Raw genomic sequence first — 144179 nt, 5'->3', positions numbered from 1 at the left:
AAATGGCCTCAAATTCAACAAAAGCGCATTAAGCCTCCAGTTTCCTTTCCACCACTACTGATCATGACTTCTTAACGCTTGGTTTCTGTCCTTTCAAATACAACATGAATGAATTCAGGTATCATTCCCTTTTAAGGCATCTTATTAAGCAATCGATCTTCTTACTAGCAATGTTATCTTTAGTAGAAACAAATATGAGCCAAAACAAAATTGTATTTTAGTTTGTTGCTGTGCACGATAAATATCTGTGTTAAGAACAAGACACATAAATGATACGTTTGCACTAAAATTGTGTGATGACTATTTAGAGACAGTTAAAATGGGTTAGCAACTAAGGCCCAGTTATTTACTTAATCTGACTACCAAACAGCGGCAGGAAGCTTACCTGCTACCACGCCACCAGCCTACCTTCACCGGAGGCTGCACCGGGGACTTTGTTGCACGGCTCCCGCTCCCGCCATCATTTCCGCCAGGGGTAAGGACTCCAAGTCCCAGTACTCCGCTGGCGGCGCACACCATCCGCGTCACCAGGAAGCGCCCGGAGGCGCTTGAAAGGAGGAGCGCTGCTGTAGCTCCTGGGGGTCCAAACAGCGGCAGGAGGCTTACCTGCTACCACGCCACCAGCCTACCTTCACCGGAGGCTGCACCGGGGACTTTGCTGCACGGCTCCCGCTCCCGCCATCATTTCCGCCAGGGGTAAGGACTCCAAGTCCCAGTACTCTGCTGGCGGCGCACACCATCCGCGTCACCTGGAAGCGCCCGGAGGCGCTTGAAAGGAGGAGCGCTACTTCCGCCTCGCGGAACGCATGCGGGAGCGCGCCGGGAGAAGCCCGGGACAAGGGCGGGAGAGTCTGTGGCAGTCTGGGACAGGGCGAGGCTGGGCTGGGCCACAGACCCTGGTCATCGCCGTTGCGGAGGGTATTCATACCCATACAGTGAGTCTTCTGATTCACATGACTGTGACAGGCCGCCAATTGTTATTATTTCCTTAAAGCCATAGGATTATGAGATGATTTTATCTTCATTGTACCTAATAATTCATGGAAGTCTTTGTTTTTGTTTTTTTAAACATATTAGATTTTGTTGTAACTGTCAAAAATGTCTAAACAGAAAGCCCTAAATACCTCGCCAGTGTTAGCGACGCTGGATAATTACCTAGTGAAAGTGGTCAGCAAAATCAACAACGATCGGAGAAAATCCCTAGGTAGGGGGGGTTCACCCGTTATACCCCCTGAAACTTCAAGTGCATTGACCACTACTTTCTTAAATGATAGTTGTGAATTAGTTAACCCTGCTGATGCAAGTATTGAAGTGCCCGCCGAACTAGAGACAAATCAGGATACTCTGGGTGCATCTAACGAAGCTCTGTTACAGACACCTCCGGCCCCTAGAGCAGTGAGGGCATGTAGGAAACTACAAACTAAACGGGGGGAAATCGCAACAAAAAAAAGAGTAGACCCACCCCTTAATAACATTCCTGGTGATCTGGAGTTAATGGATAAGAACTGTGTTGTTAAAATAGATAATGAGCAACTTGATTTTTTAGTCAGTATCATAGACGCTAAGATTCAAAAGCTGATTGAGAGCAGCTTCCTCGTCCCGCTGACCACAAGCGCTGGACGCTACTTACTTATTTTAAAACCCCTCCTATCCCGCCCTGCTGACTCCTCCCACCTCCCTCGTCACTTGCCTATTTAGGCTCCGCCCCTTTTTCATTTCAGTGCAGACGAGCAGCCCTGTGGCAGAGGGCTCGCGCGCGCTGGTCGCTGCAATAATCTTTTAAATACCTTTCTTGCTCCTCTACTGCTGATTGAGAGCAGCTTCCTCGTCCCGCTGACCACAAGCGCTGGACGCTACTTACTTATTTTAAAACCCCTCCTATCCCGCCCTGCTGACTCCTCCCACCTCCCTCGTCACTTGCCTATTTAGGCTCCGCCCCTTTTTTCATTTCAGTGCAGACGAGCAGCCCTGTGGCAGAGGGCTCGCGCGCGCTGGGCGCTGCAATCATTTTTTAAATACCTTTCTTGCTCCTCTACTGCTGATTGAGAGCAGCTTCCTCGTCCCGCTGACCACAAGCGCTGGACGCTACTTACTTATTTTAAAACCCCTCCTATCCCGCCCTGCTGACTCCTCCCACCTCCCTCGTCACTTGCCTATTTAGGCTCCGCCCCTTTTTCATTTCAGTGCAGACGAGCAGCCCTGTGCCAGAGGGCTCGCGCGCGCTGGGCGCTGCAATCATTTTTTAAATACCTTTCTTGCTCCTCTACTGCTGATTGAGAGCAGCTTCCTCGTCCCGCTGACCACAAGCGCTGGACGCTACTTACTTATTTTAAAACCCCTCCTATCCCGCCCTGCTGACTCCTCCCACCTCCCTCGTCACTTGCCTATTTAAACGTCCCTCATGCGTCAGCGCAGCGGACGAGCGCAGCGGGCGCGCCGTAGACGCGCCGGAGTAGTGCCAGAGTTAAGCCCGTCTGCGCCCGTCCGCGACCGGACGGGCCCAGGGGCCAGGGACGCTGCCACTGCCATCTCTTATTCCCGCTCCACCCTAATGAGTCTACAAACCTTTGCCTGCCCTCTATCTCCTGAGACCTGGACCAGGATCTCCTCATTGGGGATTCCAGGTCACTCTCCCCCTCACCTGGGGCCGCCGTCACCTTCCATTGTCCCTGCTCCTGCCGAGTCGCAGCTCCGGGTACTATACCTTAACACTCGCTCTATGGTCAGGCATCAAGCCGATATTTTCCATCTTCTTATGACGGAGAGGCCAGATGTCCTCTTACTATCTGAGACCTGGCTCACTGACGACTCCCTCCCCGACATCCTCGCTGCACTACCCCCAGACTACTTTCTGTTGAACACCAACCGTCCTGGAGGCCGCTCCGGTGGAGGGGTGGCAGCGTTAATACGTAACAATCTTAAGATTATCGCCTCTGCCAATATGACCCTCCCCGACGTGGACAACCTGGTCCTCCGTCTCGGGACCGAGGTAGGCGCAGTTACCCTTATGGTACTTTACCGCCCCCCCCCACCCCATGCCTTCCTTCCCCTCTTCCTTCACTTAACAGTTAACCAACCTTGCTACCTCCTCCCCCCGTACTATCATCGTTGGGGACTTCAATTACTGGTTCCAGAACGAGGATGCCGGCCCCCATTCCACCGAACTGTTCGAGGCCCTCTCGAGCCTGAACTTTATGCAACTAGTCAGGTCTGCCACTCATAGTGGTGGCCACATCCTCGACCACATCTGGGTCCACGGGGTCAAGTCCTCCTGCCCACTTATAACACCATGTGTGTGGTCCGATCATTTCTTAATTGACACTACTTTCTCGGCCGTTGGCCAGATCAGGACCCCACTGCAGGAGGGTGGCAACGCACGCAAGTGGAGAGCCGCCGACTACTCTAAACTTCTATCTCATCTTTCTTTCACCCGCCCCCTGTTCCCCATCGACTCAAGCACCGACGAGCTTCAGGGACATGTTTCTGACTGGCTCACTACAGCCAGCGATATTTTTGCCCCTTTAACTAAGTTCCCCCGATCCCGACACTGTCACTCCCACAAATGGTTTACCCCTCACCTTAAGACCTTGCAGCTAGAACTCCGCCGATTCGAGCGTAGGTGGAGGAGAGACTACTGCTTATCTAGCAGAAGCGCATATGTGGCCGCGCGGAATCAGTATAAAACAGCCATTTCCGCTGCCAAAAAAGCTTATGCCTCAGATAAGATCTTATCTGCCCCCTGCAAGTCTAAGGAGATTTTTAAAGTCCTCAACGAATTCACTTCCGACCCCAGGACACTTCCGACTCAGGCTCCTACACAGGAATCTTGTAACGCGCTGAGCACTTTCTTTGTTCAAAAAATTGCTTTGATCAAAGATACCATCCCGACTATCTCCCCTGGCGTTGGCTCCGTCTCCCCCCCCACAATGCTCTTTCTTTTATGCTGTTCCCCCACTTAGACCCTACCGCTTTGGCCACGCTGGCCACCCGTGTTAAATCTGGATCCCCAGACGATTGTTGTCCTCCCACCATACTACGAAACATCTGCCACTCTCTACCTGACTGTATCCTTCCCCTGCTGAATTCTTCTCTCTCGTCCGGTACGGTACCCCGCTCCTTCAAGGAGGCCGTGCTGGTGCCTCTATTGAAGAAGCCTGGGGCTGACCCCGCCGTCCCGGCGAACTACCGCCCCATCTCTCTTTTGCCTTTCTTCTCTAAAATCTTGGAAGCCCACGTCACCACCTGTCTCTCACAGTTCATCGAGAGCTCCAACTTTCTTGAGGCCAATCAGGCCGGCTTCAGACCCGGCCACTCTACGGAGTCTGTCATCTTGGCTGTGTTGGATGCCCTGAGAGACGGTGCTGACAAGGGTACCCCCCAGGCCTTGGTTTTATTAGATCTGTCGGCTGCTTTCGACACGGTGGATCACAACATCCTTCTCCACCGTGTCGAGCAAGCTGGCATCCAGGGCCTGGCGCTGGCATGGGTCAAATCCTTCCTGACCGGGAGGTCTAAGACCCTCAGCCTGGGCACTCTTAGAGCTCCTAGGGAGCATTTGCCCTGTGGGGTCCCTCAGGGCTCCTCCCTATCCCCCCTTCTTTTCAATCTTTATCTTTGACCCCTTCTTTTTTCCTTGAGGCAGTGGGACGTCATCGTCTTCAATTACGCGGACGACCTGCAACTCATCTTCCCTCTTGATTCCCCCTCTGCTATTCCCAATTTTCAGGCAGTTATGTCCCACATCCTATTGTGGATGTGCCAAAACCAGCTCAAACTGAATCCCGGAAAGACGGAGCTTCTTCTCCCTGGTAAGAGCTCTACCTACTGGGGTCCGCATTTCTGGCCGGTAGAACTTGCCCCCCCCCCCCACCCCTGTGGCCTCGGTAAAAAGCCTAGGGGTCACCATTGACTCCGGTCTCTCCCTCGGGCCCCAGGTGGGGACAGTTGTCTCCTCCTGCATGTTCCAGCTGCGCAGGATCAGGAAGGTGGCTTATCTCCTCACTCCTGAAGCTCTCCTGCAAGTAATCATGGCCCACGTCCTCTCCCGCTTATATTTTTCAAATGCTATCTATCACGGTCTGCCTAAAACATCTCTTTCCAGACTACAATCTGTTCAAAATCAAGCGGCGAGATTGGCCTTTGGGATTCCGAAATGGCAATCCGCCAAACCCCTTCTTTCAAAACTGCACTGGCTCCCCGTCATCTCGAGGGCAGTCTTTAAGATCGGCTGCCTCACCTTTAAATCTTTATCCGGTTCTTGTCCCGTCTTTCTGAAATCCCTCATTAGGACCTACAGTCCCTCACGGAACCCGAGATCCTCTCATCTTCACCTCTTACTTATTCCCCCTGTCAAACTTTGCAGATCCGGAGGCCGGAGATTCGCATTCCTGGCCCCCAAACTCTGGAATTCCTTCCCCCTTTCTCTCAAAACCTCTAACTCCCTCACCCTTTTCCGTAAATCCCTAAAAACTTGGCTCTTCCCCCAATCCGGCTAAACCCTTCTAGTCCCTCAGTATTCTGCCAGCGCCAGGAAACCCACGGTGTCAGCGCGCTTTACAAGTTCCCCTTACAATACAATACAATACAATACAATACAAACCCCTAGCGCTTAAACTTGATATCATCTCTGCTGAAGTATTAAGACTAGGTGGTCTCTTGGACTCCCACATTGACCGGGCCGGAAGTTCTAGGGCTGCCAAGATGGATTCGGTTGAGAAGGGTCTTAGAGTCAGGGAAGATGTATCTAACTTATCTAAGGGAGAATCTAATAAAACTGAAATAGCCATGCTTAACCCTACACCATTACCATGCTAGAATAATCAGGTTGCATCACCACCAGAGAGTAGTATGGGAATAGCTGAAGCGAAGAAAAGTCGTTGTATTAACCTCCCCCCTGACTGTGCACCGTATGTAGTTGTTTTAACTAATGTGCCACTAATCGATAACCATTCTACACAGCACCAGCAGGAACCACACAGTTCTCTTAAAAATAAAACAGTCTCATGGCTGCATAGGCAATGTGGGTTCCCTATTGCTTATTCGAACCAGATTTTATCCACCAGAAGGGTTAACTGGATTGGAAATCTAGGAAGACTTGTAGGGGTGACTGTGTTATTGTTAATTTCAAACACCCCCAACATGCTGCTACTGTTCTATTAAGAGCAGCTTCGCTATCATGCAATGGGACCAGTGTATGTGCGCGTTCACTTGGCTACTTCTATAGTCATTTAATTAAAGCGCCCGAGAGATTAGCAGAAATAGACCATTCACACCTATTAATCGCCCAGTCATGGAAATTTCAACACAAAATAGGTATCAAGCTCTAAGCTCCCTGGATTCAAATGATTGACTTACCAAGGACCATGGGTCCCATGTGTGTGAGCCTACAAATAGTAAGGTGTCTACCTGTAGACGGGCAACCGAATTAAGAGAGGAGCTTACATGTATTGAGCCAGTTTGGCCGGTCGATCAAAATGTGCCCCCAGATAGACAGGTGTTAACGTCCGGCCAGGTGATCGAATCAAGTGAGGAGCATACATACCTAGAGCCAAACCTGACGGGCGATCAAAATGTGATTGGTAACTGAGGGGATGGAAACCTGAAGGCGGGAGATGGCACAATAGTTATTGATGTACAGGATACCGTAACAAGAGTGGGTCCCATAGGTTTTACAATTGTCAGCTGGAACATTGCCGGACTGAAGTCCAAGGGGAATGTTTTGGGCTGGAAGAGCTTCATCAATAGCCATGATATTCTTTGCTTTCAGGAAACATGGTGCAGGGAAGATGTCAATTATGAGGGGTTTGTCTCTTACAATTTATTGGCGCAAGCCTCCCCTTCAGGGAGAGCTAAAGGCGGCCTCTTGATATTGGTTTCTAATAGTCGGCAAATCATAGTAAAAAGACACCTGACTGTGGGTACGCATGCGCAGATTCTCTGGCTTGTTGAGGACCAACGGCGTAATATACTGTTAGTGAATTACTACAATAATGTTTTTGACCAGGACGACAGTAGTCAATGATTTGGCCAGCAAAATAGATAATTTTAGTGTAGAAAGTTGTGATTTTAACATTCCGTTATGTGATTTGTCAACCCAAAAAGTGTGTGGGGTTACCAAGAACGATGGTTCGAATTACCTGCATTTTAGACAACATTTTGGACCCTATCAAAGATGAAGGGGGCCAGTTTATCCCCACCTATAAGAACAAACAGAGCAGTTCAGTTATAGATCACGTGATTGTTTCTTCTAACATTACCCCTTTTTTTTTTGCTCCCCCTAGGATTGAAGTCACTTCTCTTAGTGATCATAATTATATAATCCTAGTTTGTTCTTTATGGGGTAGAAGCCCTGTAGGTATAGGAACTATAATTACCAACGTGGAACTCCATAGACCTAACGGTGTTAGATTACGATGGACAGGAACGAAAGCTAATGATTTATTAAGCTCTATCGTTAAAGAAAATTTGATTGACATTACACTTATTCTTGATAATAATACGAATTTTGAAATGGTTTTATATGTTTTTAACTGTGTTAATAAATCTATTGATGCTAGGTTTACCAGACCCAAAAGGACTCCGATTAGTAATAGACCAGGCTGGTTTGACCATTCGTACACCAGCTTATTAACTGAGTTAAACCTTGCACTTGCCAAAAAGCCCAGGGACCCAGGCCCTATAATTAAATTAAGACTAGAGTACAAGCAAGCCTTGAAACGGAGGAAGTGTGAACTACAGCAGGAGGCGTGGGATTCCCTTTAACCAAGCCGCGGAATTATCCAATAATACACTATTCTGGGCCATGGTAAATACCCCTTTTCTTAAGGAGGAAAATATACCTGAGTTAACCTCCAATATACCTAGCGATGGATGGGTCTCGCATTTTTCAAACATTTTTGGCTCTGATAGTTGTATAGATACCAATGTTGGTAGGTGGCCCATTATACCTCTGGGAATATCTGTTAATGAGGTGGAGCTTGGGATACGTGCAAGCAAGGGGGGGAAAGCTAAGGGACCCGATGGGGTCCCAATAGATGTTTATAAAGCAGCCCCAGAGATGTGGAGTCCCCTTTTGGCTATCGTTTTTAATGCAGCAGTTTGCATTGAGGCACCAAAAACCTGGAAGGAATCCATTATAATCCCATTATATAAAAAGGGTAGTAGGGCAGATGTTAAGAACTATCGCCCCATTTCTCTTCTAGACTCCTCAGTTAAGATCATGAGTAGAGTTAGGCTGGTTAGACTAGAAGAATTGGTTGAGCAGGATGCCATTTTAGCCGATAGCCAGTATGGATTCAGGAAGGGCCGGGGCACAGTGGACCAGTGTATAAACCTTGATTTGTCGATCGGCAAATACACGGAAGCCAAATATGGCGCACTATACCTCTGCTTCGCAGACTTAAGTAGCGCATTCGATATGGTTGACCATTCTATATTATGGCCAACCTTGTTACAGCTTTGAGCCCCTGAGGGCATGATCTTCCTTCTTGCCAGGCTGTATGAAAAGTTACAGACTTCTGTGCACTACGGTATTAATGGGGAATGTACTCCCAAATTTAGTGTTAATCGTGGGATCAGACACGGCTGCGTACTAGCCCCACTCTTTTTTATATTGTTTATTAACTAAATCGACACTATTTTAAAAAATATAAATGCGGATGCCCCTAAGATCCAAGGTGTTTCTGTGCCAGTGTTATTGTACGCTGACGACGCTGTACTGCTCTCAAGAACCCCGCATGGACTGCAGCGTCTGATTGATAGATTTTCCACCTTTATTAAGGATAGAAAACTCACTATCAATAAAGGGAAAACATGCACTATGACCTGTGGGGCAAGAAGCAAACTTACTAATGCCTTTTTTATTGACTGTGAATAGGTGCAACAAGTAGATAAATTTAGTTATCTTGGTATAACGTTCTCAAAAGACAGAAAATGGACTAATGAATTTCATAACATCAGCAATAAAATGGCCAAAAACTCCTATGGCATTTTAAAATTTGCGGCAAAAATTGGGGATAGAAGGACCAGGGATATGCTGCAAATATACCAGGCCAGATGTGTCACCATAGCATTGTATGGGGCGGGTGTATGGGGCCACAGATGTGACCACAACCTACAGAAGGAGGAGAACACCTTTTTAAAAAAGCTTCTGTATTTACCTCCCTCCGCCCCTTCTGAGCTTATCCATCGGGAACTGGATATGAATTTTTTTAACGTTCTATTATCTCTAAGGCCACTTATGGCTTTGCGCTCTATCTGGCTCCAGGATGACAAGTCATTTAATAGATCTATAATAAAAGATCGTTTGTCCTTGCTAAACATCGAAATATCCCCTGGCTTAAATATGTTGCTGATTGTTTTTTTGACATTTTTAATATAAATGTATTGGTTGATCCAATTGCAGCTTCACAAATTCCCAAAGTAGAGCTAAAAGCCAAATTTGTGGCTAATAGAGCGAGGAAGCGGGCTACAGCCTATGGATGTTTGTCCACTGTCATGTTTTACAGTAAATATATTATTAAGGAAGGTTTCCCAGTTTATCTAATCTTGGTGACTAGGCCATCCCATAAGTTTGTGTTGACCAGACTAAGGTTTGGGGTAGCACACCACTTAGTGGCACAACCGAACCTTAAGAAACATCCGATGGGGCCGTGTTTGTGTGATGGCGTTTCTAAACTAAGCACCTTGCACTTTTTATTATTTTGTAAACTGTACACGAACTACCGAATAGCCTATTTGAAACCTATGTTCGTCAAATATGGTGTACGTACAGTTAACCAGGCAATGAGTTTAATATTCAATTTGGAATTTGTCGATGTCTGTTTTTATATTGCCACATTTTTAAATCAGTCCATCAATGCACGTAAAAGCATGTTATTTTAGGAAATCTGTATGTATTTTATTGAATCTTTTACCGATTTGAACTCTGGATTTTGTAATATTTATATCATGTATTTTTCTTTGCGCTTTTATGGTCATTTTATATGTACCGAATAAAGCTTCATGAATTGAATTGAATTGAATTGACTATCAAGATATAGACTGATTCTTGCATGGAAAATGAGGATGATGGGTAATTCTGTTATCAGAATGTGTGAGATTAGTATGATTTATAGAAACAACCACTGAGACGAAGCATTAACTCAGTCGAAAATGGAAGATGGGTGAAGGCTTAAATTCACACTTTACAACATTCTACTTTACCCTGTTGAGAATAAGGAGTCGTTTACTTTGTGACTTGACCCGTAATTACATTGGCAGTGACTACGTGTGCAAAAAATGCATTCTACAGGCATCATTGCTAGCATAATAAAACGTTCTGGAAATAATAAGATCCTATTGGCAAAATGCCCCGTAAATAATATTTAGGGTAAAATATTACCGGTTCTTGTGATCCCTCTTAAAAATATGTTTTAGACCTAACTAAAAATCATATGTGCCATTTCCAGATCTCTGAATCATAACAGATGGAAGAAGCAAAACTGCTAATACTCAATAATCAAGGATGTAATAAAGCTGGCAACAGTTTAATTCAAAACACCTATCTTAAAGACAGCGTGTGGCATGGCGATCCCTTCTGGGAATTGCACAAGAACCCAAGGTAAGAATACCTAAAAGTCAGAGCTTGCATGTAGCATGTTTTCATCAATAGTACTTTGGTGTTTAATGGGAAACAAAAGGTAAATCACAATGGCAGTCTTTATATGTAGAGTTCGTTCACCCGGTGCTGTTGTAGGAATGGTAAACAAAACAGTGATCTTAATAAAATGATGTGCACATCACAAACAATTCTCTATCAACTTGACAGCACTCTACCTCTCTTTACTTCTGAGATGGACAGATAATATCAATCTCTCTCTCGTCACGTTTTTGGCATTAAAAGAAGGCACATGGGACCAGTTAAAGTTGTGAATCAGTAAAATAGGATATAGGATTTGGAAGGAACAGTGCCCAAAACCATGAAAAAATATTACACACAGGTGGCCCAAGAAGACATCTCGCAGGAACAGTGGCTTTGGCCTTTTCGTTTTCTTCTTACCTGTGTTATCAGAACACCAGAATCATTTGCTGAAAAGGCAAGAGCCATCTCCACATCACTCTCCATTTGTTCCTCCTTCACAAGCGGAATCTTAGTACCACCGGTCTGATGGAAAATTGAAAGGAGGTAAAATTGTACTTGCACAGCAAAGGGTGATATTAATTGCTTCTTTCTGGTCCTGCTTAGGAGTCAACCGATGACATGGTTGTTTCAAGTAAAATGTGCTTTTTGCAACTTTGGTAAATCTCTAATACCAAGACTCCTTCCCACAGCAGGCAATGTCAAAATCAATGACAAGCAGATCTACACAAAAGATCACACTACATTTTCTACAACTTTGCTAGAAGTTAGAGTTCTGAACAGCACAGCACCTAATATAGTACACCACTGCCTACTGAGAGGCTATCAACTTAAAAAACCCATAGGTCCTAGTTTCGCTTATGGCTAGTGATGTTTACTGAGACGGAGGTGACTGTGCCTAAGAAGATGATGTGGCTGTGACAGTGGCCTGTGCTCAGACACTTCTATTTCGGGGTATTTCAGAAAGGATACTAATCACCCACTACAAGACTGATACCTTCACATCTGGGCATCAAAAGCACTATCTATGTGGCATTCCACTCCTGGGGTCTTGGTTGAGAGCACAAACAAGTTGAGCATGCACATAAAAGCAACATACACACTCACATGCAAAAGCAAACATCAATAAACAGCTCCTTAATGTCCATGTTCTTCTGTCCGATGTACTTGATCAATGGGACAATGGAGCATTCAATCCAAAAGACAGACAATCAATATTGCTTAGAAATCTGTGCTTGGAACTGGTTGATGTTGAAAATCCAGCTTTGTTGGGCACTCACTAATTTCCACAGAACATGATAGTTTTATTTTGTGAAAGAAGAGAATTTACATCCATAAAATATTATATTGCTTACTAAAACCGTTTGCCACAATTAACCATATATAGGAAACTAACAGCCCATTGATCATTATGCCAAACCTGCTTTTCAAGTACTCACAATGTGTAAAATTGGAAAGCGTGTCATACATCTGCATGACTTGATCTAAGTCACGTTGATAAAGCCTTTTTGAGTGATGGGCAGGTGATGAGAGCAACAAGTCTGGGCTTCAACCTTACCTATATTCTTCAGAGACACAAGAGTCATTCCACAACCGACCCCTAAACAGTCAATGTTTTATTCTAAAGCATTTCACCACTACAGGGCCTAGTGGCGTCAATGTAAGCACCACAATCAAGCCAATGTCGATACACCAGACAATTATAACACAACAAGGCTCACAAATTTTGGCCATGAACCAGAAAAACCTGGTTCATGCCATCGACATTATCTTTTGCCTAATTAGAGGAAGAAAAGGATGTAATTATACTAAAGCCAGGTAATCATTTTGATGGAGCAGATTTCATCTGCAGTCATGCATTGTTTTATTTTTTGTGCTTCAGACAGGCTGCATTTAAATTGCCACGCACATTTTGGTGCAAGTTAAAACCATGGCACATGAAAAACATGAAAGTGAGGCCTATTTAGTCTGTAATGCTTGTGCTGAATTAACATGTGTTTTACAGTGTAGAGAAAAGTGGCCTTTTTAGCTTTGAAGATTAATAGAATGTGTTTTTCTCTTCCCAGCTCATCCCTTGCCAATCTAAATTTATTATTCCTGTCTTAATAGACTTCGACTTGTTGCATATTTTGATAAACATTTTCAGTTAATAACACCTCTTTTTATAATGTGTGTGAATTAATAATGCACCAAACACGACACAAGGGACTAAATGCTTGTTTGCATGAAAAGCTATCTAAAACATTAAAGCATGTTGTTGTGTGTGCTGTATTAACAGTGTGCGCTATATTAACTGTGTGTGCTTTTAAATGTTACACTAAAAGCATGAAAATGCTATTTTCACATTTATTTTGCATGTTGTCATAAATAATAGAAAAGCTGCTTTTCACTAATAGCTTGGCTAGGTAAACATTTATAAGGGGTATTAGTATGAGGGAGGGAAACATAATGGACTGATTTACATGAAATTAATATTATCTTTGTGTTTGTTTTATTTTTGGGGCCTACACAAAACATGGCTGCCTGTGAATCCATCAAGGCTATGACTTGCAATTTAATGAGAAGGGAGCATGCGCAGACTGTGGCAGCTTTCCTCATGACAAGAACAGCGTGAACTGCACATTCTTGTCATTCTGCCAATGTACCAGTTAGTTAAAAGTGTCCATCTACTGTGCTGAGAAGGAAGGAAGGATGAATTAGATTGAAACATTTTTCCTAGTAAATGTTGCAAATGTTTATAAATGTAGTTATTCATGTATGCTTCTTTTGTTAAGACTAGTGAAGTCAGGTTTTTAGAATGAGTCAGGGAAGTGTGACCTCATGCATCATGACTGACCAATCACGTAAAGGTTTTACTGAAAAATGTTACATCTTTGTGTACTCTGCCAATAATTATGGTATAAATACTGTCCTCTCTGGATGGGGGCTGGCACTTCTTCTTTTTCTCAGCTCAGCTGGCTTCTATGGGTTAGGTACGAGAAACGTCCCGGGAGATTGCTGAAGGGCGGGCTTGCGTCCGAGGAGTGTCAGGGGGAGGTTTCTTGCTTCCACGTCATATCTTGGCACTTCATGCCACATTCCTTTGAGGCCTGTGAAGGGCGGGCTGCTTTCCTCTTTAGACACAGACATACAGAGAGTGCAGTGGATCAGGATAGGATTAGATGCTAAACTTTAAGTTTATGTTTTGACTAATTAATTAGGTCTGAAAAGATTTATTTGATTTATGCATTTATTTCTCTTAATAGCATATTTTTGCAAACTATTTAAGTACTGATTAGCTTTGCAAGACTATTTTTCTTAGAAACTCTAAGACTTTTGCGCCACATTTTTCATAACTACATGTAATGCTTATATGCAGACTGTAACGTGTTCTGTATTATTGATATTTTTCCTGTTTTCCAAATTCTGTAACCTAATTGATATTTTACTAATGAATAAAGGGTCAGAGAAAAATTAACTTTTTGACTAGAAAATAAAACCCTTTAAAATACTCAACAACTCTCTTTTTTGGCTTACAATAATAATTGTATTTTGACTGTTCATCTTTATTTAAAGTCTCCTGAAGGTAATACATGGTGTGAAGGGCCCAACACCTTTTGAGCGGTAAATTAGAGGTAGCATGGAGGTTTTACATTGAGAAACTACCAGAAGAAATTACCGTCTCCATCAGTTTTTGGTAAGCAGAGGATGGTCATTATTGATTAGTTTGGTGATTAGTAATTATTGATTTCACCATCAACTACTCAACTAATGGATCATTGACCTTAAGAGGGAAATAAAATAATTGCCCAAGTTAGATAAATGTCCAAGTCCTGATTCCTGACTCCAATGCTCAGAACCTGAAGACTGGCAAAGCAGTACTGGCAGGTGATGCAAGAAGTGGTGTGAATATCAATAGGGTTGTGAAATGTTGTTAATATGCTAGCATGTTTTTTTGAAGTGTTGAAAATAGTAAGGATTTTTTACTGTTGGTGAAATTTTGCTCATTTTGAATTGATGGTGTTATTGATTATATTGGTAATTTCATAGGACATAATTTTTTGGGTATTGATTACATGTTTTAACTCTTCATGTTAAGTTAGTGTCTTGTTCTTTGTTGTCTGGAACACACAGGTATGCACACCTGTGGAATCCCGGGAAGGAATAGCGGGTGGTAAATGGAAGCCACACTGCACTGAGGTTACTCGTCTGTTGGAATAACACTGAGAAGCTAAGGAGGGCTGGCAGTGTTAAATTAGGGACTATTTTCTGTGTGAGTGATTAATAGCAAAGAGTTCGCTGGTGAAACTTTGGTCTGATATCACCTAGAAAGGGTCACACTAAAGGAGTAGCAGGTTCTTCTGAGCTTGATTGATAGCAAAAGGGTTCGCTGGTGAAACTTTGGCCTTAGATATATCCTGAAGGATAAGTCCAAAGGAGTAGCAGGTTCTTCTAAGCTTGATTGACAGCAAAAGTGTTCGCTGGTGAAACTTTGGACTAAGATATATCCTGAAGGATAAGTCCAAAGGAGTAGCAGGTTCTTCTGAGCTTGAGTGAAAGGTAAGCGGAAGGGATTTACCTGTAGTGTTTGAAGAGTAAACGGAAAGTCTTACTTTGTGAAGGGTAAGCGGAATGTGTTACTCGCAGTGAATAAATCTATCCTTTATTTAGCACAACAGACAGAGTAGCGAATGTATTTATGTTGTTACTAACAGAGTTATTGATTAAGAGAAATATTGAAGTGAGATTTTGTGGAGGGTCAGTGGTAGGAGTAAAACTGACTAAAATTGAGACTGACAGCTTTGGAGAAAAGAAATTGCATTGAACTATTGCAAAAATGAAACTGTTTGAAGGTTTGAAGAAGCTGTTAGGAGGTAAAGTGAAACATTTGTTTTTTATTGGTGATGCTCCTGAAGGAACACCTGTGCATTTTATGTCTACCAGTTTGGGACAAAACACATGTATGTGGGTTCAACAATGGTGCAAGATTACTGAAAAAGAGGGTGCTTTGAGGTTTCCAAAAGATGGTACTTTTGAATTGCAAATAATTGACAAATTAAGGGAAGTCTTATGTGAAATAAAGACACCATCTAAAGCTGCACAATTTGAGGCCTTAAGCCTGTGGGAAAAGACAGCAAGAGAGAAAGCAAGTGAGGATAAAAAGGTAAAGCACCATATACAGGAGAAGGGAATTAATGCTGACAAAGAGCTTCAAGTAAATAATGATTCAGGGGATGAAATAATGGATGAATTGTTAACTGAGTGTCTTCCACTTTATGTGGTTCCCATGAAAAAGACTGAAAATAGTGCACCAGTAAATACTACAGGGGCTACTGCTTCTGTTGAACAGAGAGAAATACAGACTGAGAGAAATGTGCCGACATTTCAGATTGACCCATTACCTGTTGATTCTGTACTGACAGTGATACCTCCAGGTGTTACTGCTTCAAATATGACTGATTCAGTTCAAGAATTGCAAACTGCAGATGCACAGATAATGCCTAGAAAAATTATGACTGTCCCAATTAATATGGTCCCTACTGAAAAGGTTGAAAGAGCTGCAGAAAAGGTGATTATGGAAAGGTTTATTTCAGAAACTAAGAATTCACAGATTAGTGAACAGAAATTACCCCAAGCACTAAAAGGTGAGGGAAAAATGGTATTTACAACTTCTGCAGCCCAGGATAAAATAAATATATTTGAAAATGGGATTTTTCAAACCTGCTTTGAGGAAGCAGCAGTGATTAAAAATATAGAGAACATGGGAGAACATAACAACACAGGCCCTGAAAAAGAGAAACAGCTTAGTGTTTTAAATTCAACATTTGAACATGAAGAAATTAACTGTCCCTGCTGTTTAAATAATGAAAATGTGAACCAGTGTCAGGAAAAAGAATTAATTTCCCTGAGTATGGAAACAGCTGCATGTGCATTAACTACACATAATGGACTGACAGATTTGGCTCATAAATATGAAACTGATGTTTCAGGAAGTTTTCCATTTCAGAAAAGTTTTAGGGTACACATGGATGAGGAAGCAAATGAGAAAATGTGTTCTTCAGGAATGCATTTGCACATTGCAGAAATAAAATATTGTTTTAAATGCAATGAGCTTGAAAAATTAGGAGACAAGTGGGCAAGAAAACATGAGAAGAAAAAGAAACCACCAGAAATAGCAAGGAAAATGGATAAGGAAAAGAAGCCACCAGATATAATTGAGAAAAATAATAAGCAGAATGAGGGAGAAGCTTTTGCTTACTCATTGAGAAAAAAGGTGGGAGAAATGTATGTTCATATGCCACAGAATAAAAGTGAACTTGCAGCATTTCTGAACATAATCCCACAATTGAGAGACAAGATTGTGCTGTGGTACCCACAATTTGATGGATTTGATGAAATATTGAAAGAGTTGTGCATTAATTTGGAAATGTTCTTTTATATTGCCATGCTGACTAAATTGTGGTTTGAATCTAAAGTTGTTGTTCAAGGGCCAGGTGAAGAGACAGTGAAAAGGGTTTGCATGAATGCACCATCATTTTCTGTTGTAATGGATAAAAACATAGCAGTTATTACTTTCCTGAAGGGCAGAGTGCCAGCAAAGGATGTTGATTGGGTACAGATTAAAAGAGCACAGGATGGAAGTAAAGGTATTTTGGTTAGTGCAAATTCAGGAATGGATGTTGTACTGCTGGAAGATGTGTCCTTTTGCCATCTTTATAACAGATTTGAGCATTGGATGAAGGAAAATAAATTTAAACATGATGCACAAAAACATGGAGAAATGCAGGTGCAAATTATGCCAGTTAAGCAAATGCAAATGTCAGTTCAGAAACAGGTACCTATGGCAGTAATTTGTCAAGAACAGATGGTCCCACAAAATATGGAAAATGCTAAAGATAATTTAAATAAGGTGTCCAGAGCAAATGTGAATTATTTCCAGAGACAAAAACAGAACATAGTCAAACAGGTTGCTTTGTTTGCAAATGAGAGTTTTAACACTCACAATTCTGAATTTACCAATTCCATTGTGAAGGCAGTGGAAAGTCCAGATTTAGTTGCAGGAGTTTTAAAGAAAGAAATTACAAACCCAGTATTAGAAAATTGTGCACCAAAATTAGGCCCATTTGAGGAAAACTGCAAAACTGTTGTCTGTGACTCAGGCCTAGCAGAAAAACAATTATTTTGCAAAGTAAGCAGCTCAGATTACTGTACATCAGATAATGTTATTTTTCAGATTCCTGATGAGGATGTACATTTTAAAATGGCCCATCAAGAGACAGTTGTAGCATTGTTTTCAGAAAAGACTGTTGAAAAATTACCTTCTGCTTTGAAAAAAATAATAAACACAGAAATAAGAGAGTTCACAGAGAAGGATGCCAGATTAATAAAACGTGCAGAACATGTCTTATTAAAATTTGAACAAGATGACATGTATTCAGGAACACAATCAGTTGCAGGAATTTTACCAATAAAAGGATTTTTGATGGAATTGATTAGAAGTTTGTGTAACTTTCTGATCATAGGTTCACAGAAAATAAATGAAAAGAACAGAATAGTGCAGGAGATTAAAAGCATATTTTTTCCATGTTGTCCTGTGGTACCGAATCCAGCCAATATATTTTTTCACATTCCATGTGCTGAAGAATGGCTTACTTTTATTGATTTTTGCCAAGTTCATGTCACAGTGCCATTGCATGAGTATAGTCAGGAGTACTGTCAAAAAGAAGCTGAATGTCTGGGACACAAAATTGGAAAGGGAGGTAGAAAGGTGTCACCAGAGAAGGTGGAAATAATTTCCAAAATAAATCCACCTCAATTTCAGAAAGAAGTCAAGAAATTTTTGGGAATGGTTAGCTGCTGTAGAGAGTGGTTACTAAACCTTTCCCTAGTGGCTAAGCCTTTACTGAGGCTGACACACTCAGGTGTGTCTGATCCGCTTCCATTGGACAACAACTGCACAAAAGCATTCCTAGAGTTGAAAGAGAAAAAATGGCGCGCCCCAGCACTAGGAATGAAAGTTTATTTGAAAGAAAATACACTAATTTGCAGTGAGAGGGAGGGCTGCGCTCTCTCATTGCTTATTCAAAAAGATGAATGTTTTCAAAGGTCTGTGATGTATTGCCCAATGGCCTTTGACCCTAACTTCACAGAAATGTCAGCAAATGAACTGGATTATGATGAAACTGAATATGAGTGTCTAAATATCATGAAAATATGCATAAAGCCAAATTCAGACTTTAAGGATGAACACCTGAGTCAGCCCAACAGTGTCCTTTTTGTAGATGGCCCAAGTTTGAAAGGTGACACATTAAAAGCAGCACATGCTGTGCTCCTTATACATGATGTTGTCAAAGCTTCGTCTTTTAGTAATTACCCCAGCCCAAAATTCGAAATTGATTGCCCTTACCATAACATGCAGTATATCTGCTCAATTGGGAGTCACTGTAGTCATGGGAGAGAGAAATGCTAATTCAGTTGCACAAATTTGTGTTCTGTTAGCATGTACATTCTATGGAATCTTCACAGTTAAATTTAAAGAGGCTCAAGAAAATGTTTTTGAAGCAGAACAACAGGGTTGTATCAGAACTGTTTTTGAGAAAAATGACAACTGCAAAGTGGCAAATGTGTTATTGCAAAGACTGATGCCCAGGTATAGATTGCCAGTTTCTTTGAAATCAGATCATAATGTGGTCTCAAAGATAATGAGTGCAGAACAACAGATTGGACAAGAAATGGATTGTAGCAATCTGCCTGAAGTGTCACGCATAATAAAGCAACACAATGGCAGCACAGAGTTACCTTTTGCAAAAGACTGTGTTTCAGCAACACTAAAGTGGCTTGAAAATGCATATGCAAATGCACTTGTGGAAAACACTGAGGAGAACACTAGCCATTGCTGTGTAGGTCTGGTTGATGTACAGTGTGCAGTTTCTCACCAGATTGCAGCTGCTACACAAGATCTGCATAATGGATGGTGCAACGGTTTTGATCTGAGAGATGCTGTGGTGAAACATCTGAATCTGATCAAAGTGAAAATAAGAGTGAAAGGCCTTGGTTGAAAAAGTGCAAAGGATTGATGGTGCTCTGCCAGAGTTTCTCAGCACCTAAGTAGTCTAATTTGCATGGAAAAAGTACAGAATGCCACACTTTATGAGCCATTCTGATGGCAAGCTGATGACAATGAGAAAAGAAATGCTGAAACTGTCCTGGTGAATTCTCCTTTTTTATTATTTTAGTTACTTATTTTAAAGAAGACTAACTGTTCCAAGAAGCTACTTACAGATCTCTGCACTAAAACATTTGAGCTTGGCTATATATGATCTGATTACAGACCAGACTTGTGTTTGCCTTAGAAATAGAAGTAACATTCTTATATGCTCAGCTTTTGCAATTTAAAAAAAAATAAAAAAAAATTGTCACTTGTGAAATGAAATATGTGTGATTAATTATAAATCATTTTATTATGATTTGAATTATCAGAAGGGTGGATTGATGGAGCAGATTTCATCTGCAGTCATGCATGTTTTATTTTTTGTGCTTCAGACAGGCTGCATTTAAATTGCCACGCACATTTTGGTGCAAGTTAAAACCATGGCACATGAAAAACATGAAAGTGAGGCCTATTTAGTCTGTAATGCTTGTGCTGAATTAACATGTGTTTTACAGTGTAGAGAAAAGTGGCCTTTTTAGCTTTGAAGATTAATAGAATGTGTTTTTCTCTTCCCAGCTCATCCCTTGCCAATCTAAATTTATTATTCCTGTCTTAATAGACTTCGACTTGTTGCATATTTTGATAAACATTTTCAGTTAATAACACCTCTTTTTATAATGTGTGTGAATTAATAATGCACCAAACACGACACAAGGGACTAAATGCTTGTTTGCATGAAAAGCTATCTAAAACATTAAAGCATGTTGTTGTGTGTGCTGTATTAACAGTGTGCGCTATATTAACTGTGTGTGCTTTTAAATGTTACACTAAAAGCATGAAAATGCTATTTTCACATTTATTTTGCATGTTGTCATAAATAATAGAAAAGCTGCTTTTCACTAATAGCTTGGCTAGGTAAACATTTATAAGGGGTATTAGTATGAGGGAGGGAAACATAATGGACTGATTTACATGAAATTAATATTATCTTTGTGTTTGTTTTATTTTTGGGGCCTACACAAAACATGGCTGCCTGTGAATCCATCAAGGCTATGACTTGCAATTTAATGAGAAGGGAGCATGCGCAGACTGTGGCAGCTTTCCTCATGACAAGAACAGCGTGAACTGCACATTCTTGTCATTCTGCCAATGTACCAGTTAGTTAAAAGTGTCCATCTACTGTGCTGAGAAGGAAGGAAGGATGAATTAGATTGAAACATTTTTCCTAGTAAATGTTGCAAATGTTTATAAATGTAGTTATTCATGTATGCTTCTTTTGTTAAGACTAGTGAAGTCAGGTTTTTAGAATGAGTCAGGGAAGTGTGACCTCATGCATCATGACTGACCAATCACGTAAAGGTTTTACTGAAAAATGTTACATCTTTGTGTACTCTGCCAATAATTATGGTATAAATACTGTCCTCTCTGGATGGGGGCTGGCACTTCTTCTTTTTCTCAGCTCAGCTGGCTTCTATGGGTTAGGTACGAGAAACGTCCCGGGAGATTGCTGAAGGGCGGGCTTGCGTCCGAGGAGTGTCAGGGGGAGGTTTCTTGCTTCCACGTCATATCTTGGCACTTCATGCCACATTCCTTTGAGGCCTGTGAAGGGCGGGCTGCTTTCCTCTTTAGACACAGACATACAGAGAGTGCAGTGGATCAGGATAGGATTAGATGCTAAACTTTAAGTTTATGTTTTGACTAATTAATTAGGTCTGAAAAGATTTATTTGATTTATGCATTTATTTCTCTTAATAGCATATTTTTGCAAACTATTTAAGTACTGATTAGCTTTGCAAGACTATTTTTCTTAGAAACTCTAAGACTTTTGCGCCACATTTTTCATAACTACATGTAATGCTTATATGCAGACTGTAACGTGTTCTGTATTATTGATATTTTTCCTGTTTTCCAAATTCTGTAACCTAATTGATATTTTACTAATGAATAAAGGGTCAGAGAAAAATTAACTTTTTGACTAGAAAATAAAACCCTTTAAAATACTCAACAACTCTCTTTTTTGGCTTACAATAATAATTGTATTTTGACTGTTCATCTTTATTTAAAGTCTCCTGAAGGTAATACATGGTGTGAAGGGCCCAACACCTTTTGAGCGGTAAATTAGAGGTAGCATGGAGGTTTTACATTGAGAAACTACCAGAAGAAATTACCGTCTCCATCAGTTTTTGGTAAGCAGAGGATGGTCATTATTGATTAGTTTGGTGATTAGTAATTATTGATTTCACCATCAACTACTCAACTAATGGATCATTGACCTTAAGAGGGAAATAAAATAATTGCCCAAGTTAGATAAATGTCCAAGTCCTGATTCCTGACTCCAATGCTCAGAACCTGAAGACTGGCAAAGCAGTACTGGCAGGTGATGCAAGAAGTGGTGTGAATATCAATAGGGTTGTGAAATGTTGTTAATATGCTAGCATGTTTTTTTGAAGTGTTGAAAATAGTAAGGATTTTTTACTGTTGGTGAAATTTTGCTCATTTTGAATTGATGGTGTTATTGATTATATTGGTAATTTCATAGGACATAATTTTTTGGGTATTGATTACATGTTTTAACTCTTCATGTTAAGTTAGTGTCTTGTTCTTTGTTGTCTGGAACACACAGGTATGCACACCTGTGGAATCCCGGGAAGGAATAGCGGGTGGTAAATGGAAGCCACACTGCACTGAGGTTACTCGTCTGTTGGAATAACACTGAGAAGCTAAGGAGGGCTGGCAGTGTTAAATTAGGGACTATTTTCTGTGTGAGTGATTAATAGCAAAGAGTTCGCTGGTGAAACTTTGGTCTGATATCACCTAGAAAGGGTCACACTAAAGGAGTAGCAGGTTCTTCTGAGCTTGATTGATAGCAAAAGGGTTCGCTGGTGAAACTTTGGCCTTAGATATATCCTGAAGGATAAGTCCAAAGGAGTAGCAGGTTCTTCTAAGCTTGATTGACAGCAAAAGTGTTCGCTGGTGAAACTTTGGACTAAGATATATCCTGAAGGATAAGTCCAAAGGAGTAGCAGGTTCTTCTGAGCTTGAGTGAAAGGTAAGCGGAAGGGATTTACCTGTAGTGTTTGAAGAGTAAACGGAAAGTCTTACTTTGTGAAGGGTAAGCGGAATGTGTTACTCGCAGTGAATAAATCTATCCTTTATTTAGCACAACAGACAGAGTAGCGAATGTATTTATGTTGTTACTAACAGAGTTATTGATTAAGAGAAATATTGAAGTGAGATTTTGTGGAGGGTCAGTGGTAGGAGTAAAACTGACTAAAATTGAGACTGACAGCTTTGGAGAAAAGAAATTGCATTGAACTATTGCAAAAATGAAACTGTTTGAAGGTTTGAAGAAGCTGTTAGGAGGTAAAGTGAAACATTTGTTTTTTATTGGTGATGCTCCTGAAGGAACACCTGTGCATTTTATGTCTACCAGTTTGGGACAAAACACATGTATGTGGGTTCAACAATGGTGCAAGATTACTGAAAAAGAGGGTGCTTTGAGGTTTCCAAAAGATGGTACTTTTGAATTGCAAATAATTGACAAATTAAGGGAAGTCTTATGTGAAATAAAGACACCATCTAAAGCTGCACAATTTGAGGCCTTAAGCCTGTGGGAAAAGACAGCAAGAGAGAAAGCAAGTGAGGATAAAAAGGTAAAGCACCATATACAGGAGAAGGGAATTAATGCTGACAAAGAGCTTCAAGTAAATAATGATTCAGGGGATGAAATAATGGATGAATTGTTAACTGAGTGTCTTCCACTTTATGTGGTTCCCATGAAAAAGACTGAAAATAGTGCACCAGTAAATACTACAGGGGCTACTGCTTCTGTTGAACAGAGAGAAATACAGACTGAGAGAAATGTGCCGACATTTCAGATTGACCCATTACCTGTTGATTCTGTACTGACAGTGATACCTCCAGGTGTTACTGCTTCAAATATGACTGATTCAGTTCAAGAATTGCAAACTGCAGATGCACAGATAATGCCTAGAAAAATTATGACTGTCCCAATTAATATGGTCCCTACTGAAAAGGTTGAAAGAGCTGCAGAAAAGGTGATTATGGAAAGGTTTATTTCAGAAACTAAGAATTCACAGATTAGTGAACAGAAATTACCCCAAGCACTAAAAGGTGAGGGAAAAATGGTATTTACAACTTCTGCAGCCCAGGATAAAATAAATATATTTGAAAATGGGATTTTTCAAACCTGCTTTGAGGAAGCAGCAGTGATTAAAAATATAGAGAACATGGGAGAACATAACAACACAGGCCCTGAAAAAGAGAAACAGCTTAGTGTTTTAAATTCAACATTTGAACATGAAGAAATTAACTGTCCCTGCTGTTTAAATAATGAAAATGTGAACCAGTGTCAGGAAAAAGAATTAATTTCCCTGAGTATGGAAACAGCTGCATGTGCATTAACTACACATAATGGACTGACAGATTTGGCTCATAAATATGAAACTGATGTTTCAGGAAGTTTTCCATTTCAGAAAAGTTTTAGGGTACACATGGATGAGGAAGCAAATGAGAAAATGTGTTCTTCAGGAATGCATTTGCACATTGCAGAAATAAAATATTGTTTTAAATGCAATGAGCTTGAAAAATTAGGAGACAAGTGGGCAAGAAAACATGAGAAGAAAAAGAAACCACCAGAAATAGCAAGGAAAATGGATAAGGAAAAGAAGCCACCAGATATAATTGAGAAAAATAATAAGCAGAATGAGGGAGAAGCTTTTGCTTACTCATTGAGAAAAAAGGTGGGAGAAATGTATGTTCATATGCCACAGAATAAAAGTGAACTTGCAGCATTTCTGAACATAATCCCACAATTGAGAGACAAGATTGTGCTGTGGTACCCACAATTTGATGGATTTGATGAAATATTGAAAGAGTTGTGCATTAATTTGGAAATGTTCTTTTATATTGCCATGCTGACTAAATTGTGGTTTGAATCTAAAGTTGTTGTTCAAGGGCCAGGTGAAGAGACAGTGAAAAGGGTTTGCATGAATGCACCATCATTTTCTGTTGTAATGGATAAAAACATAGCAGTTATTACTTTCCTGAAGGGCAGAGTGCCAGCAAAGGATGTTGATTGGGTACAGATTAAAAGAGCACAGGATGGAAGTAAAGGTATTTTGGTTAGTGCAAATTCAGGAATGGATGTTGTACTGCTGGAAGATGTGTCCTTTTGCCATCTTTATAACAGATTTGAGCATTGGATGAAGGAAAATAAATTTAAACATGATGCACAAAAACATGGAGAAATGCAGGTGCAAATTATGCCAGTTAAGCAAATGCAAATGTCAGTTCAGAAACAGGTACCTATGGCAGTAATTTGTCAAGAACAGATGGTCCCACAAAATATGGAAAATGCTAAAGATAATTTAAATAAGGTGTCCAGAGCAAATGTGAATTATTTCCAGAGACAAAAACAGAACATAGTCAAACAGGTTGCTTTGTTTGCAAATGAGAGTTTTAACACTCACAATTCTGAATTTACCAATTCCATTGTGAAGGCAGTGGAAAGTCCAGATTTAGTTGCAGGAGTTTTAAAGAAAGAAATTACAAACCCAGTATTAGAAAATTGTGCACCAAAATTAGGCCCATTTGAGGAAAACTGCAAAACTGTTGTCTGTGACTCAGGCCTAGCAGAAAAACAATTATTTTGCAAAGTAAGCAGCTCAGATTACTGTACATCAGATAATGTTATTTTTCAGATTCCTGATGAGGATGTACATTTTAAAATGGCCCATCAAGAGACAGTTGTAGCATTGTTTTCAGAAAAGACTGTTGAAAAATTACCTTCTGCTTTGAAAAAAATAATAAACACAGAAATAAGAGAGTTCACAGAGAAGGATGCCAGATTAATAAAACGTGCAGAACATGTCTTATTAAAATTTGAACAAGATGACATGTATTCAGGAACACAATCAGTTGCAGGAATTTTACCAATAAAAGGATTTTTGATGGAATTGATTAGAAGTTTGTGTAACTTTCTGATCATAGGTTCACAGAAAATAAATGAAAAGAACAGAATAGTGCAGGAGATTAAAAGCATATTTTTTCCATGTTGTCCTGTGGTACCGAATCCAGCCAATATATTTTTTCACATTCCATGTGCTGAAGAATGGCTTACTTTTATTGATTTTTGCCAAGTTCATGTCACAGTGCCATTGCATGAGTATAGTCAGGAGTACTGTCAAAAAGAAGCTGAATGTCTGGGACACAAAATTGGAAAGGGAGGTAGAAAGGTGTCACCAGAGAAGGTGGAAATAATTTCCAAAATAAATCCACCTCAATTTCAGAAAGAAGTCAAGAAATTTTTGGGAATGGTTAGCTGCTGTAGAGAGTGGTTACTAAACCTTTCCCTAGTGGCTAAGCCTTTACTGAGGCTGACACACTCAGGTGTGTCTGATCCGCTTCCATTGGACAACAACTGCACAAAAGCATTCCTAGAGTTGAAAGAGAAAAAATGGCGCGCCCCAGCACTAGGAATGAAAGTTTATTTGAAAGAAAATACACTAATTTGCAGTGAGAGGGAGGGCTGCGCTCTCTCATTGCTTATTCAAAAAGATGAATGTTTTCAAAGGTCTGTGATGTATTGCCCAATGGCCTTTGACCCTAACTTCACAGAAATGTCAGCAAATGAACTGGATTATGATGAAACTGAATATGAGTGTCTAAATATCATGAAAATATGCATAAAGCCAAATTCAGACTTTAAGGATGAACACCTGAGTCAGCCCAACAGTGTCCTTTTTGTAGATGGCCCAAGTTTGAAAGGTGACACATTAAAAGCAGCACATGCTGTGCTCCTTATACATGATGTTGTCAAAGCTTCGTCTTTTAGTAATTACCCCAGCCCAAAATTCGAAATTGATTGCCCTTACCATAACATGCAGTATATCTGCTCAATTGGGAGTCACTGTAGTCATGGGAGAGAGAAATGCTAATTCAGTTGCACAAATTTGTGTTCTGTTAGCATGTACATTCTATGGAATCTTCACAGTTAAATTTAAAGAGGCTCAAGAAAATGTTTTTGAAGCAGAACAACAGGGTTGTATCAGAACTGTTTTTGAGAAAAATGACAACTGCAAAGTGGCAAATGTGTTATTGCAAAGACTGATGCCCAGGTATAGATTGCCAGTTTCTTTGAAATCAGATCATAATGTGGTCTCAAAGATAATGAGTGCAGAACAACAGATTGGACAAGAAATGGATTGTAGCAATCTGCCTGAAGTGTCACGCATAATAAAGCAACACAATGGCAGCACAGAGTTACCTTTTGCAAAAGACTGTGTTTCAGCAACACTAAAGTGGCTTGAAAATGCATATGCAAATGCACTTGTGGAAAACACTGAGGAGAACACTAGCCATTGCTGTGTAGGTCTGGTTGATGTACAGTGTGCAGTTTCTCACCAGATTGCAGCTGCTACACAAGATCTGCATAATGGATGGTGCAACGGTTTTGATCTGAGAGATGCTGTGGTGAAACATCTGAATCTGATCAAAGTGAAAATAAGAGTGAAAGGCCTTGGTTGAAAAAGTGCAAAGGATTGATGGTGCTCTGCCAGAGTTTCTCAGCACCTAAGTAGTCTAATTTGCATGGAAAAAGTACAGAATGCCACACTTTATGAGCCATTCTGATGGCAAGCTGATGACAATGAGAAAAGAAATGCTGAAACTGTCCTGGTGAATTCTCCTTTTTTATTATTTTAGTTACTTATTTTAAAGAAGACTAACTGTTCCAAGAAGCTACTTACAGATCTCTGCACTAAAACATTTGAGCTTGGCTATATATGATCTGATTACAGACCAGACTTGTGTTTGCCTTAGAAATAGAAGTAACATTCTTATATGCTCAGCTTTTGCAATTTAAAAAAAAATAAAAAAAAATTGTCACTTGTGAAATGAAATATGTGTGATTAATTATAAATCATTTTATTATGATTTGAATTATCAGAAGGGTGGATTGATGGAGCAGATTTCATCTGCAGTCATGCATGTTTTATTTTTTGTGCTTCAGACAGGCTGCATTTAAATTGCCACGCACATTTTGGTGCAAGTTAAAACCATGGCACATGAAAAACATGAAAGTGAGGCCTATTTAGTCTGTAATGCTTGTGCTGAATTAACATGTGTTTTACAGTGTAGAGAAAAGTGGCCTTTTTAGCTTTGAAGATTAATAGAATGTGTTTTTCTCTTCCCAGCTCATCCCTTGCCAATCTAAATTTATTATTCCTGTCTTAATAGACTTTGACTTGTTGCATATTTTGATAAACATTTTCAGTTAATAACACCTCTTTTTATAATGTGTGTGAATTAATAATGCACCAAACACAACACAAGGGACTAAATGCTTGTTTGCATGAAAAGCTATCTAAAACATTAAAGCATGTTGTTGTGTGTGCTGTATTAACAGTGTGCGCTATATTAACTGTGTGTGCTTTTAAATGTTACACTAAAAGCATGAAAATGCTATTTTCACATTTATTTTGCATGTTGTCATAAATAATAGAAAAGCTGCTTTTCACTAATAGCTTGGCTAGGTAAACCTTTATAAGGGGTATTAGTATGAGGGAGGGAAACATAATGGACTGATTTACATGAAATTAATATTATCTTTGTGTTTGTTTTATTTTTGGGGCCTACACAAAACATGGCTGCCTGTGAATCCATCAAGGCTATGACTTGCAATTTAATGAGAAGGGAGCATGCGCAGACTGTGGCAGCTTTCCTCATGACAAGAACAGCGTGAACTGCACATTCTTGTCATTCTGCCAATGTACCAGTTAGTTAAAAGTGTCCATCTACTGCGCTGAGAAGGAAGGAAGGATGAATTAGATTGAAACATTTTTCCTAGTAAATGTTGCAAATGTTTATAAATGTAGTTATTCATGTATGCTTCTTTTGTTAAGACTAGTGAAGTCATGTTTTTAGAATGAGTCAGGGAAGTGTGACCTCATGCATCATGACTGACCAATCACGTAAAGGTTTTACTGAAAAATGTTACATCTTTGTGTACTCTGCCAATAATTATGGTATAAATACTGTCCTCTCTGGATGGGGGCTGGCACTTCTTCTTTTTCTCAGCTCAGCTGGCTTCTATGGGTTAGGTACGAGAAACGTCCCGGGAGATTGCTGAAGGGCGGGCTTGCGTCCGAGGAGTGTCAGGGGGAGGTTTCTTGCTTCCACGTCATATCTTGGCACTTCATGCCACATTCCTTTGAGGCCTGTGAAGGGCGGGCTGCTTTCCTCTTTAGACACAGACAGACAGAGAGTGCAGTGGATCAGGATAGGATTAGATGCTAAACTTTAAGTTTACGTTTTGACTAATTAATTAGGTCTGAAAAGATTTATTTGATTTATGCATTTATTTCTCTTAATAGCATATTTTTGCAAACTATTTAAGTACTGATTAGCTTTGCAAGACTATTTTTCTTAGAAACTCTAAGACTTTTGCGCCACATTTTTCATAACTACATGTAATGCTTATATGCAGACTGTAACGTGTTCTGTATTATTGATATTGTTCCTGTTTTCCAAATTCTGTAACCTAATTGATATTTTACTAATGAATAAAGGGTCAGAGAAAAATTAACTTTTTGACTAGAAAATAAAACCCTTTAAAATACTCAACAACTCTCTTTTTTGGCCTACAATAATAATTGTATTTTGACTGTTCATCTTTATTTAAAGTCTCCTGAAGGTAATACATGGTGTGAAGGGCCCAACGCCTTTTGAGCGGTAAATTAGAGGTAGCATGGAGTTTTTACATTGAGAAACTACCAGAAGAAATTACCGTCTCCATCAATTTGATTCAGGCTATGCTTTGACCCTTTTCACCAACTCTTCCTGTATTTCAGAGTTCTTGGAGTGAGTAACATTATACAGTTGATTTTTTTGTTTTTATTAGACATTTTATTTTCCCAGGTCATTTCATTGTGCAGCAATATGTGAACATGTGACTCAAAAAAAGGGCATAGAGGGCCGAAGGCTTCAGTTCCATTTACAGTACAGTCATGTTTGTGTTAATATAAATGCAATTGTCAACTGAGCTTTCAAATGTCGTAGGTAACAGGACTACTTATTTTGCAGTGCGGTTGATGAAGTGTTTATAATAGTCAATAGGCTCTAATGCTCATTATGCCTTGGAAACATAGGCGATTATTTGCTTCCAGGATTAATTTGCCACCTGTATTCTACAATAGTTGTAATGTTATGTCATTTTAAAGCCTACATTATAGCCTAGTCAGTCTTATGTTCTTTACTAGCCGACTCAGAAGAAACCAGAGAAACTGCCGGGATAACTAATCAGGTATATTTCCCAGGAAATCACACTTAGAAAAATTACAGTCCTATATTGAACACATCTCATATTGGTTTACCATTGATAGAGAATCTTGAATTATCTTTGATGGCGAGTCATGGAAGAGACACCTTGGGAAAGTACTGGAAAACAGAAATTATTAAGTTATTCTATTTTTTATGTTTGAGGGGGGTTAGATATATGTGGTGACAGTTATGCCTCCTTCTTTGATGATTTATCGCCTTTAATCAATTCGGATTGCAAAATTCTATAAATACATGTAAGGCTATAAGGCACAAATTCAGCCATCTTGCATTTTAATTGCAGCTACCACTTAGCTTCTTACGTGGCACACAAGAGCGCTCTCTTACAACAGACAACTGCAAGCAACGTGCTAAAAAGCGATTCCCGGAGTATCTTAATGCTCGTATTTTCGGTGAATTTATCAACATCCATGGGTTGTGGATCAATATTTAGGGAGTCGGATGGGTGTGGTCTTACCAGGATTGTAATGCTAGGTCACCCCTCACCTTCAAAAAGGTATGGCTCCACTGACCCTCTAAAGGTCTCGCCTGGGGATGGTGCTTTACAAAATTGGCCTGCCTGTTCATTAGCATACCGCTACTGACAATCAAGCTTCAGCCTCCCCCGTTTCAGCAATACTGTTGAAAATGTCACCATCTAGCTGGGTCAGTGCCTCAAGCACACCGCTTTCTTATATATTGCCCACATCTGTCCACTTGAGGACTTTCTAAGAGCCATGTATAAGGATTCTAAGGACAGCTAATCATGTTGGCTTTGTCAGCTGCCTTCTAAAAGAATGATTTTGGGTGCAGCTTTAGTCTCAGGGTCTAAGGCTTCTCACAGGGCTGTGGTAGACTGCTCGAGGGCTTCTCTCCCACCTTGTATGACCTGACCTGATGATAGGACGTAGACGTTGCCCTTGTCACATCTATAGACTATGATGATCGATATGGAAAGCCAAAGTCTGTTTTGCTGCTTTAGATGTTATATGTCTATGGTAGGCTTCCTGATAAAAACATCCCAAAGCATTTATTAAAGCTTCTTTAGTAAATGGAGAACACACAACGACAAACAAAATTCCTCGGGGTTTCTGTGGCTGTAGTCCCAGCCAGAGCGGTCAGCTGAGGTGGTCACTTGGAGAACAAAAGTGGTTGAAGCTGAAACTAAACCAGACCTACAAGAAGATCGTCAGATCTGAGAACTTATTGAAGGTAGGGAATGAACATCAGTAAAGGGGGTTTACCATCTTTCATGCTCTCTGATTACATCTACAGCATGACAACAGTCAAACAAGCATTATCAATGCAATCAGTGTCACATTTGCGAGAGTTTAAACTATTGGCATTGTAAATGACTATGCCTTTTATTTATGTTTTTTTAAACTCAACACACATATAAAATGCATTGTTATTTATAACGCCAATAGCTCAAACTCTCGCAAATGCGAGACCACTTTAACGGTGGCCGTGCCCCTTTGTTTAGATGCTGCTTGCCATATTCAGGTTACAGTGAGCAGCCGTATTCAAGTTACAGTGAGCAACGTCTAAAGAAAGGGACGTCACCAACATTAAAGTAAAAGCGCGGTATGGGGCGCTTTCACCCAAAATAAATTAATAAATAAAGTACCCAAAATAAATAAATAAATAAAGGTTCTGTAGCATGGCCGCTAAAGTTAAAGCGGAGCGGGCTGGAAAATTAAATAAATAAATAAAAAAAGAGTGTCCGCTATACTTAAAGCTGACCTTGCTGCAAATTAAATAAATAAATAAGCGCAGCTGTTTAAAGCAGCCTATGCTGCTAAATAAATAAATTAATAAATAAATAAGAGCGGCTGCTAAAGTTAACCCCTTCGCTGCTAGGTCTTTTTACCCCCTGTGCTATGCATTTTGTTTGCTATTTGGGGTAGTTCACGCTTAGGCCCCTGTAACTTTTCGACCACATAAGGTATCCACACCAAATTTGCGTACTTTTCTTCCAACATCATGAGATTTTAAAAGTACCCTGGGTTTGTTGATTCCCCTGGAGTGGACTCAGAAATTAGCCAAAATACAGCTACATTTTGGGTTTTTGGGAAAAATTAGGAAAAAAGTGCTGCAGATGAGAGCGTCTGGTCTTTCCCTGCAAATGGTATCAATAAAGGGTTTCTGGTGCTGAAATCATAATCTTCGCAGCTTTTAGGGACTGACAGACTTTAGTCAGAAAACCAAAAAGTTTTACACAGTTGTGGCATTTTGCTGGGACATAGCCTATTTGTGCTATTTTTTGTGTTTTCACCCTTCTTACAGTTAATGGTACAAATGGGTATAACAGCAATAAGGGATCCTGGGGAGCTATACAGTTCTCAAAAGTAGACAGTATTTTGAATTCAGCAAGGGGTCATTTGTGTAGATCCTTTAAGGTTTTCTTCAGTTGAAAATATGCAAAATTGAAAATGAGTTGAAAAAAACAGCCATTAGTGCCAACGTTTTCACCTGTAACTTCGTCTAAATATGACAGATTTTTTAAATCAATATACCGGTACATCCGCAGGATCCTTCTGGTTGTGGGGATATATAGGTCTTGTAGGTTCACCAAGAAACCAGGAACCCAGAGCCAAACACTGAGCAGCATCTTGCAATGGTTTTTTATTGTGTTCCGGGTATATAGCAATTCATTTGGGAAAATATAAATAGTGAAAAATTGGTATGAAAGACACCTATTTATTTCTGAAATCCGAACAAAATATAGAGTTTAGAAATAGTAGCTATTTGCACATCTCCAAAATTGTGGGTACCCATACTAGCATTTGAATTATAGGACATTTTTCAAAGTGACTTCTTTTTTACACATTGTCTCACATTTGGACAGCAGAAATACATCGAAGTCAATAGATAATAGTTGCTCTACAATTCTGTGTTCCACTAAGTCTACCAATAAAAATGGCACCTCACTTGTGTGGGTAGGTCTAGTGCCCGCAACAGGAAACGGCCCAAACGCAACGTGGACATACCACATTTTTACAATGAAAACTGATCCTTTTTTTTTTAAAGTGCCTAGCTGTAGATTTTGAACCCTAACTCTACTGTCATCTAGGGAAACCTAGCAAATGTATACATTTTTGAAAACTAGACATCCAGGGGAATCCAGGATTGGGTGACTTGTCTGGCTTTCACCAGGTTCTATTGCCCAGAATCCCTTCCAAAATACAAACTTGTAAAAAAAACAAATTTTCTTGCTATTTCTGTGATGGAAAGTTCTGGAATCTGTTTGGATCCACAAAATTGCACCCACCCCAAATTCTGCAAAGTCGTCCAAGAAAAATGGCACCTCACTTTTGTGGGTAGGTCTAGTGTCTGCAACAGGAAACGGCCCAAAACGCAACGTGGACACACCACAATTTTACAGTGAAAACTGGCCCTTTTTTTGGAAAGTGCCTTGTTGTAGATTTTCAACCCTATCTCTGCCGGCACCCAGGGAAACCTAGCAAACCTATCCATTTTTAAAAACCTGACACCCAGGGGAATCCAGGATGGGGTGACTTGTCCTACTCCCACCAGGTTATGTTATCCAGAATCCCATGCAAACCTCAAACTTTGTAAAATATAAAACAACACATTTTCCTCACATTTATGTGATGGAAAGTTCTGGAATTTTCATGTATCCACAAAATTCACCCACCCTGCATTCCCCAATGTATTCTGATATAAATAGTGCCTCACTTGTGTGGGTAGGCCTAGTGCCCGCAACAGGAAACAGCCCAACAGGCAATGTAGACATACTACATTTGTACAGTGAAAACGTACACTTTTTTGCAAAGTACCTAGTTGTAGATTTTGAACCTTAGCTCTTCCGGCACCTAGGGAAACCTAGCAAAACGATAAATTTTTTAAAACTAGACACCCAGGGCAATCCAGGATGGGGTGACTTGTCTGGCTCTCACAAAGTTCTGTTACCCAGAATCCCTTGCAAACCTCAAACTTTGTCAAAAATCGCACAATTTCCTTACACTTCTGTGATGGAAAGTTCTGGAACCAGCGTGGAGCCACAAAATTCCATCCACCCTGCATTCCCCAAAGTCTTCAGAGAAAAATGGTCCCTTACTCATGTGGGTGGGTCAAGTACTCGCAGTAGGCAAGGGCCCTAAACATATTGTGTAGACTTTAAAAGTACCTATCATAAAACGACCTGGTTTTTCAGGGAGGGACATGGGTTTTGGACCCGGGCTCAGCGGCCATCTAGGGAAACCTACCAAATTCACACATCTCTGAAAACTAGACACCCTGGGGAGTCCAGTAAGGTATGGCTTGCATGGCTCCCCCAACGTTTCCCTACGCTGAATCCCCTGCAAACCTCAGATTTTTGTGTAGGAAAGTTGTAGGATCACCGGGATGACACAAATTTCCTACCACCCAGTGTTCCCCCCGGGTCTCTGGTTCCTCACTCGTGTGGGTAGGCATAGTGGCCGCAACAGGAAATGGACCAAATCATACTGTGGAGACTTTAAAATTACCTATCATAAAATGACCTGGTTTTGCAGGGGGGGCAACAGTTTTTTTGGGCTCGGGCTCGCGCCATCTAGGGAAACCTAGCAAACCCACACATTTCTGAAAGCTAGACACACTGCGGAGTGTAGTGAGGTATGGCTTGTGTGGATTCCAAACGTTTGCCTACCCAGAAACCCCTGCAAACCTTAAATTTAGCTGAGAAAATCACTTTTCCCACACATTTTTCTGTGGGATAACTGTGCCGGCAGAAATGTCCTACCACCTAGCGTTCCCCTTGGTCTCCCGAGTAATATGATACTTCACTTGTGTGGCTGTCCAATGCAGAATCAGTTAAAAACGTATTTTTTGAAAAATGTAGCGCTTAGAATTTGCAGTGCTATACCCTTAATTCCTTTGTTTTTGGCCCTTCCCAGTCACAGGACTTTGGCCCATCCACACTTGTAGTGGTGAGGTAGGGACTGTGAGCTGCAGGTCCCTGTGGCGTGGGCCTCATTGTGCCATGGCTCAAGTGGTGCCCTGAGGAGCCAGGGGTGCGGCTGAGCCGTGGCGTGTCCCTGAGCGGCGGACCACGCCTGGTCCTGGTTTCCTTGCAGCATTGTCGTGTAGCGGAGACTCAAAGAGTGCGGTGTGCAGCACATATGACTGCGGACTATGGCACATAATTGAAGTGCAGCAGGGGGGGCATAACACACCGCAACAGCGCTGAGTGCCTGGACCTGTGGAAATAGCTGGAGCCGGAGGTGGGATCATTAGTGGGGCCTTGCAGTAGGCCCGGTGTACATGTTTGCCACATGGTTAGTGAGCTGTAATAAGGAAACTCCCCCACTCGTGGACCACTCCTTCAGCAATGTGTGCAGGTGTCAAGTGCGCAATCAATAGTAGTCCAGCAAGGGGGGCATAAAGCACAACCGCAATGTGAATTGAACCTATCTATTTCGCAAGAGCCTGAGAAGGGACTGTTGTGTAGGCCTCTAGGCTGAACCTGAACTTTGAAGCAGTTAAACTAAAAGGTCAGGGGTATAAATGGGTGCTTGAAAGGACACACATGGGTTTCTCTCTTGTATAACTGCCCCAGGTTACTGGCTACAGTGAAGTGGACGCAACTGGACGGTGTGGGGCGACCATATGTAGCGGGCCGATCACGCCAGTGGAAGGCTGCCTCATGGTGATTGGGTACTAGTGCCAGACAGTGCGCAACACACGCAGAGCACGCAGAAGGGCCTGGAGCTTTGACAAGAGGCGAGCTTGGTGGACGGCTACATCAATTGTTGCAGTATTGTGTGCGGGCGAATTGGTGGCCTGTGTGTGATGGGAAAGTCTGACAGGACTCAGTCGTGCCTTACTTTTGAAATGCGAAAGTCAGGCAAAGTTCAGCAAAAACAAGCCTCTGACTCAGAAGCAGAGACCCCGTCAGAAACTACCCCAACACTTGAACAGACTCTTGTGGCAATGCAACGTAGCTTGCAATCTACAGATGGGAGGTGTGGGTTAGTGGTTGGTGCCGGGGATGCAGGTGGAGTGCGGAAGCCTAGAGGCTTGGGGGTGTACCAGCGCCCATTCTGGGGACTAGGAGGGGAGCGACAAAGTTACCAGACACTTTTAGATTACTTCTTCTTTGGCTTGAGGACGACTGATCGCAGGAACGGCTCTGAGAGTGGGCCCAAGATAAATAGCTCTACCAAGAATGCCCTAGAGACCAGGGGCGATGTGGGATCTTCAGTTGCCACACCGCAAGGTACTATATCTCTCACTCCCTATCACCTTCAGGTGTATCGATAAACATTCGGAGCCAGATTTGGAGTTGTGGCCAGACCTCAAGCACTAAAGACAGAACAAATTTGGAATTGACACAGCAATCTGCCTATGACATTCCCCACAAGGTTTAAAAACCTATAGGTTTTGGAAGGGACATGTCCCTAGCACACTGAAAACAAGAAAAAAAAAGCACCTCGATAAAAGTTGAAAAGAAGTTGGCCAAAAAAGCGAATGAGGTAGCTCTCTGGCTCTGTGACTGACAGCCCCTTAAGAAAGGAACTACCTTCATTGCACTTGGGTGGCACCTATATAGAAACTGCGCACGTCACAGCCAGTGTGGACAACTTCAACGTGGTATAGTCGGCACGCAGAGGGGCTGCTCAAGATTTTACGGATTCAGTCTGACCACTGGAGAATATTCTAAGGTAAAGAAAATGTGGTTAGAAGCCTTTTCCAGAAATGCTAATTCTTCCAAACAATTGCACTTCTACATTGCTTCACCTATTTTAAAAGAGACTCATGATCTGTTCCTAACAAAAGTTTCCCTTAAGTCCGTTCAATGCATGGAAAGAAACCATTATCGGGACCATATCGTGAAATAATCGTGGGTCATTGTATCATTAACTTAAAATATCAATTTGTTTTTCTAAAAAACAAAACCATGAAGATCAAGGTACTAAGCCACCATTGTTTGGAGAAACATTGTACATTTGTGGTGACTTTATAAAGAACCAAGAAAAAGCAAGCTGTGTGTTAGCTAAAGTGTGATATAGGCTGAAGTTTAAATTAATACTGTTTGAAAAATGTACATTGTTAAAAAATATATAACATTAGTTAACTCCAAAATAAATTACGATTAATAATTTCATTCTAATCTGAAAATATAGCAAATGTATTTTTCGGTACCTCAGGAATCCTGAAAGACAAACTGTCTCGCTCAACCCTCCCGTTTCTGAGTGTTATCTCCCTAATGTCGACCTGAGCCTCTCTTTAAACTATAATTTCTGGAAAACCACTGCAGTTTTGCACCAAATAACAAAAAGCACACTTTCTGAATAAAGTTCAAATGTTTTGCTAAATCTGGGTAGTTTAGTTCTTTTTATTGGTCTGGAGAGCAAACTTTCCCATGGGAATTAACATGGGAAATCATACTTTTGATGCCCCCTTTTTCCTTGGCACTCGCTTGACTGATCAGCGTGTTGTGGATTCGCTTTATTTTGAAAGGAATCCTGCAAATTGTCAAAAAGCACCAATGTTATTCCTATGGAAACTCTGACATTTCTATAACTACACAGTGGCAACCACATGTACACTGAGTGTCACAAAAGAGACTTCACACGTGGTGTATGTAAATAAAGTTTGTATTCAACACACACAATAATTAACACAACATGAACATGTATTTCTGGGCACAAATCACATTTGGAAATATCACTAGCAGTACTAGGCCAACCGTGTTTAAATGACATCAGTAATATGCACTCTTGGGAAAGATCCTACTTTACCCCCTCAATTCACTAGGAGCAGATGAATCCCAGGATTGTCCGTAGAATGCAGCCAGAAGCAACGGAATATGCGATGCACAGTTATACGATGAGCCTTTCAGGGATACATCAGTACATTTATATCTGAAGCCTCAAACAGTTGCGATCCAAGGCATAAATCTAATGCACATTTGAAAGTGCACAACAAACAGCAGAACATGGGCTGTATGCAGTGAAGACACACAGGCTGAAATTGTAAGAACAATGCTCATTCAGTTCTCGAAGCAAGAGTGTGCCAAAGCAATGCACCATGCACTCATGGCTGCGCAGCACATGTGGTAGTGCAAACTCCATTTGTTCTCAAAATGGGACATCCATTGCAGAGCGGAACAATTTAAATCACAGTCTCGATAATCAAAAGAAGTTAAGGCAACATCTTTTTGAAACCGTAAGGCTTTTAGTTTGCTCAAGGCATCAAAATGTACATTGGTAAGATTAATCGAAGGTCAAAGAATATCCTCCCTAACTGTCGGGCAGGTGGAAACAGTACTTCTGTACAACAAGTAACAATGGAAGACGCTGTCACTAGATAGGCAACCCCTGGTGTCACTCCACAGAAACCTTGACTGTTCATCATCAGGTAACTCCCACTAGAGAGCAATCTGAAAGCCAGACGTATCACGGCCACTGGGGAACCTTTCAAGTAGCAAGAAAGATTTGTCACGGAAGCGTTACAGGAGCTGTGAAGCGAAACATCCTTGCACAATAAGGACCAACTTAAAGTATTCTTGCGGTCTAAACCACTGAGAAAAACTTCAGTTTTCCTTTTTCGACAATAATATTTGAAAGACAGTTGCCAAAACTTCTGTACAAACCATTCCTCCAATGCTTCATATCTGCCTCGCTGATAGTGCCGCAGACCATACTGAAAACAAATTGTCAAAACTGGCAGGGTGATGTACACGTGCATTATCCAATCCACGGATGGTAATTCCTTAATGGTGAAAGATAACTTCTCTAGTTTCTCAATGTATTGCACAGTGTATTTTTCATGTTTGAGCACCATGAGCATCTGCTGTTTCTTAAGTGGACATGTGGGAACAAGCTAGTGTTGTTAATATGTTGCCATAGCACGTGACCAGAACATAGTGTTTCCAATGTCCAGCTTAATAGCATAATAGACCTACGCTGTGACTGCCCATGTTGTAATGTGGACATGTCTTGTTGAACAATATCTATTGCTGATGAAGCTATGTTTGCCAAAGAGTATATCCTAGAGGACAAGGTGGTCATACCAATGTCAACTGCTGCAAGAGCTTTCTCTAAATTAGGACAAGGTGTTCATACCAATGTCAACTGCTGCAAGAGCTTTCTCTAAATTGGCCCTGTCAATTTTGTGCACTCTTTCAGCAGCTCCGTGCTGACAAACCTTAGATAATTTATTACATATTGCATATAGGAAGCATTTTCACATGGCTTACGGGGACCAAATAAAAAGACCCGAAGTTCCAGGTCATCAAATAAAAGGGACAAGTGTTGTTTCACCTGGGACAGTGTTAAGGTTTTTAGCCAATCAAGGTACAACTTCACAACACTGTAAGTTGTCATCACTCAAGAGCGGTCAGACTGCTTGTACCGCATGTCAGGTCTGTTGGTTTTGAATCCCTCGATGTCATCTAGAAATCGTACCTAACATCCGTTCGTGTCTGATGGCCAAATTAACCATGCCCTCCAATTGGGTCTGATGAATTGGATGGACAATTATACAGCATTGCTTCCAATGTATCCTCACTGTATTTTGTAAACTGTTGTCAGTTTTCAAAGAGTGCAAATGTGGAAATCATGGCTACTCCAAGCCATGCCGTTTGTTGCACAGTTTTGTTCAGGAAAATCTTTTGTTGAGGTATTGGGTTTGCTCTACACAAGGCCTCAGTTCCCTGAACCTGCCAGTCTTTTGTCCCCCAAACAGATTTAACATCTATCATGTCCCTTCAAAAGTCGAAATCTTGTACAGACAACTAGGAAAGAAAAGAAGCAGACTATATTACCTTGGTGTCAGCATATTTTTGCAGGTGATGGTGCAAGCCTCTAATAATATGAGTCAGGGTCAGATGTATCATATCCAGCAAAATAAGCAAACATCTGTGCAAATGTTTTTTAACTACCCCCTGATGGTGTCAGCCAATATTCCCATTGAGTGTAATTGTAAACAGCACGTGGATTACTGGCTTTATGTAGAAAATGATGACCATAATGTTTCACCATATTTAGATGTACCATCATACAATTCATCAGATGAAAACACAGTAGAATGCTCTGGATCTTCTAGCTTTTCATGCACTATATCAAGTCAAGTAAGCTTTATTTCGGCACAAAGCCATAAAAGCAGTAGAGAAGACAATTAATACATATAAAACATAATACATATCAAAACAGTAAAAACAGTTACCAGAAGGAATCTTGCTGATAGAAGTAGATTTAAAAGACAATAATCCTAAAGGAAGGGAATAAAAACTATCTCAAAGACATTACAAATGCATACAATTGAATTTCCTCCTCCCCTTTTGGACCTCACCATGTGATTGGCAACATCATTTTATTTTTATTTATTTTCAAAGTTTTATATAGCGCGAACAAGATCTTTGCAGATATCAGAGCGCTTTACAAGGACATGAGGTGGACAAGGACAAGGACAAGCATCATACATTTGCAATTTTTAATGGATCACATCATAAACAGATATATGCAGAGTTAGCATAGTTTCTTTAGAAACCAACCCAGCTGGCCCTCATTAGGGGTAAAGCATCACTATTTCTTAAGAAGCAATCATGTTGGGTACATAAATCAAAAGGGCATTTCCTTCATTCATTGTGATATAAGGCGTGGGCTTTACAAGGGGTCAAAGTCCCAATCATCAGAAACATTACTAGGGGTAATGACCCCTTTCAAAGCTATTTTGAACATCTATGGAATTTGAGAAAGTTTAATGGGGCCATATACATCACACTATACCCTATTCCAGACAATCTCATCAAGAACTGGAACAGCTGAAATGTTCACCCGGAAAAGGTCTCTTCGTTCAGGGTGTGATGACGCATGTGGTTTGAGAACCAAGTTCACCAGCTCTACTGCAGAGCGTTCTGGGAGATAGTGTAAATTTAGGAGCAAGAAAAAGACAGTCACTAAACCAATCTAGAGGATCAGGAAAAGTAACGCAATTGTATTCCAAAGATGTAACCAAGGAGAAACAAGTTTCCTTTTCAGCCGAATAATAGAGAAATGCACCTTCAGCCTGAATGGTAGAGGCGATGGTGAATCTGATGCGCTGAAAGAGAAGTTATCAAACTCGATGAAGTAGCCTGAAGCTGTTCGATCTATTTTTGGCACTTCAGTAGTTTTTTGGGAAGTGGGATAAGACTTGATCTGTGGTACATTGATGTAGACCGTGTTCTTTTCAGGTTTCCGGATTGAAATATGTGTTTCTGTCCTAGTTGATAGTACAGTTGTTGTAGTAGCTGCAATATACTTCATTGTTGTTGATTATTGTCTATGTAAATCCAGTATTTGTAAAGCGCACAGATACCCATGGTGTCCCGGCGCTGGGGGCCGTTGAGAAGATTAAGCAAGCTATTGCCCAGAGTCACATGGTGCAGGGCAGACTCCTGCCGCCGGTGCCGGGGATCGAACCGTGATCCCCAGCGTCCGGCGTCAGTCGCCCTGGCCGCTGCGCCTCAATTCATTAGTTATTAAAGCTTTTATCTGAACTTCCTGCACAGTAGTGAAAGGAGGCAGCAGCTACCCAGGAGCCCACGTGGTATACCGTGGAGAATCAACCACATAGTGAGGTTTGATCAGATCAATGGAGACAAATCTCGTTGTCTTTGCGGACAGCAAGCGGTGGAACAATCTCAGTCCTGGTATCTTTAATAGCCAGGGCAGGAACAAGATGGTCCAAATTCTTTTTTGTCCACAATATTTCCCTGAGCAGGTCCCCAAACTTTGGGACTCAGGCAGGGTTTGCCAGCACTTCCCCAGTGGTGGTGCATTTTACTTAGACATTCCTATGTTCATCCCAGAAATCATTCAGTCCCTGTACAACAGCCTAACATTCAGTGATGTCAAATGGTATTTCCGCAGCGACTGTGCTGTGATTGTCGAGGTCTGGGACCCGCATCTTTCCCCCAAACAGGACTTCATAGGGAGTTCAACCCCCCAGGGATGTTCTAGGCAGGTTATAAAGTGCCCTCATGACTTTGTACAGATGTCGGACCCAACTCCGCCTGAACCTAGTACCCAAGCTGATAAAGACTGCTTTAATTCACGTTTTTTTCTTCTCCCAACTGCTTTTCCCTCAGGATGGTATGGAGATAAGAAATGCAGGGTCACACCCAAACTTCCCATGGCCTCTTTGTAAGCACCAGAACTAAACACCGGACCCTGGTCAGAATGTAATGTACCAATGCCTAGGAAGACTTGCATGTCCTTTATAACAGTTCAGCATCACCCAACCAATGTGACCATACCCATAGGGATAGAGAGCAGGAGTTCAATGCTACCAAGATGCACTTGTAGGCACCAACCGATGAGCGATGGTCACAGTGGTCCAGGTAAACACAAGCCAGAGGCTTGTTTGAAATCAGTAGAAGTGTCTGGTGGACGCACCACAGTGAACACCTTCATCTGCTGGTAAATGTTGTATTTAAGGACAAAGTCCTTTTTCTGTTTGTAGTGGTCGGGCCACCAGTAACATTGCTGCAATAATTAAATTGTAGCAGCCACCCTTTCATGTGCAGATGCCAGACCTATGTGATCAGCTAGGATTCAACCCACCCTGCGATCTGTGTTTGGTATTACTCTCTCCCCCACTCCAGTAATGTGACCAAATGGAATGTTTTATGCATCTAATTTGTTGGAGTACTCGAGGGGAAAGCCTTTCGGCAAATAGGTGTCATTGCTAACAGCTCTGATAGCCACCAATATGTGCCTCTGTCTGTCCTCGAACGGGAACTAATTATTGCAGCAATCACAGCAGGGAGAAATGTTTCTTTTGCGGTTTCATGAGCCATAGAATTCCCTGCAACATGTACGCCAGCACATTGGTGACTCAATGTGCGTATTACATGAGTCTGTGGAAAGCAATCTTTCAGCTTTTCCACTGGTTCCCAAAACAGCCTGTGCTTGATTGTGCAACCCTTTGAGCCTCCAATTCTATTCTGGCTCCAATAATGTAGATATTCATTATAATACTGAACACAGTAAAACTAACCACACACAATAAGTGTGGGGAATCCTGGGTCTGTATTTTCTAGTGCCAGTATTAGAGCCCTAAGCATGGCCAGCTGTGGGTTGTAGTCACCAAGTGACTATGTGTAGGTTTTCTCAGGGTAGAATTTTCCATTGAGTATATGCTCTTTTACAATAGCGCACGCTGATTCTTTGTCCCTCTGACAGGCTGGGCAGAACCATCAGTATAAATGATGTATTCATAGCGTTCTAGAGGCATAATTTCATTAGACATAGGATATTTTTCTTCGTACTGCAGAAAGGTTTGTGGTTGTAGAGTAGAATCAAATCTGTAGTCTGCATCTGTTGTGGTGAGCGAGTTAGCCAATTGTATCTATCGTGGATGTGGTGCCTTAGAGTTTGGAACGCTTGCTCTTGTGTTAGCCTCTAAGGTCTGCATTGAGGTAACGCCAATGATGCATTTTCCCTGCGCTAGGACTCGCGCTCACCACAGCAGTCTGTACTGCTGTCAATATTTTTTCTGTTGGTGCAAAACACATTTCAGCATTGGTATATAAATGCAATTTATATGCAATAGGTACTGTGTCACCTTCATTGAATGTAACGTACATGTACCCTGATGTACCTGCTGTATGCGGATCACCAAGCCTGTTGTGTGTACACATGCGTTCAAATGTTTTGAAGCTATCATGTCAGCTTGTACGGAACGCAAGATATTTGTATGTTCCTGAGACCAATGTGTACTGGAAACATCTGGATGTATTAGGTCATCGAATGGTGTAACCCATTCTGCACAGTCTGGAATGTAAGTTCTGCCAAAATTTAGAAGTCTCAAAATTGACTGTAATCCTTTCAACACTGTCAGAGGTTGAAGTAATGCACACTTCTCTAAGAAGTGTGTCGCAAGGCTTTTGCCTTCACTTGACAATTCGTATTCAAGAAAAAGGACACTGAGATGGGGAATGTTCAGTTATTTTAAAGCCCATGTGAGCAAACCCCAAAAGTACGCGATCTACTCTTGTCAAGTGCTCTGAAAGGTCATCATCCGTTAGGTAAATGTCATCAACACACGACAATGCCTGGTCATCAAAATTTTGTAGTAGCTCTGTAACTCTGGCTGAGAACAACCTGGGGCTATTTTTATACCCCTGGGTAAATCAACACAATAGCCTCTGAGAGCCGAACATACTGAATGCAGTCAGGTATCTTCTTCCAGGTGCTATATATTTGGCAGAAAAATCTATTCTAGTTGTCAAATGTAGTTTGGTATTTATTTCCGCACTATGTTGTTTATTAGAGCAATACTGTGAGCATTTTGTGCTGGCAATGTGCGAGTAGCTGTATGGAAATGTCTGTAGTTTAATACTCAACTGAATGATCAGGTTTCATTAAAGTAAATAAGGGATTATTCACTGATGAGGTGCATCTTTCTAATACACCTTGGTATGCAAATTGGTTTTTAGCTTCATGCTTAATAGCATACTGTCTTTGAGATTGTCCTAAGTGGTATTTCTTGGTAAGGGGAACCGTCATCCCACCCCACATGGTTGCAGCATAATGCAGGAGCTAGCGCTAATGCCCACTCCTTGGAGTCTGAATGCTTTACTGATTTTGGAAGGAGGTCAGAGAAAGCAGGTACAATTACAGTTCCCCATTTGGGCATTCCACTACGAAATCTGGTGGCCAATCCTTTTCAGCCAAAAGAATATGTAACCTTGAGTGAAAGTCCTCCCAAAACAGAACATTGATATTTCAGAGTATGTCCCCCTCCAACTGAAGTTGTATTTCGTATAGACGATATGAGACACTTACCTTGGTATCAGGTGTTTCAAACGTGATATACTCACTCAGCGCTAATCCCAGCAGACAATCGATTAGGTTCTGGCGAACTATCATGACTTCTGCCACACTGCCCAGCATTCTCATTGCTCAAAATCAGAGTCCTCAATAACCGGGGCATGCCTGACCTTAAGTCCGGTTACCTTCTTCTTTTTAAATTGAAGCTTGGAAGGCTTCGTTTTTTTTCCTGTTTAATTATGTAGTCAGATGAACATTGTGAGTCCTTATTTGGTTGCACATGCTCGTCCGATATGCGTTCTGACCTTCCACCTCTCTACGAATGGATGAATCCTGAAAGGAATGAGACAAACATGTATCAGTATCCTGATACCTGTCAGGTGGTCTCATATAACAGTTTCGCAGGTTACAGCGTTTTTCAATAGCTTCCTGTTGAAGAGACCCAACCTGTGACTTAGCCTAGTCTTTGTTTTTCTTATTCTCCCACTTCTTTGTAGAACACTCAGGTACTTGCTTTGAGTTATCCTTCTAAGACCTATTCTTTAATTAAGGTTTCCCATGTCAAACTCCCAAATAATCTCTACCCTGCATAGCATACAGTTTTAAAATAATTTTAGGTAATTTGAGCTCCTGCTGTGCAGGAGCCAAATCCCATATGCACTGGTGTATAGCCAATGATGCTGCTTCCCCCTTCATGTGCCAAACATAATGGCGGGTACTGCAGCAAAATTGCTCATCAGTTTCATCCCCAAACAGGAGCTGCCCCATGCTCATTCTGTATCTGCTTTAGCACTTAAGGCAAAACAGACAATGAAGGGGTACCATGTGTTCTAGTATATACTGCAGCAAATACTCCAAGTTGTACAGTCTTCCACAGGGGGGAGCCATTCCCATTGGCGAGCAAATAGTCAATATTCTGTGTTTTTCCTGCAGGCCTATAATGGGAACACCACCTCATGCTGGCTTGTTTTTTGTGCAATCAAGAGCAGAATGTTCTCCTGTCTGACGGGAACATTTACATGACTGCATTTAGTTTCTGGGCTGATGCCCGGAGTAACCAATTGCTGTTGTACAGCTTGAGAGGTCAGTGCAGGGTTAAGTGTTGAATGACTGTACGGGTGAGTGAGCAGATATCTGAGTGCTTGTATGGATATGTGAATAGGTATGTAAGTGGTTGTGTGGGTGAGTAATTGTATGGGTGAGTGCGTGGCTGTGTTAAGAGGCTGTATCGGTGTGTGATTGGCTGTATAGGTGAATACGTGTGTGTGGTTAGCTGTATGGGGAGTGTATGTGTGTGCGAGTGGCTGTGTGGGTGAGTGACTGGTTCTATGAGTGGCTGTATGGTTGTGTGAGTGGCTGTATGAGTAAGTGAGCGGGTGGGTGTGTGAGTGGCTCTATGGAGGAGTGAGTGGGTGTGTGAGGGTTTATGAATGGGTATGTGAGTGGTTGTGTGGGTGTGTGAATGGGCATATAACAGACTGTATGAAGGTGTGAGTGTTTGTGGATGATGTCATCAGTGTTGTCACTGACCATATCATAAGTGATGTAATACGTGAGGTCATAAGCAGTGCATTGCGGTGGCACAAGTTATACGACGACCCACCACCACCAGCAACAGGCCGCCCGCAGAAGCTGGAACAAGATCACAGCAGACCAGCTCGCCACCTCCCTGAGCCAGCACCCTCCTGCCAGCTCAGCGAACCCCAGCCAGGCCGCCGACAACCTCACGAAGTGGATCAGCAACTGTGCGGACGAACTCGCCCCGCTGAGGACCCCGCCCAGCAGACCCGGCAGCAAGAAAGCCCCGTGGTTCACCGACGAACTCAAGAGCTCCAAGAAGAACTGCCGAGCCCTCGAGAAAGTCTGGAGAAGGGATCCTACACCGGACAACAGGACCACCCTCAAGCTGGCCACCCAGAAGCACTACCAGCTGATCCGCGCCGCCAAGAAAACTGCTTTCAAGGACCGGCTGGACAACAACGCACACAACTGCAAGGAACTCTTCAACATCGTGAAAGAGCTATCCAACCCCAGCGCAGGAAACAACGACATCACCCCATCGCAAGACCTCTGCAACTCCCTCGCTTCATACTTCCACAACAAGATCGCGGACATACACAACAGCTTCAACAACCAACCAACGCACACCAAGACCGAACAACCACCCCTCACCACCACCCTCCACGCCTGGACTCCGATCAGCACTGAAGACACCATCCGCACGATGAACTCCATCCACTCCGGATCACCGACCGACCCCTGCCCTCACCACGTCTTCAACAAGGCTGACGCTGTCATCGCACCCCACCTGCGAGACATCATCAACACATCCTTCGACACCGCCACCTTCCCTGAGAGCTGGAAGCACGCCGAACTCAGCGCTCTACTCAAGAAACCCACAGCGGACCCCACCGAACTCAAGAATTACCGCCCCATCTCGCTCCTCCCGTTTCCAGCCAAAGTCATCGAGAAGACCGTCAACAAGCAGATGGCCGCCTTCCTCGAGACGAATGGATCCCTCGACCCCTCGCAGTCCGGCTTCCGAGCCAATCACAGCACCGAGACCGCCCTCATCGCCGCCACCGATGACATTCGAGCCCTGATGGACAACGGAGAAACAGCGGCCCTCATCCTCCTAGACCTCTCCGCAGCATTCGACACTGTCTGCCACCGCACCCTAGTACAGCGCCTCAGCAACGTCGGAATCCAGGACAAGGCGCTGGAATGGATCATCTCCTTCCTCGACGGAAGAACACAGAGAGTCCGTCTACCACCGTACAAGTCTGAGGCCACCGAAGTCATCTGCGGCGTCCCTCAAGGATCCTCTCTGAGTCCCACCCTCTTCAACGTCTACATGAGCCCCCTCGCGGCCATCGCATGCCAACACAACCTCAACATAATCTCCTACGCCGACGACACCCAGCTGATCCTCTCCCTGACCAACGACCCCGCCGCCGCCAGAGCCAACCTTCACGAAGGGATGAAAGAGGTAGCCGAGTGGATGACGACCAGCCGCCTGAAGCTGAACTCGGACAAGACGGAGGTCCTCATCCTGGGCTCCTCACCCTCCGCCTGGGATGACTCCTGGTGGCCTCCCGCCCTGGGCACCGCACCCAAACCGACAGACCATGCACGCAACCTGGACTTCATCCTGGACTCCTCCCTCTCCATGACCAGGCAAGTCAACGCCGTCTCCTCGGCGTGCTTCAACATCCTACGCATGCTACGGAAGATCTTCTGGTGGATCCCCACCGAGACCAGGAAGACCGTCACCCAGGCCCTCGTCACCAGCCGACTGGACTACGGCAACGCCCTCTACGCCGGTACCACCGCCAAGCTCCAGAAGAGACTCCAGCGGATCCAGAACGCCTCAGCCAGACTCATCCTCGACATCCCACGAACCAGTCACATCTCCGGACATCTGAGAGACCTGCACTGGCTCCCCGTCAACAAAAGAATCACCTTCCGCCTCCTCACCCACGCACACAAAGCCCTACACGACCAAGGCCCGAGCTACCTCAACAATCGAGTCAACTTCTACGCTCCCAAACGCCACCTCCGATCAGCCAACCTCGCCCTCGCCGCCGTCAACCGCAACCGAAGAGCAACTACAGGAGGAAGGTCCTTCTCCTACCTGGCCGCCAAGACCTGGAACTCCCTCCCGACCGACCTGCGCCTGACCCAAGACCACTTCTCCTTCAGGAAGAAGCTGAAGACATGGCTGTTCGAGCAGTAGCGGCACCCCCCCACCCCCAGCGCCTTGAGACCCTACGGGTAGGTAGTGCGCTCTATAAATGTCAGTGATTGATTGATTGATACCTAGCCCAGGTAACTATTTTTGCTGAATTTCACTGGTTTTGTACAAGTGAAATCTGAGCCTAATTATAACGTCCCTCTAACCTTTGTGTTTTTCAGTGAATTTATAAGGTTTTTTAAATTCTATTTCCCAACTATAATGGCCCTGTAACCTTTGGTTTTTAAGCACATTTCTATGTTGTTTTCCTAACTATTAGGCATGTTTGCAGAGTGGTGGAGAAAGGGGTTGGGGCCTTCGAGCAGCACTCAGCAATCCTGCTGTATGGGACAGGCAACAGGATAGCTCGCAACAGGATAGCTTCTTGACCCCCAAAGGACCCTCAGCATCCAAAGAGACTTCATCCCCCAAAAAGTAGTGCACCAGGAGGCGCATTTGCAGAGTGGTGGAGAAAGGGGTCGGGACGTCCCACCAGCTCTCAGCAATCCTGTTGTTTGGGCCTTACTGCAGTCAACAAGAGAGCTTCATGGCCCCCAAGGACCCTCAGCAATCAAGGGCACTTCATCCCCCAGCCAGCAGTGTGCCAGGAGGCGCGTTTTCAGAGTGGTGGAGGAAGGGGGCGGACCTCCTACGAGCTCTCAGCAATCCTGCTGTGTGGGACTTACTGAAGGTAACAGGAGGGGTTATTGGTCCCCAAGGACCCTCACTAGCTGAAAAACACTGCCCTGAGTGAGGGCTCTGACGACTTCTCCCAGGGCAGAGTTTTTTTTCTGCAATGGGCTGCATGGCCACACTCCCTGGGCCTATTATGCCTATGGGGACTCCATCCCCCGGGGCACATCTCTATATTCTGGGTGCCCCTAGGGCACCCAGTGACCTGTGGTGGGGACTGTGGGGGCCTCAAGGTCCCTGCGATTCCTGCTGGTTCCCCGCCATTTACAACAGACAGGGGGGCTTCTGACAGGCAGCACCCTATCTGTCAAACCAATGTATTCATCTGTTTCTCTGCACACATATTTACGTGCAAAGAAAGAGATGAAAACTCCGCTTTCTGCAAGCTGGAGCCGTTTGACAGCTCCGGCTTAGAGGAAGCGGGGTTACGTTTGCTTTCACTCGGTGGAGCTGTCAGCTCCCACTAAGCAAAATCAAACAGTTACGTCCCGGGGGTCGGCCCCCCGGGACATAGCAGGAGCCGGCCTGTGTTGGTGGGTTGTCCCCAGGGCATAAATGGCTCCATGAGGGGGGAGCCACACGGCCCCCCACCATCTTAAATCTTTGCCAGGGTGGGGTGGCGGTCCCCGGGGGTCCCCATCAGACTCCCTATGTTTATGTTTCATAGTGCCCCTTGAAGGCGGCGGTACCCGGGGTCGAAAGGGAGCTGTTTGCACACGCATTTATTTAACAGCACTTGCTCTAGGGAGGTGGCGGGCCCTGGGATAGCGGAGGGCGCATGGGTCCCCCGCATTGTATTAACTACAGTGCCCCGGAGAGGTACCAGTCTCCGGGGCTTAGATAAGCCATAGGAGGGTGGTCCCGTGCACCCACCTCCTTTAAGTCACTGCTGATCCCCCCAGGACCTGGCCCACTCAGGGGCCTATTAGAAAATAAGTGCGTTCTTTTTAAAAAAAAAAATCAGCAGGAGCTACAGATCCAACGTGGCTCCTGCCGAAAATTAAACAAAAAAAAAATAATTTTTAGGGGGCCCTGCGAAGTCCCTTTGAGACCCCCAGAAATCCCTCATCGGATTATTCAACCCTATTACCTGAAGGAAAATAATGTAGATCCCCGTCGTGGTCACAAGCTGGACATCCCTCGTCGAGCTGGGCTGAGGTTTCAGCATGTAGTGACCTCGCAAATGACAGCAAGTGCTCCTCTGCCTAAACTTGGAAATGTTTGTTTATTTATAACAGAAAGCATCCTTACCATTGCCCCAGGCTGCAATTGTTTATGTACCATAGACAGATGTGTCGCTGCATGGATAAAACCAAACAATCCCATTTGCACAATGTATGTAAGGACCTTGTACGTGAAGTTCAAGGTATCATGAGAGTGTTCATGCAAAGCTGATTTTGTAAGCAAGTATATTTTAATGGAAACTAATCCGTATTGTCATGATCGCAAATATGTGTCAGAAGTCACTGTGTGAGAGTGTAGCAACCAAGGAGAAACCTCGTGAGTAGGTAAAATGACAGTGTTTTCCTCTGGGCCTAACCGGACACATGACATGAGGAGAGGGCAGTTGGTATGTCGCACTGAGAGCACAAAAGGAACAATCTATGAATGGGGAATGAATCAGGGGAACCTCTCGGAAGAAGGTAGCACCCCATCAGACAAACACCAACCAAAGTTGCACCCAGGCAATCCGGGCACCAGAACATGAATTAGCTCCTTTGCACCCCCCTGGAAATGAGGCACACCATCTAGTGTGCGTTGATATGAGTTGAACCAGACAATTCCGGTGACACACAATAAAGAGTTGTAAATTCTGTGTCTCTCTGGAAATAAGGCACATCTGGTGCGGTTTGATAAAGGTTGCACCAGGCAATTCCGGTCACACAAACACAGGTGTAAGTTCAGCAGTGCCGCATGAGGTCGAATGAGGCACTACTACGGGTACGCCCTCACCTCCAAGGCTCGCAGCATGTGAATAGGCCACTCAGCAGGGTCCTGCAACAGCTGAATCCGCTCACTACTACCAAGCAGCTCATATGTGTTGATGCCCCACAGTGCAGGGGCCACACTCCTTAAATGTAAACAGTACTTTTGGAGCTCCGCACAAGGCAATCTGGATATCCAGACACAATACTGAGTTCCACTCATGCCACACTACCAGTTGGGATCCAGCAGATGATGTGGGCACTTAGGAGGGCACCGCTCTCCAGTTGTCACAAGTAGACGGTGTGGGTCCCTCGTGGGAGGTCTTTGATGTCCCAGAGATCTCCACAAGAGAAGAGGGACCAAGCCAACAAGCCCTTGGAGAGCATACTTCAGGGTGCCACAGAGCAGCAGGTAGTAAGCCTAGGCGGCCACTATTAATGAAGGGTGCTCAGTCCCTTGCAATGGCAGTAATCATCCTTGTGCACAACAGATTCCCCTGACAATGTGCACCACGCAGTTCCAGGATATCTGGTCCAACGTACACACAAGTTTATTTCTATTCTGCTGAAGTATGGCACCAGTAGTTATAATGTAGTGTGCCTTTGAAGCTTGGGGTGGTTTAGAGGGTATCCCTTTGAACCACATAAGTCTTCCATAAATTTCACTTTTGTCTGCCATGGGGCCTTGAAATGCAGATCTTCATATTTTGTGGGGCCATGATCTGGCTTCCCAGATGCCAAGTGTCAAAACCTCCATATCCAATCTACCCAGCTAGGCCCTCAAATCTCAGAGGTCTGTCATTCCACTTGCATGTCCAATGTTTATGTCTGTCTCTGGGGAATGCACAGATGTGCTCCCCTGCCTCCAGTGTGGACTAGAGTCAAACTAAATGGCACAAAAAGAGTTTTAGAACAGAGAAATGCTCACTTTCTGTAAGTTGCAAAAAACACAGTTGATGGACAGAATGTAGAACAATGTCATACATTCACCCCAGTACAAGGATCTGGCCCTACATCCATCGTTTTTTTGCACTCCACACCACCCTGGGTTAGACACTGGCTATATGCAAATCAGCTCTGACCCTGTGCCTCATGGGAACAGTCCAGTCCGAACTACCAAGCCATGTCTTTCCTAGACCGGAATCAAGCATCCAAGGACCGGTTTCTGGCTATCAGCCTTCATTCAGCCTGGATAGCTTGACTCCAGTGGTGTGGAGAGCCTGGGACTCACGTCTAAGCATACCCAGCCCACTCGGGGTGAAAATTGCAAAAAACACAGTTGATGGACAGAATGTAGAACAATGTCATTCATTCACCCCAGTACAAGGATCTGGGCCTAAATCCATCGGTTTTTTGCACTCCACATCACCCTGGGTTAGACACTGGCTATATGCAAATCAGCTCTGACCCTGTGCCTCATGGGAACAGTCCAGTCCGAACTACCAAGCCATGTCTTTCCCAGACCGGAATCAAGCATCCAAGGACCGGTTTCTGACTATCAGCCTTCATTCAGCCTGGATAGCTTGACTCCAGTGGTGTGGAGAGCCTGGGACTCACGTCTGAGCATACCCAAGACATGGCTTGGCAGTTTGGGCTGGACTGTTCCCATGAGGCACAGGGTCAGACTGATTTGCATATAGCCGTGTCTGAACTGGGGTGGCAGAGTGGGCTAAAGATCGGTGATGGATTAATCCCAGAACTTTTGACTGGGTGTGAGTGTTTGATTGATTCAGATGCTCCGTCCATCACCACCCCCTTTTGTACCGCTTTTGGCCTCCATAAGTGTGGCAGGGTATGCTCAGACGTGAGTCCCTTGCTCACTTTGCCTCTGGATTCAAGCAAGCCAGCTGAAGACGGCTGGAATGCCAGAAACCGGTCCTCGGAAGCTTGTTTCCGGTCCAGGGAAGACATGGCTTGGCAGTTCGGGCTGGACTGTTCCCATGAGGCACAGGGTCAGACTGATTTGCATATAGCCATGTCTGAACTGGGGTGGCAGAGTGGGCTAAAGAACGGTGATGGATTAATCCCAGATCTTTTGAATGGGTGTGAGTGTTTGATTGATTCAGATGCTCCGTCCATCACCACCCCCTTTTGTACGACTTTCTGTAAGTGGCATTTCTAAGCTATTAATGACAAATTCCTCTTTATCGCACCAATTTTAAGAAACATTACGAGGCTGCGCCACTGTAGGCCACTTTGCCAACACTTGTTTCATTTCTTGCTGTTACAGTCACAGCAGACTTCATCAGGGCAATGGATTTAAAACAAAACCATATTCCATTTTAGGAGAAGCATCTAAAACATTGAACAACCAGCCACCTGGGTCAGATGACCCTGCGGACACCATGTGTGATTGGGCTGTTGTGGTCAAATTATTGCTGTGCATTATCATGCTGGATCACAAAGAAGGTGCAACAATATCATAGAGAGAAATTTGGGGGCTTCTTATTGATTGCCAGGTGTTTGGAAAGTTATCACCAGATATCATAGTATGCTACTATTGATGTAATCCCATAGTTTCATCCATATTGGATATCCAGGGTTGTTATTAGGTCCCTAAAGTTGTGTGGTGGAGTCCACATAAATACTCACCCAGTTTTATGTATCTATCTATGACTGATGTGTATTTTAATTGTAAAAATCCATGGGCGAGTAAGCCTCAACAATAGTCTGATAAAAGATGCATTCACTAAGTGTCCCATTATGCATATTATGAAGCTAATTGTAGTCTATATGATATGCTTGAGGAAAAACCATGTCTTATCTCATCCCGTTCCTTTGTGTGGAGTATGGGACTCTATGTATTGCATTATTGCTAGTCATCTGCAAATCAAGTAAGAGAACAGAGTATTACATGTCAGTGTTGACATGTTTCCAAGTGATACTGAGAGTCAAGTCTACCCTTATGCGGTCATATGGTATCTAATATAACTATCTGTTCACTTGATTAAAGCCCCAATTGGGCTAGAACAAATGCATTGCAATTCCCTGTATATTTGCAGTCAAAAGATTAATTTGCATCATAGTCTAAACTCCGGTAATGCCCCTTACATTCTCATCATACTTCATACAGTTATTATAAAGCACGATTTAATCATCATTATGTTAGCACTGGCCATGTTTAAAGTTCCAGTGTGTAAATCCTTAAGTCATCGACCATTATTCTGCCAAAAAATCTCTCCGCGCAAATGTTACAATGCATGGCTTCATCATTATTCATGTTAATACTGGTCATGTCAAATGATGCCAGTCCATGGGTACCCTGTTGCTGTTCTAAACTAATAAGTTAAATAATATAATCAAATAAATTCTGCAAGCACAGCCAGAATCCCAGACGTACTTGTTAATCAGTATCTGCGGTGTACATATCTGCAACACGACAGGTCCCATAGTGTGGTCTGGCGTATTGGTGTTCTACATCAGCGCCATGTTAGACGAGGTATATAAACCACTAGAAATTGATGAGGGACTCATTGTTTCTAAATTTGCCCTTATTGTTAGGAAACCGGAGGAGTCATCTGGTCATGTGGAATTCTTAAATGAAGCATATCCATCTTAAATAAAGGTAATTCAAGTAAAATAAATCGCGCCATTACTATTTGTTTGTGATTGCGTGTCACATTGTGCACAGTTCGGGTCGAGCATCCATATAAATTGTGTGTGTTAAAATGGATTCAACTTGTCCAATCAAAGTTAATTGTCACCACATTCCTGGTATCTAGAAACAAGGAGCCTAGAGGGAATTAGGGTCATAGGTCGCCCTCCACTCAACAATTTTTTACAAGAAAAAACCTATACCCAAGGCACTCAATACATTTATAAACTTAATGGTGTATCCTATGTCGCTAAACGTTGCAACTATCCTCCCCTCTTTCAATTAATGGGATAGGAGATACATCCATGTTGTGCCATAATTAAAATTCGCCCAAACCCTCTTCATAAAATACCAGCTGTAAGACAACAGACAACACACACCCCAGTGTCACGTATAGACAAGAAAGGAAAAAAGTGTGTGTAGGCAAGATGGCACCTCACGGGCGAACCACCAACGGGAACCTGGCAGGTACTCACCAGGATTGCTCTGTTCTCATCATTGGTGCCATCAAGCCAGGAAAAATGTGTCCAAATCAACAAACAAAAGTAGTGTTTGTGAATACATTCAGTGTAAAACGAACGACAATTACACGATTTGAAGTCAAAAACAACATAAATACCACAAACACGGATCTCCAATTTTATTCTTTCTCCTTAGTGTTGGTTGTGGAGAGTTAAAAAAGTGAGTGTGGTTACTACTTATCCAACCATACTCCACTTGCCGACATGTTTCATTGCCACTTGACTTTTTGGCAATTTCTTCAGGGCACTATGTATTTTAGCCACTGCCTTGGACTTACATCGTCTTCACAACTGTAAAGAATTTATAAAATACAACACTTGTTAAGCTATCACCCTGCCTGATACATAGCTAGAAATGTGGCAAGACCAAATAACACATAAATCCAATATATTTACCCTCTATCAGCTATCTTGTCGCATACCAGCTGAGAGGTAGAACCCTTTTGTGATTCTAAACAGACTCCAACTATGAGTCCCCTTTCTTCCCCATCGGTGATTGTCACTGCAGGGATTTTAAAACATGACATGATTACATGCTTTTTTCTTTCATTTCAAAAACAATTAGGGGCACAAGCACAACTTATTTAGCAACTTCTAGTTACAGCATATCTTTATTATCCCCCTTCCATTTTTGTAACCTAACTGCTGAGTAACATAAGTGGTGCATGAACTGACTCCTAGGTATCTGCAGTTTAAGGCTTAAATGAAAACACCTTTACTTTAGTCTGCCCCCGATCTGGCCGGAATCACGGTGTTTACGTTAATTAAGTTAACGAGAGTAGTTTCATTCTCCAACTCGTGACCCCTTCCATTTTCGTAGCCTAACTGCTGAATAACATGAGTAGTACCTGAACTGCCTCCTAGGTATCTACAGTTTCTGGCTTAGATAAAAACACCTTTCCTTTGATCTGCCCCCGATCCGGCCGAAATCACGGTGTTTACGTTAATTATATTAACGATTGTAGTTTCATTCTCCAACTCGTGACCCAGAGCCCTTACTCCTTACCGGTATGGGGCGGGACCGCCGGCGTTACCTCATCCCGTGCACTCTTTCAACTGTCTGCCTTCCCATATATGTATCGCGTCCCCACAGATAGAAGCGTACTCTCGTGAGAGATAAAGCGAGACAACGACTGCGGGCGCCATCTTCAAATGTGAAAATCTACAGTTTAATACTGCGTGTAGCCGTGTTTTATCTATTTTCCAGGTCTAGTCGCGACATCGACCTGACCATAAAAAATACATTTCGCTCATTAATGTTGCAGAGCATTGGCTTACATGGGTAAAACTCTTTTGTGTTTATTTATATTTAAACCAGTTTTTTCATACCTAATTCGAGCGCCATATTAGGATGGGACAATGTTATAGTTACAGGCAAAAGTCTGGCTTACCTACAGTTACGTTTTGGAGTGCACATACCCAAAGGCAGATCCAATAACCATCTACACAAAATATTAAAATTCACAAGCCATGGGATTTTTAGAAATAATAGTCTGTGAACTTGAGACACTTTTATATATGTGAATTTCAAGGAACCTCAAATGTCATGCGTATTTGTCTATATTCACGAGGTGAATGTGACGTCCGCCTCTCATTAGGACAGATTTACACCCACCTCTTTGCTGGAGGTCTCATGCTCAAACACCTTCACACAAGGCCAAAGGGAACACCAAGATATGGAACTATACTCAATACCTAACGAACACAGCAACGTTCAGGTAATCTCAGTGTACTTTGTTCCAATCTAATAATTCGTTGAGGCCTGTTCTCTCACTTCTTTCTTGATAAATCCATCTTGCTTCCTTTGCAATGAGTCGCCTCTCAACTGATCCAGTCGCCTGTCACTTTTTCTAACACTACCCACTTAAATGTGTGCCTATTGTTATGACAATTTTGGACCAATTTCGTGGAAAGTTTTCCTGCCTTGATAGTGCTCAGGTGTTCCTGAATTCGCGTTTTTATTTTACGAGTGGTGAGTCCAATATATTGTAGACTCCTAGTCAATGGTAAACTGCCTAATCCCTTTAAAATCACATGTGGAACTAGACAGGGCTGCCCCCTCTCCCCGCTTCTCTTCGCCCTGTACATTGAGCCCTTTGTTCGGAGTTTGATGGACGAGTCGGCCATTTCAACTTTCAGGTTTGGGGAGTGGGAGAGGAAGGTAGCTCTCTATGCAGATCATGTTATTAAACTGGCACAAGACTTCGGGCATGTTTCAGGCTATGAAGTTAATGCTGCAAAGACTGAGATCATGGCGTGGAACCAGCCGGACTGCCAGCATCAAACTAAGAGTGAAATAAGATATCTGGGGGTCTGGATTGTTCAAAATATTCATCTCAGGGACTAACCTTGCCATCGTATCCAGAGAATGTCAGAAACTCATGAAATCTTGGGCTTATCTCCCACTGACCATTCTGGGCAGGATAAATTTGATAAAAATGGTCATACTTCCAAAAATCGCTTTTCTTCTTGACACCATTCCTTTACATTTTGATAAACAACGGATCAACAAACTTCAACAAGCAATTAATTCCTTCATATGGGCTTATAGGGCCACGAGGATAGCTTGGAAGATGCTTAGGCGCAAGAGGGAGAAGGGGGGCCTCACACTCTCGGATATACAGTACTACGATTAGGCTTTTCAGCTATCACATACAAGAATGCTGTTAAAAACTCCAGAACATACACGGACGGGGGCCATGTTCTCTGCTACGTTAAAAGGAGGGGACCTTCCCCAGAAGGGATTTTTGGTCAATATGGTGTCCAGAAGTTCTTTAAAAAGATCAGGCTGAAAGTCTTGCTGGGATGGCCCGTATATGGGCAAGAATTAAACAATGCACTGGCCTGAATTACTTTTTGAGCATGGCCCCCCTGTGGGAATTTCCAGGGGGTCCAGATTGTCTAAAAGACAAATTGGCCACACTACTTAAGACAGCGGAATTGAATGTGTGGAGGGACTTGGCTTCTGATGGCGCTCTAAAATCATGGTTATCACTTCACAATAGTCTTGAGGGAGGTATGTCCAGGTTTAAATATCTACAGTTGCAGAGTTGGTCCCAAAACCTTAAAAAACCTATAGGCATAGGAAACATCTTGGAGGAGCAACTAGTATCTAGACCAGTGGGGAGAAAGGAGGTCTCCTTCTTTTACTGGTCTATAGAAGAAGCTATTGATGGAGATTTTAAACTCGCTGAAGGACTATGGAGTACCTTCATGGCAAATGAACAGTGGGAAGACGTGTGGCAAACTTCTTTTAACATCTTATATGCTACAGTAAAACGAGCTTGGCTTGGGGCGTGGCTACGAGCGTCAAGATGGCGGTCGCACCGTAGGTGTGCTCCAGACCCCTCTGTCATCCGCTCTGCCATCCGTTGCCATCAGGATCACCTTGCACTCCGCATTTTGTACCTTGCCGCCTGGGGGCCTCCAGGGCTTCTTTTGAGACGTTGGGCGCTGATTCCTGGGCTGTGGGGCCTGCTCCGGCCTCCCGGACCCATTGTGCAGCATCCCCAAGATGGCGGTCGTCGCCGCGAAGAATCCCGGCCCATTGCCTGCCCACGGCTCATGACCAGCCCTCATTGACTGTGCTGTGCGGCTCCTGGTGTGGTTGGCGTCTCCTGGGTTGGTTGGGTCAGCCAATCCCCCCTGGCAGGGCCTGACTGCCCTGAGCTCTGGTGTACTGGGCAACCGGCGGGATGGCGGTGATATCGGCCCATCGATCGGGCAGCGGAGTACTGGCGTGACACCCGGTGAATTGCAGCACTCCCCTCCTGGGCTCGCCTGTTCCTTCGAGGTGGGGCTAGTTCTGCTCCTCTGTGCCGCAGGGTTTCCCTGTGCCCACCGGCAGCCTACAGTGATCCTGCTTAGCTTGTGAAGGGGGCCCGGAGGTGTCTGGACCTCACCTGTCACCACCGAGGCCCGAACTGACATCACCGGCGCCGTGGGTCTTCCATCTGCTGAGCAGCCTACTGGGAGCAGTGATCCCCTGTCGCCCCCGAGGCCCAGACTGACATCACCGGCGCCGCGGGCCTCCATCTGCTGGACGGGGCTGCTGGAAGCAGTGATCCCGTTACCCCCGAGGCCCGGATCGACATAATTGGCGCCGCGGGGATCCATCGGCTGTGCGGCCTACTGGGAGCAGTGATCCCCTGTCGCCCCTGAGGCCCGGACTGACATCTCCGGTGCCGCAGGCCTCCCTCTGCTGTGCGGCCTGCTGGGAGCAGTGATCCCCTACCGCCCCGAGGCCCGGACTGACATCACCGCCGCCTCGGGCCTCCGTCTGCTGTGCGGCTTACTGGGTGTAGTGATCCCCTGTCGCCCCGACTGACATCTCCGGCACTGCGGGCCTCCATCTGCTGTGCGGCCAGCTGGGAGCAGTGATCCCCTGTCGCCGCCGAGGCCCAGACTGACATCACCGGCGCTGCGGGCCTCCATCTGCTGTGCCGCCTAATGTAAGCAGTGATCCTAGGGAGTCCACGAGAGGAAGGCCTGGACGTGATTCGATCATCCCTGCTGTGCCTAAGGCTTGAGCCGCTGCTGCAGACACCGTGGGCCGCCATTTGGTGAGCGGCCTGCGGCGGGTGGCGTGCTCCTGAGGACCTGCCTGGAGGTAAGGAGTGGGGGTGCTGTTGCATCTGATTCTGGGGATAAGATTCGGCTCTTGATCGGGCGGAAGGTAGTGAGATGAGGGGCCCACTGGTTGACGCGGCTTCTCTCCCCCACCTTCCCCCCCCCCGCTCCCACCGCATCTCTTGGGACCCGCTGTTGGGGAGAACCGACCCCCCCCCCCTGCGCCTTGGTTGTGACCGTGCCGCCTACTGTGCTTCCTCTCTCTGGGCCTGGAGTGTGGGAGGATTGCCTTGGCCGCCATTTTGGGTGGCGGTGACCCTCTGATGGGCGATTCCGAGCCGGATGTGGAGAACTGATGGCTCCCTGGGGGTTTCGGACATAGCTTTGTGTGGCGGAGCTCGAGTGGCCCCCTAATCCTCTCCTTGGGCCTATCCTGGGCCATCCGTCACTGCTACATCCCTGGGGGACATCTGCCCAAACCGGCCCTTTAGCCCAGGACCCGCTGCTATCCCGGACCTCTGCAGCTAATCTGCACTACCACCCTAGCGGAACGCTCTGTGGCCCTGGCGGACGGGGATCCGCATACGGCCCTGGCTCAGGACTCTTCTCTTTCTTTCTCCCTCCCCCCCGGCCGCACATTTCGGGTGGTGGCGGATTGGTCCACACCACGCCTTCACGCCGGCTGCATGCCCCTGCCGGCCCTTGGTCCACCCGAGTTGATTTGCCAATTCCCCACTGTGGGGTCTAGTTGTGGGAAATTTGGGAATCCGCAACTCCACGGGGGGGGTCACCATGGGCCCCTGCCACCCAAACAAAAATAGATCGTTTCACTACCTCGGAGGTGGGGGCGACCGAGGGTGTTGCTGAACAGGAGCCTCCTCCATCCATGGATTTGTCCACTATCCTCCAAGCCATCTATGCCTCCCAGACCTCGGTGCAGGGCAAGATCGCAGAAGTGCGAGTGAATGTGACTCTCATCCAGCAAGACCTCCAAAACGCAACTGCCTGGATTAAGGAGACTGAAACCCAAATCTCTACTGTAGAGGATGACGTCCAGCAACTTAGGGGACAGGCGGCACGTCTTCAATTGCACACTCAAGAGTAGCATCGCCGGGCGGAGGATGCAGAAAACAGATCCCGGTGCAACAACCTCCGCCTGGTGGGCTTCCCGGAGGGAGCGGAGCAGGGCTACACAGTGGACTTCCTGGAGAAGTGGCTACGGTTGTGGGTCCCTGAGGGCTCTCTCTCTCCTTGGTTCGCGATTGAGCGGGCCCACCGGTCCTTGACTCCCAAACCACCGCTGTGTGGGCCTCCACGCCCAGTCATAATGCGGGTTCTTATTTTCAAGGATCGCAATGCCATCCTGTCTGAAGCCCACAAGATTCACTATGCAAATCGAGCAATCATGGTCTTCCCGGATTACACCCGCGAAGTCCAGGGTCAACGCCGCTCTTTTGGGGAAGTCAACCTAAAGCTGAGGGTGCTTAACATCCAGTATCAGCTCCTCTTCCTGGCTCGCCCGCGAGTGGTGTTTGACAAACCGACGGAGGCCTGGACCTGGGTAATGGAAGAGCACCCTCTGCGAGCTGATGATCAAACTCTAATCCTGGGGGGAGCTGAGGGTGGACTCGGCCATCTCACTCCCTTTGCCTCCTCAGCCTCAACGTAACTGCTCCCGCAGGTGCCGCGGGCAGAGACGGGCCCAGCCGGATTCCCTGCTGGGCCACTTACAACAGCCAATACTGCTCTCCAATGGGACCCTCAGCTGGGAGGCGCTCTGGCTCTTCCAGCTGCCTGGATGGCGGAGGTGCTTGGCCCTGGTCTTCAGTGCTTTATCTCCCAGACACAGACTTCTCACATAGCCCGATGCTCCTGAAAGACCCTGCCTGAACTGGTCTCTGCCTGCCGGGCTTGGCCCCGTGGCCGGAGGCCCGCTCAAGCTCAGAACATTTCTTATCTTCCCGACGGACTCGTTTACACACATCCTGACATGAGGAGGGGTCCTCCACGCTTTCCCATTCCCAAGTGTTTTAGTTTGATTGTTTATTCACTGGTTTACTGTTAGGGCGATAAATGCTTCCATTCCTGAAGTGTAGGGTGGGGGTTGGAGAGAGGTTGGGGGGGGCGGTGGGACCGTTGTCCCGAGTTTTGTTTTTATTTTTGGGTTTTTTGTTCTTTAGTTTTGTAGCACCAGCACTCACAAGGCACCCTGACTTGCACCCAGTGGGACCCGTAGATCTCCCTTCAGACAACTTGATCGGCCTGCTGATGTCCACCTTTGATATCGTATCTCCCCCATGGGACTCACTATCACACTGTCATACCCGCCAGCATACCTGACACTCTCACAAAGCACTTCCCTGTGCATTATGTCCTGGAATGTCAATGGCCTCTTGGATCGTTTCAGAGCATGGCGATCTTACGCTATGCGCAACGCCTAGGAGTGGACATTCTATTCTTACAAGAAATGCACCTGGTGGGTAATCACTGCCCCTTTTTAACGTGATATGGCTATGACAGGTCTTGGCACTCGGGGATTACCCCGGGATCCCGAGGGGTGGCGATTCTGGTGAAACGCTCCCTTCTCCTTGTGTCTGTGCAGACGACCCTTGATCCCCAGGGCACCTTCATGCCCCTTAGTGGCACGCTAAATGGTAGCCCCCTTAATCTGGTGTCCCTTTATTCTCCTCAATCAATGCTGACGGCGACCCTAGCCAGATCCGCCGACCTCTTGGCATCCTTACCCCTGGACCCCACATTCCTCGGGGCGATTTTAACGTGGTCTCTTCTCTGGACTTGGACACGACCGGTCCCCCTTCCCCCAATAGAATTACACAGGCAAAACAGCTCACAACTTCAGCCCAATCCCTGGGTCTATGTGATGCCTGGCACACTCTCAACAGTTTACACACACCTCAGCGGCACACCACACACAGACACGCATTGATACCATCTTCGTTCCTTCCACGGACTGCCTCCTGATTCAAGATGTCTCCCTCTTCCTGAGGGGCATCTCCGACCATTCCCCGGTGATGCTTCGCACGGGTCCTCCCCCGCCTTCGCCCCACACACGTGGAGGCTTAACACCTGGGGCCAGATGTAGGTAGGCAAATACCGGTCGGTAACGGCTGAAAATACCGATTTTCGGCCGTTACCGACCGGTATTTGCATTTCGACATGTAGGGGCTCAAAAAACTACAGAATCGGTAAATGTACCGATTCGGTAAAGTTACCGACTCTGTAAATGTACCGATTCGGTAAATTTACCGAATCGGAAAATTTACAGAGTCCGAAACTTTACCGAATCAGTAAATTTACCGATTCGGTAAATAAGAAATGGTAAAAATTTATTTTGAGATGTAGGTAACCTCTAAAATACCGATTTTGCATGAAAATCGGTATTTAAGAGTCTGTGTTTACCATGGATTAAAAGAAGGTGGTAAACAGGTGCAGGCTATAAAAAAGGGCCCAAAATGCAACAGTTTGACCAGAATGGCGGCATTCTGTGTGATTGCGAGGCGGCTACGGCTACAGGCAGAAGGAGAGAGGGTCTGGAGAAGGGAGGAGCAGGTCTACAGACAGAGGATTACCCTATTCCAACTCACTGATGCAGAGATTCAACAAAAGGTACAGGCTACATCCCCAAACCATCCTGGACTTGATCAGGGACTTGCACCCACTTTTAGAGCATCCAACCCCAAGGGCACACGCCATCCCTCCCCATGTGCAGGTGCTGTGTAGCCTACACCTGCTTGCCTCTGGCAGTTACCAGAGTGTCATTGCTGCGGTAGGTGGGGTGTCCCAGAGCTGCCTGTCCCGCTTCTTTAGGAAGTTCCTAGAGGCCATGATTCAGCGAATGCATCACTACACCTTTCCTGGACCTCTCCGCTGCGTTCAACACGGTCTGCCACCGCACCCTAGTCCAGCGCCTCAGCAACATCGGTATCCAAGAGAAGGCACTGGAGTGGATCATCTCGTTCCTCGCCGGAAGAACACAAAGAGTCCGCCTCCCCCCGTTTCGCTCCGAGGCCACCGAAGTCATCTGCGGCGTCCCGCAAGGATCTTCACTCAGCCCCACCCTCTTCAACATCTACATGAAACCTCTCGCAGCCATCACACGCCAGCACAACCTCAACATCATCTCTTACGCCGACGACACCCAGCTGATCCTCTCCCTCACCAGAGACCCCGACACCGCCAGAACCTGCCTACACGCAGGGATGAAAGACGTCGCCGAGTGGATGAAGGACAGCCGCCTGAAACTGAACTCGGACAAGACGGAAGTCCTCATCCTGGGATCTTCGCCCTCCGCCTGGGACGACTCCAGGTGGCCCCCAGCCCTGGGCACCGCACCCAAGCCAACCGACCATGCAGGCAACCTGGGCTTCATCCTGGACCCCTCCCTCTCGATGACCAGACAAGTCAACGCCGTCTCCTCATCGTGCTTCAACACCCTGCGTATGCTTCGCAAGATCTTCCGCTGGATCCCGACCGAGACCAGGAAGACTGTCACCCAGGCACTCGTCACCAGCCGACTGGACTACGGAAACGCCCTCTACGCCGGAACCACAGCCAAGCTACAGAAAAGACTCCAGCGCATCCAGAACGCCTCCGCCCGACTCATCCTGGATGTCCCCCGACGCAGCCACATCTCCAGCCACCTGAGGAACCTGCACTGGCTCCCCATCGACAAGAGGATAACGTTCCGGCTCCTCACCCACAAGTCTCTCCACGACCTGGGCCCCAAGTACCTCAAAGACCACCTGACCTTTTACACGCCCACCCGCCAGCTACGGTCCACCAGCCTCGCCCTCGCAGCCGTACCACGCATCCGAAGAGCCACCGCCGGAGGAAGATCCTTCTCTTACCTGGCTGCCAAGACTTGGAACTCCCTCCCCATCCACCTTCGGCTGACCCAGGACCATCTCGCCTTCAGGAAACAACTCAAGACCTGACTGTTCGAGCAGTAGCATGCCCCTCCCCCCCAAGCGCCTTGAGACCCGCCCGGGTGAGTAGTGCGCTATACAAATGGCATGATTGATTCCTGAAACGCACGCAGAACTGCTCAGGACAAATACAGGGTTCTATCAAATAGCGCACTTCCCCAACGTCATCGGTTGCATTGATGGCACCCACATTCCAATTTGCCCACCTGCTGACAGAGAGTACATCTACAGAAACCGAAAATCAACCCACACCATAAATGTGCACGTTATCTGCGATGCCACCTACATCATCACGAATATAGTGGCCAAGTTTCCAGGCAGTACCCACGACTCCTACATTTTCCAGAATAGTGGGATCTACGCACGCCTGACTGCGGGGGAATTTGGCGAAGGCTACTTGCTAGGTAAAACAGTGTGTGACACTCCCTTGATACATGTTTCAGATGTATGTCAATGTGTGCACGTGTGTAACGTTTTTCTAATTTTTAAATAGGGGATAGTGCATATGCCGTCCGGTCCTTCATCCTAACACCCTTCCTCAACCCTCAGCCAGAAGTGATACAACAGGGCACACAATTCCACCAGGAACATTGTGGAGCGAACATTTGGCCTTTGGAAAAGCAGGTTCCGCTGCCTCCACAAAAGTGGAGGGGCACGCCAGTACACACCAGTGACCTGCTGCAAGATAATTGCAACCTGTGCAATGTTGTACAACCTTGCCCTGAAGAAGGGCACCGAGGTGGAATTATCAGATTATGAGGACCATGATGACGAACAAGCACTGCCTGAACCCAACACTGCAGGAGTTGCAATACCAACAGATGGCAGACCCAGACGGGAAGAAATCACGCGCAACTACTTTTAAGTAAGTAAAGAGACACAGACAGGTGGAGTATGCACCCAACGTAGTTTAATTTTGTCACTACGCAGGTTCCAAAAGCACAATTGTGGAACTCAAACAGTATACATTCAAAGGTGTTAGTCCTGGGTCACTTCCCCATTAACTGATTTACTCATTTTCGTCCACGCCTACCAGTGCCAGATGTTTGTGGCTGGCTGTCTTCACTTGGCGTTTGGGCTGCTGCCTCACCCTGGCGCCTGCTGCTCCTCCGTGTCTCTATGACAAGGGGGCTTGTAATGCTGCTCCTAATTGTGCTCCCTTCACTCTCTGGCACATCCAGAGCAGCAGTTTGGGCTGCTTGCGCATTTATCAGCACCTCAACAGCACTGGTCAGACTAGCAATGCCCCTAGTTACCTCATTGCTATTTTGCGTGAGTCCCTCCTGCATGTTAATGCACCTCCTGCATAGCAGGGAAGTGGCTGTGGCCAGGCAGTTGATGGCTTTATTTTGTTGCTGCGCACACTGCTTCTCCTTGCGCCTTGATGCAAATTCCTTATCTAGTTTGGTGCACAGAAGCTGCACCGATTGTGACATTTCATGCATCCCTGCTGCAATATCCTTGTTGACATCAACTATTTCTCTGATGCCCTTCCCTATGTCTTCCATATTGTTGTTTAGGGTCCTCATTTGGCGTTGGACAGACATGATGGCCTTTCCCTGCATCCTTTGGATCTTCACCATGCTCCCCTCCAGGCCACGGAACACACTGGGACCCTCCAAACGTGCAGCTACACTGCTTTCTCGGGGCCTGCGGCATTACGGGACACCTCTGCACTGGACTGCAGTGCGGCAGTGCTACCTTCACCAGGCAAGGTGTGTGTATCTTCCCCCTCTATGTCACCTGCTGATGACTCCATTTCCAATAGTGGGGCTACAACATGCCTCCTGCTCTGTTGTGCGGCAGGTGTTGTCACAGGCAGTGATGGTGGCATTTCTGGGGATGACAGTAACAGAGGGGATTGTGTACGTTCTGGGGACGCCTGCAACTCTGGAGCCATTTCTGTCTTGGGATGGTGGCTGTGTACTTGGTGCATCTGTGTCCTCTGATACATTCTGTGCACTTGTACCAGACTCCTGACTCCCATCCCTCTCTGGTGCCGTGCTTTCAGTCTCCCGGGAACGCCTGCGAGATGTCTCACCTGTGGACATATGAGCGTACATTAGCTGAGTGCTACTGCCTCACAGCCACTACAATTAAATAATTTTCACTTGAACAATGTACATGTTGCCTGCGCTTCTTTCTATCTGGAATGATTTCCCTAACTTGCTTGTTCCTATGCTGTCCTCTATGTCTCTAGGAGTCACTCCAAATGCATTAACTTTATCTTGAATGTGCAGCCAAATGTTCCTTTTTGCAGACTCAGCCACAGTGAGGGATTGCCTGCCAAACAGTTTTCTGTACTCCTTCACCACCTCCTCAACAAGGACCTGCAGCTCCATGCTGCTGAATTTCAGTTTCCTCTTCCTCTCTGGTTGATCTTTGTCTGTGCTGCTTGCCAATTTTCTAATTTAAAAGTGCACAAAACTCTTTCTGCTGCTCAGGGTCTCAGCTCAGCTCCAACTGCCTTTCCAGAAGCTTCTAATTAGTTGCAGCTGCCTGTGTAGCCACTTCCTGGTAGGGAGGGGAGGGTGGTGGCACCCGATTGGCTGCCTGAATCAGTTTCACTTTTCTTTGGTTTCGGATTCGGTATTTACCGATTCGGTATTTACAGAATTGGTATTTACCAAATCGGTATTTCCCATCCATTCCAATGGGCCAAAAGGCCCATTGGATTGAATGGGAAATTCCGATTCTGTAAATACCGAATGACCGATTCCGATTTTTACCGATTCGGTAAAAAATACAGGTTTTTTTACCTACATTGCATTTACAGACTCATAAATACAGAATCGGTAAAATTCGGTATTTAAGAAATCGGTAAAATGCAATTACCTACATCTGGCCCCTGGTTCCTTCAGGACAAGGAATTTCGGAAGGTGGTGGGGCGGGAGCTTAAACACTACTTTCTTTCTAACGAAGGATCGGTCTCCTATCCGGGTACCCTGTGGGAGGCACGCAAGGCTACGAATAGAGGGGTCGCCAAGGGTCAGCTCAAGATCCAGCGAGAGGCCCAACTGGAACAAATTACTACATGGGAGGCGCAGGCGTTGTGCCTTGAACGCGCCCCCGCCCACTCCCCTGACGCCTCTGACACAAGACTTCTTACCCGGCTTCGCTCGGAGATCAAGCAGCTGTCGCTGGATGCGGCCAAACTTCTTTGGCACTCCTCCGTGGCCAGAGTGTATGATTGGGGTGATAATAATGGATCACTCCTTCACCGCTCGCTACTTACCCTTCCCGAGATCGTGGCGCAGGATGGTTCGGTGTGCCGCTCCCCAGTGGACATGGCCCGTGCCTTTGCCACCTATTATCATCACCTATATGAGGCTAGACCTCCAACCCTATCTCTCGCAGAGTTGCTGCAGGCTGGGGGTGGCTGTCTTCCGTGTGTGGACCCGACTACTCAAGCCGATCTGGATCACCCCATCACTCGCGAGGAGATTGGAGAGGCGATTGGCCTTATTTCCTCCGGCAAGACACAGGGTCCAGACGGCCTCCCTCAAGAATACTACGCGCACTATCGAGACACTCTCGTCCCCCACCTTGCGGGAATGTATCAGGAAGCTGTGGATAGGGGCTGCTTCCCTGAGGAGATGGCTATGGCCACCATCGTGGTTCTGCCTAAATCCCAGCCGTCCTCGCCACGTTGCGCTGACAATCACCCTATCTCGCTCATTAACACAGAGGTTAAATTGTTCGCAACAATTCTCGCCCAGTGGCTCAAACCCCACCTGCCCACGCTGGTCCATCCCGATCAATGCGGGTTCATGCCCTCAGGCGGCACCCAGCATTGCCTTCGTAGACTGCAATCCGCCTTGGCCCACCATCATCTCCTTACCCCGTATCTGGCGATTCTCCTTGTTGACTTCAAGAAGGCATTTGATTCGGTGGACTGCAGGTTTCTTGAAGATGTTCTGGGTGGGATGGGACTCAGTCCTCACTTTCGGGACATGGCCATGGTTCTATACGACCTCCCGTGAGCTTGTGTCCTAGTAAACGGGGATCTATCGGAACCCTTCTCGATTTGGAGGGGGAACAAGGCAGGGTTGTCCTCTTTCCCCCTGCTCTTCGCTTTGGTGATGGAGCCCTTGGCATCCTTGATGCAGTTGTGCGATCACGTGTGGGGATGGGAGTGGCCCCATACCGAACCAGACAAAATTGCCCTCTATGTGGACAATGTTCTCATCTACTTGGCTGTGGTGTGGCTCACTGGTTAGAGCGGCAGACCCGGGAGCAGAAGTCGGCCTGGGAGCAGGGTTCAATTCCCGACGCGGCAGGGTCGTGGATCAGGGTCAGCGGACTCGACAATTCTCGCCTCGGTGCCTACTCTAACCTGGGGTCCCACTTGGCAACTCTGGGCATTAGCTTGCCTAATCTCCACAACGGCCCCATCAACGCCGGGGGATGCCTGGCTCCACCTTGGGGATTCCCAGTAGGGACCATCCCACAGGGAAAGCCAGGACGGGTTCCCCAGCGGTATACAGCGCCGGGACGCCCCTTTGCTGGGGCAGCTGTGCGCTTTACAAGTATACGACATTTAACATTTGGCAGACCCTGCATGGTCCGGTCCACACTGTCTCCACATTCTGCACTCCTTCGAACATGCCTCTGGCCTCCGGTTGAACCCTGACAAATCGGTTCTGGTTCCCCTCCACCTATCCCGGACTGCTTTGACTGGCAATCGGATATACCTCTTCGACGTCAATCCTTTAAATATCTAGGGATATGGTTGACCTTATTCCCTGAGTTGAGCTGGGGCCTCAACGTTACTCCTCTAGTGAAAAGAGCTAAGGCGGACCTCCAGAAGTGGCAGTCGTTGCCCCTGAACCCTATGGGGAGGGTAACCCTTTTTAAAATGATGGTGCTTCCTCGCTTCCTTTACGTCCTTCAAAACACTCGAACATGTTTTCCTAAGACCTGGTTCTGCGAGCTAGATAGTCCAGTCAACAAGTTTCTGTGGGGGAAAGGTAGGTCCCGATTGCCGCTAACTACCTGCAGGATCCCTTTGTTTGATGGGGGTCTAGGTATGACTCATCTTTATTTATATTATCTCGCCACGCGACTTCTCTCCATACACGACTGGTTCAACGGGGGATGGTCTGATCCGGCTTACAGACTCGAATTGGGCGTCCGCACGATCCAGTCTGTGTTGTATGGGGCCCCTATTCCCTCCTGCCTACCCGAGGTGCCGCACTTTGTGTTGCTGGCCTGGCGGGCTGCACTGCGGCACACCAGATGGACACACACACTGACCCAATGTACACCCTTGTGGCACGGGACCTGGCTCAGGTAAATTAATGAGCTGCAAGGCTTCAGGGCTTGGGACCTTATGGGCATTTCACAATTGGGTGATGTATGGGTAGGAAGGAGGCCACATGCTTTCCTTCGAAGATCTTCAGGATACTCCCTGCACCAATCCAAATTCTATAGATAGCTGAAATTGCAACACGCCCTCCAAACACACCTTACAATAGGTACACAGCTTCCTGATCACAGCCCGCCTGAAGCTCAGATAATGTTTGCGGACATAGGGAAGGGTGGCTTTTATCGTACACTGATTAACAATACCCCTACTTCCCTAGACCGACTGCAGGAGAATTGGGTTGGCCCCTTGGAGGAGGAGGATTGGCGCGATGCTCCTATGGCTCCAAGAACAATTACTGCATCTGCTAAGCTGCGCCTGGTGCAACTCTATTATTTACACGCCGCATACCTCACTCCGGTGCACCTCCATCGGGCGGGGTTTAGTCCGACCTCAGCCTGTGCCAGGTGTGGTCATTACCCGGCTGACTTCCTTCACATGGTATGGGCCTGTCCACGCCTGGCATGGTTCTGGAGGAAGATTGAGGAAGAGCTCACCAAAATCTTGGAATGGGAGGTTCCCAACGACCCAAAACACATGATACTGGGCATTACTGATGGGTTAAATGGATCTCGGAACGAGAAGATGTTTTCAACTACAGCTATGGCGGTTGCCAAAAGAGACATTGCGGCATTCTGGAAATGCCCTGAGCCCCTGAGTGTCGGGCGATGGCGGTCTGGGGTGGATTGGTGTGCCACACAGGAGAAAGTCATGTATGAAGCATATGGGTGCCCCAAGAAATACCCTAGAGTCTGGGGGAAATGGTTGGGGGGGGGGGAGGTGTAGTCTACTTTCAAGTCATTATGTTTTTAATGGGTTCTGTAAGCTGGGTTACACAAATTCTTATATGTAATTTTGGATTACCAAGTTGTGGTGCTGAATGGCTGGTGTATTCTTTCTGTAAATTAATAAAAATGTGTTTAGCAACAAAAAAAAACAGCTTTGCTTAGAAGGAAACATTATTTCACTACACATTTGGCTTATTTAGCTCGAGCAAGACTATCTAAAATAGCGAAGCGCCCTCCGGCCTGTTGCAAGATTGAGACAATATTGTTGCTGGGTTTGAAACCATTGGGAAGGAGGGTATCACTGTCTTGTTCAATTCTCTCAGATCTTGTGTAAAAATGGTATACAGGAGCCCAATCCGGGCCCTTAGAGGCTTTCTTGACAGGGTGTATTACATTGGCTAGAGTGTATCTCCCTTATTATTCCCTGCTTCAGGAGGTCCTGTATTACTGGTGCTATGCCCTGCTCCCCTTCCTTTGAAATTTTGGACTGTGGCACTCTTGGGAGGGGGTCTCATGGCTTCAATTTAATCTGTACTGGTGGGTAATTCTACCCCTGTCCTACGTCATTTGCACTGGTAGGCCAGCCTTGAGGTGGCACACAGTAGCGTAACTCTGGGGGTATGACGGGGTCAGCCCAGGTCATGAAAGCTTGTAAGATCAGACCATTAGGTATGCTTTCTAGAAAGAGTCCTGTTGGTGAGCAGTGTATGGTGCATTGCAATTTAAAGAGCAAGTCCCTACCTAGCAAGTTCACGGGGCAGAATCTGCTACGGATGAACTGATGACTGGCTGTTATAGTGCCTACTAGTAGTTGTTGTGGCTGTGTGAGATATTCATCTATTGGTTGTCCTGTCATTCTGACTGCCGTGACGTGTACTCCCGAATGTGGCCGCTCAGGCATCAGAGACGCCTTTAGCATTGATCTTTGAGCTCCTGTGTCAATCAAGAATGGTACTGTTTTGCCCAAAACTGTTCCCTCTACATATAGGCCGGATTGATCCACTGCTATTGCTGGAGCTATTAGGCAGTCCTCCACTTTCAGGCATCCCTAGAATAAGCCTTGAGGCGGCGGTGGGAAGTTATTGTCTTGTTGGGCCCACCTGTCCCCCCTGCTCAATCCGGCTGTACTGGAGGCATGTCATTGGGCACATACCCTTGCTGCTCATTATTTCTATATTCAGTGCGCTGGGTATTGTGCTAATACTGTTGCTGGCCTTGTGCCCTATTGTGTTGCTGTCTGTTTTCCTCGTTTTTCTTTTTCAATATTGGGCAGTCTGCTTTCCAGTGGATGGGTTCTTTTCAGTAAAAGCAGGCTCTACGTGGTGGGGGTAAGGCACTACAAAGGGCAAGGATGGTGACCTGTTATTTGGTGGTCTTCCTCTACCCCTGCCTCTGCCATGCTGACTTGTGTAAAACCTCTCTTGTGCCACCATCAGTCTTACTTTTTCTTTCTTTCTTTTCTCTGCCTCCATTGTCTGTGCATTGGACTGATAATCAGGGCAGTATCTGGCTGCTGCCAGCACCTTTTCTATGGGCTCTTGTTGCCAGCAAACAAATGATGTTTGTAGGTGTGCTTTAATAGGCGGTCTCAACCTTGGACAAAAATGGTGACAAAGACTGGCATGGCCTCTCCCATTCGATTATCTAGCCCGCTGTTCTGCTGGTAGACTTGCAGAAGGCGGTCAAAGTAGGAGTTCACACTCCTCTTTTTCCTGTTTGGTATGTGTAATCTTATTCCAGTCAACCTTGTCTTCAGGTATTTTCTCTTTTAAGTATTTAACTACCTCTGCGTATTTGTCTGCCACCTCATCTCCTGGTACTCCTCCCTTACCTCTATGTGGCTCCCCCTTTGGCCACTTCTCTTTCCCTTTACAATCGTACCACAGATCTCTTGGCACAATTATGTTAAATAAGTTGTCAAAATCTCTCCATAACAGTCTTCCCACTTCCTTGGTTCTTCTCAAGCTTTGGGAAGTCTTTAGTAAAGCACATAATGTCTTACCTGGACCAGGGGACATGGACATATGCCAGTTTGTTGTCCTTACTATCTGGTGGGAAGGTACCTCTCGTAGGGGCATAATGAGGGCTGGTGTTGCTGCCTGCAGTGGCTGGTGTCCACGTGCAAGGGATGAAGGTATGGGCCACTTCTAACACTGCAAATGTGTGCAACAGCTTCTTCCATGGTCTGTGAAGCTGAATTTTGCCATATCCCAGCCATACTGTGTTGGTAATGGTGGGTCGCCTACAGTGTTGGGGTGTGTCTTCTTTCTTTGTTGGAAATACGCGTTGTGTGCTTGGGGACCCTTGTCCATTAATTGTGCTAGAGCCAATGACAATACTTTTTCTAAGTATTGTCTGTTCTGGTGTTCAGCGAATGTGTCTACAAGTAATGCTCCTTCCACCATCTGATGTAAGAATGTCCGGCATTTACTTGTGTCTGATTTTAGCAACTGTCTTTTCGTTATTGGTGAGGTATTTGGTGAGGAAGTTGCACTGTGTACTTTAGTAATTCTGTCTCGCCTGTTGTGAGGGCTGCTTAGTACGTTCCAGTGGCTGCTCTGATGTTGTAATGTCATGGGCCGTCTGTAGTGTATAGATACAAGCGTCCCATATCAGGTCTTGCCACTGGCTTATTGTTAGAAGTTTGTCTCCTGATGTGTCTTGGAATCGCTACAGCCATGCGCGATCTATTAATTTATGCGGCATTATGGCTCTGCTTACACATTGAGCCAGCAGAACTCTTTCATCAACTCAAAGAAACCTATCTGATTTTTCCATGGATTGAATTTTGGATTGTGTGTGGTGTACTTTTCCTCCTGCTTTGGCTCATCATGGTACTTTGTTTGGGAAAATTCATTGAGGGAAACTACGGTACAATGGACACAGCAAGTCAGAACATCAACTTGGTCCTAAAGCCACACAAGTCATCACACATCGAGAAAAGAGAACTATCATCAGTGAATGTCACAGCCAATCCAATATCCGGTGGGGTAGCTTGGGACAAAACAGATTATGAAACGACCTGTCATTGAATGGATAATACACGGAATCATAACTATTCTGATAACAACTTTCCAATTTAAATTCTGTCAAGAGTATATACCTGCAGGCCAGTATGAAAGGTTGGGTAAAGGGTACATTAAGTCATCATGGAAATTACCTTACACACACACATTATAGTGAGAAGGAACAGAATGTATTTCTTAGTGATAATAATTGTAAACAATCACTAAGTGGTATACTTCTGTGTCAAGGGATTAATTTGCATGGGGCCTGTGAGGGGACTTCAAATAACCTATCATGCCACCAGCATGGCACACCTGCAACTCGAAGAGCCATTCTTTAGACGGCTTTCTAACGGGAGCTACATTCTAATAGTGGACCACAGATGTTGTGGCATGGTGCCAGGAAAAGCTTATCTAGTGAGCGTCAGTTCCATGATCACTTGATGTATGCAAGTATTGTATCCAAACAGCACTCCAGACAGGGAGGGAAAAATGTGGCCCTTTTTGAATATCTCTTCTATTCGAATTGATGCTTTAAGCAGAATGAAATCTGTTCTTCTACAGACAACTGTGCCCTTGACGTCATCAAAAGAAACGTATGATCTTCAAGTTGCAAGGACAACGGCAGATATACATACACTTTTATCAACAAATTGCCCCTTACATTTCGCGGAAATGCTAAGCCAAATCCTAAATATGTCTGATACCAGTGGTGTCCCACATGTATTTAAGACAATTTTTTCGGGACTGTTAACACCCTTCAAAACAGTTCTGGGCATCTTTCCTAATTTTGTCCATTCGGTCTTTGGCGGCCTACCACTCCTGTTGGGACTCGTAGCAGGCATTTTATTTTTGATTCTCCTGCTTCGTTATGGCAAGCCAAATCGCAGACAAGACTCCAGCAGCAATGGAAGAAACGATCCTAGCTATACGCTATCGGGACCGCATAACTAAAGTCCTTGGATTAGCTCAGCTAAGAGATCTGAATATGAACTGGTTTCTTTCATTCAGACCCATCTGGCAGAATTGTATCTTACCTGTGCTTCGATGTATGCTATGCGGAGAAGAATGCGTGTTGGACGTCTGTCTTACACTACAATCAGCAGTACCATTGGATACAGATACTTTGAAGTCCTGTAACGGCTCATGCATCGTGTTGTCCCCAGCGGTTACCCATCCTGATGACAGCATTCGTAGAAACTTCCCCACTGCGATTAAAGGGTAGTGAAGTGCAAGATGAGAGCAGCATCACCCAGGTACGACCTTCTGTGAGCATTGCCGATCCAGACATCGATGATAGCAATCATTCTCACGACTGCACAGTTGCGGCATTTTCCAACTTGGTCGAACTTTCACCTGAAGCGGTAAACTGCTTTTTTGAAAGTCTGTCTGAAATGATGTTCTCCCCTGTACAGAAAGAATAACTAAAGCAAACAAGCACACAGCGTTCCCTGAACTCTGAATTCGGCCTTCAGCTTTGACAAACAAAAGCTACTGAAAATATTTGGAACTATTTTTTCTTCTTCCCCTGAAAAGCGAAATTATTTTTTCCCGATTCCAAAATATTTACCTTTTTTCCGGCACTTGCTCTCTGCTTAAAGTAGAACTATTCTTAGAGAACAGAGCTTCTATTTTTAGGAACTCTAGAGACAATATATTACCTCAGCCTCTAACACATTTACAAATAACTGTGTTTATATGTGATGGAATGGTCTCGCCCTTCTTTTCTGTATTAAGAGCCATTTCATGTGTAATTTTCGCATAATCATTCAGCTGATATATATATGCATCCTTTTCAATGAATGATTACACTGCTTGAAATGCGTACAGTACCTATAATCATTTTCATGTATTTCGCATACACCATTTGAAATGCAAAAATGTATTTTGGGGTGGGTTGGTATACACATGCACCTTTAAAAATGTTTACTATTGCTTAGTTTTAGTAATGATGGACATTAATTCGTGGAGTGGGTGTAGTGTTTTTATCTAGGAACCAGAATCGATATTTCTATTTTATGCCCATGTCCGGTTATAAATCGATAATATCCATACAACGGCATAATAATCATATCCATAATTCAGTCGTAGCACATGCTGTCACATTTCGGCATTCAGGGCACAGCACATGCCTGGCTCACTTCCTTTTTGCAAGGGAGGACGCAGAATGTACAGCTCGGAGGCTTGCTCTCCACTACAACACCGAGTACCTGTGTAGTGCCGCAGGGGTCTGCCCTTTCACCCCTTTTATTTACAGCCTTTAATTTCACTACTCAATCAGATGGATTGCCAGGTTTACAACTACGCTGATGACACCCAAATTGAGGACGAGCCAGGGGCGTTTGCGAGATTACAAAATATCATGAGACACAGTTAATTGGATGTCTAAGAATTCGCTAAAAATCAATCCTGACAAGACCGAGGTGTTGCCAATCACTATTGCAGGCAACCCTTGGAATGATGGCTTCTGGCCAAGAGAATTAGGGACACCCCCAGAACCAGCAGTAAAAAGCCTGGGCATCCATGTGGATGGCAAGCTATCCATGCAGAAGCAAGTCACTGCGGTGGTGGGAACCTGTGTTGGCCTTCTCCGACAGCTAAGGAAAATCTCTTCATTATTGTCCTTCTCAACTTTGAAGCGTGCGGTCTCAGCTATGATCCTAGCGAGGCTGGATTATGGCAATTCGCTATATATAGGCCTGCCTCAAAAACTGCTGGACAAGTTGCAAGTTGTCATGAATGACGCTGCAAGGCTCATTTTTAAGAAACCGAGGAATACGCATGCATCCCCCCTTATGCGGGAGCTGCACTGGTTGCCAGTGAGGCAGAGGGTATTGTTTAAAGGGCTCTGCATTGCATACAAGTCCTTATACGGAAAGGCGCCAGGATATCTGAAGGCCCGCCTGACTTTCCTATAGGCCTGGTAGGATGTTAAGATCGTCGGAAGCTACTCTCCTCACCCAACCACGTTTTAGGCTGGCCACAGTTGGCGGCCGCGCTATCTCTAGTACCCTTCCAACAGCCTGGAACAAGCTACCAGTGGAATTACGGAAAGAAACCAATCTGCTGTGCTTCCGGAAGAAATTAAAAACTGTGCTCTTCCAACAAGCCTGGATGGGGCTGTAAACTTTCGGATAGCCCTCTGAATGTCTGCTGTGCGTATCTGACAAAGCGCTTAGAGACCCCCAGGTTATAACGCGCTATATAGAATCGAAGAAAAAAAAAATTAAGCAAGGCTACTCCTCCGGCCCCCTAGAAAGCACACCAAGATCTCTAAACAAAACCAAGCCTCCAGCAACCTGGGAAATCCCCCTTGCCTTTGTTTTGATTTCGTCCTAGAACTCCTGTAAAGCACTGTAAGAATGGCCAGTTCTTAGTGACATCTTTATTGACATCTTATGTCCAACCTTACGTCAAACCCGGCACCTTTCAGGTATAAATATACCAATGTTGCCTTAAGCAAACACACGGTGGTGATTTTGGAGCAGCTATCTACTTGCCCGAGAGCCCAGCTGATGCGAGAGCCCACGGACGCCCTTTTGACGCGCTGAGAAAGACGCTGTCTTTTCTCCTGCCGTGAAAATCCAGCTCCGGCGTTTCCAGCCTACCCTTGCGGGTGACTGGGATATCGAGTCCTGAGAGGGAGATACCAGACCTCCTGCTTTTTATTTACCCAGGTACGGAACTGACTAAACCCTTACAGAGAATTCTTGAGTCAGATTCTTGGCAAAACAAACGTAACAAACTGCTACTTACTCCTTCCCACGTATTAGGCTTAGGTCAGGTACATCGGGGTAAGCGTATTTAGAAGCACCAGTTGAGTACGATTAGTCAATGTATATATGTATGTATATATTTTATCTATTTTAAAGTATCATATGGCTCAGAAACCATATCAATGCTTTTACAGTATTATTTTATAATCCTCCTTTTACTGTACGCACTTTACTTTACTATGAGTATTGCAATCGTGGCAATTCATTTCTCTTGCATGAGGAAGAAGACTGCTCAATAAATTACACCTTTTATTTCTTGCTTTTCTCTGCATTCTGGTGAAACTAAGTACGCACATTTGACTGAGTAAAATAGCTGTCTTTTGTTTTCACACGACTCTAGAGATACACTCGTACTCAGGGAGAGCAAAGTTGTCATGTTTTATGGTTGTCAGAAGCTAATCCCTTCTTGTCTATCCAGGGAGGTTAAACTCCTCCTCGTTTATTCGAGAAAGTTTCTAGTGACCTCTGAGCTAGCTGGCAAACCTTAAGTCTAATATAGTCAGTAGAGACCTAGTTAACCTCAGTCCTACGTCTACACTGCTGAATATATTATTCCAATGCGCAGAGCCTATTGGGAATATAGGAACTACACTACAACATCAAACATTTATATCAGATTAAACCTGGTAATCATGGACCAGACGGAAATTGGTTTACAAAGAAAATTAAACATGTTTAAAGAATACTGTCAGGTCAAAAGACTAGTGGTTAACATGGAAAAGACTAAGATCTTATGTTTCGGTAGAAGGAAAACGGGGTTTTCTTGGTATTTGGGGACCGAAAAGTTGGAAAAAGTAACAGAATATAGATATGTGGGGATGTGGTTTGAGAGAAGCTAGCAATGGCATACCCATCTCGACGCACTAAAACTGAGGAGAGCGACCTCAGTGAAGGGTGTAAAAAGATTTAATAGTGTGTATGGTGAAATGTCCAATAGACTGGTTCTAAAAGCTTACTCTGCAATAATTCCACCCCAATTTTTGTATGGCGCAGAAGTTCTTTACTTGAGGGGCAAAAATCGGTGGGACTTGGAGGAGGGAAATAACTTGAAACATCTATTCTCTCTTCCAAAATCGTCAATGGTACAGGCAGCGAGGCTAGAACTGGGCATCAACTCATGGGGTATAACAGCTTGCATGGCACTTCTACGATCTTGGCAACGTTTGAGTTCGGGTGATGAACACAAAATCTGACAATGGTGTGGGAATCAAATTATAAACAGTGAAATAAGTAGGGCAAAAGAGAAAGCGTGTAGTATGTTAAAGTTTAAGCTGTGCCCCCAGTCCCTTCGACTCAAGATAGACAAGAGGGAACTTAGGATCCTTGAAAAATAAATATCTCGAGTACAGGACCAAGATTACCTCTTGAGGAAAAGCTCAGTTCTCCATATGGCCACAGCGTGGCAAAAGGAACTACACTTCCCCTATATTGACAGGCTATCTAGCTGCCCATTAAGGCGAGAAGTGTTAAGGCTAAGAATTGTAATAAACCCATGTCAAGCGAACCAAGGGCTAAAAAGTTCCATGATAAATAATAAAGGGAAATGCACTTTCACTTTAGGAACAACATGTGATATTATACATATTTTAATAGATTATCAGACGTTTTTGGAAATTCAAAGAGTTTTTAGGTCCGATTTTAAAAGTATGATATTCAAAATAGGATGCAAGCAGTAAACCTTTTACTGGAAATGATTAACTTAGACATAGCTTGTGCCATGGGAATATATATAAAAAAAGTCAAAGAGTTCCTTAAATGCATTGAGAATTGAGATGATCAGGTGTTACATGAACGAGGAGAATGAGCCACAAAAGGGTAGAAGCTATGTGGATAGAAACACAATACTTTGAGGAGATTAAAATGAATTTGTGTGTTTTAGAAATGTGATTTTAAAATTGTATATATCTCTTTTATTGAATGCGGTGTTAATAATTTGTATACTTTTATGGTTGTAAAGCGGGGACTCCAAGACAAGTTCATTTTCACAGTCTGATGCGTCATTTTTTGTTGTGGATTTTTGATGAAGGACACTAGCCATCCCTGCTAAAAGGGCCAGGTTTTCAAGTTTCTGAAAATTCATCCGCGAACATGCATCACCAGGCTGAGAAGTTGTGCTTTCAGCATGAGCTTTGTTACCAACTGTTATATAATCCAGTCCACTCTGCTTGGCTTTTTTGTCCTTGCATCTTTTCTCTGCAATTTCTTCCTCTAGTAGTTCGCGTAACAACCTCTTAAGTCTACCAGCGCTTCCCCGATTGCCACAGTCCATTAACATCTGCTTTTTCTCCAGTGCCCTTTGAAGTAACACCTGTTTTAGACCCTCTGTTGTGCCAGAATAGCTTGCAATTATCTCTTGAAAAATATCCTGAATCATTAAGACACTGTTTCTTCACTAAAAAAAAAAAGCAAGAGAAAAAAATATATATTTACATATAAACTTCAAAACAGGAAAGAACACATTGACCACATGCAATATATCTTCACGCTCTAGCCATAATATATAAATAAAGAGGTATTGTTAATAAAGGACAAGTGTACAATCTATCCATAACCAAGTAAGTAAGTTTTCCTTAATAGACAGTACACATTGTAAGCCTGAACTTGAACCTCCTGAAAAAAGTTGCCTAAATATAATAGTTTACCCAAAAATGGCTGCCTTATAGTAGTGCCACAAGCTAAACGTTTGAGTCCTTTTCGTAAGTGTTACATTTGTCTCTGGAGAGCAATCCAAGGCATATGTGGGGACATGCATGTTCATTTTTACTGTCCATTATTGGATTAATTAACCACAAATGTAGGTTTTTACTTAAACAGGTTGGTAATTTGTAGCGTTATCCTGCAGTTGCAAACTTATTGTGTATCTTTTCGAACACACACAGAATGATCGCAAGTGAAAAACAGGACGTTGAATTAAGCCATGATTATGTCCTGCTAGATATAAAAATCAGGAATTAGTTTGTGTGTGGTTTAAGTTTCAGAGGTAAAATACAAAGCATATCAAACTAATTAACAGATTTAATTGTAGAAAAGCACCCCAAAAAGTACACTGACCTGGTGCAATTTCTATCTAATATGCCTAGATTTTGGACTACAAAGAAGTGTTTGGGCATGCACTGAAGGCCATTGAGGAAATTGCCTAATAATCAACTTTATTTTTGGAGAGCCAGAGTGTATGCTTAGGTCTTGCTGCTCAGGAAAATAGTAATAGCAAAGTAGAGGCATTATAAGAGAAATAGAAGAACTATCAATAAGTGAACTTTCACACTGGGGTTTGCGACGGGAAATTAAGTTACCTATCCCCACAGATGCATAGAGAGTCAGATGCCTGCTACCCTCTGCCCACCGGCACACCCAACATGAAAGGACAAGCGTTAAAAATGCAATAGGTTCCACCTTTTATTAAGCTAAAGATATTAGCTTTGCTAGTAGTATTGTACGTTAATTGTGCAATATGTAATAGCTTTATAAATTAAACAAAAGGCAGTACAATGGCAAATACATAAAGCAAAAGCATTGGCATAGCCAATAGGCCTCCCCTCTGGGACCTTATAAGTGTTTTGCCAGAGGTGTTTGGAAGTTTGGTAAGAGATGCAATTTAACATAAAGGGATCCCATACCTCGTTGACACATGCAGTACCCGCAGTTCAAATGTGAAGAGGGCATGGGGAAACCTCTTATAAGATCTCAATCAATGGGGAAGGCACGCGTTACTGCAACTTGTGCGTGCTTTCACCTTATAAATATTTAACACATGATCCGAGGCAGTTGAATGCTAGAAGCGAGAAGGGAGAGAGAATAAGAGAGAGTGCACAAGGAGAGAGAGAATAAGAGAGAGAGAGAAGGAGAGAGAGAGAATATAAGAGAGAGAGAGAGAATATAAGAGAGAGGAGAGAGAGAGAGAGAGGAGAGAAGGAGAAAGGAGAGAGAGAGAGAGAGAGAGGAGAGAGAGAGAGAGGAGAGAGAGAAAGGAGAGAGAGAGAGAATATAAGAGAGAGGAGAGAGAGAGAGAGAGAAAAGGAGGAGAAGGAGAGAGAAATGTGATTTATCTCAGGGCTCGATCCCTCTGCCTCAGTACTTTAGCAGTAGGTCAGGTTGTAACTTGATAATATATGTCTGGGATCGATAGTGGCAGATGTAACAAGACCTGCTTCATTTTTACAGAGATCTTAGCGGTCAAGGTAAATTAGCGCAAACAGGGAATACGTAATTGGCCCTGTCTCAATAATATATACAGAGTTAAAAACATTGCATGCACATGGAACGAAACCAGAACGATAGCCTGTTTTGCGAAAGTAGATATTGCAAGATGTTGGAATGCGTCGGACTACGTTTCCTAAATAGGGCGTAAACCTCAATCGCCACAGGCAACCAGGCCTCTCAATTACACAAATAGCAAACAAAATAAGGAACCAGCATTACAACGGGTAAGTTATTTGAAGCATTTATCCTTATGCTTTGAAACGCATCCATGAAAACTGCCAGTGTTTTAGTAATGACAAGTTGCAAGGACACAAGTAATGCTCAACAATATACAATATTCACATAAATAAATGTGTTTAGCCTTCTTTGATTGACAACTTTTCAGTAGATCGAAAACTGTTCCATTTGGTCAAGAATCTTGAATACACGCAGGTGCACTTGGAACCAACAATATCCGGGCAGTAATTTATTTTTCCTTACGGCGAAGAACTTGCTGTAAAACACATTTTTTAGGCTTTTTGCAATTTTCCACAACTTTCACAGGCACGCACTACGTCACACATACACAAAAATACACATGCTCAAACACAAAAGGTGCATATTAAACAAGCAGGCAGGCTGATAAAGACAAACAAACACACATAATACACACACATTGCAACGCAGGCATTCATTATAACACGTACGAAGCACACACATGCAGGGAGCTGCGTCTGAATTTGCCCCCTTAATGAAAACTCGTGCTTTCCGAAAAATGAGGAAGCTGGTCTGGGACGGAAATTAAGCAGCTGGGACCGAGAGCGGAGGATCGATGCTGCTCTTTTTTAACAGCTGCAGCACTTACCTGAGTATTCGCTGGAATCGATGAAGGAAGTGGAGTTGGAAAAATAAAGAGACCGATGCCAATCCATCTGTCCCTTTAATGGCCATTGCACTCACGGCAGTCTTCGTTCTTGCCGCAGAACAAAGACGTCACTTCCGGCGCTCCCGGATGTGCGTAGGCTTTTGCTAGAGGAATCCACCGGCTTCCGGTATATGAAAAGGTGAGAGGATTGAGGATCTGCGGTTCGAGTCTCAGCCAGCCGGCAGACTGATGGTTTACAGTAGGTGATTTTGGCATTGTGTTCGAGGCAACTGCTTTTTAAAAATGTATTTTAGTATTGTGATGAAGTGAATGCGGCAGTCACCATGACGACAAAGCTTGTTTTACTTTGCAAGACCTATTCCTCGAGCAGGTCTGTCCGCAGTTGTTTAAAGAGTCTAACAATCGGATTCCACTAAAACTATGTGTTTATGGAAATACTCTATGAAGGAAGTGCAGCCTGGGGGTACAGAAAGTATCATATCACAGCAGCGCCTCCCGGCATTCCGCATTCATAAAAAGTTTGGGGGTTTGTAGGGCTTTTGGATTTTAGGGCGTACATGGTCATTTTAGGGTTGAGGGTGGGGTTGTGTTTTGGGGGGCCAGGTGTAATTTAAGGGTTTAGAGCATGTTTGGGGTGCGAGGGTTAATTTTAGGGTTTAGGGTGTGTTTGGGTTTTAGGGTACAAGGGTTAATATTAGGGTTTAGGGTGTGTTTGTGTTTGGTGTGCAAGGGTTAATTTGGGGGTTCAGTTGTGTTTGGGTTTTGGGGTACCAGGGTTACATTTAGGGTTTAGGGTGTGTTTGGGTTTTAGGGTACAAGGGTTAATATTAGGGTTTAGGGTGTGTTTGTTTGGTGTGCAAGGGTTAATTTGGGGGTTCAGGGTGTGTTTGGGTCTCTTTATCCGGTTCAAAATCCTATTGGATTCTTTCCTGAAAGATTTACAAACAAAGAAAATTGTGCATGTAACAGACACAAAGAAAACGATTTCTAACCTTATGTTAGATGTAACTCTTACGTATAACTTCAAGAGATCGTTTGATTGATCAGTGAAACAAAACTTAATATAACTCACCCAATGATCCTTGGGAGTAAGCCCCACCTCTCCTGGCCACTGCTCAGGAAATGGAGGCCCGCTCTAAATCAGTGAAAAAAATATATAATAATGATTCAATGGTATTATAGGTTCTAACTGTAGGAGATACCAAACCCCATTTGTTCACTGTATTTACTCGATAGTTTGATAGAACCTTGGCATTTAATTTATGAAAAACCACCGACGGCCTGATCCACTGAACCCACATCTAGCGACGACATGGTGTGTTGATTTTGTTAATAATCTGACATAGATTTCACCAAACTGCCAACTTAACCTCTGATGGATTGCAATCCTAATATGTTTCAATCTTGATATATTTAGGAAACTAATTGAAAAAATATTTAGGAAAGTATGGCAGGGTAGCACTTCAATAAGGAGCCCTTTAGCAGAATAGGGTTCAATCTAAGCATTCTGACAACAACAGGAAAGAAAAGACCCGCTGTGGTACTGCACGGCGCCCAAATTTCCTGCTATCTCTTACCTCTCCGTTGGTACCTCTGGCCTCGTCCTAAGCCAAGGGGGGAGGTACCGACTGAGTGAGGAGGTGCGTTGTTTCTAGTGTGTATTAACCAATCACAATATCTTGGCAAAACACGTGATCATGCGGACCAGGAAGGGGCACCACGTATTGCATGTTACATCGTGGTCCGCTACCTAACTCAAGCATTAAACTAGCGTAGGGCATACTACAATTGTTGGCTTTGGATCCCTCATAAAAGAAAGAACTTCACCAAAGCTCGATACAGCGATGCCCAAAAGGGTGAAATAGTTAGTACAGAAGCGTCTCTATAGCCAAAGTTTACCGGATGCGTTCACAGCATCCCGATGCTCTGCTGCTTCACTGTTAGCAAACAAAAGCCAGCGATTGCTGATTGGGCAATGCTGTGGCCAATAGCGGGAAGCGGCTCAGAATATTAGTGTATTAGCCCTGTCGGCTCAAAAAACCCGTCGTATGGGCTGATGTGATATTGCAGCAGAAAAGTATTACGATACCGTGGTATAATCTAGCGCAGAGATTTATTAAACATGCTGCTACTGCAATATAAAAAATAAGAAAAGAACATCCGTTGATTATGCATTAAGCAATCATATGGCAGAGGGCGGCAGTGAAAAGGATGCATTAAAAAGTATGTCAAGCAACATGACGAAATTGCAGAAAAGTTATAGAGACCTATCAATGATCTACTGGACCATGTAGTAACGCCTAGGTGTTTAATGTAGAGTCGTGACAGGAACTCTATTGCACTCAATTCGACATACCAACCACATGAACCACGCCAAATGGACAGGAGCAATGTCATTTTCAAGGTAAATTGTCTATGTAGGGATGTAGGTTGATCAACTATGCAGGGAAGCGGAACTGGTTGCTGTAATGCTCATTCATAATGTGGTAGTGCTGACTCACAAGAATCACCCTACATGTCCTAAAGGAAAGTTCCAAGTATAGAGAAACATTTGGATAAAACAATCTGAACCAAAATGTGACTAATAGAAAGTTGGCAATCTATTTAGTACTCTGTTGATTTGACTTTCTGACTTGATTTGACTTTATGTGGATTCAAAACATGTCTAGGACTAATGGTTCGTTTAATGAATAGAACAGTAGATCTTAGATGGATATCCACGGTATTTCATCATTCAGTCCCTGTGTGTCACTTTTAAGTCTGTAAATCCATTTCTGCTCTCTAACGAAGAGAAACCTTGTGCTGTCTGTGATAGGTGGTGGTATCCACGGTTTTTCCAGAACTGTCCTATTCATTTGTTCAGGAGTGTGTTTCATCTGAATAAAATGGTTTGTCAGTCTGGTTGCCTGTTTGTTGCACCGAATGGTGCTCTTATGCTCGTTTATCCTCAATTTTATTCTCCTGGTGGTCATCCCCACATACCGCAGGGAACATGGACATGTGATTAAGTAAATCAGTTTTTCTGAGTTGCAATTAGTATGACTTTTCAGGACCCATGGTCTCTGAGTTCCTATATCAATGGTTAGGGTCTTCTTTGTTTGAGGGCAGGCAGAGCATTGTCCACACGGATAGTGGCCCTGTACAGGTGGCAAGTTCCATAAAGTATTTACAGGTGATAGTTCTGTTCCGTGGGACCGTGGCCTGGTATGTACTAGGCTATCCCTTATACTAGGACCTCTTTTGAATGAGAAAAGTGGAGCCTGAATCTCAGAACCTGCTATATTCAAGATCCTCCAGTTCTTTCTCACTGTTTTCTGTACTTTGGTAGATAGAGTATTAAATCTTGTCACAAAAGTGAGTCTTCCCAAAGGTGGTTTTTCTGTCGGAGGATCCAACAGAGCTCCTCGATGATTGTTTCGAGCTCTCTTCTGTGCTCTTTTAATCAGGCAGCTTGGATACTCCCGTTCCTGTAGCTTCAAGGCCAGATCTTTTGCATAGATGTTATAGTCAGATATATCTGAACAATTCCGGCGAATCCTCAGGAATTGTCCGACAGGTAGATTTTCTCGCAATGACCTTGGATGATGACTAGAGAAAGTCAACAGGGAATTGCGTGCCATTGGTTTACGATGGAGCTTGCTGCCAAGTCGTCCTTCCACAGGGAAGATAGTAATGTCTAGGAAGGGTATTTCATTTTTGCTGTACTCAACAGTAAACCTCAAGTAAGGATTCTGATTATTCAGCCATGTTTGGAATTTGATGATGGTATCTTGGGAGCCCCTCCACACTACAAAGAAGCTCTAAAGAACCGGACAGACAGGGCCAGGAGGATTAGCGGGGGTAGGCCAGGGCAAACAGAAAAGTTTTTAGCGCTTTACGGAAGTGTGAGAAAATAGGGATCGAGCGCATAGAAAGAGGAAGAGAGTTCCAGAACCGGGGGGCAAGAACAGAGAAACGGGTTCCACCAGTGCGAGATTTGTGAAAACGGGGAACAGTGAGGAGGGCAGAAGATGATGAACGGAGAGTGCGGGCAGGGGTGTGAAGGGAAATCAGAGAATTGATGAAAGCCGGTGCAGAGTGATCAAGGGCCCGATAGACAAGGCACCCCAATTTGAACAAAGATCTCTGAAAAATGGGCAACCAATGGAGGGATTTGAGGACGGGAGTGATGTGATGGGTTTTGGGCAAGTGAAAGATGAGACGGGCAGCCTGATTTTGGATAGCTTGTAAGCGGCGGGATTCATAGGCAGGAATGCCAGCGAACAAGCTAGTGCCATAATCAAGGCGGGAGGTAATAAGGGCAGAAATAATGATTTTAAGGGAGTCAAAAGAAAAAAAACGAGAGATTTTCCGGATCATCCGGAGGGAGAGAAAACAGGAGGACACCACGGCACTGACCTGGCCATGCATGGACAGGTCCTGTCTGACCTTGATGCCCAGAGTTTTAACGGAGGGAACGGGGGTGGGAGAAGGGCCAAGAATGGAAGGCCAGAAAGCAGGGGACCAGGGGCTGGATGAGCCGCCAATCAGGACAAGCTCAGTCTTATCTGGATTGAGCCTGAGGTGGTTGGCGCTCATCCACCCAGAAATAAAGACCATGGTGGAGTGAAAAAAGGATAGAGAGTGAGAAGAAGAGGAAAGATCAAAGACGAGCTGGAGGTAGTCAGAGTAGTCATACACAGAGACCCCCAGCTCAAGAAGGGAAGAGATAAGAGGGTGAATGTAGAGGTTGAAGAGAAGGGGAGAAAGAAAGTGTAACCGCACTTTTCTGAAGAACTTTTCAATCTCACAGCGTAGCTGGAAGGGATCAGTTACATTAGTAGGTACAAAAGCAAGTTGTTTCTAACTATGGCCATAAGGCGTCGTAAGCAGCATAAATGAGATGTTGCAGGGTTAATAACTTCTACCTGAAGTTGCTCTTAAATAATGCTAGAAATAACTGTTTAAAGTGTGTACTACACAATACAGGTGCTTACAGACCTAGTGAATTATGACTGCTTCAAGGGAGGGGAACAGGAAGGGGGAATATCAACTCCTGCCAGCGGTCAGACAAATTATTTAATATTGCACGGCTCGCAACACTATCTTTGTTTTCCATGTAGTATGTGGTTTCCTGGTAAGGAGCAAGGCTTGGCCCAAGTAGAGCAGTGCCCCCTATATGATTTGTTTAATGTGTGATACACAGGTAATTAATCACTAACCTAGCCCCTGCCTGTGGCAAATCCATCGCCATGTGTAGTTGCTTGGCCCTGGAGGGATCTAGCATTCAGATCGCAAGTGTATTCTGAGATAAGAGGCAAATAATGGGCCTGCATTATCTTCACCAGCCACAGGAAGATCAGACCACAAAACTGAATAACAGAATCAAAGGAAATGTCACCAATACATCATGGCACTTATAAAGCGCACTACTCGCCCGTGAGGGTCTCAAGGCGCTGGGGGGGGGGGGGGTGTGGGGGGGTACTGCTACTGCTCAAATAGCCAGGTCTTGAGTCGCCCCTGAAGGTTAGTAGGTCTTGGCGGCGAGGTGGGAGAACGATCTGCAGCCGGAGGTCGTTCTTCGGATGCTGTGGACTGTGGCGAGAGCGAGGTCGGCGGAGTAGAGCTGGCGGTTCGGGGGTGTAGAAGGTGAGTCGACTGTTGAGGTATGCTGGTCCTGTGTCATGGAGTGCCTTGTGTGCGTGGATGAGGAGCCTGAAGCTAATCCTCTTGTTGACGGGGAGCCAGTGCAGGTCTCACAGGTGGGGTGTAATGTGGCTGTGTCGGGGGATGTTGAGGATCAGGCGGGCGGAGACGTTCTGTATGCGTTGTAGTCGTTTCAGCAGTTTGGCCGGCGCTCCCGCGTAGACGGTGTTTCGTAGTCCAGCTTGCTGCGGATGAGGGCCTGGTTGACTGTTCTTCTTGTGTTGGTGGGGATCCACCTGTAGATCTTGCGGAGCCTGCAGAGGTTGAAGCAGGAAGAGGAGACAGCGTTGACTTGCTTGGTCATGGAGAGCGTTGAGTCGAGGATGGTTGGGAGCGTGGTCGGTGGGTGTCAGTGCATCTCCCAGGGCAGTCGGCCACCAGGAGTCGTCCCAGGCTGAGGGGGTGGAGCCGAGGATGAGGACCTCCGTCTTGTCTGGGTTCAGCTTCAGACGGCTGTGGCGGCTTTCATCCCTTCGGGGAGGTTAGTTTTGGCGGTGAGGGGGTCCTTGTTGAGGGAGAGGATCAGCTGTGTGTCGTTGGCGTAGGAGATGATGTTGAGGTCATGCAGTCTGGCGACGTGGGCGAGCGGGGCCATGTAGATGTTGAACAGTGTCGGGCTGAGGGATGATCTTTGGGGTACGCCGCAGATGATCTCGGTGGCTTCGGAGCAGAAGGGGGGGAAGGCGGACGCTCTGGGTTCTGCCGGAGAGGAAGGAGGTGGTCCAATCCAGAGCCTTTTCTCGGATCCCTGCGTTGTTGAGGCGTGTGCATAGGGTGCGGTGGCAGACCGTGTCGAAGGCAGCGGATGAGGACTGCGGTTTCGCCGTTGTCAAGCAGGGCCCTGATGTCATAGGTGGCGGCGCTGAGGGCAGTTTGTGTTGCTGCGGAACCCGGACTGGGACGGGTCCAGGATGTTGTTCTCCTTGAGGTAGCGTGTCAGCTGTTTATTGACTGTTTTCTCTATGACCTTCTCCGGGAACGGGAGCAGCGAGATGAGACGGAAGTTCTTGAGGTCACTTGGATCCACCTTGGGTTTCTTGAGCAGGGCTTTGATCTCGGCGTGCTTCCAGCTCTTCGGGAAGGTCGCGGTCTCGAAGGGGATGTTGATGGTTTTTCGGGGATGGGGTGCGATGGTGGTGCTGGCTTTGTTGAAGATGTGGTGAGGGCATGGGTCTGACAGGGAGCCGGAGTGGATGGTGTTCATGATTTTGATGGTGTCCTCGTTGTTGATGTTGGTCCAGGTGAGCAGGGGGTCGTTGTGGTGGTGGCTGTGGGATCTGAGGTGCTGTTGGGGTGGTGGAGTTGTCCAAGCTGTCGTGGATGTCGGTGATCTTGAGATGAAAGAAGGTGGCAGGGCATTGCACAGGTATTGCGGTGTTGGGATGTCGTTCGTGTTGGAGCTGGTGTTGGAGAGTTCCTTCACGATGTTGAAGAGCTCTTTGCTGTTGTGTGCATTGTTGTCGAGGCGGTTCTGGAAGGAGGTCCTTTTGGCGGATCTGATGAGGTGATGGTGTTGGCGGATGGCGTTCTTGTGGGCTGCGTTGTTCTCCGGCGTCTGTTCTTTTTGCCATTTATTTCTCTAGTTTTCGGCAGGTTTGCTTGGAGGTCTCGAGGTCTGCGGTGAACCAGATGGCATTCTTGTTGGTGCGTCTGTTGGAGAGTTTCTTGAACAGGGCGAGAGTGTTGGTGCAGTGTTTGGCCTGTCGTAGTGACAAGCCAAAACAACAACATAAATAAGTGCTACTAGTCCGAAAACCAAATTAAATGTGACCAGAGATGCAACTCCTTCATACCCCTTCCAGTGGAATGCATGCTGGGTTGCCATTCGTTGTTAGTGCAATGAGACGTCTATCATAAAATAACATAGATGTTGGTCTGCGCATCTGTGGCTACACAGTGAGCAGGCAGTGTCTTGCATGGCTGCCACATTGCTTCCAGGTAAAAAGCTAAATATTGTACCTTTAGTATTGAGCCATGCTTTGTACTTTAAATTGGTAATTTTCAAGTTTGGTCTGGAAAGAACACGGCCACCTATGAGAACGGCCCACCCACAAGAGACATTTATGATTTCAAAGGAAGAGCCCACAGTATTTTCTGGCAGTGAGTAAACCTGATCAAATTGGCAAGGCTTTAGAGAAGAGTGCCTCATTTAAATAAACATTTTTCAACTTGCTGCAGAGCACCGGGGAGTTTGTTAGAGCAAGGGGCTCACATCGGAGGAAAGACTGGAACTACTGTGCTAATAACAGGTCGAACCACGGCAATGAAGAGCTGAAAACACATCACCCCTTTATTACAAGCGCACTGCGCTACACGTACTTACTCTCTTTATGCTCCCAATGATCTTTACTTTTTAGTTCAGTGACTTTACTCACCCAAAAGCTTTCGGCTAGAGGTTCGCAAGAAGGGAAAAGTTTTGGAGTTACGATGAGGCAACACGGTCACCTACGGAAAACATTAGACGCCACCGAACTGCTGACAATAGCACACATTTTGCTGTGGCCGGAAAAAAGACATTTTTGAAAAAGTTGTTTTGAGCTAGCCCCGCAGCACAAAAGAAAGGCACGCAGCCACCATGTTAAATCTACAGAGGTATGGCTTATTGAAGAAAAAAAAATGTATTTAAAGTTAAAGCGCAACGTTGTGGCCAGTGGCGTTTTCTCGTCCAGGGCATTGGGGCTCCATCCCTTTTACTTTCGCCCTCTACCATCTCCAAAATGAAAACAAAGGTTGCTGTTTAAAGTTTTTTTTAAATCACAGGCTGCACTCACGCAAACACATAATTTTTTAGGTCTCTCCTAGGCAGCGCATGCTATAGTAATCTATATGTTGGGTGAAACTCTGCCTATTGCCGGGTAATATCTCCTGCTGCTCGCCATTTGTTTAACGTTGGCATACCTCTTGTAGTGTAGTTCCTATATTCCCAATAGGCTCTGCGCATTGGAATAACATAAACAATAGTTTAGACGTAGGACTGAGGTCGACTAGGTCTCTACTGAATATGTTGGACTTAATTATGAATGCCAGCTAGCTCAGAGGTCACTAGAAACTTTCTCGAATGAACAGGAAGGAGTTAACTTTCCTGATTAGACAAGAAGGGATTAGTTTCTGACAATTGCATAAACATGACAACTTTGCTCCCTCCAGAACAAGGAGTAGTGTGAAAACAATAGGCAGCTATTTCACTCAGTCAATCGTGCATACTTAGTTTCACCAGAGTGCAGAGAAATAGAGAGATGGGCGTTTTCAATAAAAGGTGTTATTTATTGAGCAGTCCTCTTTCTCATGCAAGAGAAGTGAATTGCCACAATTGCAATACTTATCATGAAGTAAAGTGCGTACAGTAAAAGTAGTATTATGAAATAATACTGTAAAAGCATTGATCTGGTTTCTGAGCCATATGATACTTAAAATGGATAAAATATATACATACATAAAATCATTGACTAAACGTACTCAACTGGTGCTTCTAAGATACGCCTACCCAGGTGTACCTAACCTAAGCCTAGTACGTGGGAAGGAGTAAGTGAGCTGCAGTTTAAGTTAAGATAGAGAATTCTTGATTCAGATTCTTGGCAAAAACTAAGGATCTAATCAGCTCCACACCTTGGTTATAGAATGAAGGAGGTCTTGTATCTCTTTCTCAGGACTCTATTTCCCAGCAACCCGCAAGGGTGACTGGAAACACTGGAGCTGGATTTCTCGGCAGGAGAAAAGACAGCGTCTCTCTCTCAGTGCGTCAATGGGAGGGTCGGCTTCCTTCGGCTCTCGCATCAGCTGGGCGTCGGGCAAGTAGATAGCCGCTCTGCTCCAAACCACCGTGTGTTTGCTTAAGGCAAACGTTGGTATATTTATACCTGGAAGGTGCAGAGTTTGACGTAAGGTTGGACATAAGACGTCACTAAGAACTTACAGTTCTTTCTGGACTCCAGGAGTTCTTGTTCAAATCAAAACAAAAGCAGTGGGAATTCCCGGGCTGCTGGAGGCTTGGTTTGGTTAAAGAACGCGTTGTACTTTATAGGAGTCTATGGGAGTAGCCTTGCCGTATTTGGACTGCATTGGCTATGACTAAATATGGATGTGATTCTTATGCCTTTATAAGGATATGTTTTGTTATAACCACATAAGGGCATGAATCGGGAATATTTAAATAGGGTCCTAGATACATTTTTTACAACACTCTTGTTAGCTGGGTTTTTACTGGCTGTTGATCCGATACTGACTTCCGTTTAGTCCGGAAGCAGCAGCGCCCAACTACTGTTTTTTTCCGCTTTTGTGTTTGATGTGTGTTTGAGGGGAACTTTCTTTTACGTTTTTGCAGCCCAGCATGCTGAGTTGCTGTTAATATAGGAGGTACACTCGTAACATTGACGTTTTTGTACCCTGGACCTTTAAATCCTTTCACGCTAACGTAAGAGGTTATCGTCATCACCCTCCGTGGGTTTCCCCTCGCAGCGCGGTTGCATTTGGTTAGTTGAAATGGAGATCGCAGCATGCTCCATAGTGGTTTGTATACCGGGCCGCGGGCTGAAGCAGTATGGTATTTCTATAATTTTGCGAATGTCTTGTATGTAGTGTAACCTTCGGGCATTTATCTTGAAGCACAATATCTATTTTTCATCACAGTGCACAGGATAACGCAGTCACGGTAAACATCACTGAATGTAATCGGCAAACGCCAACCACAGCATGTTAATGTTGTTGGTTACACTGGACTGAAGCGTGCATCAGGTTTTTTTTAGCTCGAGCAGTATTCTAATTGTCATTGTGGAATAAGGTTTAGGCTTCATAGGGAAATGTGATCATGATAAACTTCACTGAAAGCAATTGGCATATGCCGACCATGGCGTGTTCACGGTTCTTACATTGGGATTAAGATTGTAAGGTTTTAAACTTGTGCAGTATAATGGTGGCGAGACCATCTGGGTAGCTGTGTACGTACGTCCGAGCGCACTCGGCATAGGGAGTGCATGTCATTTCAAACACATCAGCTGTATTTTTAAGCCCAGATTTTGCATATATTAACTTTGTTCAGGCTCACTTGTATTGGATTATGCTACTCATTAGAATTCTTAGGTGCTGATATTTACCTACATTTATATTTCTTTATATTATGATAGACACCTGAAATAGGGTCATCCGACACGGAATGCATTGGGTACAGGCATACGCAATTAGCAATTATTTGATATATTGATGGAATATTCAGTAACATCACTAGAGTAAACACAGAATTTTGATCAGCAAAACTATGACAAACGAAGAGTGTGAATAAATAACAGTGAAACCTAATAGACGTGTGAAAAGAGTTTCATTGCGTTTGTGGTTTTGAAAAGGAAACCATTTGGTTTGTATGTTCAATGCATCCAGAGCAGCAAGTGGTGATCCGCTACCAGCCCATAGGGTCATAATATCTTTAATACCTGACCCTGCTTGATACAGGGTGATGTCCACATGGGGGAGTGTAGTCAAAACCCCTTTGTTCTTATTTCTTGTTCCGTGGGTGATCCTTTTTTGTCTGATTAAGTATCTCCATTTCTGAGGCTCAATTCAAGTGGTCTTCAGCGCCTTCTCTCATTGCTCCCCACAGTGCTACTTGTGAGGATGATGATGATATCCCAAAGGAGTGAAATGGGGGCGTGGCTGCTGATACTCTGCCCTCTGCATGAGCTGCTGGTGGCTGCAGCCCGGACAGGAGCTGCTGAGCAAAAGGTTCCTCCTCAACTTCGACAGACTGGTGAGTGGGCTTCGAGGTGCTTCTGTCATAGTGGATAATAATTCATACCTGATATCAGTGCCTAGAGGAGAGCAGCTCCTTTCAGAAAAAGTCCCATCCCATTGGTACCGGAGACATGGAGAGCCTGTCCATTCCATTCCAGTCCAGTCCAGTCCAATCCTCTGCATCGTTTAATTGTTCTGTGCTGCTGGTTCTCGTGATGCACACTTTGGGACATGCAGAATTTTAATCTGGATTGTTTGTTTGTTTGTTTTTACCAAAACTCTCCTTGTATTTCTGCCATGGAACTCGAAGTACGTCTAAGTGACCAAACAAACCTATAGAATGTCACTGAATCAACTATTGACAATTGACATCTTCTAAATTTAACCCCGTCCGGTGCTGATGACGTCTCAATAGCTCCTACTTGTCCCTATGCGCCGCGCCCCGTAGAGGGGTGCGAAGACACCAATGATGAAGCATGACACCAAGGGTCCTTTTCGTGTGTGAGGGGTATTTTACAAACACTGTGTGCTCCCCACCATTGTAGGGCACACCAACACCCTCCTTTCACAGTTGGATTCTCTTTGTTTATACATATACGTTTAGGGAGAACGAATCCATACAGCAACTCTCTCTCTCCCCCCTTTTTGTTACTTATGTGTTGCAAATGTAAACATCATTATGATTCCCCATATGTTGTAACATATAGGGAATTTAGCAGATTTTATGCAACAGGTGGTCCCCTTGTTTATGGTGAATGTGTTTTTAGCTATGAATATCCTGGGGCCTATTGACACCTAGAAACATTGAACCTTGCTATCTATCGTATGGGCAGTAGAATAGAGCAATAACTGTGGTGCAGTTAAAACATCATTTTTTAATAAGATTTGCAGAGAAAATGGCCTCCCAAAATATGCCGTGCCACACCCCCATAACCTGCTCGCACGAAAGACCAAGCTCAGTTCACCATTCTCAAACTTCACCAGCCGCCACTGAAGGGCACCTGTGAATTTGATCACTGCCGCTGTTCCTCGCGATATGAATGGCAAGACAGTACCAGCAAACACTCCATTACAAGTTGATTAATATAATACATATGTTCGTCACCTTATCAAATAATGAACTGCATACAAGTGCAGTCCACCTACTTAAAGTGTATGGGGGATACCATTCTCTGTGCACTAGTCTCGTATAACTCAGGAAAAGGTAGGTTTCTCTGTCCACCTCTGCCCCCCCCCCAAGCCCCCACATTGTTGCTCTCACAAGTGCTGAGCTATCCCTCATGATACTGTAGAGGCAATTTGTCACTGTATGTCCCTTTGTCTCCCTCATTTTCAAAGTATTCTGCTGCAGCCTTGAGTGCATTCTTCCTCTCTGGCTGGGGAACCGTAGAGGCTGTCAGTAATTCAGTTAGGAGAGATGTGAGTAAATCCAAAATACCTATAATATAATGGGTCCACTTTCTTCGCCAAAATAAAGATTATTCACAACGTACTGCCTTCTGTGTGCTTGGGTCCTCTGGTCTGAAAAGCGAGAAAAACTGTGTATATGTATATATAATATCAAGCAAATCAATTTACTTTCTTTTAAGGTAATTTCTTCTATAAATGTGATATAATGTTAATCAAAGTGTTATTGTAATAGAGTTAATGTCCATGTGCATCAGTGTAGTGTGTATGTTGCGAGTGTGTGCTTCGTTTGGAGTGATTGTCTAGGTGTATCTATTGTACCGTCTTTTTTGGGAGTTGTCCTGTCTTATCTGTTCTTCTGTCATTAGTAGTATTTTTGATATACATGTTTTTGGTAACCATTGGAGCAAGTGGTAGTTGACTACTTTGTGTAAATTCATGACCTGTTCTCTTCACAATACTGATGTAATTTTGTTTATAAGGTCTTCAGTAATACTAATGATGATGTTGGATGTTCTTACCTTTCCTGCAGTGTGACCTTTGCTCACCTTCGAGGCACCGACTGCAAGTATATGAGGATGGAGGAGATGGGCCTTGGGCAGGAGTTCTATAGCTGGCACCAATTTAGCACTTTCTTTGATGACTGGTCTGAGAAGCATAAGGTTCTTTTCATCATCGCCAGCCTAAAGGCTCTCACCTCATTGCGTCAGGTGGCCTTGCCATACATTACTAATATCTCCAAGACCTTGCGCTACCGATACGTGCGCCTGGTTTGTAAGCACAGTGGCACCTACGTGGGACAGAGCATTGTTCGTCGCAACCAGAAGTGAGTACTGCAGCAACAGTTGCTATTATTTCATGTTTAATCGTGGCAGATGGCTAGCCACCGCTGAAGCACCAGGCTCTAACGCTTGAGACCGCATTGGCAAATTCCATTTTTGGATTATTTGACATGAATGTGTTCTTTCTTGTAAAGGCTCGGCATTGAGTTGCATGGTAACCAGATTTTACTTTCATTTGCATAGAGTAATTATGTATAGTGAAACCGTAAGCCATACAAAACTGTAGAAGTAAAAGCATGTGCTGTTCTACTGATGCTCACTTCAGTATGCTAAATTACATGGTATTATGTTCATTAATGTTAATAATTCATAAGTGGTTGTGACTAAACAATGAAGCGCATTAAGACATTGTTATTGTGAATCGTTAGCACTGCCTTGGTTGCAGAGAACTGTTGAGTGCATTCAGGAGAAATGGCTGTGCGTGTGTTTTAGTAGTGTAGCAGTCCGGCCACAGCAATCAATCGGCAGTGCAGCATGGACAAGAAGAGTGAGGACCTCTCTGCACCCACATCGGGACCTTTACGTATTACTTGCTTGATGTTTTTCAGCGTCCTGAATTTTATTCTTAAACAACTCCCTGGGAATCTGGACGAGCATCAAGGCAAATGGGACCCTGCTCTATCAGATGGACATGGGATGAGATCTCAAAAGCCATGTGTGGCTGTCAAAGCGAGGAACATGGCTCTAGGCCATATTTGGGAGAAGTAGTTCAATCGTTTCATATGCCTTTCACATTAGGCCAACGGTCTTCAAATTGGGAGGGGGGGCCTTAGTTATTTTAGAGGGTGTGTGGAAGTGGGCACCAGGCTCTGGCCAAGAAAAGCATCATGCTGATAATTTGTTATTAGTAAAACAAGCATTTGCACTGCAGTACGTCTCGCATTTGCAAGGTTTTGAGCTATTGGCATTGTAAATGACAATGCATTTTATTTAAGTGTTTAAAACCAGATTAGAACTAGGCTTGACCACATTGCCCCCATAAAGAATTATAGGAAGACCGGCAGCCATCTGGTATAATGATCACCTTAAATCCTTAAAATTGATCTGCCGACAGGCGGAGAGGAAATGGAGGAAGACTTACTCGGACGAGGACAAATCTTCATGGAAGGCTGTAATAGTGAACTACAGGAAGGGAATTGATTTAGTAAAATCAGAATACTTTGCTAACACTATTCTAAATGCAGTCCTTATCCCTTGTTCCCTTTTTTTTTAATTTCTGAAAAATCTGTGAAATTCCGTATTGTTTTGGTTATTATATGCCCCGCCTCATTACACACCCTAATCTGCGACGGAGCGCTGTGACTCCGTAAGCAAAAATATTCACTTGCTTTCTTAATTTTTATGGTACTTTTGTCCTAAACATGAAACAGAGCGGAACGCAACAGAAACTACACAATGTCAGACCAAGCAGAGTGAAGAACTAGAACCGGAGGAAGCATAAGTTTTATGCTCTCCGAGGCAAACTAAGATGGAAGAAAGATGAATGTCGAGAAGGCATTGATTCCAGAGGAGAGTGGCAAGCACATCGAAGAAACAGAACCAAGATGAGGCACAGGAGTAAACAGTACAACAGGGCGAGAGGGACAGGTTGGCCAGCCCGGGGGATGACTGAAAGCTGCATCTCTTAAATCAGCATATTTGAAAAGGGCTGCAGATATACTTGAGGAAGTATGAATATGGTATTTGCATAACACAACCCTAACCGTCTACAACGGTCCAGATAATCTACTTAAACAGAACTTTTTATAAAAGACAGAAAGTCCCTGTTAAAAAAGAATACAGATCATCTGTATTTTTTTTAACATTGTCTTTCTTCGTTTTAATGATCAGCCAGGGATCATTAAGACAGTTATAGAACCAATCTAAAAGTAATTTCTTCTTATATGTGATATAGACAAATAGAACTAGAAATTGGTATCAACCCTAAACACAGAAGGATTACATGGCAAAATCACTGTCACAGGCCTGCACACATCCACAGAGTTCTAAGGCAAGCTAAACATACGAAAGACACAAAACACCAATGTTTCAGTGGCGGTGCACTTTTTTTCAGGTTATAAAAGCACAAAGGAAACAAAGATACTGTGGATCTCCCATATCACAATGTAATTGAGGATGCTGCCTAACGGTTAGAGCTATCGACCTTGAAGCTGGGGGATCGGGTTCTAGTCCCTGCAGGGATGCTCAACAACACCCTGTGATTCTGGGCAAAGGACTGCATCTCTTCATGCCTAACAAAATGAATGCATCAGTCTGTAACGCAACTGGTGCTCATGTAAAACGCTCTGATACCTTCAGGTCGAGTTCGCGATAAATTAAATAAATAAATAAAAAATCAGCGTAGTATTAAATTTTAGGATGTGTTTTTATGCTTTTCTAATGGCAAGCACTAGAAAGTAAATCATAAAACACGTGAGGGGCTAGTGAAGAAATACGTATGGAACCGTACCTAGATATAACCAAACAGTTGACTAGGACTGCTGAACGTAAATGGCGACATACTAAGGACCCATCTGAATGACAACTCTACAAAGCTGCACATAGGTTGTACATGAATGAGATTGCTCTAGCAAAAAGAACCTATCTGGGGAATAGGATAACTTCGGCTACTAACTCACATAAAGAGTTATATAAAATAGTCAAAGATTTCACAAATCCGCAGGCATGTCAACCCCCTCCTATTGAGTCCCAGGACTGGGTTAACACCCTCTCATCTTATTTCCAGGACAAAATCAATACTATTCATGAATCCTTCCCAAATCCAACCAACACCACGACTTCTTGCTTATCTCCCAATCAGGCTGTCTTATCCCCTCACCCGCCTGCTGCAGTCCTTAAAGAATTCCTACCTTTTTCGGAATCTGAAGTAGCCCATTCGTTGAATAAAATTAAATCCGGATCACCCACAGATCCAGCCTCCTCTCATATTCTCGCAAAAATCGCGCCTGCATTGATCCCCGCTCTCACTAAAACCCTTAACCTCTCACTATCCCATTCCTCTTTCTCTTCTCACTGGAAACAGGCGATCATAAGACCTATCCTTAAAAAGCCCTCAGCTGACCCCAAACTACTCCCCAACTATCGCCCGATTTCCCTCCTACCGATATTTGGGAAAGTTATGGAATCTCTAATCACGAAGCAACTATGCAATCACCTAGAGGCCAACCAGCTGCTTGATCCGTCTCAGTCAGGTTTCAGGGCCCACCATGGCACGGAAACAGCTCTGCTGGAGATTGTAGATAACATCAGGCTGACACTCGACACAGGACAATCTGCCATTCTGGTCCTGCTTGATCTGTCGGTGGCCTTCGACACCATCTCCCACAGCATTCTCCTGGAGCGTTTGCTGGAGATGGGTGTCGAGGGCCCTGCTCTACTCTGGATTAAGAGCTACCTAACCGAACGGCGCTCCAAGGTGCAAATTGGGTCGTTTACCTCTAACTTCCAAGATAACGACAAAGGAGTGCCTCAGGGATCAATCTTGAGACCCACTCTATTTAATCTTTGTTTCCCCCCCTTGCACGAGTAATCGGGGCGCACGGCTTTGATACCGTGTCCTACGCTGATGACACGCAGCTACTGATCACCCTAGGCCCCGACCCTAATGACACTAAACTCAGATTCCAAAAGTGCATGATCTCAATCAAGGATTGGATGACTAACAATTTCTTGTTACTCAACGCTGGTAAACGGAGATCGTGCTTTTTGGAAATGCCCACAAACACTGGAATGACGAATGGTGGCCACCATCACTAGGGACCTGTCCCCCTCCCAAATCCGCGGTCCGAAACCTTGGGGTGACAATTGACGACAGGCTGTCGATGGCCAGCCATGTCAACAAGATAGTGCACACTAGTTTCGGGCTGATGCGCAACCTCAGGAAAATCTTTAAATGGATTCCCTTCTCCTCGCGTATGCACCTAGTCCAAGGCCTTATCATCAGCCGGATGGATTATGGCAACTCTCTATTTGCCTCCATCAACAAGAGCCTCCTGGCCAAACTCCAGGTCCTACAGAATACGGCCTTGATCTACCCCCCCCCCCCGCTCCCCATCTATACCTAATCTTAGAACGCCCAACTGGCTTCCCATTAGGAAGCGCATAAACTTCAAAGTGTGCTGCCTAGTCCATAAAACCATCAATGGACAAGGCCCCAAATATTTAGAGAAGAAGCTTGTCAACTACTGTCCGGTCAGAACTCTCCGGTCCGCCACCAAGTCCCTCCTAACCATTCCCAAAGTTCGTACTGTCAGGAATGGTTACAGATCCTTCTCTAAACTAGCCCCTGTGGCCTGGAATGCCCTTCCACTTAACATCAGAGCCGAACCCAACTATATGAGATTCCGCCGACTCCTAAAAACGTGGCTCTTCTAGCTATCAGACTTCCGGCAACTCTTTAATGCATCTGCTAGCGCTCTGAGACCTTCGGGTGATTTATGCGCTATATAAATTTAATTACAATTACATAAAGTAAATGATTTGGATTGAATTTAAAAGGAGAAAAAACAGAGCCCTTTTTCCAGACTTGATCTGCCATTAAAATTGTCATTTTTGTTGAAAGTGTGTTAAATAATGATCTACAAAATAAACCTCTCACCCTGTGTATTGAAATCAGGTAACCTTGGCCTGATGTACCTTCGGTTGCTGACCACAGCTCTTCAACTCCTGCTACAAAGCTACAAGAACGAGGCAAGGGCCAGGAAGCGGAGCAGGGAGTGCCTTAAAACACTGTTCTGTCCATAGTGTGCTTTGTTACAAGAGAAAATGTATGTCTTTTCATTAAAAAGTGTAGGCATAAAGTCATATCTGGTCTCTCTAGTGCAAGTTAAAGCAGAACTCGCCTCCTGCCGCACCCACAGACTCTTCTAGCTCTTACCATGCAGTTGATGTGCGCCGCCACCTTGTCGTCGGGGGTCTTATACAGCACGCCGCTAACTAGGGTCTACTCGCGCTGGTGGCAAAAGCCGCAGGCGTCCTATATTTTTTCCTTTGGCGGCCGCGGGGCCATGGTGCTAACTCAGGAACATGGCGGACAGAGGTAGATCTGCAGCCAGGTACTCCAAAAAAACTATGAGGGATCAGACATTCAGTGCGCAGCCGTCTGTGCTGTGAGTCACATATTTCTATCAAAAGCTCCCAAGTGTTTAGCTGCAGGCATAGTTTTGTTTCCAAGGCAGAGTGAATTAGCTGAAACCAGCTGCGCGGAAGAGGGAGCCTGCCCCGTCCGTGAGATTTAGGTTTCGATTTTGACAAGGCTTACAAATGCGATTTTGGTTGTTGCTTTATATTTCCATAGATGCCAATGACACTCCCGATAGTGAAGGATTGACACCCCACCCCCTCCTTTTCAATCAGTCCAATTGTGCCACGGAGACGCTATTGTTAAGTGTGTGAAATCCAGTGTGGGTACTGAGAGGCGAGAGTCAGAGCCACTGCTCGTGCCTGCACTGACTTGTGCTGTGCGCGAGCACAATATCCAGTCCGAGAATTGAAAGCCAACAGAGAGCCACTAGGACCTCACACCAAGGCGGAAGAGACGCCGCGAGCAAAAGAGGCGCTGTGAGCTTGTACAATCTCCAGTACGGGTGGGCGAGGCAAACTGGAGACCGGGAGGGAACAAACATACCTCCCTTGCAATGAAAAGCGAGCATTTGACGCGCGCCAATCAAAAGCATGGGTGGAGCTTCCACCCCACTTCCGAAGCCAACCCGATGACAATAGATCTCGTAAGCGTGCAGCGCATGCACTGCATCGCTAGGAGAGACCTAAAAACAGCGCCTCCGGTGCATGCGTGCTAAGAAAAAAAAGTTTATGAAACCTTGTGTGCCCTCCTGGACTGTGTAAAATAAGTTATTTGCGCATTATTGGTTGTGTACAAGGGTGAGCGGTCTGGACTGGCAGTGGAGAAAAAGAAAAGGGAATTAAACGCCACAGCGAGAAATAGGCTGACTAGGTAAAAGTAAAAGCGCAGCAGCCCGTGGAGTGGGTGCCGTGGTGATGAAATAAATGCTGTAGTCAGAAATAGGCGCACACATTGTGTAGTGTGCGTAGTGATGATGAAATGCAGACGGTAGCCAGTAATTTGCGCACACACTGTGTAACACAAGCCCTAAAAAAATAAGTAGTTCCTAAAGAAACAGGCACACAACCACATCATAATGAAACTGTAGTTGGCCCAGTGCTCTACAGCGAGAAACAGAACTGACGCTTAAGGAGCCCAACCAATGAGGAGCTAGCACAGGAGAGTGGCGCAGGAGTAAACCAATAGCAATCTGCAGGCAGGATTCCCTCGGTATAGTGATGATGGCATGCCTTCCAGACAGCGCATGCACTTTCTATGCTCGACCTAAAAATAAGCTGCACTAAGCAATTCTGTAATGAGCCATCACTAACATCTATTGTCATTTATATCTTGGCTGGGAGTAAGCGTCAAAGGAGAAGGAGCTCAAAAAAACACCCCCTCCACCTCACACACCTCCCCCCCCCCCCCCCCCTTTTTTTTTTTTTAATAATCGCAGTATGGATACTTATACACTTTAGTAAAGCCTTGGCTGACAAGACTAGTATGTTTGGCAAGCATGTATTTGCATTTTTAAAAGGGATAACAGAACTTAACTGCAATGTTCAAATATGTTTAAACATATTTAAACTGAAGCAACTTAACAGAGTAATTGTGATTTATTCTGGAAGAAGGGGCGTGATGTGTGGTTTTTTTTATTTTCTGTACATAGAGGGGGTGCATGGCGCAGCATTAAAAAGATTGAAGACCACTGGATTAGTCTATGTAGATTCGTAACTTAACTCAATGAGATTACAGTGTCTTGAAATAGTATTACCCAATTCTAGTCTACTGGATTTTTATTTGTGACAGCATTGCACTTGATGTTCTTAATACCATTAAAAAAAATCAAGGGTCAGACATAAGTTTGATTTCTCCTCGAGTGGTGAACAGGGTTTCAACCAGAAAATGATTCTCAGTTTCTATCATTTAGCAGGACTACTCTTTAATTATGCCTAGGCTTTCCTAATTCACACTTTGAGGTTGATTACGATGTCATTCTGAAAGGCTCCTAATCGGATCAGAGTCTGCAGAATCCGATTTGAAGCCCGTCTTTCAGACTGACTCAGAAAGCTATCAGAACTACTAATGACAATGTTCAAAAAGCATTCAGATTTTCCGAGTCAGTTCCGTACGGCGTTCAAAGGAACAGAGTTGTTCGGAGCTGACTCTTACAGGCCAACGGACCGTGTTTCTGACCAAGTGATTACGATGTCCGATTCGGACAACCTTTACGAATCGGTTGTTCCAACATGGATTGGCTGTCTGAAACCAACTTTGGGTCCCGTAGCAGGCCCCCCTTCACCCAGAGCCTTCCTAATGGGAGCCATGGGGTATGGAGGTACCCAAGGTTCCCCTCTTTTCAATCATGCACAGTATGGCAGGAACCATGAGGTCCCTGCAGCAGAGAGCAAGGTTTTCCCAAACCACCCCTTTTTTACAATGGGAGCCTGCGTTCTCGTTCGGAACACAGGCTCCCACTGGAGTCAATGTGAGTCCGACCGAACGATGTTGGGAAGCATCGTAATGGGCCGGTCAGATTCGCAGTACCCGAATCGATCAGAAACTATTCCGAAACCGATTCGATCAGATGACTTTCTGACTAAAATCGTAATCTGCCCCTTTGTGTTTGTTGTAAATTCAGTTTTTTCCCCGTATTTTCAGTATTTGGCAGTATTGGTACTTACAGTGTTTACTTTTTTTGTGTGCCGTAATGCGTTATCAGCGCCGGTGTTTTTCCTGTGCTTATCAAGAATTATTCTTAACGTTGGTCCTTCCCTCGTTCATTCCTTTTGTGATTTTTTTTTTTCTTTCCTTCCATTACATTCCTGCTCTTGATCCTTTTCTTCTACCCTTCTCTTGCCCTTTCAGGTAACATTTCATTATTTCTCATAGCATATTTTTTTAAAGCACTCGGACTGCTCTTCCCAGTAAGCGAGTCCCACCAAACCTCATAGATGTGCATGGCTTGAGATATATTTACACCTCATTCATTTTTGATTTCGGCAGCAAAAAATGTATGGTTGGCCTTTAATGTACCATTCTGTTGCTCTTTTCTTTATTCATATGTTGATAATGGGCTGAAAGGGATTTTCTGCATAGCACTTGAGACCTATATTGTGGGCTATTTCATGCTCCGTTATTACGAGATAGTGTTATGCTGTCCTGTTTTTTCTCTCTTAAGATACCAAGAAAGGAATATACTAATTAACTTATCCATACTGCTTGTTCTGGGTATTTTTCTGCTCAGCCTGTTGATAGGTTAGAATCCCATTGAGGGCGTACCTTTGGCTGTATGACCTTTGATGGCATCGGACTGTGCTGTATAGGAAAATAACTTAGGGGCAGTTAAGAAATTTCATGACCTACTGCAGACCTTTTGTCAATTGACGGTGTATGAATTCCCACAAGGAGCTCAGGGCGATCTAAGGACCAGCGTAGGCTACCTCCCCACTCTCAAATAACATCACAAGAAAGCCACAGGTCCGGGAAGCTACAGAGAGGTCAATGTTCTAGCGTCTTCCACTAAACCAGATGGGGGTGTCCCTTTTTCATTTCATTATGTTTTTATTTTGATTTAAAATAATCATAAAAGACAGTACATACAATGTCAAGTTAAAAGTACTTGGAATAAAACACAGTACTGTATATAACAATCAAAACAGTGAGACTGATAACAATAATCAGTGCAAGACATTGATCTTATAAAATGGCTCAATAGCCAAAGACAATCATGTCTTTTAACCAATGTTTCCCATATAATATTGGATATTGACATCTAGCCTTATTGCTGTATTGACCATCCTATTGCACTTTCCAATATATTGTTGTTCTTGTCAAAATTTCTCTGTGTGGTTATACCCAACTAGAAAAAAAAGATTTATTAATGAATTCTTCACCTTTTGTGATTTTATTGTTGTATGTTTGTATGTCATTTCAGTATTATATTTATAATTACAATCCATGTGAGAAAAGAAAACACATGAAAAAGATATATTTTTGGTATATTACGTGTGGCAAGTATAGTCTTTGCTTGGATATCTATTTCAAATCGAGTTGTTTTCCTTGTTAGGGTATTATCCTTTTATAGCAAGGGGCCCCGTGTGTTTTTCCAGTAATCAATAGCCAAAGACCACATTAAAAAACATAAAAATACAATGATACTAAATAAAACCAAATAATCGTCACTACTATAGGTTAAATAACAGTGTCTCACTAAAATGACACCTCAACTGTGACTATGACTAGGCTCTGGTTGCTCTTAATTTTTTTACAGCGGATAATCCAGGACCAACTAAAAAATGTAGCCATAGCTACAACTATAGGGGTCTCAGTGGATGACTGCAGAAACCTTAACGCCTCCATAGCAGATCTAGTGCCCAGGTTCGTGCGGATGGGTTTCAGCCATTTACTCCTGGGAAGCTTGTTAAGCCGGGCACGCCAACAGATAGTGGGATATAGATTCCATCGGAGCTGGGTATGCAGGACAATGCTCTGACCCGTGCAAGCGCCATTTGCATGTAAAAGCGTTAATTGGGAGAGAACCAACCCTGAACTGGTTATATAATTTCCTATCCACCAGTCTAAGGATGGTATCCCAATATGTTTCTAGCACAAAGTCCTGTTTTTGCGTGAGGAAGTCCCTGGATAAAGTGGGCCTAGTAGTGGAGGAAAAGTAGTTGCTCTTGACCATCTCCCAGTATGCGGCCTTAAACTCCCTTTTAGACGGAAATGGATTATCTCCGGGATGCTTCCATACACCACTTGTCCCCATCCCGCACAAGGTGTTTTTTTACATTCTGTAGCCATTTGATCTTCCCTGTACAGCCGACCCTCCTAAAATCCATAAGGGATTTGGCGTATTGGAGACCTTTGCGTTACCCAGAGTCGTCTCCAAAATGCTATCGGTCTAAATCGGGCTAAATCCTCTATGCGAGAACAACCCAGATCCATGAAAAGTGGCAATAGGGGCTTAGATTGTGGAAGGCTCGTGATGGCTCTAACAAATTTATTCTGCGCTTGTGCCAAGGAGGAGATGTTCTCACAGCCCCATAACTCCGCACCACATAAGATTGAGGAGATAACCGTGGTGTTATAAATCTTAAGAACCGGGCCATGGGTTTAGTGAACGACAGCTTATGTTCTTTTACCGGAGCTCCTGCCAACTGTGCATGTTTCATGGCTAAAAGGTCAATCTGGGGCTTCCAGTTAAGTTTCTTTCCCAAGGTAATCCCCAGTTGTGCAAACACATTTGTCTGTTCCAATAGGACATTGTTCATAAACGCACTACTTTAATGGTCTTATGGTTGTGAAAGACCATGAACTTTGTCTTATCCACATTTACCACCAGCCCATGGTCGTGACAAAACACCTCGAACCTAGACAGTGCAGCCTGCAAGCCCTTCTGCGTCTTGGATAGGATCAAGGTGTCGTCAGCGAGCATGAGCAATGGTATCCTCAGCCCCGCCAAACTTGGGGCATCTGTGCGGCATGTGGAGTAGTAGTGAACCACCCTGTCTATAAACAAGGAAAGTAACTTAAGCGCCATGACGCATCCTTGGCGCACCCCTTTTAGGACTGGAAATCTGGCTGTAACCTCACCATTTGTGCCCCACCGCACCTGTGCATAATTCGAAGTGTGCAGTTTAATTATCAAGGCTAGTAGCTCCTGGCGCATCCCTGCATCCAAAAGGACGCTCCACATTTTGGTGTGTGGAACCAGATCAAATGCCGACTTAATGTCGATAAAAGCTGCGTATAGCATACCTCCTCCAATGATAACTACTTTCCAGTAGATCATAACAAACCTAAAAACCTGGCCGATGGTGCTAGTAAAAGGACGAAAGCCAGCCTGCAAAGGTGACAATCTGATTCTCCTCAATCCACACTTGGATTCTGCTGAGGACCAATCTGGCAATTATTTTCTGCATTGAGTCAATAAGGCTAATCGACCTATAGTTGCCAGGTGACGAGCGATCGCCCTTTTTGTATATTGGTAGTATGATGGCTTCAGACCATGTATCCGGGATGGATGCACCACTAGCTATGACGTTGGCTATAAAAGTAATGTATTTGACCCAGTTCTATTTATCATACTGATACAAGTCAGCCGGTATGCAGTCAGGACCAGGGGCCCTCCCTTTCGGCATCAATGAGAGGGCCATTTCAACCTCCGAGCTATCGAACGATAAGATAGTGGGCGTAAGACTAGGTAGGGGGTGGGAGTCCATGTTGTTTGAGATTGAAAATTAGAAATACGCGACCCACAAATCTGGCGCTACACGGTTGGCCGGTATGTGTGGTGTACCATTACTACCCCACTTAACTATCTTCCAGAATTTAACCATATCTCTCTCGTTGCTAGCTTCAAGTAGGTCGAGCCAACATTTGTCATCCCAGTCCTTCTTGGCTGATTTTTGAACTGCTTTGTACCTAGACCTAGCCAGTCTAAACTCACCCCAATTTTTGGATCTAATGGCTTTTGTAAGTTCCCGATATGCCTCTCTATATAACTTATTGTAGCAGGAAGCCATTTTAGCAGCTAAAGTTTTCTTCTTAGAGTGACGTATAGTAAAAAAAGATTTTAAACTAGAAAATAACTCACTATGAACACTTAAAACGATACGATTAGTATCCTCCTGTGAGTGACATTTATTAAGAATGGCAACCGAATGGGCGACCATAGACTTAATCTGCTCCAGGTTCCCCTTTCTTTCGACCAGCCTAGCCCATCTGACTCTTCTATCATCGTTCGAGACAGCTGCTTCCACTAGGGGGTGTACTTCGTCTTTGTAGGCATTGACTAATGTGCTCAGTGCCATGAGTGATAATACTAGGGGATCATGATCACTTTCGGTCCGCTCAACAATGGACATATCTATCCGGCTTGATCTTAGGCTGTTATTGAAGGTATGCACACTTACTTACGGGGACAGGGTGAGCGGAAGTCCCCGATGGGTGGAGTGACCCTCTCAGATTAGAACCACTAAGATCAATTTTAGGTCGATAAAAGAAACCCAGGGGTAATACAGGAATGCTGTCCCTTGCGTCGCGGGTCCCTGCCCGTGACAGGATATACTGAACCATGCTGGGTGACCTAAAGCTCAAAACCACACACCCCCTCCCCCGCCCCCCTTAGTTTTCTGAGACTTCCCCTCCCATGGAACCCTTCGCACCATTTTGAATTCTGTGAACATTTCGGTTGATAGCCCTTTTCTGGAGCTTAGGAGGTGAAGGGCCTTATTAGGCAGGGTGGACCAGTGTTCCCGCGCCTGTGGTTCCAGCTCAGGGATATTCCCCAGGACAACGGTGTAAGGAGTGGCCTCTGGCGGTAAGTGAAGGGATGTTGGGTGCAGTTTCTCAGCTAAGGTTTGTTGGAATAATTGCGGGCTATCTGCTCTCGGGGTCGGGAAGCCACTGTGTAGGCGAGGCCCACCTCCAGTTGAGGGATATGGTTGACTGATACCCGAAACAACACTAGGAGGAATAGGAGTAGGGTTTGAGAGTCCCTTACTTAGCTGACGCCCCTACACCCGGTCTGTTGTGATGCATCCCTCCTCCACCCAGTTGAGCGATGAGGTCAGTCGGTGGGATCCTAGGGAGGCCCTGCTCTATTTAGTCCCTTTTTAGGACAGCTCCCCTCACACACCAATGGTGTCATGCTTCATCATAAGACCTAGTCTCTACGCGGGCTACAACCCCCTCTCTACGAGGCAGGAGCTCAGGGATGTTTAGGTTTCGCCTCGCCGAAAGCTGCGCAGCAGACTTTCGCACAGAGCGAAAACGTTTGAGAAGAGTATGGTGCCTTTGTCACGCCTCTCACTTCCATTGGCTAGCTCCATAAATGGAGGCTAGCCATTGGAAGTGAGATCTGTCCGTCATGGTCCGAGGCGATTCGTGGGCGTTCCTGCGATGTTTTTCTCATCCTGCCCCTTTTAGGACGTCAGTGCAGCGGTGGGCGGGGTTTATTTTTTTGGTCGGCCATGTTTTTTTGGTCATTCCGGGGTCGACCGCCGCCGGAGGAAGTCTAGGTCCAGGTGAGTGCTTTTGATTGTGGCTGTTCCCGCCCCCCCCTCCCGCTGTCCGTGTGCCCGTTCCCGCACCCCCCTCCCGCTGTCCGTGCCTTTCCTGCCCTCCCTCCCGCTGTCCGTGCCTTTCCTGCCCTCCCTCCCGCTGTCCGTGCCTTTCCTGCCCTCACTCCCGCTGTCCGTGCCTTTCCATGTTTCATAGTTCTATTCCAGTTTAGCTCTTTGGACATTACGTACTTCTCGTCATGGAACTCTCCTTTACCATCCATGTGACCCCTCAACCCCTTTCTTGAACCACCTCATTTATTTCCCTTCTTCAAATGGCATGTGGTGAGTGCCTCCTTACCACCATATGTCATGCGTCCTCCCAGATTAAATGTCGGGCACACGTTCCTTCGTTTTCTTTGCCTCGGTGCCCCTCAGGCATGCCACCCTCCGTTCACGTGAGCGGCGTCATCGCTTGAGCCCTCTTCCTCGTGTGTGTGATCGGCCTCTGGACCTAGCAGGCCTTGAATGGAGCTGTAAGGTGCAGGCGCCCACTATCCCCATGGACCCGTTGTATTGAAAAGTGCTGGGTCCCTCCTGTCAAAATTAGCGCGCGCACCCCATTGAGAGGTGCGGCTACTTTCCCTTTTAGATGAAAGTACCTGGCCACTTACAGCGCCGTGACCCACCCAAAGCCCGTGAATCTCCTCTCTTCCTACAGCCCTTGCTTCCTACACCCTGTGCCTTCTGACGCGTTGTCTGGGTGGTTACCCCTGCTTTGTTCCTGCACCCAGTGTCTGTCTGCTTCTGCGAGGGAGTGTCTGCACCCGCAGTCCCTGCCTGTAGGCTTTGCCGGGCTTAGCGCTGCCGGTCTGCTTCTGTGATTCCCTCTTTGCTGCGAACCCCAATACTGCCAGTCTGCTCCTGTGACTCCCTCATTGCAGCGTATCCCAATACTGCCTGTCTGCTCCTGTGACTCCCTCGTCGCTGCGCACCCCGGTACTGTTTGCAGGCTGTGCCGGGGTGTCATACCGCCTGTCTGCTCCAGTGGCTCCCTCCATGCTGCGCACCCCAATACTGCCTGTCTGCTCCTGTGACTCCCTCGTTGCTGTGCACCCCTGGTCCCTGTCTGCAGGCTGTGCCGGGCGTCACACTGCCTGCTCCAGTGGCTCCCTCCATGCTGCGCACCTAGTACTGCCTGTCTGCTTCAGTGACTCCCTCGTTGCTGTGCACCCCTGGTCCCTGTCTGCAGGCTGGGCCGGGCGTCACACTGCCTGCCTGCTCCAGTGGCTCCCTCAGTGCTGCGCACCATGGTACTGCCTGCCTGCTCCAGTGACTGCATGACTCCTCCTGTGACTCCCTCGTTGCTCCTCAGCTGCAGATCCCCTGTACCGGGAGACTGAAGCGGTGTAGTGAAATGCCATTTGACAGGCCCCATTGGGCGTACGTTTCAGTGATTTGTGCAGGACACACACACACAGTACTATTAATTGCAACTCCGGATTCGGCGATGAAGCCGAAGGCTGACGCTGTCCCGATGCCAGCTGGGAGGTCACATCCGCCGCTTGAGGCACTGTGACTGCACACTGCCGCCTTCGGACGCGTCGCTATGCCACTCGTGAATGCCGTCTGCAAAGCAGTGCCTTGTGTCTGCTTCGGTGTCTAGTGACACGCTGCTGTCGCTCATGCCCCCTCCTCCTCCAATGGATTAAAATGCATGTTATACCTGGGTCCCCTGGTTAATGGAGTCACCCAAGGGAGTCTGTGAACTTTTTATTACACCGGGGAGCTGCCGATGATTAGACTTCACTTTTCTGGAGCTTTCCCCAGTCTTTGACCCTATATATTTTAGCTCTGCTCCCACCAATTTGGCATTTTGACTCACTAACTTTTTGTACACAGGTGCACATCTTATCTTCTTGGCTGAATTTACAATCGTGAGGTATACGTACATTAAAGTACATTTATCAGTGGGTGGACTCCTAAAATATATACTTGTTCAAGGAGGCGAGGGTACCCCTTTTGGTGCCAAGGACCGACATGACATATTACGGCATCCATCTCATTGTGTCAGAGCCCTATTAATCAAACTCATTAATTGTTATAATTCGGTAGGAAGTCGTGGTTTCAGGTTTGGAAAGCACCGCAAGCCTCTGCATACCTAGAAACGCTGTCCGTCCCGTCCCCCCGCTGTCCGTGTCTCTGTTTAGGCACACCCAGGCGCTCCTGGCTGTTCCCATCCCATTTTACAATAGCCCAGCCCCATTAGCCAATTGCTAATGGCAATGTAAATGACAATGCCATTTATTTATCTGTTTTCAAAACCAACACATAAATACAAATTTTGTCATTTACAATGCCAATAGCTCTAACTTTTCCAAAGGCGAAACCATTGCATTGTAAATGCTTGTTTTAGTTATGGTAAGGCGGGTGTACCCTATGTGAGTGTGGTGTGGTAAAAAAGTGCGGTGCTAGTGTGAGTGTGATATAAAACTGGCTAGGGGGTTAGCATAGCAGCAACTTTATTCTGCTATCCAGTGTCAGGATTAAAAACAAATCGCTTTGTCAGACAGATATCGCTATAAGGAGCGTCTGTGTTAGTAAAAGGCCAACATGTTTCAGCCTAGAGACCTATTCAAGTGTCACGCCTTCTTGAGGGTCGATTATTCAGCTACTGCAATTCAGGGTGAGGCGTGTTGTCTACACACTTGTGAACAAAACAATGTGCGATTAATAAAAATGTTATACTGAACCAGTTGGGCATCTTGTTCAGTATTTCCTTTCCATAGCCACCGTTGGTTATAGAGTTCTCTACATCAGTACTAGCATACTAGCTGAATGGTACGTGCGCTGGACCGCATATTAGCAGCGTTTTGACCCGTAAAGGCATCCGTCCGTGGAACTGTGTAGGTCAGTCTTCAAATGAAGTGAACTATTGCGATGTTTGAGGTGAACTGCTAAATGTAGAAACTGTTTGGCTGTTATTACAGACTAGTGTGTTTATTTTTAAACAGTTGTGAGGACTGCCACACATTTCTTTCTACCAGGCATCTGGGTCTTTGTTTATCTGAAAGCAGTGTTAGGTTTTAAGAAATTGGATTACTGTTTTGGGGGGGTCACTAGCTACCTCAAGGATTACTCTCAACCCATGTCAAAATAGTTAAAAAAAAAGTTATTTCATTATTGTACTAGCTGGTCCCATTCCTGACAGTCACTACTAGTATTTTAATCCGTTCTCTGTTTTTCGTCTTCAAATACTTTATTGCGGTCATTAGAACATAAACGTGTAAAAAGCTAACTACAAAAACGCAACCACCAGTACATGCTCAAGACCTCAGAATCCTAGGTTACAAATGCAGACTGATAACCAATACCCCATTAGGTTAGCAAAATATGTAACAACACATACAAGTGCCATATTACACAAATATACAGCTATTGGGCAGCAATAGAGCTAAATACAGTTCATATTAATAAAACTCTTTAAAAAAAAAAAGTCTATAAAATCACATAAAAATTAATTGGTTAAAAGGGATCATATCTGACTAAAAAGATTTTTTTTTTAAAGTTGCGTCAACTTAGTCCTGTACATTGTTTTTCAAAAACGACATGCGCACACACCACATAGATAGTGGGAAGCGTGGCACCTCAAATACAATTGGGGATAGTAAGTAAGTAAGACTCTTTATTGCATGATTAATAAAAACCTTTGCAATTAACTACATAGTAAAACATGTGTGCAAAAATGTGTATAACACATTTTGTAATAGAAAGGATAGTTAAAATTCATTTTGAAATTGCAATTTATCCATTAAATTACAAGAAGAATATAAAAACTGGAATACAGTATAATCACAAAGTTCGATGGGTGTCATGAAAAGTGCAAGATGTCAGATATAGGGCTCCTAGGGTAGTCCATGTTTTAAGGGCTTGTGCCTAGCGTTGCAGTGCGCAGCAGTGCTCGCGCAGCGCGAGTCCTCTTATAGGGGCTTCAGAAAGCTAACCACATGCTTGTGCGTGTGGTTTTGCTTTCTCCGCTTGTTATTGGCTTTCGCGTGCTTTTTTTGTAAAAATACCGCACGCAATTAGGCAAAGTCAGGCGCATATCCCGCCTTGGCTCCTCCCATTCCCACTGGTGGCTAGCACGCACAGCAGCGCGTGTTTGCCTCGCTGCCGCGCTCCCTCTCCCCGCTCCTGTGTGGTGCGTGCACCACTAGTTGACAATAGCGATTGCGATGCGATCGCTTTCAGTGCCGCTTATTTTCTTTACTTTTGGTATAATCACAGCACCCACGCTTTACTTTTGATGTTATAAGTAAAGCACGGGTGCTGCAATTATACCAAAAATAAAGAAATAGAAAAAAATATCTATTTCTTTACTTTTAGTATCATCGCGGCACCCGCGCTTTACTTTTAATATTAAAAGCGGTGCCACGATGCTTGTTTAAAAGCGCTACTGACTCTTGTTGTACTTCTTGATTTTGAGCCCTGCAAAATCTTGACTCCTTTTTCATGTTCGCTAGTGTGAAAGGTGGCTAATTGTGATGGGCAGGTGCGCTGTTGGCGTACTCCAGCCTGTGCGCCCTATTATGTGATGTAGTAAAGTTTCCATATGGTGCAGGGCTGGGTGGGCACCAAATGCGTCCCCTTCAGGATGTCAGCAATTTTTTTAATAATTCTTCACTTCTTTTCTGTGACGCGTTGTGACATGTAGGATGAGATGAAAACAGAGGTACAGACACAAGTGTGCAGCGAAGCTCCCCATCTAAGAGTGAAGACCTGGGCTTGGACTGTCGTTCTGTACATCTTGAATACATTAGATGCCATACAGCCTATGAGTTATGGGTGTGATGTGTCTCACTGGAGAGGGAAGTCTGGACTGAGCTCACAGCGCCATCTTCTTTGGCTTGCAACCACCCCATAATGGAGCAAACCATTAAAAAGTTGCTGCCACTCCCCAGGGTCATCAAAACTGTGATGGTTCTTGCCGCCAAAGTAAGCGGATGCCGCATAAACTATAAGTTATACCCAACAGCGTGGGTTCCCTGTTTCCTCATAAAATGACGCTATTACACAATGCAGCTTTATGTTTTCAGCCTTGTCATGTTTTCTAAACTGTAAACTCTTCCTTTACTTTCCACATGGTGGCATTCCCTCTGCTGGAGTCAAAGCATGCTTTAGTTCAACAATGTGGTTTAGATTTAATGTTCCCATGCATCATCGTGAAAATGTTTGTCTCAGCAATGGTGTCACTGGGATTACATGTAACAGCTGCTCCTCTGTCATTCTCTTACAAGATGGGAAAGACACAAGCTACATTTTTTCTGTGGAGACAGGAAAAACGCAAGCACGTGCCCGTCCTATGGAAGGTCGTAATGCCCGAGGGCTTGTCCAGGTGCACAGTGAAGAGGGGACAGTTCAGTTTCCAGCTCCCCTCCTGAGCGGACATATGTTTCAGACACTTAAGGACTGCTTGTCAATGGTGGTGCTTCTTGTAAAAACGGGTGCCCGGGACTAACTGCTCGAACTTCTTTCGTTTTGCCTGGAAAAAAACAAGTATTTGAAATGCAATAGGTCTCGCATCATTAAAGTTTGAGCTATTGGCATTAAGAAATAAAGCAACTCCAATAGCTTAAACTTTAATAATGCGAGACCTATTGCATTGCAAATGCTTGTTATAAAATTAGCTTTAAGAGTCATGACTGAACTAGCATGGAACTCTAAAGATGCACTTCCAAAAGTGCATGTTTGCCAGTTCTAATCAGCAGTTTTTGTCACACAATTATTGATCCCCAGATAAAAAGCTATTTAAAATCCCAAGAAATAGTAGTTGTAACAGTAAAAACCACAGTAGATCTCTTTTAAGGAAGATTCCAGCAAGTAACTCAGATCGATGAGCTTGGGTAGATGACCAATTTATTAGAGTACTGCCGGGGTTATCTTTGTTTTTACTGCACTCATGAAGTGGACGTCGCTTCCCTCAAAGCAGGCTTTCACCACCTGTCTGCATGTTCGTATCTGACTTTCAAGCAGGCGCGGCTTTAGTAAATGTCTTCGTTCCTCGTCTAAGCCTTTGCAGATGCACAGTAGGTGTAGGACAACCTCTTTAGTCTCGCAACATAGTCTACAATGATTAGTTGGGTCTGTACGTTTCCGTGGAGGGAGGTGCCTCTTAACAGGTAAGATTCCCAACCGCAGAAACAAGAAACTTTCCTTCATGCGTTTTGAAAAACTTTTTCCTAGGTATATTTGTGGTTTGCAGATCGAGTAACTCTGGATTACAAACCATCCATAAGCCTTCCTACTTAGTGCTGCTTTATCTTTTTCAAAGGATACAATCCTTACTGATTTATTTACAAGATCCTTGAAGGTTTTTTGGGATATACTGGTTTCCCATATGTCCCGTAAAGCAAGAAGCCTAATTGCTGATTTAAGGTAGGCCGTGGCAAGATTGTCTTTTTTTCTTATCACCTTCCATAAATACAAGTTCAAGGTGTGGGCCTCAGCTCCCTTTTTGTGCCAGCATATGGCGTAGACACCTTTCTCGCTCAGGGTTTACAAGTGGAAGTGCTTGGGGTATTAGTTGGACCGGGGCCTTACAGTTTGGGTTTTGAGGTGGTGCTTCGCGTGGGCAATCTATTTTCTTACAAGACAGGGCAGCCGGAAGCCATCCCCAATCTTGGGTTTTATCCGGATTAAGGTATGCACTCAAATGAATTGTGTTCGCTTCTGTTAGTCCTAAGGCGTTTTTTAAGATTGAGTATGGCCTGTTTTAGCTCCAGTTCCAGGGATTCGACTTTTAGCAGGATAGCTGGATGGTTTAATAGCACTGTGGGATAGCCTGGAATGGAGTAGGGATACATTTTGATGACCCATTCCCGAAAGGTAACCTTGTGTTCAAGGAATGCTCGTGCCCAAGTGGCGGATCTGAATGACACCAGAGTTACCTCGGAGGGTTGTGTGCCTCTTGGTGGAAGGAATTCAGTGGACTCAATATCGTCCGATCTGAGGGCCTCAAAACCCGGGACACCATTCGCTAATTTTATTATGTTTGACCTGTTGAGGGTGTCGTGCCAACCTTTTGATTTGTATTCAGGGGCAAAGAGTATTTTGGCACCCTGTGGGTCGCATTTAGCACCCTTACTGCTTGGGTTGAGCTGAGGTGTTTTGTCAGTTAAAGAACCTACATCTGATCCCAGTTGAAGTTGGGGAGGATTTTGTGGGCCTCTGCTCAGTGTCTGGGTGTTTGGGGGTGAGGTTGTTTTTTTATTGTAGATTACTTTTGAAAGGTTGGGTCCAGTGTTTAGTGTTCCCAACCAGAGTAAGCATGGAGGAGGGGCTGGTTGGGATTGTGTTGTCGTGACTGTAGTCATTGATTGAGTTAGATTACTGGGTTTAACCCTTAATGGTTCAGTGATCGGCTGAGACTCCTGTGCCACTGCTTCTGCAGATGTGATAATATGATCATGGCTACAACCAGAAGTCTGTTGGCAGGCACTCGAGGTTGAGTCTTCCATAGGTGGGTTTTGACAGGGGATTGTTGCCGTTGGTAGTGATTGTGGTGCACGTAGGACTTTTTTGTTGACAGCAGTTACGAACAACGGAAATAGTTTGGGAGGGTCGACTGTTGGATTTAGTCTTAGTTTAGTTCTTTGTTTGCGCTGGCGTTTGCGATCTCTCTTGCTAGTGTGAGGCAGGGGAGCAGGGAGTATTTCTGGGTTGGGAATTGCGACAGCGGCTGGGTTGACAGGCACCCCTGCCACGGTGGTGCTGGCAGGGTGTGAGTGTCCGCTTGCTGACCAATTTTTTATGGCCAGTGGTGCGGTCGGCACTGCTGGGGTGGGAGAGCCTTTGGGGTGGTGGGGGGTCATCTTGATGATCGGTCTGGATTGTTAAAGGTTCTGGAGCCCCACTCAGCTGAGTCCCAGTTACAGATCTAAACAAAGGATTGGATAGTTCAGAATTCACAATTGTGGATTTTTGGGGTAGCTGATGTGGACATTCGGATAGTTTGCCTCCCTTCAATTGCTTAACCTCGCTTATGACTGTGGATAAGAAGGCTGGAAGCGAGGAAAGTGAGTCAATAATGGGTGAGCAGCAGCAGACCGATTGTACTAATTTTGAGGATGATTGTGCTCCTATAATTAAGTTATTTAATGTATCCAGTTTGTTGTCGATCCCTGCTGTGAACAATGCTAAAATGTTCAGTAGGTCGACCTGCGTGTCCAATTTGTCCGAGTGATAATTTAGGGCGGTGACTGTCGATTGAAAGGTTTGAAGTAGTTGGGGCCAGATGCTCGGTTTTGTGGAGACATCTTGGTGTGGCTCTATTTTTGATGTTGAGTTGGGTGAATTCTGAGGGTTTTTGAAAAAGGACGACAGGTCTGCTAACAGTTGGTCATTGGAGAGGTTATTATTGCTACTGATGGAGAGTGTAAGCGTTGAAGTTTTGTCGAATCTGGGCTCCCCTCTGAGGGGCTTGGAACGTGTAATATGGGGGAACTGAATATGTCAAAATTGGATGCAGGGACCTTTTGTGCGTGAATTTGTGGGAAGATTAGGTGAGAGTGTGGCGCTGAGGTGACCTCCCGAGGCACGTCAGGGATTTGAGGTGGGGGTGCTGAGAGGATCTCTGATTGCTGTGGTCGCAGTGCTTGAGGGCTTAGGTTGAAAGTTAGGCTCACAGGGGATAAGTGGCTGGAACAGGCCTCTTGCTTGTGGATGTCATGTGGGGGGGGGGAAGCTGACTTAGTGAAGATTGGTAACTTGGTGAGGGGTTTTGAATAGCCCTCACATAGTCCTGCGAGACGATGTTCTGGTCGACGAGTGCAGACCCAAAAATATACACATCCGTAGCAGGAGCGGGCTTGTTAGTTGATGTTGACAGCGTTTGTAGCGAGTACGTGCTTGGCTCTGCAGATAGATCAACGTCGCAAGGCTTATTTACCTCTGAGGATTGAGGGAAAGAGGGGAACTTGACCCCACCTGGAGCTTTTTTGAAGTAATCCAGAAGGGTGAAGGATTTTAAACCATTCAAAGATGGTACACATGAGGAATGCGTACTGGTATTGTTAATGTGTTGCCATCCATTTAGTGGTGATTTAGGGACCTTCAGTGTGACCTTAGCGGCCAATGGGCTCGTATGGTCGACAGGGTGGCGCTCCGCATCAGTTCCCGACTGTTTAGGTTTCTTCCGTTTTGTTATGGAGGGGACTTTTCTTGTTTTCCCAGATCTCATCTTCTATTGTTTAACGGGCTATTCTGAGCCAATAAAGTTGTGGACTTGGACAGGATGGGCTTTCTTCAAGACACTCTCTATTTTGCCGGCAGCATTTAAATGTAGTCAAGAAAAGTGTCAGAAAAATCGTGGAGGGTCGTGAAGGGCCAAAGTGACTCCAGGGAAGATTGCTGATCTTGTCTTATCAGACTTATGTTGTCATAAGCAGCCAAATTACGTGGCCAGTGCTGAGCGCGAGGGCACTCCCTACCCAACCCCTCGCTCGCGGACACCTGTCCGCTGGTCCCAGCTACTCCTGTCACCTGTGACCCGTACTTTGGCTCCTAAGCACTCCCCCCTGATGCGACACCATAGCTAGCCCAGTGGGGTCACACGTAAGGGGGTGGAGAGCGTGAGCCGTCGCGGCCCAGTTCCAACCGAGGCAGTGGGGCCAGCAGTGGTGGCAACAGGCTAGGGGGGTTGGAGGGGGCGGGGGGAGCAGGACCAAAGCTGAAGAGGCCTTGCTAGCAAGCGCCCTAAACGGTTGAGCAACCGGGGGAGGAGGGCGGCAGGGGGGGCCTAAGCAGGGCAGAGCGGGGACGCGAAGCGGGGATGCGAGGCAGTCGGGGCTTGGGTCCGAGGCCCGAGGTGCGGTCGCTGAGTGGCGCGTTGCAGGCAGCCCTGCTGGGGACCTACACCGGCCGGAGGAAGAAGAGTGGTTCAGGAACAGACTAGGACGGTTTGCTGGAGGAGCACAAGAGCGTCCGGGGGGAGTAAGATCTTGATCTTGATCAGGGGGCTCGCCTTAAGTCAGAGCAGATGCGTTCAGACAGAGCAGACGCCACCACCACTCACCCCTCACTTGGAAGACTTACTTGGCGCCGTCCTCGCCACGTCACTACGTCCACTTCCTCAGCGGGTCACAACGACTCGCACAGCGACTCTCAGCAGCCTTGCACCTCACTCTTAGCCCCCCCGCGGGTCTCCCGCAGCCAGCACTTTGACGCTGGCCTGTTACAGGCAACCACAGCCTCCGCGCTGCTCGCCACCAACTGCTCACTGCTCACCCGACTCCTCCCACAAGCCGCAACCTCGCCCACCTGTGTCAGCGTGCTCGCTCAGAAAGCACTTCCGTCAGTCAGTCAGTAGTCCGCGGCCCAGAAAGAGCAGAAAGTGTACTAGCACTAACCCACCCGTGTTTTTATCGTTGCTCTGACCCGCGGCTGAATTTCTCTGCAAAAGTCTTCCAAATCCAGGGATGCTTAAAGGTTAATTAAAAGTAGTGCTTAAAGTCTGAGTAACTGCTACCAGCACCCCTGTAGTTGTGTCAGCGATGCACTGTGGTGATCAGTTAAGGACCAGTCCTGTCACACAGCTTGGAAAGGAGACCGGGTACTCTTGTGCATGAACAAGGATTAATCAAATCCCGTTCAATGACAGAACAAGCCAAAAACGTATAAGGCGCTTCTGCATCTGAAAAACGATTATGCTTTAATGGAGCTTTGGCAATACAGCTTTTGATCTCTGTATGACATACGTGTAATGTAAGCTATCACCAAACGTATTAATCCATTTTGGCTTGTGAGAGCGATGCTGACTTTATATTTTGCTTCCTTGAACTCAGCAATCATGAGCACACATGATCTCTCCATAACCTGACCTTTAGGTCTTGAATCGGGCACATCTTTTACCGATATTCCCTACTGCGTTCAGCCAATAAAAATCGTCTGGTTGTCCCAACATGTAGGAGGTTACAAAGGGGAGGAAGAGCTTTCTCGGACGCAGTTGCCAAGCTTTGGAACCCACTACCTCTATCTATATCCGGTGTAGAACCACATCTTCCTTTTCGTAAGACCTTGAAGAGTTGGCTTTTTGCCTTGTAAATTTGACCTATGAAGAATTGCCACTACCAGATAATTATAACTGTTGCAGCGCTTTGACGCCTTCGGGTATATGTTCGCCCTACACAAATTGGTCATTCATTCATTCAAATACATGCACCACACGACACGAGGATGCGCAGACACCAGGCCCCCCCAGATTAACAGTGGAATTACTCCTAGCCTCTTATCCACAACAGAGCCACCATGGCAGCGGGTATCAAAATCCTTACTTTAAATGTTAAAGGGCTAAACAATCGGATTAAACTAACAGCTATCCTCTCCTTTTTTGGAGAATTGAGCGCACAGGAAATCCACCTGTAACGGTTTCTTATAGGCTCCGATCGAAGGCCTTTCAAATTCAGTTTTTGTCTTCCAACACATCCAAGACAGCAGGGGTGGCGATTCTTGTCTCTCATTCCTCTAGAGGAAAGGTGGGCCCCAAACAGGCTGATATCAAAAGTAGACTTATAGCCCACTCTATCACCATAGGTACACAAACTGTCACATTAGGTTCAAGATGGTTACGAGAGATGGGGCTGGTGGTCCTCTGACGGACCCTACACCCTCATGACACAGATTATACATTCTATTCACATGCACAAAAGACGTATGCCAGGCTTGACTATTTCATGGGATCCAGAGAATTGCTGCCCCATGTCTTATATTCAGAGATTGAATCTCGTTCACTCTCGGACAATGCTGCGGTTCCCTTACTTTAGCATCTCCGGTCATGCACACATCCTCACACTCGTGGCGGCTACGCGATACATTTCTTCAATGGCCCGGCATGGTACAACATTTCTTCAATGGCCCGGCATGGTACAACAGTTCACAAAACACTAGAAGATTTCCTGACCTATGATGACACCTGACACGTCCATCACCACTTTGTGGGAAACACTTAAGGTAGTAGCACAAGGAGCCCTCATTCCAATATCCTCTGCGGATAACCAGATACACAGGGTTAAAAGAAATGATCTTACTAAACAAGTGTGCCAGCTGGAGCGCATCAACAAGAGGGCGAGGGCCCCACTTGTCTGGCGTCAGCTGGAGGCGGCCCGATCGCAACTAGCTGGTCTGGACATGGACAGAGCAGAGTACGCTACCTTACGATTGATGCAAAAATAATTGATGGACAGAATGCAAAACAATTTCATACATTCACCCCAGTACAAGAATCTGGGCCTAAATCCATTGTTTTTTGCTCACCATGCCATTCCAGTTTGGACCTAGCCATATGCAAATCAGTCTTGACCCTGCACCCAATGGGAACAGTCCAGCCCGAACTGCCAGGCCAGGGCCTCCCTGGACTGCAAACGAGCATCCTAGGACTGGTTTCAGACTTTCAGCACTCATCAGCCAGGATAGCTTGACTCCAGTGGCATGAAGTGCACGGGACCCAGGTCTGGGCATACCCATTATACTCAGGGTGACAAATGCAAAAACAACAATTGATGGACAGAATGCAAAACAATGTCATACATTCACCCCAGTACAAAGATCTGGGTCTACATCCATCGTTGTTTTGCTCCCCATGCCATTCCAGTTTGGACCCAGCCATAGACAAATCAGTCTTGACCCTATTCAGCATTCCGTCCATCATTTGTTTGTGTAGCACTTTTCACCCTAAGTGGGCTGGGTATGCCCAGACGTGGGTCCCTTGCTTACTGTGCCACTGGATTCAAGCTAGCCTGGCTGTTGAAGGGTAATACCCAGAAACCGGTCCCAGGATGCTTGTTTCCGGTCCAGGGAGGACCTGCCTTGGCAGTTCGGTCTGGACTGTTCCCATGAGGCACAGGGTCAAGACTGATTTGCATGTGGCTGCGTCTAAACTGGGGTGGCATGGTGAGCAAAAGAATGATGGATTTAACCCAGATCTCTTGACTGGGGTGAATATATGATTTATTCAGCATTCCGTCCATTTGTTTGGGTAGCGCCTTACGATTGAGGAATTCTTTTCACGTAGGGGAGAACAGATGCAGACAGCTCTTATCTACTAAACTGCAAACGCAAAGCCAGGCGGCTACGGTTCAATCTCGTGTGGGACGAGACTGGCTCCGAACACACTGTTGCTTTGCATATAGCACAAACGTTCTGTGATTTCTATGCTGATCTCTACACAGCACAACAACTCCCTGAAGAGGGATCGTTGACATACCTCCAAGGGGCGACCCTAGCTAAATTGACCTCAGACCAGGCGACTAGCTTGGACAGCCCAATCATGTAGATGGTGATTTCTGCCATTCCCCGTCTCAAACCTCTTAAAGCTCCAGGCCCAGGCGGGTTCTCAACCACTTTTTACAAAACCTTTTGTAACATCATAGCGCCAATACTAACTAAATTGTATGACGCGCTGGGCAACTCTGCTGGTGTCCTGCCCATGATGCTTCTGGCTTCCATAGTCGTTATCCAGAAACATGGTAAGGATAGAAAGCATTGCGCCTCCTACCAACCAATATCCCTCCTAAATGTGGATCTTAAGGTCTTCACTGAGATCATGGTGGCCAGATTGGGCCCGATGCTGCCGGGACTGGTGGACCCAGATCGGGCGGGCTTTGTTGCAACCCAACAGAGTGGCGATAACACATGAAGACTGATTCATCTCCTAGATAATGCCCAAAACCAAGATCTGGAGCGCATACTGCTATTTACTGATGCCGAAAAGGCGTTCTGTAGGGTCCACTGGACATACTTGGAAGCAACCTTCAAATACTTTGGAATAGTGGACCGATTTAGGAAATAGATATTCAGCAGCTACACCCACCCCTCAGCAGTAGTGTGGGTAAATGGGCAGACGTCAACCCTCTTTCCAATCACCAGAGGGGCTGTCCACCCACCCCTCCTATTTGTCCTCTATATATGGAGCCCATGGCACAAAGGGTACAGGACAATCCCCTGATAAAAGGGGTTCAGTTCGTAAGAGAAAGGCACACAATCAGCTCATATGTGGATGATGTCATTGCAACTTTGGAAGACCCTCCGGTCTCAATACCAGCATTCCTTTTAGAACTTGAGGCCTTCTCCCACTCAGCGGGCTCTAAGGTCAAAATACACAAATCACAAACTCTTGGAATCTCCCTCCACTCTTCTACTGTAGAGGCCCTGCAACAGTCATGCCCAGTAAAGTGTCAGTATCCTTGATCCCTTACTTGGGGCTCCAGCTGACAACTTCCACTCAGGACACCGCTTCCCTCAATTACAATCGCCTACTCCTTCAAAACCGACAGGACTTGCGCTGCTGGAGGCCTTATGGCCTCTCCTGGCTAGGCCGCATGGCGCCTCCTTAAAATGAATATATTCCCAAAGATATTGTATCTATGCAAAACCTTCCTCGTGTATCACCCGCCCGGTGTTCTTCAGTCGCTTTAGCAAGAGTTTCTCTGTTTCGTCTGGGCGGACAAGAGACAGAGGATTCGCAGAGAACTGAGCTATAGACATCCGAGGGAACGGGGCAGTGGGATACCAGATAAACACCGCTATTATCAAGCTACCCAACTCCAGATGCTCCTGGAATGGTCCCACAGCAAGTCTGAAAAGCTCTGGCTTTTCATGGATAGAGCCTTAGCTGCCCTGTTGTTGTGGACGATTCCTTTTCTCCATAAGATCTAGCAACGGCAGCTGTTCTAGCGATCCCCTATCACAGATGCCACATTGAAGGGTTGGGACTCAGCTGCTGCTGCTGCTTACATCCTTCCCGTCGCCCCTGACACTGATTGTCAGTAACCCGGATTTCACTCAGATTCTTGATACAGCAACCTTCCATCAATCAGACTGAGAGGGGTGCAGATCAATTAACCACCTCTTCGGTGAGGATGGTCCACTGAGCTTTCGAACCGACATGACTTGGCTGAAATTCAAACACTATTGATATCATCAGGTGCAACACTGAGTCACGCATCCCACAATACGACCTAACGCCCAAAGACCTCTTAGCCCCTATGAGAAATGGTTGCTCACTAAGACCTTTAGCACACACCTCATTACTGATCCATACAACCTCTTGCGCCCACCGGAACTGACCACTACATCCCCAGGACAGAGGTGCTGGGGGACGGAACTAGGACGCACACTTATTCGCAAAGAGTGAGGGGATATATTTCACCGGGTGTGGGACACAGCCCGCAACATATCCAGCACAGACAGCGACAAAGATCACAACTTATTGGTACTTCACACATCCTAGACTGCTCAAAAACAACCCAAACCACAGCCCTGACTGCTGGCGGAAATGTGGGTCCTTGGGCATATTAAAACACATATTGTGGGACTACCCCATCATTGCGCTTTACTGGACACAAGTCCTCCATGACATAGATATGCACTTCAATACGTAATTAACTCATTTTCCAGTGTATGTCATCCTGGGCCTCCCCTGCGCACTCACGTTCCCACTTCAATCATGCAGAGGTAGGCAAATAGGCTTAGCCTTGTGTGCGGCCTTGCAAAGAATATTATCCCGCAGGGGCACAGACTGGATCCCTACATATCAGGGGGGTGGGAGTGGATTGTGGCATGTGCTGGAGATGGAACACACATCTTTCCCACTACAAGGTAATGGATCCGCTTTCTCAGACCTATGGTGCCCATTCCTTTCCTTACTGTGAGAGCTAACCTGTCCGAGATACCTGTCAGAGATACCTACGCCTTCTACGGCTCACAGATCCCCCCTTCCTAATACTGGCGGGAGCTACATTGGCTAGCCCAATCACTGCAAGAGAGTGGGACCAAGCTCCCCCTCCTTTGTTAACAAAAGTTTCCCAGGTTGTGGGTATGGGGTGGATTGATTTGGGGAGAAAGGTGGGAGGGCTAGGTCTGAGGTTGGGTTAGAGGGGTTTACTGTTCTTCATTGCACCTGTTCATTTGCCTTGTTAACAACTGTTTGATTTGATATACTCAGCTCAAGTTCAAGTTCAAAGATTTGTATAGCGCACTACTCACCCAGAGGGTCTCAAGGCGCTTGGGGGGGGGGGGGGGTGTATTACTTATCGAATAGCCAGGTTTTTAGCTGCTTTCTGAAGGAGAGGTGGTTCTGAGTAAGGCGGAGGTGAGTAGGGAGAGAATTCCAGGTTTTGGCCGCTAAGTGGGAGAAAGATCTTCCTCCCATGGTGGATCTATTGATGCGCGGAATTGCGGCGAGGGCTTGGTTGGATGAACGTAGTTGGCGGGTGGGTGTGTAGAAGGACAGTAGTTTGTTGAGGCATTCGGGTCTAAGGTCGTAGAGGGCTTTGTGTGCGTGGGTGAGGAGGCGGAACGTTATTCTCTTGTTGACGGGAAGCCAGTGGAGATCTTTCAGGTGACCGGAAATGTGAGCTTGACGGGGGATGTCTAGTATGAGTCTGGCTGAGGCGTTTTGGATGCGTTGGAGTATTTTCTGTAGTTTGGCTGTGGTTCCGGCGTAAAGGGTGTTTCCATAGTCTAGTCGGCTAGTGACTAGTGCGTGGCTGACTGTCTTTCTTGTTTCGGTGGGGATCCAGCGGAAGATTTTTTTGAGCATGCGTAGGATGTTGAAGCATGATGATGAAACGGTGTTGACTTGTCTGGTCATTGAGAGGGAGGAGTCTAGGATGAAGCCCAGGTTCCGTGCGTGATCTGTAGGTATGGGTGCTGTGCCCAGAGCCGGTGGCCACCATGAGTCGTCCCATGCAGAGGTGGACGATCCTAAGATGAGGACTTCCGTTTTGTCCGTGTTTAGTTTTAAACGGCTGTTCTTCATCCATTCGGCTACTTCTTTCATTCCTTCGTGTAGATTGGTTTTGGCGGTGTTGGGGTCTTTGGTGAGGGAGAGTATTAGCTGGGTGTCGTCAGCGTAGGAGATGATGTTGAGGTTGTGTTGACGCGCGATGGTTGCAAGGGGACTCATGTACACGTTGAAGAGGGTGGGACTGAGTGATGATCCTTGTGGTACGCCGCAGATGACTTTGGTGGCCTCTGATTTGAATGGGGGGAGGCGGACTCTCTGGGTTCTTCCGGCGAGGAACGAGATGATCCAGTCCAACGCTTTTCCTTGTATTCCGGCGTTGCTGAGGCTTTGTATGAGGGTGTTATGACAAACTGTGTCGAAGGCGGCGGAGAGGTCAAGTAGGATGAGGGCAACTGTTTCTCCGTTATCCAGTAGCGTTCGGATGTCGTCTGTAGCAGCGATGAGGGCGGTTTCGGTGCTGTGTTTGGCTCGAAAGCCGGACTGTGAAGGGTCAAGAGAATTGTTGGATTCAAGGAAGGCGGCGAGCTGACTATTGACGGCTTTCTCGATGACTTTGGCCGGGAAGGGGAGGAGTGAGATGGGGCGGTAGTTCTTAAGTTCAGAGGGGTTCGCTGTGGGTTTCTTCAGGAGGGCGCTGAGTTCGGCATGTTTCCAGCTTTCTGGGAAGGTAGCGGAGTTGAAGGAGCAGTTGATGACATCGCGGAGATGGGGTGCGATGATGGCGTCTGCTTTGTTGAAGATGTGGTGGGGGCATGGGTCAGTTGGTGAACCTGAGTGGATGGAGTTCATCAGACGGATGGTGTCTTCAGTAGTGATTGGGTTCCAGGCGCAAAGGCTGTGAGAGTGCTGTTTTGGTTCGGAGGTGGGTGGAGTGAGTTGTTCCTCGGACAGGTTTTCAAAGCTGTTATGAATGTCGGCGATTTTGTTGTGGAAGAAAGAGGATAGTGAGTCGCAGAGGTCTTGGGAGGGAGTGATGTCGTTGGTGCCGGCGGTGGGGTTGGTGAATTCTTTGACGATGTTAAATAGTTCCTTGCTGTTGTGGGCGTTGTTGTCAAGTCGATCCTTGAATGCCGATTTCTTGGGGGATCGGATCAATTGGTGGTGTTTGCGGGTGGCGTCCATGAAGGTGGTCAGGTTGGTAGTGGGTGGGTTTTTTCTCCAGGTTTTCTCGAGGGTACGACATAACTTCTTGGATTTCTTAAGGTCGTCGTTGAACCAGGGGGCCTTTCTGCTACCTTGTATGATCTGGTGGTTTTTCCCGGGTGCTAATTCATTAGCGCTGTGGGTGATCCATTGTGTGAGTTTGGTGGCAGCTTGGTTTGGGTCCGATGATGTGGCAGGGGGGTTTTGGTTAAGCGAGGTGAGGAGTTGGTCGGTGGTGATTTTGTTCCAGTTTCTTCGAGGAATCGGTTGTGGGGGGTTGTGGGTCGGGGTCTTTTTGTAGCTACAGTGAACGCAGCTGTGGTCCGTCCAATGGAGAGCTGTGGTGTGATCGAAGGAGATGTTTGCAGGAGGTAAAGATGGGGTCGAGCGTGTGTCCGGCAAGGTGGGTGGGGGTGTCAACAAGTTGTTTCAGTTCGAGATTGTTCAGGTTGTCCAGGAGTGTGGTAGTGTTGTTGTCGTTATTCTTTTCCAGGTGGAAGTTGAGGTCTCCCAGTAGAATGTAGTTCTCGGAGGTGAGGGCATGTGGGCTGACGAAGTCAGTTATGTCTTCGTTGAATTGTTGGCGGGATCCTGGTGGTCTGTAGATGAGGGTGCCTCTAAGTGTGGTCCTGGGGTCGGTGTGGATCTGGAAGTGAAGGTGTTCGGCGGTAGTGAGGTTATCGACGGAGCTGGTCGTGATTCGGATGGTGTTTTTATGGACTATGGCGATGCCTCCTCCTGTTTGGTTGGTGGTGCGGTCTTTTCGGATGATCTTGTAAGCATCCGGGATGGCTATGGCGATGTCGGGCGCTGATGAGGCGTTCATCCAGGTTTCTGTAAGGAAGGCGACGTCCGGTGATGTAGTGTCGAGTAGGTCCCAGAGTTCAGTGGCGTGTTTGTGGACCGAGCGGGTGTTCAGCAGGATGCACTTCAGGTGGTTAGAGTCGGAGCTGTGTTTGGAGTTAGTGGATTTGGTGTGGGTCCTGATGCAGGCGAACTTGCCGGAGTGGCAGGCGAAGGGTCCATGAGTGTGTCCTGGGGCAGCTTTGCAGCATTGTGGTGTGCGTCCGGGGTTAAGGGCAAAGAGGGTAGCGGCGTCCTACGTTATGCGGGTGGAGTGGGTTTTGCGAGGACCAGGGGGTCGAGCAATGGAGCGTTATGGGTGATATTGAGGTCCAAACAGCAGTGGTATAGCGCTGCGATCCCAGCAGCAGTCGAGTAATGATACACTCTATAAATGGATTTTACAATACCCAGCAGTCAAGCGAGTGATCAGCAGTGGAGAGTTCAGAGCAATGTAAAAGCGCAGCACAAACCATTTAGAGGCACAAAGCACAACCAGCAGAGGCAAAGCGCTACGATACCAGGAGGAGAGGGAGTGAGGGGAGCGACCGCTTCTGCACAGGTCAGGGCGGCCAATCAGTAAAGATTTAAACCTAAAAAAAAGTCAGCAAGGTGCTGAACGGTCCACTGGAAAACATCTGGATGTCCGACTCGGGAACTGAGCCGGAACAAAGCTGGGCACCGAACGCAAGACAATACCGACGCTATAGGAAAGGCCTTAGGGCCTAAAAGAAAGTTTCTATTGATTCCGAACTTGAGTGATCAAATATGCATCCGAACCCAATGGCGGAAAAAAAACAATCTGGGGATGGAGTCGATGCCCATGCGCACTGTAGTCCAGGGGAGGAGCCACCTATCTCGTGATACTTCGAAGACTCTTCCAGGACAACAATGTGCAATCATCCGGACCCAACACTAGGCGGCGATCTATGCTATAGATGTGAATGTCAGCAGCCCTACATGCCACATGCCAAGAACAGATGCATACTGGTAAGTAGCATATTCAGTAAGCATCTTTTATCCGGATGGAGATTAGAGGGAGGAGTGGCTCCTGATTAGGTTTTTCATAAGGCATTGTAGCCTTTTTAAGCGAAGTAATATCCCTGATTCACAAAATTTGTACAGTCACTCTCCTTAACTAAGGTTATAACATGTTGACCAAAGCACTTACCCCAGGAGGTTAGTAAGATTGTGTCCCTGATTCACAAAGGTCAGAATAGTTGTATTTTATGGCAAAAATGCTGTACCCAAATGAACCATGAATTAAACTATTTCAGTAGTCCGATATGTATTTGCTTAGCTAATCTGGAGGTATTTAATTAATCATTCTTGGACTGATTTATGGGATGTGGTGCCGTTCCTATTCCCATATGTAAACATCAACCTCGATTATTTTAAAAAGATGAATAAATATTTTTTTGTTTGTAGGAAAAAAACATGAACCTGACTCTCCCATTACAGTAATCTTTTACCCAGTGGTTTATGCTCAATAGGCTCGTCTTAAACTGTTTCACAAATGTAATGTAGTGAACTCCGATGGAATTATGTACAAAGTCATTCAAAATCTATCAGTGCTTTAAGCATCAACAGTTGAGTCCCTTGTTGTTTGTTTGGGCTCAATTAGTAGAAATCAGTCACTCATTCTGAAGGTAAGTATCCAACATCTTAATGTGCCTCTTAATTCTTCCTCTGCTTTATGCAAGGGCCAATGAAAAGACCCTTTTCCTTATAGTGCACATGATGCAGATATAATCTTAAACCATAAGAAGAAATATCTATGCCCTGGCCCTTGTATAAAGTACTGAGGAAGAATTGAATGCTTTGTATATACTTCAGTCGGAATCCAAAACGTTTGTGTGATATTCGGCCAGGCTGATGTACAGTGGTAACAACCTGCCAATCTACCAGCAAATACACAGCCTACCATGGAAGCGACGGTCGCTGCCCATTATCGAAGTACTGGAAGAATCAACATAGACATAACATAGTCACTATCCCTGAAAAGGGGACACACTTAAATAGGAGTTGCTTCCTTATTCCATCTCCAACTTCAGCCTTATACAGCTTGATAAAACGGCACTCCTTTTGTGCAGTCTCAGCACAGGTCTATGTATCTTTTATGGCCTTGACATCTGTATAGCAAAGTGAAAATGTTAGCATGCACTAGAGACGCTATAAACTTAGGCTTTAATGCACCAAGCACGATCTTGTTCATTAAGTTTTTAATTCACCTATATTGTTGTGCACAAAAGATTATTCAAAACTAACACCACTCTTCTAGGCCTGCGATACGCTGCTTTTAACCGTTGGGCCCCACGTGGTGAGGAGGGGGTTATAGATTATGCAATTACAGGTCCGAATCATGGCTACATCTTCTTTGCTGTTGTCCTGCCTTGGATGCCTAGAAGAGCCCTCCTAAAGCCATTCTATCTAAAAAGGGGCATTAACACATGCTTGGAGGCATCTGCTCTTTGTTTTACACGAACAGATAGTCAAATGCTTGCAAGGCCAGAAAAATAGGTGAGCACTTTGGAAAATCTATTCTCTCCTCCCATTGCTTCTTCTCACTTGGTCTCCATTCCTCAAAAACTTATCACAGACTACTTTGCACCATGTCTCAGTGTGTCTCCACTTTACTGAATCAGAATGTTATTTTATCTTTGCTTCTGATGTTTTTACCTGGGATTATGGCTATTGTATGAGATTGCCTTGTCTGAACAATATGTTTTAAATGTGATGGTCTGCTCTGCCCTGCCTTTGATGATGTAAAGATTTATCGGGGGCATTTCCATTGCAATGGTTTACTGCGCAAAATTAACAAAATCTTGTAATCTAATAAAAGTTCAGATTTGCCATTCTCAAGGATTGGAATTTGAAGAGATCATGCGGGCTAAGGATTGGTGCGTCCAGGGAAGCAAAATATAAATGTTAGCATCTCGTGTTCTTGCAACTGGCCTAACACAGCCACAATGATTAAGTTTGGCAAAGGCTTACTTGTGACAACTACGTGGATGACAACCAAATATCTAAAATTGGGCAAAGCTTCAGACTTAGGCAGGTCAGGATTATGCAATGCTACAAAACTTTCCCCCAATGATTCATCAGTGTGAACGTGCCCGGTGAAAGGTGACGTGCTATAGCTTCTGAAAATCATACTAAACCGAACATAAGGCTTGAGTAGTCTTCAGTAGGGGGATCACGTTTGTGCAGATAGTCTTCTGTGGTCAAGGGTTGTATGAAGGACAGCAGATTTGGGAAGCTGTTTGTACTATCACCACAGTGATGGTGAGCTATGAGCAATATAAAGGTGAGCCACTCCGAAAGGTGTTTGAAAGTCCGATCTTGCCATGCCACCTTGATGGCTTTGCTGAAGGTGTTTTTCAAGAAATATGCACCCATTTACAGGCCACTATAAAGGCATGTAGGTGGGTGTCTAGTTGCCTAACTTATTAGGGACGTGTGCATTAGTTATCAGCTAGGGTTGCAGAGAGCTAACTAGTTTCCTGACACAACAGTTGAATACACCCACCTGTACGACTGGCGATAAAATGTATACGCCAAAATGTTAAAATGATTCCAATAAGTACTGAGTGGCTTTTCAGTTTAGTATTCCTCAATCAATGCTGCATGTCAAAGGCCCGACATCGTGTAAGATAATACATTTTACTGTCCTTAACTATTTTCCATTCCTACAAATCCTGACTACCACAAAATTTGTGAGCTTACTTGTGGAAAAATGTGGGTAAACACATTTAAAAAAAATTTTTTTACTATATGTAGTATCATAAATGCTTCAGTGCCACTTCTCCTATAGTGTTAATTTTACTGCACCAGCCTCAATACCTTTCTCCACACCGGCCTAGCCTGCCAATATTGTCAATGCCCCCTTCATCTATTCTGCACTCTCTCATTCACCCATCCATGCGCTCACTAACCTGACATACTTCTATGTAATCCTTTTCCAAGCACAGATTTTCCCATTTACAGCCTCTACCCCAAACACTGCCCCAATTCCACCTCTGCTTCCTGCACTGCCCCAGCTTTACCACCCGCCCTCGCCTCTTACAAACTATCATTACTGCTTACGCACTGCCGTTTCCGTTCATGGACTTACCATTTTATCTCACGATCCATCCATGTTACACACCCTCCCATCCAAACATCAATACAACCACGTACTAGTTCTTCCATGCAATCAATGGTTCACTCATTCATTCACCTATCCACCAATGCACTCTCCTCTGTCCTTTCATCTAACTATATAATCATTCTCACAATCAACTCACCCATTCACATAGGCTATGGGTCTCCAACCTTTTCTGTACTGAAAACTACTTATGTTCGATGAAACGCATTTAGAGCTAAAGATATTATTAATGTTGTATCGTTTTAATTTTTTATCTGTATAAATTTCAACCAAGCAAAAGCTTTCTAATTTAATAAGCTGTGCTGCACACAGGTGAGCTACTCGGAGGTAGCTGGAGAGCTGCAGTAGCTCATGAGCTACTGTTTGGAGACCCCTCAATGGACAAATATTCAGTGAAGAAGTCCTTTCACTTCTAAGCCAGACATCTTGGCTTTGCCAGTATTTGTTTAAAATCGTATATTCCTTGACTTGAAAATGGGAAACATTAAATAAAAAAAAGGAAAACTATAAAAATATATCAGAGTTGGAAAGCAAGTGTTGCAGGCTAGTTGTCAGTAATCTTTTGTAATCGTAAATGTTTATTTTTTACTTTATTTAAAGACTTTAGCTCTTAATGTCTGATTGTACTATTCATTTTCTGCCTGCGAATTGAAATGAGTTTCTTAACTAATACACCTTTGTTCTGTTCATATGTTTCAGACGTGAGAAGATTGACTGTCCTGCTTCCATTACCCTACGGCTTGGTCCTAAGAAGGACCGCTTGGTGGTCATTGAGGCAGCCCTGGACCATAGCCACAAGTTGTCAGAAATGGAGTTCAAGCAGTACTTCAAAAGGCACCAGCTGGAGGCCAGCCTCGGCTTACCCATCCGCATCACCAACAGTGTTTCTAAGCGCTTTCTGGGCCGTGATCTGGTTCTGAACCTCTACGATTACAGCCGATCCAAGGACAAAGGCATGTGCGATCTCCTGCATGAGTTTGATCAGCTTTTCAAGAGCGACCCAGGGACCAAGCTCAAGCTGGTATTCCAAGAGGACGTTGCAGTGCTAGATCGCATTTTCCTGTCCACCTCCCACATGCAGGATTTGGTCCAGAGATTTCCGAAGTGTCTTTACTTGGACAGAGTTGTTTGCATTGATGAGGAGTTTGAACTGTACTCAGTGCTCTGTCAGGATGCCAACGGCAGAGGACGGGAATGCGCCTACTGCGTGGCGAGGATGTGGACACCTGACCTATTTCTTTTCATTGTAGCCTCCCTGGTCCAGAGCGCCACATCTATCAAAGGGAATGTAAAATGTATCACTGTGGGAGCCTGCATTCGAGATGTGGAATCTGTGGAAGCAGTTCTGCCATGCTCCCGGGTGCAAGTATGTAGAACTCGAGTGCTAGAAATGATTTTCAGCAAAGCAGAAGAGCTGCATGTGCCCAAATTGGGCACGGTTAGGAATGTGCTGCACAGCCTGGCTAACTCTGATTCTGCACATGCTTACAGTCAGTATCTTAGTGAATTAAAAGATATGTGTCCAGTGGATTTTCTCCAGTACTTTCTTGAGACTTGGCACCCCAAAAAGGCAATGTGGGTGGAGTGCTGGGCCTTTGAGAAGAGGAGAGACTGCCCTTTTACGGAACTCATGACCAACCATATCCAGAAGCTTGCTGCAGCCCTGTTCCCATCACTGCCACTGCCTGCCTTTCTGCGGGGCCTGCTAAATCTGCAGGTGTTAACAGCTGAGACTGCATACTTGGATGCAGACAAGATTGTTATGTTGTACCGCTCTGCCTGTACTCCAGAGTCAGCCAACTTAATTGAGGAGGAGATCTGCTTGGCAAAAAATAGTATCTATGACCTAAAAGTGACAGCTGAGGGTTTTTCCCTCGATGGTGGCATCTGCTCATTCATGGTGAATCAGGACATGACAGCCTGTAGCTGCTCCATCTACACCTGCAACATGCTGCCCTGTCAGCACATTTTCTCTGCGCGCCTCTGGACTGGGCACACCCTCTTTGATGCTCACCTCTTAGAACTCAAGCCCTCATCAAATAATTGCAGAGAGCAGACTGTTCCTAGCAGCCCTCTTCAGAGTTGATATCAGATGTAGCTATCCGTTTTGACAGCCATGAATACATTATGGAAATTGCCAAAGGGGTATTTTGCAGGTCCTGTCTGCCTAACCCAGGGTATGCTTTGGGGTCTCTTCAGCAGTCCTGCGGTGCTGGAAGAGGGATTTGACAGTACTTACAGCTTCTTAGGCTGAGTAAGTTAGAGCCATGTTATCGTGCAGCCAATGAGGGGGAAGATGCCCTTCAGGTGCTGTATAATGTCCTGAACAGCATAGGTCGATTCCTATCCAACTCCGTGGTGCCTGAAAACAATTACTGTTAGGTGCTGGTTTGTTTGGGGTCTGTATGAAATGAGTTATTGGTCTCTTGTGCCAAGATGTTTTGCTCCTTTTGCCAGTCAGTGGCAGCTTTGATGGCATGCCTAGCAGAGAGCCCCAGATCAATGTGAAAGTAAAACTTAACCTTCTCTTGGCTTCCGCTCATGGGTGGTTACGTTTGGGAGGACACTTGCCCTTTCTGTGCATTTGTACTAAGGAAGAGATTCTTTTTCAGTGTCCTAAATCTTTCTAAATGACCAAAAACTCATACAGGGTGGTGGTGTCAGGATTTGGTCTTGTCTTGAGAAAAATCACCAATGTTATCACAGACTAAAATGAGAACATCCGGCTGCACTGCCAATTTAATACTTGTTATATGTATTAAAACAATTGATAATATCACTTTGTGGCACTTGGCATCCTTGGACATTATTACTTGAGTTGATTTCTAAATATTTGATTATTGAATTCAGATACAAAATATATATATTTTTACTTAAAAAAAGTTAGACATGTTATCGTTAGGCTCACGTTTCACCCATACAAAAACCAGTGAAATTCAGCAGTTATAGTTGCCTGAGATAACAATAACTTACGCCCCTGCAGTGCACTACTTATGACTTCGCATATTAAACCACTCATGACATGGTCAGTGACATCACTGATGGCATTATCCAGTGAGTGTTTTCTAAAAGTTTGAGTATTAGACATATATATTAAGGTACTACAAAAGTTAAAATATTGTACTTTCTGTACTACTAATTAGTAATACTGTCTGTACCATATATTATGTGAGTGGCTTTGTGACTGTGTGTATCCATGTGTGACTGTCGTGTGGGTGTGTGTGTGTGGCTGTATGGGTGTATAAGTAAGTATGTGAGTGGCTGTGTGTGTAACCATGTTGGTGAGTGGGTGTGTTTGGCTCTATGGGTTTGTGAGTGGCTTGGTGAGTGGGTGTGTAAGTTACTATTTGTAAGGGGTGTGTGGCTGTATCAGTCATTGACTGGCTGTGTAAGTGGCTGAATGGGTGAGTGACTGGCTGTTTGGTTGAGTTAGTTTGTGTGAGTGGCTGTATTGTAAAGGAAGTGTCCTTGAATGAATGTCTGGGTGAGTGAGCAGATGTGAGTGCTTGCATGGATGTGGGAATGGGTATGTAAGTGATTGTGTGGGTGTGTGAGTGCTTAAATGGGTGAGTGAGTGGCTGCATGGGTGAGTGAGTGGCTACATGGGTGAGTGATTGGATTTATAGGTGAAGAAGTATGTTTGAGTTGCTGTTTGGGTGAGTGACTGGTTGTATGAGTGGCTTTACTGCATGTGTAAGTGACTGGTTGTATGAGTGGCTTTACTGCATGTGTAAGTGACTGGTTGTATGAGTGGCTTTACTGTATGTGTAAGTGACTGGTTGTTTGAGTTGCTTTACTGTATGTGTAAGTGACTGGTTGTAGGAGTTGCTTTACTCTATGTGTAAGTGAATGGTTGTATGAGTAGGTTTATGGGTGAATGAGTGATTCTGTGAGTGCCTGGGTGAATGAGTGAGTGAGTGGGTGTCTGGCTCTTTGGATGAATTAGCGGTTGAGTGAGTACTTGTATGGGTCTATGAATGGGTATGTGAGAGGTTGTGCGTGGTTGTATAAGGTGTTAATGAGTGTGTGAGTGCTTCTGTGGATGTCATCAGAATTGTCATTTGAGATGTCATGAGTGATGTAATATGCGAGGTCATAAGCTTTGCATTGCGGGGACGTAAGTTATAGTTAGCTCAGGTAACTAGAACTGCTGAATTTCACTAGTTTTGTATGAGTGATATGTATGTCCAACTTTAATGTCCCTGTAACCTTTGTTTTTTTCAGTGAATTACTAAGGTTTTTTTTAATTCTATTTCCTAACTATAATGTCCTTGTAACCTTTGGGTTTTTTTTCTAGGCCTGGGTGTAAAATTCCGCTCCACTAGCGGACTTTGTGGGATTCGACAACTCTGCGTTTCACAGAGAATGTGGAGTTACCGATAAACTCTGCAACAGAACAGAATTTTCTTTTCTGTTGACGCGCACAAAATGTCATTTTGCCAGCGCAACACTCAAGATGATGGACGGAATGTTGCACAATGGCAAAACATTCACCCCCAGTCACAGATCTGGGTTTAATCCATTATTATTTTGCTCACCACGCCACCCCAGTTCAGACATGGCCATATGCAAATCAGTCTTGACCCTGTGCCTCATGGGAACAGTCCAGCCCGAACTGCCAAACCATGTCTTCCCTGGACCAGAATCAAGCATCCTAGGACCGGTTTCTGGCTATCAGCCATCATCAGCCAGTATAGCTTGACTCTAGTGGCATAGTGAGCACGGGACTCACTTCTGGGCATACCCTTCCCACATAGGGCTAACAGCAAAACACACAAGATGATGGATGGAATGTTGTACAATAGCAATACATTGCTCACTCTACCACTGGATTTAAGATAGCCTGGCTGATGAGGATTATGAATCCGAAACCGATCCCAGGATGCTTGTTTCCGGTCCAGGGAAGACATGGCTTGGCAGTTCGGGCTGGACTGTTCCCATGAGACATAGGGTCAGACTGATTTGCATATGGCCATGTCTGAACTGGGGTAGTGTAGTGAGCTAAATAATGATGATGGATTAAACCCAGATCAGTTGACTGGGGACGAGTGTTTGATTTGCTCAAGCACTCCGTCCATCATCCCCTTTTGGTATTGCTTTGTTCGCCCTGAGTTGGCAGGGTATGCCCAGACGTGGGTCCCTTGCTCACTCTACCACTGGATTCAAGATAGCCTGGCTGATGAGGATTATGAATCCGAAACCGGTCCCAGGATGCTTGTTTCCGGTCTTGGGAAGACATGGCTTGGCAGTTCGGGCTGGACTGTTCCCATTTTTATATATACAGTACAGGTATAGAGTGCAGATATAGTACAGATATAGTGAGTGTCACAGAGGTGTACTTGTACGCCGGTAGGGTTACATTAGGCGTATCGTTAACCGGCGGTCTAATGCATTTTTGACCCAACCGGTTCCCTTTGGGATACCCCCAAGAGGCCTAGGGTGTCAGGATATTTCTACACTGCCCCCTTTTCTTTCCTTAAAACTTTTCCTTTTCCCCGCATTCTGTACTCCGCAGTTAAGTACATTCATGGGTGTTTACCTTTACCCTGCACCTCTTACCCCGCAGTACTTTACCAGGAAAGTAAGCATATATTTAAATAGCATACATTTTGATGTTATTTAAAAAAAAAGGGATTTAGGTATGGGAAGAGGTAATGGGTGGGTAATGGTGATTTTAAAAATAAGGGGTGGGTAGAGGTAAGGTAAGGGCTTGACACTTACTGTTTAGGTGTGGGTAATTGTCGGGGGAAGTAAGGGTGATTTTCAGGGTTTAAGAAAAAAGCGGTGGTATACACACACACACACACTCTAGTGGCAGTTGCCTCTGGGTTGTGAAAGGTCAGCTGGTCCATAGGAAAAGCATTTTTTGTGTTGCTAATAACTTTAGCACCGTTTGAAAAATCTTATTTACACTCCTCACCTGCCCTGCTTTGCTGTTCTTTTCATTCTTGATTCCTTTCTGAGTGAGGCTGACTGCTGAACTGCAGGCTGTACGTGGCTGCTGTGGAGCATCGTTGGGCCCAGGTAAGGCAGGTACTTCTGCTACTTGCTGTGTTGGGACCCGCTTCGTGCCCAGTGTGCGGCAGGCCCATGGGGCCTTGTTTTGGGGCCTGCCGCACACTGGGCATGCGGCGGGCTTCGGCTGTCATGATAACTTTTTTAAAAACTACGTTTTGGGGCCTGCCGCACAGGGGGCAAGCAAAGTGCCCTGTCTGCCATTTTGTTTACAAAAATGTCTGTTGGGCCCGCCGCGCGCCCAGTGTGCGGCGCGCACAGGGGGCATTGTTTTGGGCCCACCGCGCAGGGGACACTCGGCAGGCTGTGGCTGCCATGATTTTTTTTAAATGGGTATTGTTGGGCCCGCCACGTGCCGAGTGTGCGGCGGGCCCTTGGGGCATTGTTTTGGGGCCCACCGCGCAGGGGGCATGCGGCGAGCCCTGGCTGACATGATTGCTTTTTTTTTTAAGTTAGTTGGACCCCCCGGGGGCATTGTTTTGGGGACCCCCACACACGGGGCACGCGTTGGGCCCTGCCTGCCATTTTTTTACAAAAGGTTTATTGTTGGGCCTGCTGCGGGCACAGTGGGCACTGTTTTGGGGATCGTCGCAGGCGGCAGGCCCTGGCTGCCGTGATTTAAAAAACATTTTTTTTAGTATGCTAGGCCTGCCGCGTGCCCAGTGTGCAGCGGGCCCTGGGGGCATTGTTTTGGGGCTCGCCGCACACGGTGCACGGGTCGGGCCCTAGCTTACATTAAAAAAAAAAGGTTATTGTTGGGCCCGCCGCGTGTGTGGTGGGCCCTGGGAGCATTGTTTTTGTGGCACACAGGGCACGCAGCCGACCCTGGCTGCCATTTTTTTTACAAAAATGTTTGTTGTGCCAGCCGTGTGCCGGGCCCAGGGGGCATTGTTTTGGGGCCTGCCGCACACTGGGCATGTGGCAGGCCTCGGCTGCCATGATTTCTTTTTTTTTTTTTCTTTTTTCTTTTTTTTAAAGTAAGTTGGGCCTGCCGCGTGCCCAGTGTGCGGCGGGCCTTGGGGGCATTGTTTTGGGTCCGCCGAACACTGGGCACGCAGCAGGCCCTAGCTGCCATTTTAAAAAAAAAAGTTTGATGGGCCCGCCACGTGCCAAGTGTGCTGTGGGCCCTGAGAGCATTGTTTTTGGGGCCTGCCGCACACTGGGCACGCTGCCGGCCCTGGCTGCCATTATTTATTCTTTTTAAACTAAGTTGGGGGTGCCGAGTGTGCGGTGGGCCCTGGGGCACAGCTTTTGGGGCCCGCCGCACACTGCTCATGGGGCAGGCCCCTGCAGGGTATTATTTAAAAAATATATATTGTATGCCTGCCACATGCCCAGTGTGCGGCAGGCCCAGGGGGCATTGTTTTGGGGCCCACCGCACATGAGCGGTGACAGGCCAGGCTGCCATTTTTTTTTTTTAAGTATGTTGGGCCCGCTGTGTGCCTAGTGTGCGGCGGGCCCTAGGGGCATTGTTTTGGGACCCATCGCACACGGGGCATGCGGAGGGGCACCTGCATGGCATTATTCAGTTTTTGTAAAAATATTGTTGGGCATGCCGCGTGCCCAGGCCAGTGTGCGGTGGGCCCAGGCGGCATTGTTTGAAACATTTTTTAAAGTATGTTGGGGCCCGCCGCACACTGGGCACGCTGTGGGCGCCTGCAGGGCAATATATATATATTTTTAAATATTGTTGGGCCTGCCGTGTCCCCAGGCCAATGTGCGGCGGGCCCAGGGGGCATTGTTTTGGGGCCCACCGTACACGGGGCTCATGACGGGCCCCTGCAGGGCATTGTTAAGTAAAAAAATATATATATTGTTGGGCCTCCAGCATGCCCAGGCCAGTGTGCGGCGGGCCCAGGGGGCATTATTTTTTATTTATTTTTAGTATGGTGGGCCCGCTGCGTGCCCAGTGAGGTGGGCCCAGGCATTTTTTTGGAGCCCACCGCACACGGGGCTCATGGCGGGACCCTGCAGGGCGTTACTATTTAAAAAATATATATATATATTGCTGGGCCTGCCGCGTGCCCAGGCCAGTGTGTGGCAGGCCCTGGGGGCATTGTTTTGGGGACTGCAACAAACTGGGCATGCGGCGGGCCCCTGCTGCCATGATTATTATTATTATTATTATTTTTAGTACGTTGGGCCTGCTGCTTGCCCAGTGTGTGGTGGGACTTGGGGGCATTGTTCTGGGGCTCGCCGCACACGGGGCACACGGCAGGCCTTGGGTGCCATGTTTGTTTGTTTTTAAAGTAAGTTGCGTCTGCCGCGTGCCCAGTGTGTGGCGGGCCCAGGGGGCATTGTATTGGGGACCGCCGCACACGTGGCATGCGGCGGGCCTCGGCTGCCATGTTTTATAAAAAAATTTAAGTAAGTTGGGCGTGCTGCATGCCCAGTGTGCAGCGGCCCCTTGGGGAATTGTTTTGAGGCCCGCTGAACAGTGGGCATGCTGTGGGACCTGGCTGCCATTTAAAAAAAAAAAAAAGAAAAATAATTATTGTTGGGCCTGCCACGTGCCCAGTGTGCGGCGGGGCCCAGGGGGCATTGCTTTGGGACCCGCCGCGTGCCAGCTCCCTTGATTTGTTTTTTTAAAAAGTATATTGGGCCCGCCGCGTGCCCAGTGTACAGCAGCCCTGGGGGCATTGTTTTGAGGCCCGCCACACACGAGGCACGCTGCGGGACCCGGCTGCCATGGGGTTTTTTTTCTTCTAAAGTAACTTGGACCCGCCACTTGCCCAGTGTGCAGCGGGCCCTGGGGACATTGTTGTGGTGCTAGCTGCACACTGGGCACACGGCAGGCCCTGGCTGCCTTTTTTAGGCACACCGTGTGCCCAGTGTGCTGCGGGCCTTGGGGGCATTGTTATAGGGCCCACCACACTGGGGGCATGCAGTGCGCCCTGGCTGGCATTTTTTTATAAAAGGTTTTTGGGCCCGTCGCGAGCCCAGTTTGCTGTGGGCCCTGAGGGCATTACTTTTGGGGCCCACCGCACACTGGGCCCGCAGCGGGCCCTGGCTGCCATTATTTTTTTAACTAAGTTGGGCCCGCCGCGTGCCCAGTTTGTGGTGGGCCCAGGGGACATTGTTTTGGTGCCCACCACACACGGGGCACGCGGCGGGGCCCCTGCATGGCATTAATTTAAGATATATATATATATATTGGTGAGCCTGCATTGTTTTTTTATTTTTTTTGTTGAGCCCGCTGCGTGGCCAGTGTGCGGCGGGCACTGGAGACATTGTTTTGGGGCCAGCCGCACGCTGCGGGCCCCTGCAGGGCATTATTATTTTTTAAAACAAATATTGTTGAGCCAGCCGCGTGCCCAGGCCCTTGTATGGCAGGCCCTGGGGATATTGCTTTTGGGCCCACCGCACACTGGGCACGCGGTGGGCCCTGGCTGCCATTATTTTTATTTTATTTTTTAAAGTAAGTTGGGCCTGCCGCGTTGCCAATGTGCAGCGGGCCCTGGGTGCAATGTTTTGGGCCCGCCGCACACGCCTGGGCACGTGGCGGCCCTGGCTGCCATTCTTTTTTTTTTTTATTTATTGTTGGGCCTGCCATGTGCTCTGTGTGTGGCAGGCCCAGGGGGCATTATTTTGGGACCTGCCACACACAGGGCATGCGGTGGGCCCGGCTGCCATGATGTTTTTTTTTTTTTTTAAGTAAGTTGGGCCTGCCGACTGCCCACTTGTGGCATTGTTTTGGGGCCCGCCGCACACCGGGCACGTGGCGGGCCCCTGCAGCGACGGGTGACATGAAAAGGGCTAGCTGAGCCTGCTCTAACTCTTTTCTTCTTTTGTAGAATCTCGGAGGAAACAATCTGCTGGTTCAAGAGCCATTGGGCCGTCTGGAAACTAATATATGCCTGCTGCTGCCCAGCACGGGTAAGTTTTGGGTTCTGTACACTTCCGGGGAGAGGATTAATGCATATGCTAAAGCTCAGAACCTTGAGGTCGCCACCCATATTTGTGAAGTCCTACTTACGATAGGTGTGGGAGGGCTGTGCATGGTTGGCGATGGAATTCTGTGACCATGTGTGTTACATAATTCTTTATTTTGTTTTTTGGGGGGGGTTTCTGTACACACACGTTAAGCACTGTTGCCCCCCACCCACCTCGAGTGTAAATACCAGGCTAATGTGGTCCTACAATGTACACATGTAGAAATTGGTTTTGGACGGTTAGGTTTCACTTTCTTTGCGGGTGGCTCATCCTTCCCTTTTTTTGTCATTTTTTCTCCACCCATGCAACCTTTGTCACGTTATTTTTTATTTGCAGGCACTTTGGGGCAGGGTTGGTTGTTTTTTAGAAAACATTTTTGCCTTATGTTTTTTGTGTTTACCTCTCACTCACACTACCCTCACAGACAACTCAAAGTTGCCTTGCGGGACCACACAAGTGTTCCATTCGACTTCAAAGGACTTCTGCCTACCTGTATGTATTAACGCTCCGTGCATGCAACTTCGCTTCAAAAGGTTTCACGTTCTCCTTTCTTTGCAACTGACCATGCTGTTTAACACTGTTTGCTCAACTCCGTTAGGGAAGTGCCATTTCCCATTGCGGTTCTGTCTCAACAAGTTTTCCATTTTTTTGCCATTTGCAGGTGCGTCAGAGTTACTGCATTTTTAATCATTGCTTCCCTTTGTTTTCTTAACTTCCATTCAACAATTACACTGCCCTTTTCCCCTTGGAAACACATCTAGTAACACCAAATATATTTGTAGGTGAGTTACGTGACTGTGGCACAACGCCGAGATCTTTTGGATTCCAAGGGAGCAACAAGACACCACAACAAAAGCAGTATGGAGAAGTTTCTGCAGCCTGTAAAGGCTCTGCAGCACCGATCATACCTACCTACCCATATGACCGCAGCAGATTGGGCCAGAGAGTACAGCACTGTGATGCATGCTGATGGTGGCGTGCTGTTTGGCAGTGGACCACATCCGGAAACACACAGTGGATATTTATGTGTTGTCCCAAAAACACTTGAAGCTCTGTGCAGATGATCCAGACCATCACTCTGCGCCAAAACATGCCCGTCTGTGAAAAGTGAGTTCAATCAATCAATCAATCATGCCATTTGTATAGCGCACTACTCACCCGGGAGGGTCTCAAGGCGCTTGGGGGGAGGGGTATGCTACTGCTCGAACAGCCAGGTCTTGAGTTGTTTCCTGAAGGCGAGATGGTCCTGGGTCAGCCGAAGGTGGATGGGGAGGGAGTTCCAAGTCTTGACAGCCAGGTAAGAGAAGGATCTTCCTCCGGCGGTGGCTCTTCGGATGCGTGGTACGGCTGCGAGGGCGAGGCTGGTGGACCGTAGCTGGCGGGTGGGCGTGTAGAAGGTCAGGCGGTCGTTGAGGTACTTGGGGCCCAGGTCGTGGAGAGACTTGTGTGCGTGGGTGAGGAGCCGGAACGTGATCCTCTTGTCGACGGGGAGCCAGTGCAGGTTCCTCAGGTGGCTGGAGATGTGGCTGCGTCGGGGGACATCCAGGATGAGTCGGGCGGAGGTGTTCTGGATGCGCTGGAGTCTTTTCTGTAGCTTGGCTGTGGTTCCGGCGTAGAGGGCGTTTCCGTAGTCCAGTCGGCTGGTGACGAGTGCCTGGGTGACAGTCTTCCTGGTCTCGGTCGGGATCCAGCGGAAGATCTTGCGAAGCATACGCAGGGTGTTGAAGCACGATGAGGAG

The 144179-nt window shown here is 45.4% G+C and overlaps 1 long non-coding RNA gene and 1 pseudogene across 2 annotated transcripts; one reads left to right on the top strand and one right to left on the bottom strand.

Annotated features, from left to right (window-relative positions):
* Nucleotides 1-79337: 79337 nt before the first annotated feature.
* Nucleotides 79338-82939, bottom strand: LOC144770366 (uncharacterized). The gene is made up of 2 exons (XR_013598872.1): nucleotides 82812-82939; nucleotides 79338-80159 (listed from the first exon to the last, which is right to left on the bottom strand). It is a non-coding gene; the product is annotated as an uncharacterized LOC144770366 (long non-coding RNA).
* Nucleotides 82940-82978: 39 nt separating this feature from the next.
* LOC144770365 (uncharacterized protein ZSWIM9-like) lies at nucleotides 82979-135268 on the top strand (annotated as a pseudogene). Its single transcript, XR_013598871.1, has 4 exons — nucleotides 82979-83070; nucleotides 94108-94254; nucleotides 96178-96471; nucleotides 133192-135268. The product of XR_013598871.1 is annotated as an uncharacterized protein ZSWIM9-like (transcript).
* Nucleotides 135269-144179: the final 8911 nt, after the last annotated feature.

This window comes from Lissotriton helveticus, chromosome 7, assembly GCF_964261635.1.
Source record: "Lissotriton helveticus chromosome 7, aLisHel1.1, whole genome shotgun sequence".
NCBI lineage: Eukaryota > Metazoa > Chordata > Amphibia > Caudata > Salamandridae > Lissotriton > Lissotriton helveticus.
This window is presented reverse-complemented; position numbering and strand designations above follow the sequence as displayed.